Source organism: Acanthopagrus latus, chromosome 10 (genome assembly GCF_904848185.1).
Source record: "Acanthopagrus latus isolate v.2019 chromosome 10, fAcaLat1.1, whole genome shotgun sequence".
Classification (NCBI taxonomy): Eukaryota; Metazoa; Chordata; class Actinopteri; order Spariformes; family Sparidae; genus Acanthopagrus; species Acanthopagrus latus.
In genome coordinates, this window is record NC_051048.1 from 5649832 (window position 1) to 5761525 (window position 111694).

Sequence of the window (111694 nt, forward strand, 5' to 3'; positions counted from 1 at the left end):
AAAAAAAAACCAAAGATTTAAATCTTTATATTTCCGTTTATAAATAAGAAATAGCAATATTAGGAATGTAGATTTTACTAGTTATTGTTTAGGGGGATACCAAAATAATAAATATTATTTAAAAATAATAAAATAGAATATTAATCAAGTTAAATTAAAAAGTCAAAAATGTTGTGTAAAATACTTTCTTCTACACGAACATAGAAGAAATATTTTATTTTTCAACTGAAATGAACAAATTAGAGGATTTTCATTGAGATCAGTGAACAAGGACAAATTTGTTCATACAGAGTCCAGATAATAAATATATATAAAAAAATTTTTTAACAGCATTTGGATTAATATAAAACAAGTAATCAATAGTCAATGGCCAAAAATAAAGCTTTAAATCTGTATAATTTGTATGTATGAATAAGAAATATGGCAATATTAGTAAAATACAGTTGAAAATTCTAGGATGCTACCAAAATAATTAATATTATTAAAAAAAAACATTAATATAATAATAAAATATGATACAATTCTTATTGTAAATTTCTTGCTTCTACACTGAACATATAAAAGGAAAAAAATATATAAAAATGATATAAATGTGAATCAAAGTTGAAGGTAAATTCAGCAGTTTCTCCCCTCACAGTCTCACATGGAGCCACACACAGGTGATCTCATCGCTGCCCGTCCTCTCGCGAGATTTACCGTCATTCCAGGCGTTTGATGACGGTGGCGGGAAAACCCACCATGGCGGGAAAAAAAATAGCAGCGTGGTCAACACAAAGACAGGGGGCGCTGCTGAGCGGAGCCATTAAAATGCGCAACAAAAACACCTTCAAACGCACAAAATTAACAAAGTGACAAATAAATAAGTGAAGGAGGAAAAAACGGAAACACTCAGACATTTAATACTCTGTGAACATTTCTGTCAACAGCGTGTGTGTGTGTCGGCGCCATGATGGCTTCTTTTAATATAACGTTTGTTTACCATGAAGCTGACATGTGAGGAAGAGTCGGAGGGGGGAGGGAGAGGAAGCACATGAGGAAGGAAAGGAAAGGAAAGGAGAGGAGGAGATAGAGAGGAGGGGGGCGGAGGAGTTAATTATAACAGATTGGTGTGTGCGTGGTTGTAAGTGTGGCAACACACACACACAAAAAAAGCAACGTTGCGTTGTGTTTTTTTTAATATTTCGGCGCATTTTTAATCGAGGTTTCGCTTGTTGCGTTTTTTTTTTATTTTATTTTAATTTTACATAAGGTGAAATTATAAAAGGAGGGAGGCTTCAGCATCTCGTATTGGTGTGTGTGTGTGTGTGTGTGAGAGTGTGTGTTGGGTCCCAGCAGGCGTGGAAAGAAAGAAAGTGCGTTATTGTGAGTTGACACTGATCAACATCATCTTCCGGCCTGCTGAGAAGAAGCGAAGCCGGGAGCTGGAGTTCTCTGCAGCACAGGACTCGCCATGGCGGTAAACCTGGACAAGGAAGCGTACTACCGCCGGATCAAGAGATTATACAGCAACTGGAAGGTGAGAGTGAGGCGATCTGAGGCGTGTGTTTGCTCACTTTTTGCCCATTTTGACGCAAAGGGGAAGAAAAAGAAGAAGTGCTGCTGCTGCTGCTGCTGGAAGATGCCAGCCGCTAAAGTTAGCCGCGGTTTTTTTTCTTCTCCAACCGAGCCAGTGGACTCTGTTGTCGGCGTGACGGGGATGTTTTCCTGCCCCCTCCTGCCTCACATGCAGGCCTCAGTCTGCACCGTGTTACCCGCTTATATCCGCGCTGAAGCTCCTTTTTCTTTTTGTTTTAATCCAGACGTGTTTTTTTTGGGAGGATGTTTCGGGAGTATCGCACGCTACACGCTAGCTAACTCATGTTAGCACAGCCCCCCATTCACACCACGTTAGCTAGCCTGCTAGCTTGTAAGTTTGCCACCTAGCTTGACTCGCTGGGATGTGTTCTGGACCAGCTTCTGATAATTTGACGGAACCAGAGGTTTCGAAGTGACCACTCGGTTATATTCCACCACGCTTTGTGTGCCTGACGTCTGTTTGTTGGACTGTGAGCGCTGCTGGCACTTGTAACAGTCGCTACATGCTAATTCCAGCTAGCTAATTAGCATCCGAATAACGCCAGCATCCCTGTGCCGTGCAGGATGCCTTCAGGCTCTGGGAATGACTTTTTATGGAGTTTTTATATGTCCCAAAGTAAAACAAATAAACTCACGGTAACTTTTTCTCTGACTTAAACTCATTTCGGAAGTTGAACTTTGCTCTGCTGGTGCAGTTCATTCACTCAACAGTGTGGCAGATGTCTGATTTGGTGTTAGCTGGAGTGTTACACGCCGTTGCTTTGTGCTTTTAAAACTTACAACATGTGGAGACTTTTAAAAGCAGCTGTGTCAGACTTGTAGCCCCCCCCCCTACCGTGTGCTGCAGGTGATGCAGCATCAGGTGCTGATGTAGCTGATGAAGCCAAAGTCAACTTCACATCAGCGATGCTAACCAAACAAGCTAGCTACCTGTCCCCACTCACCGCTGCAGGGTCAGTCATGCAACAGCCACAAACTGGCACTCTTTGTCCACCAGAATGTTCTGTGGATGAAGCAGGAGCACCTCAGTCTGCTCCTGTAATCTGCTCTGTTTTTTTTATACACACTGCATTAAAAAAAAATATATATAATGTGCTTTTAATTTTCCAGAAAGGAGAAGATGAGTTTGGCAAAGTGGATGCCATCGTGGTGTCTGTGGGAGTGGACGAGGAGATAGTGTACGCCAAATCCACGGCCATACAGGTGAGACACGACGACACCAGAGAGGGATTCATCTAAACTGTATCTCAGTGGAAGCTGTGCAGGTTATTCTTTCAAATGTATAAATGCGTCTCTGAAGGGTTTTTACAGTTGCCGCACATCTGCTTTTGTTTGTGTTCACGTTTTCCCCCTCCTCTCTGTCCTCAGACATGGCTGTTCGGCTACGAGCTGACGGACACCATCATGGTGTTCTGCGACACCAAGATCCTCTTCCTCGCCAGCAAGAAGAAGGTGGATTTCCTCAAGCAGGTGGCGGTGACGAAGGGCAACGAGAACGCCAACGGTGTGCCGCCCATCACCCTGCTGACCAGAGAAAAGGTAACGAAACAACGCGTTTGTTTTGTACGATTGCCGTAAATGTGAGGATGTGATTTGTCTTATGGCTCTTAATTTGATAATTGACGGCAAAAATCAGATTTTTACTGAACATGTACATTTGGATTTTTCGTCTGTCAGAATGAAAGCAACAAGGCCAACTTTGACAAGATGATTGAGGCGATCAGAGGCAGCAAAGAAGGCAAAACGGTCGGCATCTTCAGCAAAGACAAGTTCCCCGGAGAGTACATGAAGAGCTGGAATGACACGATCACCGCGGAGGGGCTGGAGAAGGTAAGACACCGTCCGAAAATGTCCACTGTATCTGCGTGTTTTTTGTCAAGATCTGTTAGCTGGAATAAAGGGTCGCCGTCTTGCTTTGCATCCTGCCTCGCAGGTGGACATCAGCGCCGTGGTCGCGTACACGATGGCGGTGAAGGAAGACGGAGAGCTGAGCCTGATGAAGAAGGCGGCGGCCATCACCAGCGAGGTTTACTCAAAGTTCTTCAAGGAGCGTGTCATGGAGATTGTCGATGCGGATGAGGTGAGGAGGAGGACCGTCGATGAACCTAATACCAACTTATTGTGCCATGATGTTTGTAATCTTGAGTATTTTAGAGGCGTAAGAGAAGAACGTGGCTCTGATCTTTCTCTCGTCTGCTGCTGCATGCACAAAGTCACAATAACGAGATGTTTGTTCTTCTTCCTCTTCTTCTGACAACATGTGAATTGTTTTCACGTCGTGATTTAAGTTTATTTGACTTTTTTTTTTCATCCAGTGTTCCAAATAAATACTTGATACTTGCTAGAACGTTCTCCGACCCAACAGTTTCACACATTGTCATAGTTTGTATATTTTGTCCCGGAATCTAGAGGCTCGCGTTGACCTGTTCTCTCTCTCTCTCCTCAACAGAAAGTGCGTCACAGCAAGCTGGCGGAGTCGGTGGAGAAGGCCATCGAGGAGAAGAAGTACCTGGGCGGCGCCGATCCCTCCACGGTGGAGATGTGTTACCCTCCGATCATCCAGAGCGGCGGCAACTACAGCCTCAAGTTCAGCGTCGTCAGGTAGCTCGCGTCAGACGCGCCGACGTGTTTTTCATTTTCGAATGAAAAGAATTACTGTTATGGATGAGACAACAAAGACTCAGATGACTGTGCAGTTTAACCCCCCATGATCATCTCAGCTGAAATCGCTCCGTCTCTGTTGCAGCGATAAGAACCACATGCACTTTGGCGCCATCACGTGCGCCATGGGGATCCGCTACAAGTCGTACTGCTCCAACCTGGTGCGCACCCTCATGGTGGACCCGCCTCAGGAGATGCAGGACAACTACAACTTCCTGCTGCAGGTGGAGGAGGAGCTGCTCAAACAGCTCAAACACGGTGAGTTCAGGAGCACGTCTGGAGCGTGGGGATCCCCGGGCGCCATTGTGAAGCTAATGGGTCGAAGAAAAAGAGTTCGATGTTGAACATGTTTGTGTTTCCTGTCTCCTCCACAGGTGTAAAAATCTGCGACGCCTACACCGCCGTCCTGGAGTACGTGAAGAAGGAGAAGGCAGATCTCGTAGCGAAGCTGACCAAGAACCTCGGGTAAACACGCACACATGTCGAGTTTATAATCCACACGCTGACATATTTTTAACATTTTTTTAGAATCTTATGTCTTTTTGTTTTTCTGTGCAGCTTTGCGATGGGAATCGAGTTCAGAGAAGGCTCCCTGGTTTTAAATGCTAAAAACCAGTACAAACTGAAAAAAGGTGAGAATTTGTCTCAGCCCGTTGATTTCTACCTTAGAGGAAATTACTTGCGTTTTAACCGCGCGTGTGTGTTTGTCTCCTGCAGGCATGGTTCTGAGCGTCAGCTTGGGATTCGCCGACCTCCTAAACAAAGACGGCAAGAAGGACGAGTCGAAGAAGTACGCCTTGTTCATCGGCGACACAATACAGATCAACGAGGTGAGAAGTGCTGAACAATTAACAAACCCCTCCAAAATAAGAGCTGCAGTTTAACTTGGTGTGTCTAAACCCTGAAATGTTTGTGCAACAGGAAGAGGCGGCCACGATACTCACGCCGGTCAAGAAAAAGATAAAGAACGTCGGGATCTTCTTGAAGGTAAGAGTCGATCCATATTCAGTAACAAAGTGAAGTGAAATCAACCTCTTTATCGTTTTTTTAAAATGATAACCGTCTCGTTTCTTTCCCGGTTTTCCCAGAATGACGATGAGGAGGATGAGGAGGAGGAAGGAGACGATGCTGAGGAGCTGCTGGGGAAGGGAGCTCGCAGCGCCGCCCTGCTCGCCGACAGAACCAGAGTGAGTGTCGTGTGTTTAAATAAGTGACTAGTAGGGGTGTCACGATTTTGGATCGGCGATTCTCCCGTTACTTCTCGTGCGTTGGATTTATTTTCTTCTTCAGAGATCCTTGATTTGTTTGTTTGGGATAAATCAGAACTTTGTACCAAACTGGATTCAGGTCTTGGCGTTGCTTCTTGTCGACCCCCCCGGGGATCTTTTTTATTTTTTGGGTGAACATTATTTGCGCTTGCCAAAAAGCCAGCGGGACAAACTCAGACTGTCGTTGCTCTGAGAGTCGTGACGCCCCTCGTCATGACTGCTGATCAGTTTGAATTTGCCACTTTCGCAGAGTTTTGATAACTAAGAGTGTGAATGTTTTTGTACTCTACCAGCTACTTGGGAAGGTAAGTATTCACTGTTTCTTCTAAAACTCTCATCGACTGAATGGATTCAGTTGTAAAAGTCCACACGCTGAAGAAAAAAAACGTCCTTTTGTTCATCTTTTTTCTTTTTTTTTAAATTTGAATGACTTGTTTTCGTGTGTTTTTTGCCTTTATTTTTCGTCCCGACCATCCCAAGCTGTTGATCACGTGTCTGTATTCTGCATGAACGTACAATTTATTTACGTTCTCCCCTCCCACCCATTTTTAAACCATCACTTGCTCTGGTTGTCTCTGTGTGATCACTCAGTTGTGTCTGTTGTTGAACTCCAGAACGAGATGACGGCGGAGGAGAAGAGGCGGGCCCACCAGAAGGAACTGGCCAACCACTTGAACGAAGAGGCCAAGCGCCGCCTGACGGAGCAGAAGGGCGAGCAGCAGATCCAGAAGTGAGTGTCGAGACGTCGGCAGCGTCTCCTGATCCTGCAGACGCCTTTCTGTCTAGATTTAAAATGATTTGGGACACAATCTGTGACGAAAGCAAATATCATCGTTTACCAGATTCCTTTATTGATGTTCTGACAGTATTGTAGGGAGGACTACTGGTTAACTCGAGAGATTTTAGGTTATTAATTGTCTGTAATGGAGATATAAAGTTTAAGTGTGGAAAGGTAAATATTAGATTAATAGGAAACAGTTCAGAAAGTGACATCACTTTACTGTAACACAGCCTTCAAAACCAGGAAAAGACGACACTTGTGTACATATTGCAATGTCCAAACGTCCGTAACGATATCCATAATGCTGAGACAATATATCAATATACCGATCGATGCCCAGCTGTAGCAGCTCCTCACTGGTCAGGTGTGTGTTCAGTCGGCTGTCAGCCCCTCAGTAATCCAGCTTTTATATGTTTTAATAACTGACACGTTCAACTTGTTGTGTGTTTGTCTGCACAGGTTCTTAGTTCACAGTCAGTATGAAAATTAGAACTTGGAACTTTTTTGAGTTTGGATGCAGAGCATTATGAATAAACGTTAGAGAGAAGAGTGTTGTAGTCGAGCTCTGTGGTGAAAGGTTTCACATCAGACACGAGAAAATAAAACATCAAAGTAATTAATCATCTTCACGTTGTTGGTGATAACAGACCCAGAGCTGTTGTGTTCGTCTTAATCAGTGTTTCTGTTTCGGTTAATTATTCAACAAGTGCATCAATATTCCTGTGTGTGTGTGTGTGTGTGTGTGCCACAGTTTCACACATGTGATTAAGTTTGTGCTCATTAATTGAGTCCACTCGTCTCTTCTGTCTCCCTCAGGGCCAGAAAATCAAACGTGTCCTATAAGAACGTCTCTCAGATGCCCCGAGAAAAGGACATCCGAGACATGAAGATCTTCATCGACAAGAAGTACGAGACCGTCGTCATGCCCGTGTTCGGCATCGCCACGCCTTTCCACATCGCCACCATCAAGGTACGCTGAGGTCCTCTCCAGCTGCGGGTTGAAAACCCTTTTTTTATTTATTTATTTTAATTTTCTCATTGGCTGACGTTTCCTTGCCTTCCTCCCTGTGTAGAACATCAGTATGTCTGTAGAAGGAGACTACACCTACCTAAGGATCAACTTCTACGTCCCCGGCAGCTCTCTGGGACGCCAGGAGGGAAACATCTTCCCCAACCCCGACGCCACATTTGTTAAAGAAATGTGAGTCTTACGGGAATTTCTAGTTAGATGAGATATTTTGACGAGCAGATGAAAAGTGTTTTTGTCTTTTTCCCCTCACTCGCAATCACCCCACCGAAAACATTCCTGACCTCGCTTCTCTTTCCCCCCGCTCAGCACGTACCGGGCGTCCAACCTCAAGGCTCCCGGCGACACGTCGGTGCCGTCCACCAACCTGCAGAACGCCTTCCGCATCATCAAGGAGGTGCAGAAGCGCTACAAGACGCGAGAAGCCGAGGAGAAGGAGAAGGAGGGCATCGTCAAGCAGGACTCGCTGGTCATCAACCTCAACCGCAGCAACCCGAAGCTCAAAGACCTCTACATCAGACCCAACATCGCTCAGAAGAGGATGCAGGGCTCGCTGGAGGCGCATACTAATGGTGAGAGAGCCGATAAGAGTCCGCTCAAATCTGAGGAACTTCCAACAGTGTCTGAAAGTAACTGATCTTCTCCCTGCGCAGGTTTCCGCTTCACGTCGGTCCGCGGCGATAAAGTGGACATTCTCTACAACAACATCAAACACGCCATCTTCCAGCCGTGTGACGGGGAGATGATCATCGTACTGCACTTCCACCTCAAGGTACGTTTACTCATCAGCACCGCCGCTGACATCGAGGGTCATGAGGCGGGTTTGCCATCCGTCGAGGAGCAAACGTAAACACTTCTCATGCGCGTCCCGTTTCCCCTCCAGAACGCCATCATGTTCGGCAAGCGGCGCCACACGGACGTCCAGTTCTACACGGAGGTCGGGGAGATCACCACCGACTTGGGCAAACACCAACACATGCACGACCGCGACGACCTGTACGCCGAGCAGATGGAGCGGGAGATGAGGCACAAGCTCAAGTCGGCCTTCAAGAACTTCATCGAGAAGGTGGAGACGCTGACGAAGGAGGAGCTGGAGTTCGAGGTGCCGTTCAGAGACCTCGGGTGAGTCGAGCTTTGACTGTCCCAGTGTCAGAACCTGGAGTATCTTCAGCTGCTTTACATCTCTGAAATATGTGCAGCATAAACTAAATGAAATGATCAACAATAAGTTCACATTTCAGATGTTAAGTCTATAACGCTGCGTCTTACACCGTCTTTACTACAAACTGTAGGTCAAATGTAGATTAATGGACACTACCAGCAGCTGGTCTGATTGGTTTTTTTTGTGTTGTTTAAAGGTTCCAGGGCGCCCCCTACAGGAGCACCTGTCTGCTGCAGCCCACGTCCAGCTCCCTCGTCAATGTTACTGAATGGGTGAGTGAAGACGCTGAGCCAGAAGTGTTTTTATCCTCAAACATGTTTCTGATCACTGGTGTTTGATCATCAGGGTCTTATGAGATGCTTGAAAAAATATTTCCAAGGGTTTAAATAAGCTGGAATTCAAATAGAATCCTTGAAAAATGCTCGATTTTCTACATAATGTGTTTTCATCCACACAATCAGTCATTTAAATCAAAGATGTTGTTGAAACGAACCGCTGGTGAAATAAATTGACAATATATGTCGATTGATGTGGCTGTAAAGGAGTTCTGTAAACTTTTATCTTTTGCACCCAGTTAAATTTGATTATAAAGCGCCTTAAAACGCTCTGCCGACCCTGAAATTTCATTCATGTCTGTGTTCTGCGTCCAGCCGCCGTTCGTGGTCACTCTGGACGAGGTGGAGCTGGTCCACTTTGAGCGCGTGCAGTTCCACCTGAAGAACTTCGACGTGGTCATCGTCTACAAGGACTACAACAAGAAGGTCACCATGATCAACGCTGTGCCCGTCAACTCCCTCGACCCCATCAAGGAGTGGCTCAAGTAAGGGATCGACGTCGGCCCGCCACGATGGCCACGGAATAAAAAACATGAATGAAAGTCTCGGGTTCCGTGCTACAGTCAGACTGTGTGTATTTAAACGTTTCCTGTCTGTCTTCAGCTCGTGTGACATCAAGTACACGGAGGGGGTTCAGTCTCTGAACTGGACCAAGATCATGAAGACCATCGTGGACGATCCGGAGGGCTTCTTCGAGCAGGGCGGCTGGTCCTTCCTCGACCCAGAGAGCGAGGTGCGTTCAGAGCAGAGGACCAGAAATAAAAAAAGAAAGTCATTTCACCATTTTTTGATTGGTTGTTGAAACCCTGTCGCTGGGTCTTGTTTTGTCTCAGGGAAGTGGAGCAGAGGAAGACTCAGAGTCTGAAATGGAGGACGAAACGTTCAACCCGTCTGCGGACGAAGAGGAGGAGGAGGAGGAAGACAGCGACGAGGACTACGACTCGGAGACAGAGGACTCCGGTACGATTTCTGTCTGCAGCAGGACAGTTTAGTTTCCTTTCAGATTAAAACCAGAGGTCTCACCGTCTGTGTGCTGTGTTTATTAGATTACAGCGCGTCGGTCGGCAGCGAGGAGGAGAGCGGTAAAGACTGGGACGAGCTGGAGGAAGAAGCCAGGAAAGGTTGGTAGAAAGAACAGAACACACGAGCTACATTTCCAAATGTCCAGAGACATTTTCTCTTCATGGCTCAGAGCGTTGGTCGTCCTTTTTCCTTTTCTTGGCCTAGATGATAAGAATCTTATGAATCGTCTCGCGCACCCACGTCCTCTTGTTCTGGGTGATTTCAGCAGATGTTATTACACCCTATGAAACAGAATTTGGGGGAGAACACCTTTATTTCCTTTCCCATGTTTGTTTAAAAAAAAAAAAAAGAGTTAATTTCTTCCCTCTGTCGCCCTCTAGCTGACAGAGAGAGCCACTACGAGGACGAGGACACCTCCGCCGCCGCCGCCAACAAGAAGAGAAAGAGCCGGACATCGGCCCCGCCCCCCAGCAAGAAGAAGCGACGGTCCTAAACGACTGACACACACATACCAACACACACCACACACACATACTGCCAAACCTAGTTGACCCTTGACCTTTCCTTCTACCCCAACTGGCTCTTTTGACTCGTACACTTGACACACTCGGAACACACACACACACACACACACGCTCGGACACACATAATGTGTATATAGACGTAGACGCCCCTTATTTTCGTGTTGGTCAGTGAAGTGTCATGTTGAAATGTTAAGAACGAACCAGCAGGACACACACACACACACACAGACACACACACAGACACACACAGTTCATTCATTAGCTATTTGTCCCCTCCTCTCTCTCTCTCTCTTCATTCCTTCCTCATTCTCTCTTTTGTTCCCAACCTCCCATCTCCATCCATCCATCAGGGTTTCATGTTTGTGTGTGTGTGTGTGTGTGAGTGTGTGTGTGCGTGCATGTGTGTTTAAATGGGTTTTTATTGCGAGCATCGTTTTCTGTTTAAAAAGAATAAAAAAAAAACGATTTCTTAACTAATGGATAATAAAAGAAAAGACATGACACACCCTCTGCCAAGTGTTTTATATGAAGCCGTATGACTCACCCTGACTTTCTGTCCTCTCCACCTCTTTGTTTCTCTCCCCTCTTTCTTTCTCCAGTGTCTGTTGAAACGTGCTGATGAGATGAACAGTTGTCTTGATTTGTTTTTGGGTTTGTTTTTTTTTTTGCGGGGTGTGGGAGGGCAGATACATTTTTTTTTTTTTTTTTTTTTCCTTTTTTAAACGGGGTTTGTAAATGCACGCAGACACACACACACACACAGACACACACTGTCTCACACACACACACTCTGTACCCTTTTTTGTTCATTCTGAGTAGATACGTTGTTGTACTGTTTAATTCTGAAAATCCTGTTTTTGTAATAAAATTAAAAGGAACTGTTTGTTTTGAATGGTCTGTTTTTCTTCGTAAAAGCTCGAAGGCGTTTTCCGCCTGCGTGTTCGGAAGTGTCGGCGCCATGTTTGCTTCCGCTCTCGAGATTTTAGGAGTTGCAAGTGGCACAAACGATGAGAACTGTTTCCAGGGGTCGCAAAAAAAACTGTTGAACATGTAAGAGAACACTTTCCATTTGTTCCAATGTGAAATGCAACATGCCTAAAAAAAATCTAGGATGTCCTACAGGAAAAGGCTGTTTGACGGCTATGCAAGCTGTGAAAAATGTTAAACGGTGTACATATGTTTTTAGGTGGTTCAAATATGCCTTGCTGCTTGTTCAGTTTACAGCAGCACAATACTGTTGGTCATCAATGATCATCATGATGACAACCTACCAGCCTAACCAGCTGAGTTTAGATCAGCAGAAGTCTTATGTTGTGTTTACAGCACAGCTCAAAGCTACATAATGAACTCTGCATGTAATCTGTTGTGAGCTTCTACTTCAAACTGCAAAGACCTTGCTGACAAGTTAGAAGCCATCAAGTTGTTACACACTGAACAGCATTAACTATCGCCTGTCACTCATCTGTGGCAGCACAACTCAAAACCTGTCCTGCTTTCAGAAAGTTAAGTCCTGTCACTCAGCGGGGAGAAAGCATGCGTAGGTGAGAAAATGCTTGAGACCAGAAACTTGTCTGGTGAGAATGTTTGGTCCACTTCTGCACAAAAAACAGAAAACCTTCTTCTTCATTTGTTTCCTGCATGTGCGCCGCTCGGTTTAACAGCTGAAGTGTGTGTTTGTGATCAGAGACGTGGAAGAAATTAAAAATCCTGAGTCGAGAAGAACTTTGCAGAGAAGCAGCTGTGGGTGAGTGAAGACCACTTTAGGTGTTAAGTGTAATAAGTATTTGTAGCTATCTGCAAAACTGTGCTTGAAGAGATATTGAGTTGTATTCTTTACACACAGGTTTATTCATAGTATTAAAGTACTGTTGGTATTCATTCAGGTCTTTAAGTCAGCAGTGGTGGAAGAAGTACTTGAATCCTTAAGCAAAAATGTCCTTAAAGTATCGAACTTGTCTCCTTTCACAGTGACTGTTCTACTGTTATCACTTACAAATACATGTAAGAGCATTTTAATGTTGTAGGTTGTCAATCTGGAGCCAATTTTAGATGCTTTTAGTACAACTGGGACTAGTGTTATTGTACTGCATCATGACATATAAGCAACCAATCAATCGATCAGATCAATATGAGCTTGACGCTGAATGCTTGTTCCTCTCTGAGTGCACTCTGAGGTGAATGTCGGTGTGTGTGTGTGTGTTGCAGGAGAACATAAAGACATGAGGTGGAGGCTGTCCGTCCTTCTGTGTCTCACAGGTAAATATTACTTTATGCCTTTGAAAAGACATTGTATTGTTCACAATTGAATTGTTGATTATTTCACATTATGGATATTAAAATGAAATGATAGCAGGATACATTTGATTTGTAGTATCACAGGTGTCACTCGTGCAAAAATACAGACTCGCCTGCTGCACTCTGAACCTGCAGGACGACTGTTGTCTGTTCTTGGTGTTTTTGCCCTCAGGTAAAAACAAAACAAACAAAAATGGTGTAGAACAGACCAAAATGTCACATGAAGAGCTCAGCCTCTTTACACCGATGAGGGTGTGGCTCAGTTTCTACCTCTGCTGCAAAACAATAACACCCCCTCGTATCCCTGCAGAATAAAGGCACATTTCTGCCTTGAACAGACTGTCGATCGATCAATACATTTTTATCTGCATAGCAGCACCACTTCACAAGAAAAATCATCTCATGACACTTTCCAAATTGAGCAGGTCTGGACCATACTCCCTGGTTAATTTATTTAGACCCAACATGTCCCCCATCAGCATGCATTTGGGGACAGTGGCAGGAAAAAACTGTCTTTTAACAGGCAGAGACCTCGAGCAGAACCGGACTCGACCGGCTGGGTTGAGAGAGCGACGGGGTGTAAAGAAGTTCTTTGTTTCTCTGGTTCCCTATAAAGTGTTACACTTGCAATCGGACTGGTCTGTCAATCAAACTCCAACACGTCCTTGGCTGAGACAAAAAGAACATTTTGATATTTCCCTTTTTCTTCCCTTTGATGGTAAAGAAAACTATTAATTCATTAAAAGAGTTCTCACCGCGCTCTCTTCCAAAAGGTTGGGCTAACAGTGATTTCAGTGGAACTTATTCTGCAAAACCCTGAAACTGAACTTTTCGTCCCACAGAGCTGTGTTCTCTTACCCGCTGTCAGCCTCGTCAGTACCACTTCATTGGCAGCGCCCTGCCCTGGTTGAGGGCCCAGGCGTACTGCAGAGAGCAGCACACTGACCTGGCCACCGTCTCCAGCATGGAGGAAATGAACCGGCTGGTGAACTCAGTTCAGGACTCCACTGGAGGCTTCACTGGGCTGGCCTGGATTGGGCTGCACGACAACCTCACCAGCTGGAGGTGGTCATTTTCAAGGGACAAAGAGAGCCAGTACAGGAACTGGGGTTATGGTCAGCCGGACAGCTTCCTCGGGGACCAGATGTGTGTGAAGATGGGGGGTTTTGGAGTGTGGGAGGACTCGCGCTGCTTCCTGAGAAACCCCTTCGTCTGCTACGATGGTCTGAGCTCAGATTTTATCAATAGAGTCATACATGGCCACATTAATGGCTTCCTTCTGTCCCTGATCGCTTTAATTTGTTTTCAACAGAGAAAACCAGTCCCAGTCAGCGTTTCATTTTTGTCAAAGAGGACTTGAGCTGGTCTGACGCTCAGCAGCACTGCAGGAGTCGCCACACCGACCTCGCCAGTGTTAGAGATGAGAGAGAGAACCAGGAAGTACAGCAGGCGGCCAGAAACAAGGGCGTCTGGATTGGCCTCTACAGGTCTGCAGAGTGCGACATGTGTTGATTTGTTTGAAGGATGGTTTATGACTCGGCCCAACCAGAGAACTAACCCTACATCTGAGCATCTTATGTTTGTGCTGTTTTAGGTGTGAAACTGTCAAAACCAACGAATAAATACCCCAAGCAAAGCAAAAAGCCACTGTGGGAAGATTGGAAGCTGCTTAATTGCTTTGATATGTGCAATATGTAAGAATTTCTGACAAATACTGGATCAATTGCAATGAAATTTGGTCGAGACATTCGGGTCCCACCCAGGATGAATTGTAAAAACTTTGATGATCCCCTGCTGGTCCATATAGCGCCACCATGAGGTAAAAAAAAATGTTTTATGAGCCAAAGAGTCTACCATTAATCTGACTACTCTTTGTGTTCAGAGCTAATTGGCAAAAATGTACCTAAACTAAACATTAGCGTTGTAGCACTGTCAATATAAGCATGTTGCCAAGCGTACTGATGTGGCGTTTAGCTCATAGAATCGCTGTGTATTGGTAATTTTGTCATCAGTGGAAAACATGATATAAGGTCTTCCAGAATATTGAACGACAGGCCTCTGGGTCTCTGTGCAGGACGCGGGAATGGTCAGATCAAAGCGACTCCACATATCGCAACTGGAAGCAAGGCCAGCCGAATAACACGGGAGGGAAGCAGAACTGCACCGCGACTCACCTGGGCAACGCAGGCCTGTGGTCAGATGAACAGTGCAGCAGGAAGCTTGCTTTTATCTGCTACGGAGGCAAAAGTGAGTGGCTCCGTCTCACCGTATTGACAATGATAATGTTACACCCAGCCAATACCAGGTCTCCATTTTGTAGACGAAACTCCAAACCAGCTGCTTTTGTCCACCACTACAACCACCACAGTGACACCAAACAAAATATCCACCATCAAGAAAGACTCAGCCAGTACAGAGATTACTTCTCCTGATCAGCCTTCAACCACAGTGGTGGATCAAACAACATCTGTTCCTGGTGAGAGACATCAGTTAAATCAGTAGCAGCGTGTCAGTTCAAAATGCATACATATTTATCCATGTGTCCATTTTTATTCTGAAACTTACCACAAATGATCTCATTCCACCATCACCACCACAGTGACCCATAATAACCAAAGAACCAGCACTGATACCCAATCAAACACTGGACCTGTCAGTACAGAGGTTACCAAGTCTGAGCAGCCTTCAACCAGAGATGTGGACCAATCAAAACCCATTACCAGTGAGTACAATTATTTATAGTTGTATTTAAGATGACATTGTGACACGCAGCCAATACCATGTATCCGATTTGTAGACGAAACTCCAAACCAGCTGCTTTTGTCCACCACTACAACCACGACAGTGACACCAAGCAAAATATCCACCATCAAGGGAGACTCAGCCAGTACAGAGATTACTTCTCCTGATCAGCCTTCAACCACAGTGGTGGATCAGACAACATCCATTCCTGGTGAGAGACATCAGACATTATATGTGCAAAATATTTCATTTGTCCATGTCTCCATTTTTATGGCAAAGCTTTCCACACATCATCTCATTCCACCATCACCACAGTGATCACAAATAACCAAAGAACCAGCACTGATACTCAATCAAACACTAGTCGTTTCACTACAGAGGTTACCAAGTCTGAGCAGCCTTCAACCAGAGATGTGGACCAAACAAAACCCATTACCGGTGAGTACAATTATTTATAGTTTTATTGACAATGATAATGTGACACTCAGCCAATAACATGTATTTGATTTGTAGACGAAACTCCAAACCAGCTGCTTTTGTTCACCACTACAACCACCACAGTGACACCAAACAAAATATCCACCATCAAGGGAGAGTCAGCCAGTACAGAGATTACTTCTCCTGATCAGCCTTCAACCACAGTGGTGGATCAGACAACATCTGTTCCTGGTGAGAGATGTCAGACATTATATGTGCAAAATATGTCATTTCTCCGTGTTTCTGTTTTGCTGTCCAAGCTTACCACAAATGATCTCATTCCACCATCACCACAGTGATCACAAATAACCAAAGAACCAGCACTGATACTCAATCAACCACTGGTCGGGTCAGTGCTGATGTTACCAAGTCTGACCAGCCTTCAACCAGAGATGTGGACCAATCAAAACCCATTACCGGTGAGTACAATTATTTATAGTTGTATTTAAGATGACAGTGTGACACCCAGCGAATCACATGTATTTGATTTGTAGAAGAAACTCCAAACCAGCTGATTTTGTCCACCACTACAACCACGACAGTGACACCAAACAAAATATCCACCATCAAGGGAGACTCAGCCAGTACAGAGATTACTTCTCCTGATCAGCCTTCAACCACAGTGGTGGATCAAACAACATCTGTTCCTGGTGAGAGACATCAGTTAAATCAGTAGCAGCGTGTCAGTTCAAAATGCATACATATTTATCCATGTGTCCATTTTTATTCTGAAACTTACCACAAATGATCTCATTCCACCATCACCACCACAGTGACCCATAATAACCAAAGAACCAGCACTGATACCCAATCAAACACTGGACCTGTCAGTACAGAGGTTACCAAGTCTGAGCAGCCTTCAACCAGAGATGTGGACCAATCAAAACCCATTACCAGTGAGTACAATTATTTATAGTTGTATTTAAGATGACATTGTGACACGCAGCCAATACCATGTATCCGATTTGTAGACGAAACTCCAAACCAGCTGCTTTTGTCCACCACTACAACCACCACAGTGACACCAAACAAAATATCCACCATCAAGGGAGAGTCAGCCAGTACAGAGATTACTTCTCCTGATCAGCCTTCAACCACAGTGGTGGATCAGACAACATCCATTCCTGGTGAGAGACATCAGACATTATATGTGCAAAATATTTCATTTGTCCATGTCTCCATTTTTATGGCAAAGCTTACCACAAATGATCTCATTCCACCATCACCACAGTGATCACAAATAACCAAAGAACCAGCACTGATACTCAATCAAACACTAGTCGTTTCACTACAGAGGTTACCAAGTCTGAGCAGCCTTCAACCAGAGATGTGGACCAAACAAAACCCATTACCGGTGAGTACAATTATTTATAGTTTTATTGACAATGATAATGTGACACTCAGCCAATAACATGTATTTGATTTGTAGACGAAACTCCAAACCAGCTGCTTTTGTTCACCACTACAACCACCACAGTGACACCAAACAAAATATCCACCATCAAGGGAGAGTCAGCCAGTACAGAGATTACGTCTCCTGATCAGCCTTCAGCCACAGTGGTGGATCAAACAACATCTGTTCCTGGTGAGAGATGTCAGACATTATATGTGCAAAATATGTCATTTCTCCGTGTTTCTGTTTTGCTGTCCAAGCTTACCACAAATGATCTCATTCCACCATCACCACAGTGATCACAAATAACCAAAGAACCAGCACTGATACTCAATCAACCACTGGTCGGGTCAGTGCTGATGTTACCAAGTCTGACCAGCCTTCAACCAGAGATGTGGACCAATCAAAACCCATTACCGGTGAGTACAATTATTTATAGTTGTATTTAAGATGACAGTGTGACACCCAGCGAATCACATGTATTTGATTTGTAGAAGAAACTCCAAACCAGCTGATTTTGTCCACCACTACAACCACGACAGTGACACCAAACAAAATATCCACCATCAAGGGAGACTCAGCCAGTACAGAGATTACTTCTCCTGATCAGCCTTCAACCACAGTGGTGGATCAAACAACATCTGTTCCTGGTGAGAGACATCAGACATCATATGTGCAAAATATTTCATTTGTCCATGTCTCCATTTTTATGGCAAAGCTTTCCACAAATGATCTCATTCCACCATCACCACAGTGATCACAAATAACCAAAGAACCAGCACTGATACTCAATCAACCACTGGACATGTCAGTGCTGATGTTACCACGTCTGAGCAGCCTTCAAGTCCAGAGGTTTCCCAAACAAGACACATTACCGGTGAGTACAATTATTTATAGTTGTATTTAAGATGACATTGTGACACACAGCCAATAACATGTATCTGATTTGTAGATGAAACTCCAAACCAGCTGCTTTTGTTCACCACTACAACCACCACAGTGACACCAAGCAAAATATCCACCATCAAGAAAGACTCAGCCAGTACAGAGATTACTTCTCCTGATCAGCCTTCAACCACAGTGGTGGATCAAACAACATCCATTCCTGGTGAGAGACATCAGACACTGTATGTTCAAAATGTATGATTTGTCCATGTCTCCATTTTTCTGGCAAAGCTTACCACAAATCATCTCATTCCACCATCACCACAGTGATCACAAATAACCAAAGAACCAGCACTGATACTCAATCAACCACTGGTCGGGTCAGTACAGAGGTAACCACATCCAAAAAGACTTCAGCCCCAGAGGTTTCCCAAACAAGTCCCATCACCAGTGAGTACATTAATTTATCATTTTTATGGATGGCGGTAGTGTTCCACACCATGAATACCATGTCTCCATTTTGCAGATGAAACTCCAGAACAGCCAGCTTTGTCTACACTCAAAATGACCACTGTCATCAGAGACACAACCAGTACGGAGGTTTCAGTTCAGCAGTATTCAACTCCAAATGTGGTACCAACTGGGAGCACTCCTGGTGAGGAATATTTATGTATTAGTGCGTCACGATCTGCTCCCTCTTCATAACTTACTCATAGAACTAACTGAACACACCATTAACCTTATCTGTATGTTCACATAACTAAATTATTTGTACCTGTTAATCTAAGCCTCCCAATGGGCAGGGCTAGACCAGAAGTGGTTGGTATTTGAAATAAAAATCCAGATGTTGTAAAATAAGCCAGAAATTCATATAGGTTTATCAGAAGTTACTATGTTTAACCTTTGAACTATTCATTATTTACCCTTTATGCAGAATTGAACTTAAGTCAACTACAGAATGCAGTTTTTCCTTTATCACAAGTACGGAAAATGACGTATTTAGCTCTGATTAGCCTTGTAAAAAGTATATTGTCTGTACTGGATAATCATTTCAGTGGAGTACTAGCTCCACTCTACTTATTTGATTTTTTTATCCTGTTTGTCTTAATAGTGATACTTACGTAAATGGATAATGGCAACTACAAGATAATGGATAAAGAGAAGTCAGTAATGTGAACAAAAAGTCAGGATTTAGAATTCTGATGTTAAACTCAGAATTAATCTCAGAAATCTGAGTTTAAAAAGTCAAAATCTGACTGAGCAAACTGTCAGAATCATGAAAAAGGTCTGTGGCCTTAATCCTTTTGTGAAAATACTTAACTAACTCCATTCATTTTGAAGCTATTTTGCAAAGGTTGTGCCTAAACTGAAGCCAATACCAGGCTCCATAGCAGCCCTTCAGAAACCTTTGGGGGATGCCACTCCTCATTGTTTAGGTCTACTGATGTGTGTGTTTCTATGCTTCAGTGCAGTTGATGTTGTTTGTTCTTAGCAGAACATGTGATTAGCCTGCGGGTGAAACTCAACTCAGAGAAGCAACTGAGTGAAGACGACATCAGAGAGCAGGTGAGATATGTTTCGAAGACAGTTCATTCATAATTCTGACATTCTGTGAGAAAAAATATAAAGATGACCTTTTCGCTGACGCCACCAAGAAAACTAAATTAAATTCTTTGTGCTTTGTCAGTTTCACAAATTTCTGATTGAAATGGGACTTCCTTCGAGCATCAAGGTGGGCTTGAAGGGGCTAGTGAAATAATGAGCAAGCAGCGTTCCGACATGGAGGTATATGTGGTACATGTTGAAGTTCTGAAGGATTTTGAACTCCATCCTCCAGCGGCTCTGGAGGATGAGTGACCCCGAGACTCGAGAGAGGCCGAAGAGGTCGGTGTGTTTACCTGCAAAACTACAGACATCACCACAGCTCACAGTTTGAGCCAGGCAAAGAGAACGCAAACCAACAAATCCAACCAATCACAGGCAGAGTAGGACAGCCATGTCATTCATAATAACACATAAAAGGCAGATTGCTGTTTTTATACCCTGGTTTTTGTAGATATTTAACAAACAGTGGTGCTGGAAGTTGCCTCTAAAGTGTGTTGAATTCCTCTTTTTCTCCCTTTCACGTTTTTTCACTTCTATCCCTGTTGTTTGAGGTTTCTTATACATGTAAAAATCCTTCTTCCACATATGATGGTAATATAACAAAAAAACAAAAAAAAATCAGACTTGCAGCAAAGAGAGCATTCAGGTGTCCAGGTCTGTTTAAAACCTAAAATGAGTCATGTGTAGTGACTTTATGACAGAAGGGTTCAAATGTAGGTCAGGTTAATTAAAGTCTGGCTTCCTGTCAGTGTGTCAGCAGACTGTCACACTCATCACATGGTGAAATTGCTTAATATGATCCACATCATATGATCCATTACAATTTCAACTGATATCTAAGTTGACCTTCATAAAACAATGAAATGATGAGCCGGAGTGCTTTTTTTTCTGTCTGTTACTCCAGCAGCTGTTATTGCCTGTGTGTATTTTCACCATAAGTGCTTGAATTCATTTTGTAAAATGTTCACCTGGACAAAAGAGTTGCTCTCGTGTGCAAATAAAGATGGATTTGCCTTGATTTGATTAAAAAAGTTGACCTGTGTGAGCTCATTTGTGTTAATCGTGTTTTGTTAGATTACCCAACAATTTAATATATCCGCTGCAGTTAAAGCAAAACTCTCACCAAAATGCAAACCAGGCTTTGTTTGTGAATGTATACGAGTCAAAGTGAGTGAGTTGTTCAAAAACTTTCTTTTTAGTAAACTCTGTGTACACAAACAATGTTCTCAGTGCTGGTGTTCATGTGTAAAGACCCTGGTGATACTACCAGCAAAGTTTCATGTTGTGTCGAGTCTTCTTATTGTTTTAAAAATAGCTATTTTTGACGCTATCGTAAAAGTGCTCGTAGCACTCCCACTGAAAATGAGTTTGACCCGAAAACGAAAATATGATAAATCGTAAAAGTGCCTCTTTCATCGTAATTATGCTTTTACACGAAGGTTTGACTCATATACGTTCACAAAAAAAAAAAGCCTAGGTTGCATTTTGGCGAGAGTTTCACTTCATGGACAGAAAATGGACACATTTTAAATGACCTCTTTTCATGAATTGTGGAGGTTTGGCTTGTCATCTTCTAGGTCAGTACTGTCTGATGATTAAATGAAATAAAAGACTACGTGCTGCAGTGCAGTGGTTTTACAAGGTGTTTCACGGCCATAAATGCGCAGCCCGAGGAGTCAAAGTTAGTCGCTCAGCAGCTTTCTCCTTGCAACAAGAAGTGAACATCAAAATCGGGTAAGAATCAATCTTTACAATTTTCATGTTAGTCATATCTTTAAGAAATTAAGGTCATTAATGCCACTGACTTTTTATATACCAAAAAGTTTAGCAAGTAAACATCTTCACATTCTTTTTTATGGCTTTGATTATGAAGATAGTTTTGACAGTATATGATGAACCAAAGACCAAAAAATAACCAAAAATAAAAATAACAAAATAAAAACGCACAAAAACTGAATGGCACTCTGTGATTTGGGACATTTTTTTAGTACTTTATGTCTTTATGTTTTGACATATTTATATTTTAGTTCCATTTTCCAGGTTTCTCATCACGGTGTTAGTGGGAAAATAAACGAGATGGAAACAGGGCTGGTCTGGTTGATATTCTTTGAGTCACAAGTTTAAATGAAGACGTTTCTCTCTCCTCCAACAGGTTGGCAAAACTAGTCAGACCGCCACATGATGGAGAACTACACCAGCCCAGTCAGCAGCTTTCCCCACAGCCGGGAAACAGCCCTCCTCAGGACAGCAGGCGTTGCAGGAAACCCTTACTTGGCCGCCGGACTTCTCCTCGGCTACTTCCTGCTCGGTCTCGCCAGTGTCAGCTGGGCCTTTCGTTCCCATCGCAGCAGCGCCAACGTTTTCAAGCAAAGCATCACCCTGTGCCAGCACAGCCGCCTCAACGGTGTTCAAATTGTCCACAACAGTCTTTTTGCTTTGCTTTTCATTGAAGGTTTTTCTGCGGTCATAGCAGTCATCTTGGCGATCATGTTGGTCACGTCTGCTTGCAACCATGGTCTCACCTGTGCCTACATCTTCAGCGCGTGGTTCCTGTTCAGATGCTACGTGGTGGTTTTACATCTCCAAAGCGCCCTGGTGTCCATCTTTTACCTGTGCCACCCAGAGTGGGGAGCCAAACTGCGCTATGTCAGCAAAACAGTGGCTGTGTTTTTATCCATCTTTGTGGTTTTTTATGTGTTCTTCGGCCAGATCGCGACTTTCCTGCTGGCAGTTATTGTGTTCGGATTGGCTCTGGCCATCATTGTAAAATGTGCAGTGTCATCTGTGTCCCTTGCTGCTCCCGCTGCTTCTAAGAAACCGTTTGTGTTTGTGGCCATGTTCACGTTCTTGTTTGTCTATGCCCCCACTTTTGTTCTTCAGTGCCTCATAATCAGCTCAGCAAACTCCTGGGAGACCACTGATAAGTATCTCATAGTTTATGTGAATGTTCTGTTTTTCACCAACTTCCATCTCTTACTGGATGGACTCCTGAGTTTTTTTATCCTGAAGCTGCCCACTGGAGAGGGACAACAACAGCTAAGCTAAGACATGTCTGCAGATGATGTATATGTAAATGTATGTATGTAATGATGTATGTCGCACCATGCAAGTATCCAATCAACAGCTTCAAATCACATCTATGATCTGTACTTCCATGCTTTGGCGAATAAATGATTCATACCTGGCTAAAGATTTGGAATCAGTCCAGTAAATCGATCCAGATGGCAGCGGTGACATGGCTGTACTGTTTAGGTAACAAGTTTTGGCCTCCATATGTTCATTTTTAATAAAGTTTTAATAGATTATGTTGTTGTTCACATATCACATCATCATGCATTATCAAAATCTTCCAAATCTTTCATACAGTGTAGGTATTGTTGTTAGGATGAAACATCCCACATTTTTTATACAGTATTGTAATGAACATATTAATTTACTAGGTGACTGTAAATGAACTAGTTTTAGTGCTCCCTCTCACCTTAACCTCTATAAATAAACACAGACAGCCGTTAACTGCAGTTTGGACTGATGTGAGTGTGCATTCATGTGCAGTAAGACATCCCAGCTTTAAAAACGAACCTTAACCATGGATACGGCGTTCAAAGATTCAAACTGCAGTAATCGGTTTCTTATAAACTAAACTGGAGGCTACACAAATCATGCCAATCATGAGTGTATATAATATGCAATACATTATATATATGCTTTTTTAAAATTTAGTCTTATTTATTTAAGGTCTTCGCCTGAACCCTGAATGTCCGAGTTTAGTTGAACGCACCTCGGAAAAAATTAAACTGCGCCACAAGATGTCAGCGTTCCGTCCATCTTTGTGTGAGGTACTGTAGATGTTTCTCTAAACTCTTTAATAGTAAAACATACAGGTTTAGCTGCTTGATTTGACATTTAATCAGTGTGATAACTGATATGGCTTGAACACGTTACAGCATTACAGGAAACTCAGCCTCTATGTGGGGTTACTAGTCCTGTAGTGTTAGCTAACGTTAGCAATGATACCTTCAACTGTTGTTGAGCTGCTGATGCTAACTTTAGCTGTAACTGACTCACCATAAAGCTTTGTTTTTATCAAAAGAAGAAAGTTTGACGTAGAGGAATAAGGAAATCATAAACTAGCTTTTGGCTCATCATTTAAACTAACATTCAGGGGTTTTCATGTTCTGATGAAATTAATATTTCACCTGGTCTCTTCAAAACAAAGCTGTAGTTTTGACTCCAGCCAAACTTTTTTTTTCAGGCATAGACACCTTTTTTTGACAGCGGATGGATCAGAAAGGGGAGAGAGATGGGGGCTGTGACATGCAATACAGGTCCTCCAACCAGATTCAGACAGGGGTCCACTGTGTTTGTGGCATGCGCTCTAACCACTTGATTATCTGCCCGACAGACAAACATTAACCAACAGTAACAAAATGTCCTGTCCAGACAACATGTACACATTGAAGTGGTCTGCTGTAAACCAAAATGTGTGAAGGGACGTCTCTACACACACGCACACAAAATGAACGCCGGCCCTGAGACTTCAACACTGACTGAAGAAAAACACACAAATAAACAAAACACAAAATAGAGAAAACAACCATATGCAGAAATGCACAGATGGTGACAGACACTGTTTCCAAGGGACGGTAAAAAGTGATGGACACAGCTGGGGCACGCTTGATGTTGCTGTTGTTTGTGACTCATGAAATTATTAAAGTCTGCTCTGTAAGAGGTAAAAGTGGTAAAGCAATTTTGGTGGGTTAACAATGGTGTCCATGCTGTTTCTGTTTCGTTAAGTGTCCTCTCTAGAGTTTCTGTCTGTAGTTGTGATTTCTGTATTTGCAACATATTTCTTTATTTGATTTGGAGTTTTCCAATTTTTTGCGTTTGTCTCAAATTTACAGTGACAGAGCTGACTTTATAACTCCATGAGTCAGGAACTGTGACAACAACAGGTGTTCACTGCTTTAAATTTTTACTCTGGAAACAGTTTCCGTTGTCGTCTGTGCTACTTGCAGCTTTCAGGTGTTTGGTTCTGATTTTTCTCTCATTGCAGAACATTTCTGTGGTTGTGTTTTATAAATGCTGCCACATGTGTAAATATGCAAACCAAAAGTATTAACAAAAAGACAAACGCTTACCTAACTCTTATTATTTATTTATTTGAACATGCTGTTGGCTGATCTTCAAAATATCAGAGATTAAACGAGTAATATGGGGACAACTACTAAACATGTTTTACTTAAGTTAAAGCAACATTAATACAGTTCTCCATAACAAGTAAAAATCTTGTATTAAAAGTCTCTCTCAAATAAATGCGCAAAGTATTGTTAATAAACTTTATTCAAGCAATAGCGTACACTATGAAAGAAAATAATGACATAGCCTCTGAAATTAATGACAAACTTTGACTAACAGAAAAAACTAAATAAATAAACGATGTAAGATTCATAAACAGTGATAATATGCATTCAAGTTATCAGATCAGAGTGAGGATATGAAAACAGAATTTGAATGATCAAAAGTAAATGAAAATCAAAACAAGAAAACTTGATATATACAAATCATTTAACATACCATCGAGCTTGAGTTATGATAATGATTGATCAAGTTTTTATGTTCGTGTTGTGCACATGAAGACACCAGAAGTACAGCACTCAAGCAATTTATGACATTTCATTTCATTACAAGATTAAACATTATTTTTCCGCTGAGCATTTAATTAATTGATTGCTAACGGAATGTAAAGAGATTTTTCTAAAAAGATAAATTCATACGCAATTCATGTATAAATGCATCAACAAAATCTTCAATTGCGTTTCTTAAAGCTGCTACTCTCCTCTCCCTCTCCCATTCCTCATACATCTCCTGTCTCTCCCTCTCCCACGCCTCATACATCTCCTGCATCTCCCTCTCTCTCTTCTCTTTCTCTCTCTGTCTCTCTGCTTCTCTCCTCTCCATCTCCCTCTGTCTCTCCTTATACATCTTCTTTCTCTCCCTCTTTCTCTCTGCTTCTCTCTCCTCCCTCTCCCTCCTCTTCTCCTCCTCTCTCTCTTTCCTCTCCCTCTCTCTCTCAGCCTTGTGTTGCTTTTGCATTTTCTTAATGTCTTTTTCTTGTTCTTTCAGAAGTTCCTTCGCCAGTTCCTCTCTCTCTTTTTGTATTTTTTCTTCTTCTGCTCTCAGGATGCGTTGTTTTTCCTCTTCCATTTCCCTCTCAGCCTTTTGGAACATCTCGTTGGTGTAGTGGCTTCCTCCGTTCCTCTGCACTACATCTCTGATCTTCTGGAGCAGCTCATTGACCTGTGAGCGATCCTTCTTCATCTTATTGTTGAAGACGTGGTACTGGTTGTTACATCTGGCCACAAGTTCTTGGAGGTCGGTGTCTTCTTCTACGAATTTCTCGATGGTTGTTTCTTCAAGATCGTCACCACGAGTAAAGAGAACCATGCTGTATCTGTCTGCATCCTGGCCAAATATTTCTTGAATCTTTTGCACCGTCTGCTTTTCCTCTGCAGTGAATCTGCCCACACCAATGACCACCAGAAACACATGGGGTCCAGGAGCAGAGAAAAGAATGCACTGGCTCACTTCTTTGGCTGTTTTAGTCTCATCACACCTGTTGTCAAACAGGCCCGGAGTGTCAATGACAGCAATCTGTTGCCCATCTATCACACATTCATGCTTGAAACAGTCAACAGTCACAGACTTAGACGTGCACTTTGATTCAAAGCCCTTTCGTCCCAGGACGGTGTTTCCAGCAGCACTCTTTCCAGCAGCACTCTTGCACCAAACCACATCCAGTATCAGCTGCACTGCTCTCTTATGAAGATGAACCTGAAACATATTGTAAGATCTGAACCAATTGAACCCTGCTTGAGGATAAAGACGCCCCCATAGAAAAAACAAGGCGGCACTTTGTTAACTCTGCTCACCCCTCCCTCCACCATTTACAGGAAGTAGCAGCGGTTCTCTTAAACCTCACAACACTGCCGGCTGTTCCCTCTGTCAAATGAAACTAGAACAACATGATTTAATGTATCCAGGTTGAGTTTTTCAAGGTTCTCAACAGGTTTTAACCTGCAATGATTTCATGTATTCTTTTAACATATTTTCCACAATGCTTTCAAGCTTATACAAATTTCATGTATAGTTTTGCTGCCAGGACTCTTCATATATTTTAATATGAGCCAGAAAGGATGTAGAAGTCCCCCCATTATATGAACAGATCACTCATCACTCACAGCTTAAATTTGCAAGTAAGAGCTTTTTTTCTATAAAATACAGACTTTTATGTTTTGGTAACAAACATTTTCTTTAAGAGATTAAATGAAATATATTTTTAACCCTTTGAAAAACCATTCAATATTAAATCATTAACTTTTATTGTATGGAATGTATAATACAGTGAATAAAATGTATACAAAAGTTCCATAAATTAGGATACAAATCAATAGTAGTAAAACTCAACTCTAACAAATTGTTTACTGCTATTATTATAAATCATCTGTACATTACTTTAACAGCATAAGTATACTTTTCATTACACCATTAACGGCAAAAACTTTTTTTGCACATTTGAAGTTAATTTAGAAAGAAAATGGCCGTGAACTTGTTTGGCTACATTTTGCAAAAAACAATAGAGGCCACAGTCCCAGGATTTAACCTGTTTTGCCTCAGCTTTACTCTTAGAACAGTCAAAGATGTCCATTGAAAAAAGTACAAAGACAATATATTTAATGTTTCTCATCATCAGCTGCATTGTGTTTTGGATTTATATGCTCATTCTTAATTTGATGCAGACAATCATTACATTGCATGTTTCTGCCCCTAGAAACATCTTCATTTTCAACAACAAAATAATTACTTCTACTACCACTACAAAAATAATAATGATAAAAAATAGATCCCACACACAATAGTTACACAGTGACAAAAGAGCACTTTGAACATCAGGAGCAAAGAGGCCGATGCCCAAGCAGCAACACCTGCCTGCTGTTTAGCTGCAACAGGGAAAGATCATGAACATAAACCAGAAGTCTGCACCTTATTGTTTCTAGAGGGTGAAAACAGAGGCTGAACAAACTGATCTTACTGTGATCTCACAACCCTCCATCCACCATTTACAAGAAATGGCAACACCTGTTGAACAATCAGTTAATCAGAACTTCCTATTTGGTGCCCTACATCCTCATACAGAAACAATTAGAAAGGTTGAGCTACACTCATGTATCTGTTAAGGCTGTTTTTCTCTTTGCTTCACAGCTGGAAAGATACTCTTGTATAAAACTGGGCTGTCTCTGCAGTTGACAGACATTAATGTTCTTTAAATTGGAGCTACATGATAAGAGAAAACTGAGAAATAGCTCTGTGCCTTTCCCTTTCGCTCAAAAACATAGACAACCTACATAAATGAGAATGCACTGTGCCGCACCCAACCAGTAAATATTCGTAATGATGAGTGACAGTCATCTGTTTTGAAACAAGACATTTGAAAAAACAGGATCGTGGTTTCTATTTGATCAGCATTGCCTTGTTTTACAATGTGATCATAGTTATAAAACAGCCTTCTGGTTCGTGGTCATCAACAGCAGGCAGGTGCAGAGGGGGAGCTACGGCTCCTTGGGCATCTGCCTCTTTGCTCCTGATGTTCAAGTGATCTTTTGTCACGGTGTATTTATTTTGTGTGTGTGTGTGTGTGTGTGTGTGTGTGTGTTTGTGTGTGTCTGTGTGTTTTGTAGGTTTTTTAAATACTTCTCTGGCTGATTTGCTAGTTTGGAGAACAGAATTACATCCTTTGCAATCAAATGTGTTCCATAAAGTTTTTCTGTCTATTCCCTTTTAATTAGTGTTTTAGCAGCAGAAAACATTATATTTGTGAAAAATAGGTCATAAATGTTCAAGAATCTAAAATCAGGTCAGTGATTGTCAGACAGCTTTTGCCAATTTAACTTCAGATCATCAAGCACAAGTGGAAATTATTTAAACATGCTGTTGACTCATCCTCAAAATGTCAGAGATTAAACGAGTAAAATGGGGTCCAGGGCTTTACTCGGCAACAATTACTACTCAGAATGTTTTACTTAAGTTAAAGCAACATTAATACAGTTCTCCATAACAAGTCTTGTATTCAAAGTTTTGTCAATAAACTTTATTCATTAGGAATTTAAAGTAATAGAGTACACTACAAACGAATATAATGACATAGTCTCTGAAATTAATGACAAACTTCAACCAACAGAAAAACAACATCAAAAAATAATGTTTCACAGATTCACAAACAGTGATAATATGCATTCAAGTAAACTGAGCAGATCAGAGCGAGGATATGAAAGCTATGAATAATTAAATGACAATCAAAACAAGGAAACTTAATGTATAAAATAATTTAATGTAAATCTAGCTTGAGTTATGATAATGATTGAATAACTGATCAAGTTTTTATTTTCATGTCGTGCACATAGAGACACCAAAAGTACAGCACTCAAACAATTTATGACATTTCATTACAAGATTAAAAAAACGTTCAAATGAAAGAAAATATTACGCTGTTTCTCTCTCAAACTTTTCTTGTCAGAGCATTAATTTATTGATTGCTGTTGTGATGTTAAGAGATTTTTCTAAAATAACTCACCAAACTTCGCTTTAAATGGCCCTTAGAAAAATCCATCCTGGGGCGCTGAAAGCTGCCTTTGCAACATCTACAACTCCATTAACTAATCCAGCATGGGTGTTTGACTGGAGGAGCTCCATGATCACAAAATTCAGCCATCCTTCTAGCCTCTTTTTCTTGCTTGTACTTTAACTTGTCTTCTTCGTGTTTCAACATCTGTTCATACAGCCTTTTCATTTCATCCCTTTCAATTTTAAGCTCTTTCTCCCTCTCTGCCCTCTCTCTCTCTCTTCTCTCTTCATTTTCCTTCATTTCCCTCCATCTCTCCTCATTCATCTCTTTTCTGTCCCTCTCCATCTCCTTTCTGTCTCTCTGTCTCTCTGCTTCTCTCTTCTCCCTCTCCTCCCTCAGTCTGATTATCTCTGCTTCTCTCTCCTCCTTCTCCCTCCGTCTCTCCTCACTCATCTCTTTTCTCTGCCTCTCTGTCTCCTCTCTCTGTCTGATTCTCTCTGCTTCTCTCTCCTCCTTCTCCCTCCGTCTCTCCTCATTAATCTCTTTTTTCTCCCTCTCCATCTCCTCTCTCAGTCTGATTATCTCTGCTTCTCTCTCCTCCTTCTCCCTCCGTCTCTCCTCACTCATCTCTTTTCTCTGCCTCTCTGTCTCCTCTCTCTGTCTGATTCTCTCTGCTTCTCTCTCCTCCTTCTCCCTCCGTCTCTCCTCATTAATCTCTTTTTTCTCCCTCTCCATCTCCTCTCTCAGTCTGATTATCTCTGCTTCTCTCTCCTCCTTCTCCCTCCGTCTCTCCTCACTCATCTCTTTTCTCTGCCTCTCTGTCTCCTCTCTCTGTCTGATTCTCTCTGCTTCTCTCTCCTCCTTCTCCCTCTGCCTCTGCTCCTCCATCTCCTGTTTCTCCCTCCTCCTCTCCTCCTCTCTCTCTTTCCTCTCCCTCTCTCTCTCAGCCTCAAATTGCTCTTGAATTTTCTTAATTTCTTTTTCATATTTTTCCTGAAATTCCCTCTTCAGTTCCTCTCTCTCTTTCTGTATTTGTTCTTCTTTTGCTTTCAGGATGCGTTGTTTCTCCTCTTCGATTTTCCTCTCGGCCTTTTGGAACATCTCGTTGGTGTAGTGGCTTCCTCCGTTCCTCTGCGCTATATTTCTGATCTTCTGGAGCAGCTCATTGACCTGTGAGCGATCCTTCTTCTCCTTATTGTTGAAGACGTGGTACTGGTTGTTACATCTGGCCACAAGTTCTTGGAGGTCGGTGTCTTCTTCTACGAATTTCTCGATGGTCGTTTCTTCAAGATCGTCACCACGAGTAAAGAGAACCATGCTGTATCTGTCTGCATCCTGGCCAAATATTTCTTGAATCTTTTGCACCGTCTGCTTTTCCTCTGCAGTGAATCTGCCCACACCAATGACCACCAGAAACACATGGGGTCCTGGAGCAGCGAAACGGATGCACTGGCTCACATCTTTGGCTGTTTTAGTCTCATCAAACCTGTTGTCAAACAGGCCCGGAGTGTCAATGACAGCAATCTGTTGCCCATCTATCACACATTCATGCTTGAAACAGTCAACAGTCACAGACTTAGACGTGCACTTTGATTCAAAGCCCTTTCGTCCCAGGATGGTGTTTCCAGCAGCACTCTTCCCAGCTCCAGTCTTCCCCACCATCACTATCCTCAGCTGCTTGTTATTTGTGATGATCTGTCCTGTGTAGAACAATGTGTGACACTGAATCAGACATCAGGTTGCACAGACATTATCCTTCATGTGATGTATGCAAAGATGAGAAAAGTAGAAACATCTGTTTCTCACTTTGGAAAAAGTAAAATCAATGGAAAACAATTTAAACAAATAAACCATGATGGTGTTCCCAAATGCAGATTTTTAGAGTGCTCATTTACGATCCTGTCTATAAAAGTATAACTCTACAGAAACTGTACATTATAGGTCCAAACAATGTTATTCAACCATTAAATCATCCTAAAATTATTGCACTTCCAAACATGGATGTGACTTACCTGAGTTGTCAGTCATGTCTGGGTTGTAAGACTTGCTGGCCATGTTTGAGTCAAAGAGCACAGAGAAGATTCTGCAGTTTAAATGAAGAAGCAGAGTTCTGAATGTCTGCAAGAAACCGCAGATGCTTTAAATGTGCACCAAACCACATCCAGTATCAGCTGCACTGCTCTCTTATGAAGATGAACCTGAAACATATTGTAAGATCTGAACCAATTGAACCCTGTTTGAGGATAAAGACGCCCCCATAGAAAAAACAAGGCGTTGCTTTGTTAACTGTGTTCACCCCTCCCTCCACCATTTACAGGAAGTAGCAGCGGTTCTTTTAAACCTCACATAATACTGCCGGCCGCTCCCCCAAATGAAAAAAAACCAGCATGATTTAATGCATCCCAGTTTAGATGTGTATGGTTGAATTTTTTTCAAGGTTCTCAACAGCTTTTAACCTGCAATGATTTCATGTATTCTTTTAACATATTTAACACAATGCTTTCAAGCTTATACAAATGTCATGTATAGTTTTGCTTATAGGACTCTTCATATATTTTAATATGAGCCATCAGAGCCAAGGAGAGTGTCCGAGATCTGGATCTAACCTTTAATTGTTTTCTGCTATCAATTATGAATCGTCGATATGCTAATTTTACAGCGTCAGCATGCTGTTTATTACACCATTAACAAGCAAAAACTGTTATTATTAGGGATGTATATCGTTAGGATTTTATCATTACCGATACCGATACTCCTCATTGGCACCAATACTTATCGATACTCTTATCGATACTACAACATGTAATTTTGTGTAAAAAAATAAAGACTTTATGTGATGTTAAAAGATTCAACCTACTTTTTTATTACCACAAGGTAATAATAAAGCTTCAACAGAAGTGAAGCTAAACACTTACAAATACTCCAGAACAGATAACCAACACTTCTATAACTGGCAGATGCCGGAGCACGACTCAGCAATTCAGCTGAATTTAGCACTGAGCAGACAGGAAGTCAAGCACCGAAGTAGCAATATAACATCCGGTTACTTTTCAAAATAAAACACTCCGTGTTGACACCAGCACACAAATCTCAAAAAAGAGACAAACACAAGCTCTTCTGCTAATCCTTTGGTCGGGAACACTCCCTGTTGCTGTTTTTATAACACATAGGTATAACTACGGTCGCAAGTGATCATGTTATTATTGTGGAAACTCCTCTGCCTCAGGACGCCAGCTGCCCACCATACTGCGCCATGGCGGACTCAGAGTGCAACCGGCGGGGTTACCGGATGGCTGACAACGGAGCAAAACCAGATCGGAGTCGTAACGCAGTGGACAGTATCCAGTGGAAATTCGGGGTAAGCAACATCACTAAACATTTGGAGCGCGCATAATATGAAGCTAAAGGAGTGTGGTGTGTTTGATTGCTATAACAAAGTGCAACAGCCCGGCTAATGTTAGAAACTGCAGCGCCGAAGCAGCAGCACCCGGTTTCGTTTCCTCGACGTCAAGTTACGGAGTTTGTTGTTAAGTCTGTAGTCATTGCAGTTGGGTAGACTTTCAAAAACCATCCACGTCAAAAACCAAAAAAAAAAAAAAAAAAAAAAAAAAAAAAAAAATAAAAGAGAACATTTAAAAAAAAGTACCCTGGTACTGACACAATTAGGCGCCAGAAAGTACGGGTCCTCGGTATACATCCCTACTGACAGATAGACAAAATGACAGAGAGAGGGAAAAGAAAGAGAAAAGTGAACTTTAGCACACATTGTTTATGTAAACTTTTGCTGTACATTATTAGTATCTCAGGCCAGTGCACTGCTTTGACAGTCATTGACCCGGCTGCCCACACCTGTGACATATTCTGGTAAATCTGACCCAGACCTGCCCGACCCACAGGTGTATTCCAGGGTCCTGTGGGTTACAGGTCAACTGGGGTGACATATCGAGTTGACCACTGCCACTGTGTGACTACTGTGTGATTGTGGCTGTTACGGTCAGTGAGATCTGACAATGGAAAGATGTCCTCTCTACATGGGACACATGTTCTACCAAGTGAGCTGCTGGAGCAAATTGTGTTTACCCACAACAGTTTTACACAGTGCTTCTGAGTTCCTGTATCCATCCTTTATAAGATTATGTGTTTCACAAAGTGGTTACACTGCATATTTCTGCCCCCAGAAACATCTTCATTTTCAACAACAAAATAATTACTTCTACTAGTACAGAAAACAACAACAACATACAAAATCCACACATAATAAATACACCGTGACAAAAGATCACTTGAACATCAGGAGCAAAGAGGCAGATGCCCAAGGAGCCGTAGCTCCCCCTCTGCACCTGCCTGCTGTTGATGACCACGAACCAGAAGGCTGTTTTATAACTATGATCACATTGTAAAACAAGGCAATGCTGATCAAATAGAAACCACGATCCTGTTTTTTCAAATGTCTTGTTTCAAAACAGATGACTGTCACTCATCATTACGAATATTTACTGGTTGGGTGCGGCACAGTGCATTCTCATTTATGTAGGTTGTCTATGTTTTTGAGCGAAAGGGAAAGGCACAGAGCTATTTCTCAGTTTTCTCTTATCATGTAGCTCCAATTTAAAGAACATTAATGTCTGTCAACTGCAGAGACAGCCCAGTTTTATACAAGAGTATCTTTCCAGCTGTGAAGCAAAGAGAAAAACAGCCTTAACAGATACATGAGTGTAGCTCAACCTTTCTAATTGTTTCTGTATGAGGATGTAGGGCACCAAATAGGAAGTTCTGATTAACTGATTGTTCAACAGGTGTTGCCATTTCTTGTAAATGGTGGATGGAGGGTTGTGAGATCACAGTAAGATCAGTTTGTTCAGCCTCTGTTTTCACCCTCTAGAAACAATAAGGTGCAGACTTCTGGTTTATGTTCATGATCTTTCCCTGTTGCAGCTAAACAGCAGGCAGGTGTTGCTGCTTGGGCATCGGCCTCTTTGCTCCTGATGTTCAAAGTGCTCTTTTGTCAACGTGTATTTTAGTGTATGTGTGTGCATGTGTGTGTTTTTCTTATAGTAGTGGTAGTAGTAGTAATTCTTTTTCTATCTATTCCGTTTTAATTAGCGTTTCAGTAACAGTAGAAAGCATTATATTTGTGAAAAATAGGCCATATATGTTCAAGAATCTAAAATCATGTCAATCATTGTCAAACAGCTTTTGCTGAATCTAGAATCCTAAAGCTGATTAAGATCATTGTGTCATCAGTAGTTCACTTTGTAACTATATTTAACTGTTTGTATCCAAACACACAACCATAGAGGAATGTGTGGAATAAGAAAATGTTGTATCTCTGGTTCTGCTGTATTGATACCGATCAAATGTTTTCAAACGGCCCATGATGAGTCCAACAGTATTATAGGAGTGCAAATGCTGGACCAGTGTACTGCTTTTCACCCCCAATGCAACTGGGCCAGAGAGTGACATTGCTGGAAGCAGCTTATCAGATTACATGAAGCCTCCTCTGGAGCCATGAAGTAGCTTAATCCTACTTTTTTTTAAAAACTTTTTTGTCATAGTACTCCCCAAGTAAACACACATTAATGTAGGAAGTTGGTAGTGTCACCCTTTAAATTGCAAAAAATTGCAAACCATTTAAGACTTGAAATGTCATTGTTTTGACTTGTCTGGTTATTTTTCTCATACTCTGAGGTCAGCACAGAACCTGTTACCTTCTTATTGTCCATATAGGCTCCACATACTATATCCATGAGTACATCCTCGTCACTCACCTGAGGATGAGCTGGACTGAAGCTCAAAGCTACTGCAGAGAGCAGTACGGTGACCTGGCCGCAATATCTGATGTGGAGGTCAACAGCAGGACTGGGAGGAGCCCTTCTGGATTGGCTTATATGAAGACGTCAGCAGCTGGAAATGGTCTCTGATGGGTGAACATCACTACACAGGAGTCGTGGAGGACTACAGGCAGTGGCAGGAAGATCAATTGGACAACGCAGGAGCAAACAAGTACTGCGTCTCCATAAGGGAAGATGGTTTTTGGAGAGCTGCATGTTCGTTAAAATGCCTCTCATTTGTTTTGCAGGTGATCTTTATCTGACAACATTAATGTGAAGCTATCCTCAAACGATGAAATGAGCACATGTCTTAAACTGATCGATACTCAGTATCAACAAAGCAGCTTGACAGGAGACACAGGCACTAATTTTTAGTTTCTTACCAATGTTTTTCTTTCAACCATGACCTTATAACTTCATGAGTCAGGAACCATGGCTACAACCAGTGGCAGCTCTAGCTTTCACGACACCCTGGGTGAACCTCACCTCGAGCGCCCAAAGTCAGTTGTTACCTGACTTGGTCCCCTGGTCCCCAGTTGTGTCCAAATTCTCACAGTCAGAACTGAAGGCCAGTTAGCAGGTCAGTGGACAGAGGCTCATCCACAAGAGACGACTCTGCTCCAGGCATTTCTAATGGCGAGCACAAGGGCATTAGTATACACACATTATTCACAGTGTTTATAGTGCAGAACATCACACATACCCATTTACAACAACATAACTTTTTGCAAAACGCTTTGTAGGGATGCACACACACACACACACACACACACACACACACACACACACACACACACACACACACACACACACACAAATTCACACCTGAGTCTTGCTGGGGAGAAGTAAAGGCAAATGAGTCTTCATGCCATTTAAAATGTCCCCTGCATTTGCATTAAAATACAACATATATGATCAATGTATGAACAGCACAATTAAATAAACCTATTATTAAGCATAATGTATCCAAGTTGTAGAATAGGACACAAATGAATAACACAACCGCCTTGGTTGCAGAGGAAATATCTGTGAAATGTACGTCTTTTGAATTAGCTTAGAGAACTGATCATTAACTTCAATGAGCAACACAGGACCTAACGTGATGTTTAACAAACAATATGTGAACTAGTCATGTTGTGTTACATTATTAGGGTGAAATAATTAGATGTAATGTTTGCTGGTCAGTTGGACTGAAAACAGATGCTGTCGTCATCTACAATTATAGCCAGCAGTTTAGCAAGAGGCTAACAAACATACGAGTTAACCTAACTTATACTGACGTTATTTCATCTCATTACATGCATGGTCACACTTATGAAGAGTATTTGACATGGCTCCATGCCTTTATCTTTTGCTCATTTCCCTCTTCTTCGTTCTCTTTTTCCTGAACTGGGCACCTGATGGCTGTGTCCTCTCCTTATCCATTTGTTTATTTGACACTCGGGAATCAACACGTGACCCCTTCCAAAACCGTCAATCAAGAGTTAAGACTAAACCAATTCACCTCGTTTTGTAATATATTTAATTATTTAATCAAACCCCCAAAACATATGTGAAACTATGGGCTTTTATTCACAATATTATCATGACTGAAATGTGAAATGTCCTTCATGGGGAAGGAATTCTTGATATGATTGACTTTATCCTACTAACTGCATTAGTTGTGCACTATTAGATGAATGAATCCCCCGCTCCAGTAGGTGAGCCTGTCCCCACCCTGCCCCCCTTTCCTTTCTTCCACAAACTCTGAGACTCCCAGCAGCAGCAGACGCACCTTTATAGAACAGAGGGCGCTCACACGGCATCATGACATCATTTGCCCTTTTTACACAGCGTCTCCGCATTATTTCCGGAGCGGTGGTTCGCCAATTCTCCGCCGATGGTGATTCACACAGAGTGAAGCTGCTCTGCCATACCTCCCTGTAATTCACACAGAGAGCCGGCGCTGCGGCTCCTAAAGAGGCGTGACTGTATACGTCATTTTGATGATGTCAGTGTTGAAGACGTTTAAAGATGTTTTCTTAATTTGCGTGTGTTTGTTTTATTTGCATATGTTGTCTTACCTTCCAGGGTGTTGAGTGTACGCTCACTTTGCACAAACATCTCTGCTTCAAATGTCTAGAACTCCACAATGGTTCTCACTAAGATGGAAATGCTCAAAGAACAAAAACATACCACCACTTAGGCCTACTTGTGGTCAAGAACCATTTAGTATCCAAACTCCATGAGGAAAGGAGGCATTAGAGACAACAACAGGAGGTAAGACGGCATCCACATTAAGTAACAAGCCATTTTGTGCACTTGTGTTTGTTATTTACAGATTTACATTTTTCATTATTGATATACAAATGTGGATAATTTCTGTCTTTATTGCAGATCATGGAGGAAAGGTTGAAGAAGCTGCTTCTCTTTGGTTTGTACTTCTCTCTCATCAACTCTGATCAAAACTGAATACAAATGATTCATTTATAATATGCATACAATTGTATTCTCGTCCATGTGTGTTTTTTAGTTTCACATTTTTATTCTGAATCACAGGGACGTTTTTGATCATTTTCGAGGTCATCAGAAGAATCTAAAATCATGTCAGTCATTGTCAAACAGCTTTTGCCAAGTTAACGTCAGCTTTTCGAGCGCTGGTGGAAATTATTTAAACATGCTGTTGGCCGATCTTAAAAATATCAGAGATTAAATGAGTAATATGGGGACAACTACTACTTAACATGTTTTACTTAAGTTAAAGCAACATTAATACAGTTCTCCATAACAAGTACAAGTCTTGTATTCACAGTCTCTCTCAAATAAATCTAAGTATGTATTGTTAGTAAACTTTATTCATCAGGAATTAAAAGTAATAGAGTACACCACAAAAGAATGTAATGCAAAATTTGACTAACAGAAAATAATGTCAGATTCACAAACAGATCAGAGTGAGGATATGAAAACAGATTGATTTGATTCAACAATATGATAATGATTGAATGATTGATTGATCAAGTTTTTTATTTTTGTGTCGTGCACATAGCGACACCAAAAGTACAGCACTCAAACAATTGATTACTTTTTTCTTTCATTACATTGAGATTGTAAGATTGAAAATAATTTTTCAGCTGAAACAAAATATTCTGCTTTAAGTGGCCTTTAAATTATGTATTCCTAATTTTTAAAATGAGAAACAATCCATCCTGGGCTGCTGACACCTTATTTTCCAACATCAACAACTCCACCAACTACCTTTCCACTGGCGTTGATCAGATGGTCTAATGGATTTGTTGCCTCAGCCTTCTTTCTAGCTTCCTCATCATGCTTTGACTTCAGCTCGTCTTCTTTCTGTTTGAGTCTCTTTTCATGCTGTTCGTTCATTTTATTAATTTTGTTTTCAAAGTCCTTCTCTCTCTCTCTCTCTCTTGTCTCTTCGCTTTCCTTCATCTTATTCGGTACATGAGGACATGACTCTCTCTCTTTCTGTATCTCTGCTTCTCTCTCCTCCTTCTCCCTCTGTCTCTCCTCATTCATCTCCTTTCTCTCCCTCTCACTCTCCTCTCTCTCTTTCTGTATCTCTGCTTCTCTCTCCTCCTTCTCCCTCTGTCTCTCCTCATTCATCTCCTTTCTCTCCCTCTCACTCTCCTCTCTCTCTTTCTGTATCTCTGCTTCTCTCTCCTCCTTCTCCCTCTGTCTCTCCTCATTCATCTCCTTTCTCTCCCTCTCACTCTCCTCTCTCTCTTTCTGTATCTCTGCTTCTCTCTCCTCCTTCTCCCTCTGTCTCTCCTCATTCATCTCCTTTCTCTCCCTCTCACTCTCCTCTCTCTCTTTCTGTATCTCTGCTTCTCTCTCCTTCTTCTCCCTCTGTCTCTCCTCATTCATCTCCTTTCTCTCCCTCTCACTCTCCTCTCTCTCTTTCTGTATCTCTGCTTCTCTCTCCTCCTTCTCCCTCTGTCTCTCCTCATTCATCTCCTTTCTCTCCCTCTCACTCTCCTCTCTCTCTTTCTGTATCTCTGCTTCTATCCTCTCCATCTCCCTCCGTCTCTCCTCATTAATCTCTTTTTTCTCCCTCTCTGTCTCCTCTCTCAGTCTGATTATCTCTGCTTCTCTCTCCTCCTTCTCCCTCCGTCTCTCCTCATTAATCTCTTTTTTCTCCCTCTCCATCTCCTCTCTCAGTCTGATTATCTCTGCTTCTCTCTCCTCCTTCTCCCTCCGTCTCTCCTCACTCATCTCTTTTCTCTGCCTCTCTGTCTCCTCTCTCTGTCTGATTCTCTCTGCTTCTCTCTCCTCCATCTCCCTCCGTCTCTGCTCCTCCATCTCCTGTGTCTCCCTCCTCCTCTCCTCCTCTCTCTCTTTCCTCTCCTTCTCTCTCTCTTTCCTCTCCCTCTCTCTCTCAGCCTCAAACTGCTCTTGAATTTTCTTAATTTCTTTTTCATGTTCTTCCTGAAGTTTCCTCTTCAGTTCCTCTCTCTCTTTTCGTATTTGTTCTTCTTTTGCTTTCAGGATGCGTTGTTTCTCCTCTTCGATTTTCCTCTCGGCCTTTTGGAACATCTCGTTGGTGTAGTGGCTTCCTCCGTTCCTCTGCGCTATATTTCTGATCTTCTGGAGCAGCTCATTGACCTGTGAGCGATCCTTCTTCTCCTTATTGTTGAAGACGTGGTACTGGTTGTTACATCTGGCCACAAGTTCTTGAAGGTCGGCGTCGTCACTCATGAATTTCTCGATGGTCGTTTCTTCAAGATCGTCACCACGAGTAAAGAGAACCATGCTGTATCTGTCTGCATCCTGGCCAAATATTTCTTGAATCTTTTGCACCGTCTGCTTTTCCTCTGCAGTGAATCTGCCCACACCAATGACCACCAGAAACACATGGGGTCCAGGAGCAGAGAAACGAATGCACTGGCTCACATCTTTGGCTGTTTTAGTCTCATCAAACCTGTTGTCAAACAGGCCTGGAGTGTCAATGACAGCAATCTGTTGCCCATCTATCACACATTCATGCTTGAAACAGTCAACAGTCACAGACTTAGATGTGCACTTTGATTCAAAGCCCTTTCGTCCCAGGATGGTGTTTCCAGCAGCACTCTTCCCAGCTCCAGTCTTCCCCACCATCACTATCCTCAGCTGCTTGTTATTTGTGATGATCTGTCCTGTGTAGAACAATGTGTGACACTGAATCAGACATCAGGTTGCAAAGACATTAACCTTCATGTGATGTATGCAAAGATGAGAAAAGTAGAAACATCTGTTTCTCACTTTGGAAAAAGTAAAATCATTGGAAAACAATTTAAACAAATAAACCATGATGGTGTTCCCAAATGCAGATTTTTAGAGTGCTCATTTACGATCACATCTATAAAGTATAACTCTACAGAAACTGTACATTATAGGTCCAAACAATGTTCTTCAACCATTAAATCATCCTAAAATTATTGCACTTCCAAACATGGACGTGACTTACCTGAGTTGTCAGTCATGTCTGGGTTGTAAGACTTGCTGGCCATGTTTGAGTCAAAGAGCACAGAGAAGATTCTGCAGTTTAAATGAAGAAGCAGAGTTCTGAATGTCTGCAAGAAACCGCAGATGCTTTAAATGTGCACCAAACCACATCCAGTATCAGCTGCACTGCTCTCTTATGAAGATGAACCTGAAACATATTGTAAGATCTGAACCAATTGAACCCTGCTTGAGGATAAAGACGCCCCCATAGAAAAAACAAGGCGGCACTTTGTTAACTCTGCTCACCCCTCCCTCCACCATTTACAGGAAGTAGCAGCGGTTCTCTTAAACCTCACAACACTGCCGGCTGTTCCCTCTGTCAAATGAAACTAGAACAACATGATTTAATGTATCCAGGTTGAGTTTTTTCAAGGTTCTCAACAGGTTTTAACCTGCAATGATTTCATGTATTCTTTTAACATATTTTCCACAATGCTTTCAAGCTTATACAAATTTCATGTATAGTTTTGCTGCCAGGACTCTTCATATATTTTAATATGAGCCAGAAAGGATGTAGAAGTCCCCCCATTATATGAACAGATCACTCATCACTCACAGCTTAAATTTGCAAGTAAGAGCTTTTTTTTTCTATAAAATACAGACTTTTATGTTTTGGTAACAAACATTTTCTTTAAGAGATTAAATGAAATATATTTTTAACCCTTTGAAAAACCATTCAATATTAAATCATTAACTTTTATTGTATGGAATGTATAATACAGTGAATAAAATGTATACAAAAGTTCCATAAATTAGGATACAAATCAATAGTAGTAAAACTCAACTCTAACAAATTGTTTACTGCTATTATTATAAATCATCTATAGACTACTTTAACAGCATAAGTATACTTTTCATTACACCATTAACGGAAAAAACTGTTTTTAAGCACATTTGAAGTTAATTTAGAAAGAAAATGGCCGTGAACTTGTTTGGCTACATTTTGCAAAAAACAATAGAGGCCACAGTCCCAGGATTTAACCTGTTTTGCCTCAGCTTTACTCTTAGAACAGTCAAAGATGTCCATTGAAAAAAGTACAAAGACAATATATTTAATGTTTCACATCATCAGCTGCATTGTGTTTTGATTTGAATTTGATGCAGACAATCATCTCTGACAATCTCTGAACCCATCAACCATTGTCATGAAAATGCTGATACCTTTTAAAATGTATTTATTGGCCTTTTCATGGCTTTATTTAAGGGACAGCTGACAGAGACAACAGAAAATGGGATGAGAAGGGGGATGACAGGCAGCACATCAAGTAAAAAGCCTCTGTACTTGAGGCACATGTTCTACCAACCGAGCTACCGCAGCAAATTGTGTTTAACCACAAAAGTTTTAAAAAGTGTTCCTGAGCTCCTGTATCTATCCTTTATACGATTATGCATTTCACAAAGTAATTACACTGCAAATTTCTGCCCTTCAGAAACCTCTTCACTTTCAACAACAAAATAATTACACACAATAGTTACACCATGACAAAAGAGCACTTTGAACATCAGGAGCGAAGAGGCAGATGACCAAGCAGCTGTAGATCCTCCCTCTGCTCCTGTTTGTTGTTTAGCTGCAACAGGGAAAGATCATGATCATGACCCAGAAGTTGTCACCATATTAGTTCTATTGGGTGAAAACAGAGGCTGAATGGACTATGACCACATTGTGTAAAACAAGGCAGCACTGATCAAATATGAACCACAATCCTGTTAATTGTTTCTTTTTCTCTCCTTAAATGTTCTTTTTTTGAATGGATGACTGTCAGGTACTGACAACAGCCCAACTCGTAGTGTGTCAATCATCATTAGGAGTATTTACTGGTCGGGTGCGGCGCAGTGCATTCTTGTTTATGTAAGTTATCTATCTTTTGAGCAGAAGGGAATAGCACAGCACTATTTCTCAGTTTTCTATTATCATGTAGCATCAATTTAAAGAACATCAATGTCTGTCCACTGCAAAGACAGTCCAGTTTTATACAAGAGTATTTTTCCAGCTGTGAAGTGAAGAGAAAAACAGCCTTAACAGATACATGAGTGTAGCTCAACCTTTCTCTTTGTTTCTGTAAGAGGATGTGGTGCACCAAACAGGAAGTTTTGCTTAACTGATTGTTCAACAGGTTAAGCCATTTCTTGTAAATGGTGGAGAGAGCGCTGATCAGAGTTTATTCAGCCTCTGTTTTCACCCTATAGAAACAATATAGTTCATGATCATGATCTTTCCCTGTTGCAGCTGAACAGCAGAAACTTGCAGAGGGAGGAGCTACAGCTGCTTGGGCATCTGTCTCTTTGCTCCTGATGTTCAGAGTGCTGTTCTGTCAAGTTGTTTTTTATTGTGTGTGTGTGTGTGTGTGTGTGTGTGTGTGTGTGTGTGTGTGTGTGTGTGTGTGTGTGTGTGTGTGTGTGTTTTTGTAGTGCTTTTAAATAGTTTTGCCAAATTTTAGGAAAGTGTTATGGCCACAACTAAAAGATGGCTCATTCTTTGGCCAAAAACATACTAAAGATTCACAACCCAAAAATATATTAAAGTCCAAGATTTTATTTACGAAAATAAATCAATAATGAGTAACACTACCAGAGTCTGGAGGTCTGGCAAAAAAGAAATATAAGAATGAAGGGAATCCAGGCTAGCAGCGCCATGGGCTGTAGGACCCAGACTTCCTTCCCTAAAGAAAAAAAGAAATAGTAACCTAAGTTACCACACTAATACCCCGAAAACAGAACTTCCAGACCTCCATCCTCAAAGTACAAAACAAAACTACAACTGCCCCGATCGCAGACCGTCTTGAACCCGACAGCATGGGAGCCTGAGAGGTAGTGACGAGCAGAGAGCGAGCGGCACCTGTTACCAACTCTGTCGATACAGTCATCCATCCGAGGTAAAGGATAAGAGCCAGGTTTTGTCACGTTATTAACTTCCTTGCAAAACCAGTCAGATTTATCAGACCTGTCAGCCAGTAAACAGGGAGAACTCCACCAACTCAAACTGGGCTCTGCCTACGTCACCTACGTCAGTATCATGTTGTAAGACTGTTGTGCGTGAAGGTACATCAGAAAACAGAAAACAGAGACTTATGTGACATAATCACCTCCACAATATTGTCACGCTGAGCTTCAGGCAGGTGAGCCAAATGACACTCAAGTTCTGTTATCATCTTTGAGTTTTCTAATCTCCCCTGCACCATCGCAGCAGAGAAAGACACAACATCCTCCTCTCCCCCCACAGAGGTTACAGAACCCACACTAGATTCAGTCAGTTCAGCACGGTGCAACTCCACCACACAGACAGAAACAGACTTGACAGGATCAGCACTGGACAGCTCCACAGAGTGAGTGACAGGTTTGACAGGGTCAGGACTGGCTGACACACAGACCGGCCCAAGCCCTGCCTCATGCTCATGATAAGGTTTCAGCATATTAACACAGCCTACTCCTACACCTCTGCCCCAGAGTAGCCGCAAGACAATCACAGTCTCTGATTTTTGTTTTTGGACAAGCTACGAACCACTGAAGCGAGCTTGCAGACTAGAACCAGGGATCGGTAATAAAACCAACACTTTGTCACCCGGGGCGAAAGTTCTGCTCACAGCTTTACAGTCATACCAGCCCCCCATCTTCTGCTGAACAGACACCAGTCCAGCAAATTCTGGGGTTCAACTTCACCCAGCCATCTCTCCTTCAGGAGCTTAAATGGACCATGCACAGAATGAGCGAAGACCAGTTCAGAGGGCCTAAAGCCTACAGACTCCTGCACAACTTCCCTCACCGCAAACAACATCAAAGGGACTCCCTCATCCCAGTCTTTTTCAAATTCCATGCAGTATGCCTGTAACATCGACTTGAGCGTTTGGTTGAACCATTCAAGTGCCTCCTGCGATTCAGGATGATATGCGCTCGAATGAGCATAAGTGACATCAAGCTTTTTAAGAACCTGAGCAAAAAGACGTGACATCAAATTCGTCCCCTGGTCCGTTTGGACAACCTTTGGCAGCCCAAACCTACAAAAAAACTTAATCAGAGCCTTCACAACAAGGAGCAGTAATCTTGCATAGCGGAATAGCCTCAGGGAAGCATGTTGTTGTACACATGATAGTAAACAGAAATTAATTACCGGACTTGCTACAAGGAAATGGACCAACACAATCAACCATAACCCGTTCAAAGGGTTCACTGTCAGCTGGAATTGGATATAATGATGCTGGTGGAACCGTTTGATTCGGCTTACCAGTAAGTTGACACACGACACGACTTACAATATCACACCACATCCCTCTTCAAGCCTGGCCAGAAGAAATGGCGCAACGCCCGATCGTAAGTTTTATTTATACCAAGATGACCAGCAAGCAGATGATCGTGGGCCAAGCTCAAAATGTCACGGTGATACTTTGATGGAACCACAACCTGCCTAATCACGCTCCAGTCATCATCCTGTGACGTGTAAAGTTGTGTCCATTTACGTATAAGTACCCCGTCTTGAACAAGTATCCCTTGAGAAAGAGGCACTCTCTCTTCAGCTCCCACAGCACTGTCAAACAGAGGTGACAGCTCAGCGACCCCCTTCTTCTCACTTACCAGCTGTTCACGTGCCATAGACGTACCACCAAGATTTAATGCACCCACGTCACCATCTTCTACTGGGAAACTATATGGGTACAGCGCATCAGGCAAGCTCAACTCATCATTCACCATGAAGCTGTCAGACAAATCTATGACATCTTTGTTCACCACCCCACGTTTGGACATGGCACGGGTTACAGCACAGGCTGAAAACACTTCGGGATATTCCTGAGTTAGTTTATCTGGACTCTCCGCTACCACAGGAACTACAGGTTTCACCTGTATTTTACCCCCTGCTAAATTGTTCCCCAAAATAAAGTCCATTATCTCAATTGGAAAAGATGGGTGAACGCCCATGGCCACTGGACCCATAACCAATTCCACCTCAAGTTCCTTCAGTTTTACCTGATCAGCCCGAAAACTGCACCCTCCCCAGCTGACAGCACAGCTGACAGCACTCACCGCTTGATCAAAACAGACAACAGCTGATCTTTAATGACTTACTTTCTGTCCTGTTTACTAAAAGAAATTTCAAGCTTTTCAGCAATCAATTTGAGATGTTCCTTCGTACAAGCTTCCAGCTTCCCACAAGTTGGATTTCCCATAAACTTTGCCAGATTAAACTCCATCGTGACCAAACCAAAATCACAAACTGGGTAATACCCCCACAACGAACCTGATCGCGAACAAAACCTGTAGGCACAGCAGCCAACAGTAGCAACAAACTATTTCACAATACTAAGGGTGGAACGGTTCACAAAATCCACGGTTCGGTTCATATCACGGTTTTGTGGTCACGGTTTTCGATTCAGTATACGTTGATCTTTCTTTTGTCTTGTATTGTCAGGTAAAAACTGAAAGAATGAGGCAGTCTGACGTTTGAAACATCATTGTGACAGTCGGGTTAAAAGTAGGTAGATTCTGGCACTGCAAGAGAGGTGATATTGCTAGTTCCAACATGCTTTTCATTTATTTGGCAAAGAGAGTTATCTTTAACAAATGCTAAGAACAAATAATTATTCACTGTCACTAATGTAATGTAATGGGCAGTCACAGTCAGGAAACTTTCAGTAGCCCTGGAGGTCCATCCATCACTAGTAAGTTAACTGACATTTTGAGGTTTTAAGGTTCCTTGAAGTTTAATATATCTGGCACTGGATGTCCAAATGAGTAAAAACCGAGTATAGACCCAATACTTACATTCAAATGCGTGATCTGTGCCACTTGAGGTCACCATTCTTTCTTTCTTTCTTTCTTCGGGCACACAAAGAATTTTCAGATATGTGAGGCTGTGAAGGATAGTAATGGTGCACCCTCCAGAGGCCGCCTTTGTGGGCTGCATATGGAGGGGCCTTCGAATTGGGACAGCCTTTGCATGGCATTGTGATGTAATTGGCCTTCAAATGCGGCCTCTGAATTGAGACACAGCCTTGATGTTGCCGTTGTTTGTTATACATAAAGTCATTAAAATCTGTTCTGTAAAAGGTAAAAGTGGTAAAGCTGTTTTCCCCTGGAAACAGTTTCTGTTGTCATATGTGATATTTGCAGAGTTTCTGTATTTGGTTGTTGATTTGGTTTGGAGCAGAATGATAGAGTAAACAGAGTGGCGACACTCCCATCGAACTCTTTTGCTGCCTACTTCTGGGCTATGGAGATCGGATTAGTTTCAAACACTGTCATTTGAGTGTTAGACCTCATTCACTTACATTGCTGCGTGTCCAGTAGTTCCAGAGGAAAATGTAAGAAATTACGTTGTTTTCCTGTCTGTGATCAATGTGCTGTAATGACAGGAGCAGGACGTGAGAGGAGGAATGTCATGTTGCTTGAGGTGTCAGAGAGGCACAGGTGGGGCACATCCTCCACATGGGAAGATAGTGAAATGTAGATAAGATGACATTTGTTGTCCCATCTGTTGCATCGAAGTGTCACTGTCCTGGGGAGGACAGGATAGATTTAAGAAAATGTTTTATGGCTGTTGTGAATTAAGCCCAGTCACCAACTGCATTGGTTTTTCCTAGTTGTGAAATCCATCTCTGCATCAACACCCTGTTATCTAAGAAGAATGACTGAATCTCAGTACACTTACTGACATCCTCAACTGCTGCAAAACATTTCCTTAAAGATGGGTCACCTGACTGGGAGCTGATGAGTGCCTCAGGGGTCAGTGGCAGCACATGAGCAGCAACAGGTTCTGCCACACCTTCGCACTTTTCTAGGCCTGCAGTACAGTTTTCCTTTCCCCCCTGTAGGTGGCAGCCTGTCCTCAGATAAGGCAAAGCAAAAACAGAGTCAGACAGATCAACATCCTGAGCTTGTTTTCTGGCTTGAGTTCTAGATAGCACACTAACTGAACACGTCAGGGTGACATTGGACCAGATCATCATGTCTAGATTCTGCAATTGGGTTGTCAATGACTTTGGGTGATGGATATATTTTACCCCCAGCTATGTCATTACCCATAATAAAATCAACACCATCGATGGGGAACGAGGAACGCACAGCTACCCGGAAGAAACCAGTTTTAAGGTTAGACTGGATGTGAATGTGGTGAAGAGGTGCCGGTACAAATCCCATCCCAATACCTCTTACGATTGCGCTCGTGCCACAAGCAGACTCCTCACTCAAGGGCAGTACAGTGGAAAGGATGAATGACTGGGAGCCACTAGTGTCTCGCAACACTGTGACAGAATGCTGATCATCCGCCTTTCCTGTGAGCGAGACAAATGCAGGGAAAATGAAAGGTTTGAAACACTCATCAGGTACTGTTTGAATGGTGGGTGCTGGACAACTGGCTACTGTTTTAACTAGCCCCTCATCCTTGGGCTTTGAAACTGCCTCCTGCTGCTTAAGTTTCCATGCATTGCGGTCGGCAACTAGATGGTCAGCTTTATGACAGATAAAACATTGCTTATCTGCCTTAGGAGCAGAGACAGATGTACTAGCACGTGGAACACGTGTCCCCAGACTCAAAAGCAGTTTCACATTGAGGAGAAGAATCGTGCCTAATAAAGGCGCTTTTGTGGATAAGCACAAACTCATCAGCAAGAATAGCAGCTTGCCACAGAGTAGATACTTTCTGCTCATTTAAATACCCAACAGTTCACTCAGGTGCAAAAGGTGTCACTGTGTAGCCACTACCAGACCCAAATGTTTCCAGCTTACACCTAAGCTGCAACTGCAAGTGACCCAACAAAAGTGAACTGCCACTACCACACCCAAAATGGACACCTTGTGATCTCCAACCACTCGTTACTATATAATGGAGAGCAACAGAAAGAGACAAAGTGACTGGACAAATTGGAAAGCCATACCCACCACTCAAGATTCACTGATCTGGGGAGTGACGCCATCCCAATCACACTAATAATACACTAAAGCAGCAAAACCCAACGTGACTACACCAAAAGTGGACTGCAGCAACCACAAACAAAATGGCATCACTGCGTAGTCACCACTACACAAAATTGCTGCCAGCTTACACTTAAGCTGCAACCATAAGCGACCCAACAAAAGTGGAGTCCAGTTACCACAACCAAAAGGTCACAAAAAGTTACTGCACATAGGTATTAATTAGGGCCACACATCACAACATGACCAACACAAAAGCAGTCATTTCACACAAAACCACATCACTGTGCAGAGTATAAATGAAGGGAAACAAACTGTAGAGACACCCCAACTTTACCTGCTTACAAAAGGTGGCTAACTCACCTAGCTAGTCTTCAGTGGCTTGTTGAGCTCAAGGCATCTTTAAATGCTGAACTCAGTGAATCATCCAAGACCAGGAATCTAGTCAACTGCGAAACACTGAAGCGTACCCCCACTCAGGATTACCACCAAAAATACGCAAGGCAAATTTATAAAGTGGCAAATTCTGGAAAAATGCCCGGCAGCTATCTGGTCAGGGTGCTCAGTCAGACACACAATGAACATTTTATGAAATGTAAATGGAGTGAATGAATGGCAAATTTACCTCCGGAACCGGAATTCCTCTACCAAATTCTGTTTACTGTTTGTCAACCATACTCAATGTTATCTGACTTAATTCTCAGAACTCTGACTTTAAAGTCAGAACTAAAAAAAAAAAAATAAAAAAAAAAAATAAAAAAAAAAATTCACAGGTGGCCCTAATCCTCTTCTGGCATAAAGTTACTTTTATAAGAGTTCAGTTCTCCATAACAAATAAAAGTCTTGTATTCAAAGTCTCTCTCAAATAAATGCACAAAGTATTGTCAATAAACTTTATTCATCAGGAAATAAAAGCAATAGAGTACACTATGAAAGAATATAACAACATTGTCTCTGAAATTAATGACACACTTTGACTAACAGAAAAAACTAAATAAATAAACTATGTAAGATTCAAAAACAGTGATAATATGCATTCAAGTTAACAGAGTGAGGATATGAAAACAGAATTTGAATGATCAAAAGTAAATGAAAATCAAGACAAGAAAACTTGATATATACAAATCATTTAACATACCATCGAGCTTGAGTTATGATAATGATTGATCAAGTTTTTATGTTCGTGTTGTGCACATGAAGACACCAGAAGTACAGCACTCAAGCAATTTATGACATTTCATTTCATTACAAGATTAAACATTATTTTTCCGCTGAGCATTTATTGCATTAATTGATTGCTAACGGAATGTAAAGAGATTTTTCTAAAAAGATAAATTCATACGCAATTCATGTATAAATGCATCAAGTAAATCTTCAATTGCGTTTCTTAAAGCTGCTACTCTCCTCTCCCTCTCCCATTCCTCATACATCTCCTGTCTCTCCCTCTCCCACGCCTCATACATCTCCTGCATCTCCCTCTCTCTCTTCTCTTTCTCTCTCTGTCTCTCTGCTTCTCTCCTCTCCATCTCCCTCTGTCTCTCCTTATACATCTTCTTTCTCTCCCTCTTTCTCTCTGCTTCTCTCTCCTCCCTCTCCCTCCTCCTCTCCTCCTCTCTCTCTTTCCTCTCCCTCTCTCTCTCAGCCTTGTGTTGCTTTTGCATTTTCTTAATGTCTTTTTCTTGTTCTTTCAGAAGTTCCTTCGCCAGTTCCTCTCTCTCTTTTTGTATTTTTTCTTCTTCTGCTCTCAGGATGCGTTGTTTTTCCTCTTCCATTTCCCTCTCGGCCTTTTGGAACATCTCGTTGGTGTAGTGGCTTCCTCCGTTCCTCTGCGCTACATCTCTGATCTTCCGGAGCAGCTCATTGACCTGTGAGCGATCCTTCTTCTCCTTATTGTTGAAGACGTGGTACTGGTTGTTACATCTGGCCACAAGTTCTTGAAGGTCGGTGTCGTCATCTATGAATTTCTCGATGGTCGTTTCTTCAAGATCATCACCACGAGTAAAGAGAACCATGCTGTATCTGTCTGCATCCTGGCCAAATATTTCTTGAATCTTTTGCACCGTCTGCTTTTCCTCTGCAGTGAATCTGCCCACACCAATGACCACCAGAAACACATGGGGTCCAGGAGCAGCCAAAAGAATGCACTCGCTCACTTCTTTAGCTGTTTTAGTCTCATCAAACCTGTTGTCAAACAGGCCCGGAGTGTCAATGACAGCAATCTGTTGCCCATCTATCACACATTCATGCTTGAAACAGTCAACAGTCACAGACTTAGACGTGCACTTTGATTCAAAGCCCTTTCGTCCCAGGATGGTGTTTCCAGAAGCACTCTTCCCAGCTCCAGTCTTCCCCACCATCACTATCCTCAGCTGCTTGTTATTTGTGATGATCTGTCCTGTGTAGAACAATGTGTGACACTGAATCAGACATCAGGTTGCACAGACATTAACCTTCATGTGATGTATGCAAAGATGGGAAAAGTAGAAACATTGGGAGAAGCAAAATCTAGGGCTGGGCAATATGGCCTAAAAATTAAATCTCCGATTTTCTCACACCAAATTTGATTCACTGAAATACTGATTTTTTTTTTTTCTTCTCTAAAATAAACTTCAAACGACAAAAAAATTAAGCATTGCATTTATTTTAATGCTTTTATTTTAAACAAATTTGCTGCCATTGTCAACATTGCACCTCCGATCTCACATGAAAAAAAGAAAGAAAAGTGCATCCTTTTGAAAAGAATTTGTCCTTTTTGATAAAATGCTTTTGTATATCTAAATGGTAAGCCTTTCTATTACAGTCTGCCAATTATCGGGCATTTACCTGGTAAATTCATGGTAACACAAAAGTGTTACTAGGTAATTCTCAATAGCAATAAGAAAGTAAATACAATAACACATTTTTGTTACCATATATTTACTGGGCAAATAACTAGGACTGTAGTTACCTGTGTATTACCAGCAATAATTACCCGATAATACACTTTGATTTACCATATAATTACCAGGTAAATGCCCCGTATTTCGGCCATAGTTTCATTGTATTTACCTTAGTAATTACCCAATAATACACTATAATTTACCATATAGTTACCAGGTGAATGCCCTGTATTTTGGCCATAGTTTCATTGTATTTGCTTTCTTGTGTTACCATGAATTTACCAGGTAAACACCTGGTAATTAGGGGGCTATAAAAGAAAGGCTTACCACATAAATTTAACATTCCTGATTGCTTGCTATTATAAAAACAGATCAGTTTCCATATTGGTATTGATAAAGTGTTATCATAACTTTCATTAAATACTTTAATTTGCAAAAGGTGCTTTTTGTTTACAAACATATCCCTGAAGATATGTAAACTAAATTAAACATCTGCATGCATTGCATTGTAAACATGACACGATAGATGTACAGGACATGAGGTGTGTGCTCGATGTCTTTTTAACACATTTTTGACCAGGAAGCCGAGCCTGTCTGCTTCCTCTGGCTTGAGACATTGTGCCTTGTTGAGGTTTCATAACACAAAACTGGATCAAACATTTTCAGCATGTGGATGAACCTCCGGCTGTTCCACTGTCTGAACATACGGGCAGCATGTCTTTAACGATATGTACCGTGACTGCATCTGTAACAGCTGTCCACCGGGATCCTTTATTGTCATACGGGACACAATGATTAAATCATTCTGCTAATGTTGACAGCTTTATAGCGGGTGTTTTGTAGGGTTGTCGCAGATCTTGTGCATCTCCTAAACAACAAGTGTCCCACTGTGATACATGCATCTGTTTGAGAGGCAGAAATGAATGTGTTGGTCTGCTGCCTTTAGTTGCAACAGCCTTTAAACAAACTTTACAGCCCACCGTGGTTTGTGCGAGTGGAGCAATTTGTTTTTTCTTTTTAAATCCTCCTAAACCACAAACTCGAAATATTACCGATTTATCGCCCAGCCTTTGCAGAATTATTGGAAAATATTTTAATCAAATAAACCATTGAACATTTTTAGAGTGCTCATTTAGGACCCTGTCTATAAAAGAATAACTCTACAGGAGCTGTACATTATAGGTCCAAAACACGTTATTCAACCATTAAATCACCCTAAAATTATAGCATAGCAAAACATGGACATGACTTACCGGGGTTGTAGGTCATGTTTGGGTAATAAAACTGTCCGGCCATGTTTGGGTCAAAGAGCACAGAGCAGATTCCGCAGTTTAAATGAAGAAGCAGAGTTCTGAATGTCTGCAAGAAACTGCAGATGGTTTAAATATTCACCAAACACCACATCCAGTTACAGCTGCACTGGTCTGTTATTGAAAATGGGACTCAAGCTCCGTGAGGAGGAGATAAGCTCTGAACCCACCGAACCCTGTTTTAGGATAAAGACGCCCCCTGTAGAAAAAAAAAAAAAAGGTGGTGCTTTAACTCTGCTCACCCCTCCCTCCACCATTTACAGGAAGTAGCAGCAGTTCTTTCCAACCTCACATAATACTGCTGGCTGTTCCCTCTGTCAAATGAAACTGGAACAACATTATTTAATGTATCCAGGTTGAGTTTTTTCAGGGTTCTCAACAGTTTTTAAGCTGCAATGATTTCATGTATTCTTTTTAACATATTTACCACAATGCTTTCAAGTGTTTACTAATGACATGTATAGTTTTGCTGCTAGGACTCGTCATATATTTTGATATAAGCCACAAAGGATGTAGAAGTCCCCCCATTATATCAACAAATCACTCATCACTCATAGCTCAACTTTTTTTTGGTAACAAACATTTTCTTTAAGTGATTAAATAAAAGATATTTTTAACCCTTGGAAAAAACATCCAATATTAAATCCTTAACTTATATTGTATGGAATGTATAATCCAATTCAAATGTATTCAGAGGTTTCATAAACTGGGTTTCAAATTCATTAGCCTTTTCATGGCTTTTATTTAAAGGACAGCTTACAGAGATGACCGAGAATGAGAAGGGGGATGACAGGCAGCACAGCATGGACACATCGTCAGTACACGAGGCACATGTTGTACCAGCTGAGCTACTGGAACGCCTCTGATAACTCCACATTAATAACCCCACTCACCCCTCCCTCCCCCGCTCACAAGAAATGGTTGGAATGTCATGTGGTCGTATAAATAGAACATTGTGTTTAGTACACCATTTGTGTATTAGTGTACATTAATGTGGGAAATTGGTGGAGTTACCCTTATAGGCTCCACATACTATATCCATGAGTACATCCTCATCAATCACCCGAGGAGGAGCTGGACTGAAGCTTAAAGCTACATGGCTAGCTTTTAGACGTGGCTGACATGGCTAAAGACTTTCCCCCCGTTTGTTTCTCCACATAGACGGTGGCTCTGATCAGTATGTGCTGGTAACCGAGCAGAAGAGTTGGTTTGATTCTCAGAGCTCCTGCAGGCAGCACCACACAGATCTGCTGTAGATGTTTCTCCCAGCTCTTTAACGGTAAAACATACAGGTTTAGTTGCTTAATTTGACATTAAATCAGTGTGATAACAGATATGGCTTGAACACGTTACAGCATTACAAGAAACTCAGCCTCTATGTGGGGTTACTAGTCCTGTAGTGTTAGCTAACGTTAGCAATGATACCTTCAACTGTTGTTAGCTGCTGATGCTAACTTTAGCTGTAACTTACTCACCCTAACTCTTCGTTTTTATCAAAAGAAGAAAGTTTGATGTAGGTAGGATCATCCTGACATAGGCTGAAGCACAAATGCTCATCTATGAAATAGATTCTGATGAAATCAATATTTCTGTAAATTCTTTAATTCTCTCATTAACTGTGAAAAGGGAGGGAGTTGTCAGACAAGACAAACAAACAGCCCACCTGGTCTCTTCAAAACAAAGTTGGAGTTTTGACTCCAGACGCTCAGACAAACATTAACCTACAGTAACCAAATGTCCTGTCCAGACAACATGTACACATTGAAGTGGTCTGCTGCAAACCAAAATGTGTGAAGGGACGTCTCTACACACACACACACACACACACACACACACACACACACACACACACACACACACACACACAAAATGAACGCCGACCCGGAGAGCTCAAAGAAAAACACACAAATAGACAGAACAAAAGAAAATAAAAAGAAAGAATACATGTGCAGTATTGACAAAACTCAACTAAATTTAGAAAACAGAACAATATGCAGAAATGCACAGACGATATGTGATATTTGCAGAGTTTCTGTATTTGGTTGTGTTTTCTGTATTTGCGACACATTTCTTTATTTGATTTGATTTAGAGTTTTCCAAATTTTGTGTTTCTGTCAAATTTGCAGTCACAGAGCTGACTTTATAACTTAATGAGTCAGGAACCATGGCACCAACAGTGTTCATCACTTTAAATTTTTCCTCTGGAAACAGTTTCCATTGTCGTCTGTGCTACTTGCAGCTTTCATGTGTTTGGTTGTGTTTTGTAAAAGCTGCCAAAGCTTTTAAACCGGTGAAGATGTTTCCTTAATTTACTTGTGTTTGGTTTATTTGCATGTGTTGTATTAAGCTCCAGGGTGTTGAGCGTCTGTATAAATACGCTCACTTTGCACAAACATCTCCACTTCAGATGTCTAGAACTCCACAGTGGTTCTCACTAAGATGGAAATGCACAAAAAACTAAAACACACGACCACTTACTTCTGGTCACGAACCATTTAGTATCCAAACTCCACGAGGAAAGGAGACGTTGGAGACAAAGACAGGAGGTAAGACAGCATCCACAATAAGTGACACACCATTTTGTGCACTTGTACTTGTTAATTACAGATTTTAATTTTTCAGTATTAATTCACGAATGTGGATAAAATCTCTCATTATTGCAGATCATGGAGGAAAGTTTGAAGAAGCTGCTTCTCTTTGGTTTGTATTTCTTTCTCATCAACTCTCATCAAAACTTAATACAAATGATTCATTCATGATATGCATACAATTGTATTCTCGTCCATGTGTGTTTTTTAGATTCACATTTGGTTTTATTCTGATTCACAGGGACGTTTTTGATCCTTTTGGAGGTCACACACCAGACAGGTAAGAAAATATTTTTTCATATTTGTCTTGGATTTAATTTAAGCTTTTCGAGTGCTGGTGGAAATTATTTAAACATGCTGTTGGCTGATCTTCAAAATATCAGAGATTAAATGAGCAATATGGGGACAACTACTACTCAACATGTTTTACTTAAGTTAAAGCAACATCAATACAGTTCTCTATAACAAGTACAAGTCTTGTATTCAAAGTCTCTCTCAAATAAATGCACAAAGTGTTCTCAATAAACTTTATTCATCAGCAATTAAAAGCAATAGAGTACACTATGAAATAATATAATGACATAGCCTCTGAAATTAATGACACACTTTGACTAACAGAAAAAACTAAATAAATAAACTATGTAAGATTCACAAACAGTGATAATATGCATTCAAGTTATCAGATCAGAGTGAGGATATGAAAACAGAATTTGAATCATCAAAAGTAAATAAAAGTCAAAACAAGAAAACTTGACATATACAAATCATTTAACATACCATCGAGCTTGAGTTATGATAATGATTGATCAAGTTCTTTTTTGTGTCGTGCACATAAAGACAACAAAAGTACAGCACTCAAGCAATTTATTACATTTCCTTTCACTGCAAGATTGAAAAAAAGAATTTCACTGGAAGCAAAATATTCTGCCATCTCTCTCTCAAGCTGTATTGGTCAGAACATTTGATTAATTGATTTTTGTTGGGATGTCAAAAGATTTTTTTTTTTTTTGTGTTTACTCATCAACCCATGCTTTAAGTGGCCCTTAAAAAAATTACTACCAGAATTTTAAAGAACAAATAAATGAACCAATTCCCTTTCCAACATCTACGACTCCATCAACTACCTTTCTAGCACCTTCGGCCAGAAGCTGTCCTGCACTTTTCTCCTCAGCCTCCTTTCTAGCCTCCTTTTCATGCTTGGACTTCATCTCTTCTTCTTTTTCTTTCAGTCTTCTTTCATGCTCTCTCTCTATTTCATCCCTTTGTTTTTTAAGCTCCCTCTCCCTCTCTCTCTCTATTTTCTCTTCCTTTTCCTTAATCTCCTTCAGTCTCTGCTCCTCCATCTCCTTTCTCTCCCTCTCCCTCTCCTCTCTCTCTCTCTGTCTCTCTGCTTCTCTCTCCATCACCTCCCTCTGTCTCTCCTCATACATCTGCTTTCTCTCCTTCTCCCTCTCCTCTCTCTCTCTCTGTCTCTCTGCTTCTCTCTCCATCATCTCCCTTCGTCTCTCCTCATTCATCTCCCTTTTCTGTCTCTCCATCTCCTGGCTAACTCTGATTCGCTCTGCTTCTCTCTCTTCCTTCTCCCTCTGTCTCTCCTTATCCATCTCCTCTTTTATTCTGATTCTCTCTGCTTCTCTCTCCTCCTTCTCTCTCTGCCTCTGCTCCTCCATCTCCTGCTTCACCCTCCTCCTCTCTTCTTCTCTCTCTTTCCTCTCCTTCTCTCTCTCAGCCTCGTGTTGCTCTTGCATTTTCTTCATGTTTTTTTCATGTTCTTTCAGAAGTTCCTTCGCCAGTTCCTCTCTCTCTTTTCGTATTTTTTCTTCTTTTGCTTTCAGGATGCGTTGTTTCTCCTCTTCGATTTTCCTCTCGGCCTTTTGGAACATCTCGTTGGTGTAGTGGCTTCCTCCGTTCCTCTGCACTACATCTCTGATCTTCCGGAGCAGCTCATTGACCTGTGAGCGATCCTTCTTCTCCTTATTGTTGAAGACGTGGTACTGGTTGTTACATCTGGCCACAAGTTCTTGAAGGTCGGTGTCGTCATTTATGAATTTCTCGATGGTCGTTTCTTCAAGATCATCACCACGAGTAAAGAGAACCATGCTGTATCTGTCTGCATCCTGGCCAAATATTTCTTGAATCTTTTGCACCGTCTGCTTTTCCTCTGCAGTGAATCTGCCCACACCAATGACCACCAGAAACACATGGGGTCCAGGAGCAGAGAAATGAATGCACTGGCTCACATCTTTGACTGTTTTAATCACCTCAAACCTGTTGTCAAACAGGCCCGGAGTGTCAATGACAGCAATCTGTTGCCCATCTATCACACATTCATGCTTGAAACAGTCAACAGTCACAGACTTAGACGTGCACTTTGATTCAAAGCCCTTTCGTCCCAGGATGGTGTTTCCAGCAGCACTCTTCCCAGCTCCAGTCTTCCCCACCATCACTATCCTCAGCTGCTTGTTATTTGTTATGATCTGTCCTGTGTAGAACAATGTGTGACACTGAATCAGACATCAGGTTGCAAAGACATTGTCTTTTGTGCAATGTATACAAAGATTGAAAGAGTAGAAACATCTGTTCGCTGCTTTTGGAGAAGCAACATCATTGGAAAACATTTTAAACAAATAAACCATGATTGTGTTCCCCAGTGCAGATTTTTAGAGTGCTCATTTACGACCCTGTCTATAAAAGTATAACTCTACAGAAACTGTACATTATAGGTCCAAACAATGTTATTCATATTCAGTGTTATACCATTAAATCACCCTAAAATTATTGCACTTTAAAACATGGACGTGACTTACCCGAGTTGTCAGTCATGTCTGGGTTGTAAGACTTGCTGGCCATGTTTGAGTCAAAGAGCACAGAGAAGATTCTGCAGTTTAAATGAAGAAGCAGAGTTCTGAATGTCTGCAAGAAACTGCAGATGCTTTTATATGTTCACCAGACCACACCCAGTAACAGCTGCACTGCTCTCTTATCAAGATGAAACTGAAACTGAACGTAAGCTCTGAACCCACCGAACCCTGTTATAGGATAAAGACACCCCGTATAGAAAAAACAAGGCGGTGCTTTGGTAGCTCTGCTCACCCCTCCCTCCACCATTTACAGGAAGTAGCAGCAGTTCTTTTCAACCTTACATAATACTGCCGACTGCTCCCTCTGTCAAATGAAACTAGAACAACATGATTTAATGTATCCAGGTTTAGATGTATATGGATGGAGTTTTTTTCAGGGTTCTCAACAACTTTTAAGCTGCAATGATTTCATGTATTCTTTTAACATATTTAACACAACGCCTTTAAGCATATACACATGTCTTGTATAGTTTTGCTGATAGGACTTTTCATATCGCTACTAAATCTCAACTTGTTGTGTGTTTTTTTTAAAAATCTGGATTTAACCTTTAATTGTTTACTGACATCATGTTGAATCATCTTCACATACGCTGCTTTTACAGCATCAGTATGCTTTATTACACCATTAACACCCAAAAACTGTTTTTGGCCCATTTGAGGTTAATTTAGAAAGAAAATGGCCGTGAACTGACACACATGTTGAACAAAATGTATTAGAATTTCAATATTTGTTTTCAAAGTTAAAAAATAAGGTAGTAAAAGAGGTCAGAACACTTCTACAAGTTTAAACCTTGAACATGAACTCTGCTATGTGTTGGACTAGTCAGTGCTTTAGCCGAGTGTTTGGCTGCATTGTGCCAAGAAAACAATAGAGCCCACAGTTCCAGGATTTAACCTGTTTTGCCTTTCCGCCTCAGCTTTACTCTTACAAATATAGCTAATGTTTCACTTCATCAACTTCATTGTCTTTTGATTTATAAGCTCATTCTGAATTTGACGCAGAAGAAAAGCTTACAGAGATGACAGGAAATGGGGATGAGAAGGGGGGTGACATGGGGCACATGTTCTACCAACTGAGCTACTGGAGCGTCCCGTGTTGATACCTTCTCAACAAATACACAAGGAGCTGCTCTGTTAACTCCACAATCATAATGCTACTCAGCCCTCCCTCCCTCGCTTACAAGAAATGGTTGGAATGTCCTGTGGTTGTATAAACAGACCATCCTGTTTAGTATACCATATCCTTATGTGGAAACGAATGGAAAGGCTGATCTGTACACGTGTATCTATTAAGGCTGTCTTTATTTTGCTGTCACGAGAATCACTTCACAGCTGAAAAGATACGTTTTGTGTAAAACTGGACTGTCTCTGCAGTGGACAGACATGAAAGACAGTGGACAGGAGTGCAAATGCTGGACCAGTGTACTGCTTTTCACCCACAATGCAACTGAGCCACTGAGTTATTATCACTGTAGGCAGTTTATCAGATTACATGCAGCTCCTCTGGAGCCATAAAGTAGATTTATGCTACTTTTTTGCCGTAGTACTCCCCAAGTACACACATTAATGTGGGAAACTGGTGGAGCTACCCTTTAAACTTTAAGACTTGAAATGCGATGTCAACCAAAGTGAACATTGTTTTGACTTTTCTGATTATTTTTTCGTACTCTTAAGTCAGCACAGAACCTGTTACCTTCTTATTGTCCATATAGGCTCCACATACTATATCCATGAGTACATCCTCGTCACTCACCTGAGGATGAGCTGGACTGAAGCTCAAAGCTACTGCAGAGAGCAGTACGGTGACCTGGCCACAATATCTGATGTGGAGGTCAACAGCAGGATCGCTGACATGTCTAAAGACTGGCAGGAGCCCTTCTGGATCGGCCTGTATGAAGACGTCAGCAGCTGGAAATGGTCTCTGATGGGTGAACATCACTACACAGGAGTCGTGGAGGACTACAGGCAGTGGCAGGAAGATCAACCGGACAATGCAGGAGCGAACGAGTACTGCGTCTCCATGATGGAAGATGGTTTTTGGAGGGACAACAGCTGCACGTTTGTTAAAATGCCTCTCATTTGTTTTGCAGGTAAACTTTATCTGACATTTGCAGTTTCCTACCAATGTTTTTCTTTCAGTCATGACCTTAACATACCTTGTGCCGACAGGTTTTGAATTTACCGCGGAGACATCGTTTGTAATTCCCCCCCCCCCCCCCGTTTGTTTCCCCACATAGAAGGTGGCTTTGATCAGTATGTGCTGGTAACCGAACAGAAGAGTTGGTTTGAGGCTCAGAGCTACTGCAGGCAGCACCACACAGATCTGGTCAGTGTGAGGAGTCCGGCTGAGAACCAGGAGCTGAGGAGCAGACTGCAGGCTGACCAGGCTGTGCAGGAGGCCTGGATCGGCCTGCACAATGACCCCTGGAGGTGGTCGGATGGCAGCAGCTCCTCATTCAGACAGTGGTGGCCGAACCAGCCCAACAATGAAAACACCTCTCAGTCGTGCGCTACTATGCACAAAGGGAGTTGGGACAACTGGACATGCGACACCAAATTCAGCATTCTCTGCCAAAGTAAGCCCAAATCCTGCACACATTATTTGATATACTAAGGCTGAAACTAACAGCTAAGTTTATTGGTGATTAGTAATCAATTGAAAGCATGTATCCTCAACTGTTTTGGAGAAGAGTCCAATTAAATGCGGCCAGTTTGTCAAAATTTTCTTCAGGTCAAATCATGTTAAGTATGTAAAAACAGAATAAACACACTAAAGCTGTCAAATAATCAGTGGAGTAAAAAGAACAATATTTACCTCAAATACTTTAATAATGTACTTCCACCAGTGGCTGTGAGATAAAACCAAATGCAACGAGTCTTGAAAAACACGCATATACCTGAGAGTGGTGCCATTTAGCTTAAACATTGTTGTTTTGGTTTTTTTCATTTTGCTCACAATGAACCCTTGTCACCATCTCTTTTCTCTCCCACAGACATAACTGAAGTGACTCCAGTGCCTCCAGTTGAACCCACCAACACTGGACAAGGTATATGATCTTGTCTTTTTTAAAGATGTATTGATATGTAAGCTACAGTTTGCATTTATAAGACAACAAGTATTCAGTTTATAAGTAACAAGTACAAATACCTGAAAATGGTAATAGTAAAAATAAGTTAAGTAAAATTCCCCCATTGCACTGCAAAAAGATCCAAGGCATCAGTTAAAGTAGTTTGCTCAAACTCGTATAAAAGACAGAAAGTCTTAGTTTTATCATTTTAGAGGAGCAAAGACCACATCTCAAAGTTCACATCTATTACCATTCCAAAATGTATAAAAACAGGATCAAATAACGCCAAGCTCTCACTTTTGACAAAAATCATCAAGTTGATTTTAAAGGACCTCTCCTTTAAAATTCACCAACCACCAGCATCCTCCTAAACATAGAAAAATAAACAGATTTTTTAATAAATCAATAAATAGATAAATAAAATGGCTCCATATAGCTTGTATGGGGTAAACAGGGAAAGCCCCGAAAAACAGTCAAATAAGAAGTTATATACAAACTTGACAGGCAGGTAATTTTTAGCTTTGCAGCTACAGTGAAGATTTCGGCTTAAAAAAGGGTGTAAACAACTTTTCAAATCAATGTGGGATCTCAGGGCTCGGTCGCTTTAATTAATTGTCGCTTTAAGGATTACACGAAAACTACTGAATGGGTTTTTTTCACCAAACCTGGTTGAAGGAAGGAAGCAAGAATAGACCCCGTTAGCTTTTGGTGCAAATCCGGATGAAGGGACGGTCTCAGGATTTCTTTTCTCACTTTCTTAAACAGTTCAATTTGATGCGGATCCAGGGTTCGTGACTCGTTTAATGATTTTAGTCCAGATGCCTGTTAAAACAATAAGTGGTCTCTAAGTCCATTTGGCAGTGACTTATAATTGATCAGTACATGTTTAACAAATCATAAATAAAGTCCTATAAGAAAATAATGTCATTTTTGCAGCTGTGCTGAGAAGGACTACAGTGAAGATGAAGCTGCAGACCAGCTCCGACCTCAAAGATTTAACCATCAGACACGAAATCTTACAGCAGGTACTGAAAGCAAGTGTTTTCATATTGGGCGCCATTATTATCCCACAGCAGGAAAAACAGCTTACGATGTCTTTTTCTCTTTGTTGTTGTTGTTTGCAGTTGGAAGCAGCTTTTCACTCGCAGGGTTTGACTAACACCAAGCTGATCTGGAGGACTTTAAGACCAGAGTCACAGCCGATGCAGACAGGTAGTGAGAGAGGTTTGTGACTGATGCTTATTTTGTTCTAAATAGATCAGAGCTCAGAAATTACAAGTACAGGCTTGGATAGACTTACAGATGAATGTTAGTGTTGTATGTTTCTCATTTTGCAGTGTTTGACTTTTATCAGCTGCTGTTTCTTTTACCAACAGATTCTTGTGGGGAGAGAATTAAGGAAAACCTCAACTAGGATGGAGGGTGAAGGTTGGAGAAAAGTGATGTTAACAGCAGCTTTCTGTTGTTCCTGTTAGCGCACCATGTGCAGGATGAATTCTGAATCACCTGCAGTGATTTTTTTTGTTTTGTTTTCATTGATTGCCTTTTGTCTTTGTTTGAATTATCTACCTCAAATATATTCCCTGAAATTATAAAAATGAGTGTGAAATATAGTATATGTCAGTATCCTGACAGTATTTATCATAGTAATTATTGATCCTTTTTAGTACATTTACTCAAGTACTCTACTTCTGTACAAGCTTGAGAAACTCACACTTTTCATGAGAAAATCCGCCCTGATTTCAGCTTTATGAAGGTGCATTTGACAGCCAATCTGAGGGTTTTTTGAGTAGTTTATTTAGATGAAGAAGTAGGAGAATTTTCTCAACACATAAAGGAACATTAAATCATTCACTTCATCACAAGCAGTCACATTCAGAGTCGGCAAATTTGGTGATATGTGTTTTTAACTAGACAGGAAGGGCGTGGAAAATTGTAACCTGAAAAGTAACTAGTAAGTAAAGCAGTCAAACAAATGTAGTGGAGTAAAAAGAAAATACAATACAATACAATACAATACAATACAATACGATACAATACGATACAATATGTGGATCTTCACACGTCAAGGTTGAATGTTCATGCACACACGTTTGGTTAATCAAATGAATAAACCAAATTTGAGCCTCGGAGCATGAAAGTCAACGTGAAGGACATCCGGCTGAGATGATCCTCCTTCCTCGAGGATCAAATCAAGAATCAGACGTCTCGTCATCTGAAGCCGAGAACACACATTTAAAATATCCTAAGAAGAATTGACCAGAAAGTACATTTAGATACAATAATGACATTAAATAAGTAGATAGAATATTAATATTTGATAAATTATTTGAGTGAGTTATTAAAGCCAAACGATTTTCTCATCACTGACAGAAGAAAAGAAGCAATCCTGCCCTGTGAAGTTATATATCTTGATAGATTTAACATTTTTATTGCAGTTCTTATGGATTTTAAATCAGATTCTTTTTGTTGTAGCCTTCTCATAGATCAAGAGTTTTGATTGTTTAACTTTATTTATGTTGTTGCTGTTACTGCGTCTGACCTGATCCTGGTTCAGCAGCTGTGTGCTTTTAATATTCTTACTTTTGACAAGTTTATTGGTCTTTTAGTAGTTTATCTTGCTTTTAATAGTTCTATCATGCTTTTTAACTCCAGTTAATGGCTTTGAAGGTTTTTTTACTTTGTGTACTTTTCTGTTTATTTTTATGTTTTTGTTTCTTGTATGTGTGAAGCACTTTGAGCATTTTAAGTATGAAAGGTACGATATGAATAAAATTATTATTATTATTGTTATTATTGGACTTCTCTTAGGCGTTTTTATGATAAATTTTAAATTTAAAATATGGATTTATACATTAATAAGACTGTGAACTGTGTCCCAATGCCAGCTGTGTGAAAGTACCCTAAAAGTCTTACTTATCGGATGCAATATTCAGCATTTTTTTCCCTGATCAGCAGAATCAACATTTATTTTTTCTGATTGCTGATTAAATACATTAATTAAGAAATGCAATACTTTGGTTCTGATGCAGCATGCACCCTGCAAAATAACTAGTAACTTAAGTTATCAACTTTAGTCGCCCCAGTCACTACAGTCATTTTATTTTGAAGGGGCCTCGAGTACCTGCATGATGACAACACACTAGATCTCAGACAGTAGACAGGTGTTGCCTTATTTTCAGATTGATCACACGCATGCATATTATGATGTAAATGTGGTTTGCATGTATTTGTATAAAAGTGAATTCAAATGCACGTATCAGGAAGGGTGAGGAGCACCTGAGGTCAGCAGCTTGAGCTGTTTTGTAAGCTGAAGTCTGGACATCATCGACACATGTTTTGGGATTAATGGAGTGGAGTTGGAAATTCCTCTTTATTTGGGGTGAGTCACAAAATAATGTATGCAGTAACATTTTATTAGATCTATCGTTAATAAAAGGTACAATTATAGATGATTAAACTTTCGTTAAGACTTAGTTTACTGTTAACAATAAAATGCTTGATAAACCATTTGTTAAGCACTTCTTGTAAAGTTGGAACTGATGTTTATAATAGTTTGTAAATGATTAATAAATACTGTAGTTAATCATAAACACCAATTTGATGTCATAACACATTTGTAATGATAAATCAAAATAAATGTCTTACAAAGCATTTCATTTCATCTTACACAGAAATTGATTAATTATTAATAACTTAACTAAAGTTTGATTTTCTATAAATGTACCATGTATTAATGATGGTTACTGTAAAGTATTACCATTAATTCCCTTATGGCTCATATACAGATTAAATCCTAGAAGTCAAAGACTACATTTTATTTTTGTTAGGTTTTGTCAGTGGAACTTGGAAACTAAAATGTATTTTAAGCCTCAGTGAATGTGTGTATGTTACTTATGAGTTGAATTTATTTTTTTATTACTGTTAATCTTTTTTTTTTTAATTATTATTTGCAGGGTCCATCTTTCTCAGGTTGGGGATCACTCACCAAGCAGGTAAGAAAATATTTTAAAAGATACATTATGTAAGTAAAAGTACATGTTAGCATGTTTGACCTAATATCAAAACTAAAAGTACTTGTGCATGTTCACATATGATATTATGAGATTGTTTATCCTGATGTGTAAAATGCAATTTGCTGCTGTAGCTGGTTGAGGAGGAGCCAGTTTAGCTTCTTTATACGGGTTAATAAGTTATCCTGGTGCTTATCTGAACAGGCTGCTTGTTCAAAGATTAATCTGACAGGTCGTGAGAAGTTACAGAAAAGGGCTTCAAAGGTCATTCAGGTCTTGTAATGTTAAAAAGGAGTCAAAAAAGACTTTAGAGGATATTAAAAGCAAAATTTTACGCACTGCTACAAGTACATTAAATATCTTTATGATGTTTACTGAAATACTATTTGCATGGGAGACATTATCTTTACTTTTACTCAAGTATGACTTTTGGGTCTCTTTACAACACTGGATGAACTGTTAAATACTGATTTGGTAAGGTCACTAAAGAAGAGAAAGGAAATTGTTTTTCACCAGAAGAGAAGAAGAAAGCATGAAACATACATTTCCTCCCTTTAATTCAAACCATGTTTCAGCTACTCATCAAGTGCCTTTATCGATTTTTGATTCTGTAATCTTTGTCACTGTGCTAACTCTCCAGCTAACGTGGCTCTGGGTGGAGTTACAGATCAGTCTTCAGTGTGGGACCCCACGCTTCTATCAAACCTGGTGATAGACGGCAACCCTAATTCAAACTATAACTATAGGAGCTGCTTCTCCACTCTTTTTGAGGTGAACCCCTGGTGGAGATTGGACCTGCAGGTTCAGTACAACATCTCATCAATTGAAGTCATCCGGAGATCAGACTGCTGCGCTCTAGAGCTAAACGGAGCTGAAATCCGCATCGGTAACTCGCTGGAGAACAATGGCAACAACAATCCCAGGTGCCTTAACTGTAACTGTACATCCTGCCTCTTCATGTTAATATGTTAAAAAAAAACAAAACCAAACACAATGCCAACAAATCTGCTTTAAGGTAGGAGGTAGTAAAATTCACCCCGCCGTACAGTATATCTCTTTGCCCTCCAGATGTGCCGTCATCACCGTCATCAATGACGTTTTAATGGGCTTCAGCTGCGGCCAGATGACAGGACGTTATGTCAACATTGTCATCCCTGGAGCAGGGCAGAGACTTCAACTCTGTGAGGTCAGAGTGTATGCCAGTACCGACATTACAGGAGGTAAAACAGCACTGATAAATGACACCTATAGTTGATTCAGTTATGGCCGGAATTTCAGAGTGTGACAACTTTTAACTCTACTTTTAAATCTACTTGCAATGTATGATTATATGATATATCAAATTATATATTCTCTATATACTAACAATTACACCAGTAATAAAATGGTAATTGCACTCTTAACATTTAGTCTAATACTTGAAATGAACAATATGTCAAGAAATGTAGTTCTTAATTTTTCTGTTTCTATTCGTTTTCCTCACCACCCGACAACCTCACACCTTTTGCATAAAAAGGATTAAGAGAGGCAAAATAAACAAAACTAAACAAAACAGCCTTTGTTTGTATTTCCACATACACCTCTGGCTTAGTTGAAATAAATCCTTCAAGTCACAGAGTAAGATGTGAAAATATTCAGCTCTACATGCTGCACTGTATCCCCTGTTGTCAGACTGACCTCTGTCTGTCTGCCAGACTCTAATTAGCTTACAAGGCCACTAGCTAACAGCTAATCACTTCAAAGCTAGCTAGAGAAAGGAGCACAGTTAGCAGCAGTTAGCAAAGACTCTTGTGATATGCTGTCCCAAATTTGTTTGGCACAGCCTTCAACCGGTGGCCGTGTCTTGCATGCTGCTCCTTTACCAAAAAAAAAAAAATTGAAATCACCTCAGTATTACTTGGGGTTATTGATATTTAGAGTTACAAAATATCTTGAGTGAAGACTAAGGTCTATATTCAGCTTTCTGCTGAAATAACAACATATTTTGTGCTCAGTTATTTGCAATTTTGTAGTTGTTATTTTTTAGTTTCTTTTCAATTACAAATCTGCGGTGAGAGGGAGGTGGAACTGTTAACACCTAGTCACCTCGTAGGTATCCGAGATGTATCAAGGTCCCCCAACTATACATTTATTTTCAAATAGTCACTCAGTTACTTGTAGTCTTTGTGTCATAAATTAAGCGCCTCCTTTTTCCCCCTCCGTCTTACATATTTCACATCACAGACATTGATAGTTTTCACTGTGCTTACTCTCCAGCTAACGTGGCTCGTGGTGCAGTGGCTAGGCAGTCCTCATTCTGGGAACCCACGTATCCATCAAGCGCAGTGATTGATGGCAAACCTTATTCAAACTATTTCCATGGGAGCTGCGTTTCAACTCTGTGGGAGATGAACCCCTGGTGGAGAGTGAACTTGCGGGGTCTGTACGACATCTCAACAATCCAAGTCGTCAGAAGATCAGATATGAACTTTTATGATCTAACCGGAGCTGAAATCCGCATCGGTGACTCGCTGGAGAACAATGGCAACAACAATCCAAGGTGTTGAAATGTGTTAAAAGAGACTGAATTGCCATTTTGTTTTTACACCATTATTCATAATAATATTTTGTCCATGTTGGATGTTTTAAGTTTGGAAAAGGTTTTTCATGTTGTCACCACTTTTGCTTATCTTTGAAATTGTTAGCTTTTGTCTAACGACTATTTAGTCTCTGGGCACAACGGCCAATGTTTCAAGGTTTCTTGTGCAGCCAGCAGATATTTGAAAATCAAAGATCTTTCTTTTCCATGTACTGCACATGGTTTACATGACGATGGTGAGCAACTTGAGCATGGAAATAAAATTGAGCAATTTAAGGCACATGGAGAAGTTGTGCATGGACACAAATCAAGTCAGCATGTTAAAACAAGTCAGTACTTGGAAAAGATAAATACAAATCAAATACAGATAGAATAAAATAGTCAGAAAAAACTAAGTAACATATATTTACAGTATTAACATGAGGTGCAAAGTAGCACTGACGTAGGTTGGGTTGTGCATGAAGACAATTGTGGTTATTACGGGGTTATTTCAAATGATTTTCAATAAAGGTTTTATTATAACCATTAACATTTTCTGGACTTGTAAAATTAATTGTTACCATTATATATTGTTTTACTAGCGCGATAGAATTAAACAGCACATAGCATGATTATTTATTTAGCACTGAAACTGAATACAATTAAAACATATTGTTGGATTTATGGCTGGTCTGTCTGGCAATTCCTGTTACCGTTTACCCTGCTTCTTATTGTTATTATTTAAGAAAATGGTAAATGTGCTAACAAATCCGCATAAGATACATTTTTGTGGAGGCATCAGTTATCACCCTGGTATTAATCAATAGTTTTTATTCTTGTGCTGTTTGTCTTTGTGGCCCTCAGATGTGCAGTCATCACTGTGACCGATGACATAACAATGTCCTTCAGCTGTAAGATGACAGGACGTTATGTCAACATTTACCACCCTGGAGTTAAACGGATTCTTCAGATTTGTGAGGTCAGAGTGTATGCCACTACCCGCATTACAGGAGGTAAGACAACACTCAGCAATGGCACCTATAGTTGATTCAGTTATTCGTTGGTTCCCGTGTGAAAACTTCAGGGGAGAAATTGACTCAAAATTGTTTCCCTCACCTTTGCTCTGAGTTTGTAGCACCTATCTGTTGCTCAGTTATTACTAGTTTTGATCATGTGAGTGCAAATCAATTATCTGCAGTTAAAATTGAGCTATCAGCTACATTTATTCACTCTTTATTCACAGGACACATAAACAGAATGTGCCATACTTAACATATTCATCCCATCCACATGCAAGATAAAAAATGCTTGAATGAAACTGTGAATAAGTCACAGGCAAGATAAAAACTACCACAAACATTTTGCACAGCCATAAAACAAACAGACATGCAAGCAAAAATGATTATTATTATTATTCCCTTGAACCCTAGAAACTAGATTTTACTCCCAAATTCAAATCTTAAAGGGGCTTCAAGTAACAATTTGTCACAATTTGCATGTTTAAATCACTTAACTCACTACTGGCTACATATGAGTAGATTGTAACGTGACATGAACAATTAGATCTTCCTCGTCTCTCCTGGTTTCCTTAACAAGCCTGATGTGTTGATGTTGTTTAATGCTGCTGGACTGTGGATTTCTTTGTGAAGCTAACATTATTTTAGAAATTAATTCTGCTAACATAAATAAATGACCGGCTGCCAGCACGACAGCTTCCACATAGCCCCTTTAGATACAAAATACAGGTAAAATCACGGTCCATCATCAGCATGTGAGTTTAAGATTCAAAATGTTGTTCTGATGGTTGCCAGTTTCATACACAAATCTGTACACAAAATACTGTGTTTCAACGAGACATTCAGTTTGATTAACAAGCAACAAAGAGCTGACAGCATTGCTGTTCAGCTAAACCATGATTAACAAGACCATTGCTGTGGTTTTCCAAATGCATCAGTAACTAGTCTCTTTTTATTCATTTTGTCCATCACTGCCTTCATGACACCAGTTAACGTTGCACCGAGAGGAGAAGCTACGCAGTCTGCAGAAGCAGCTTCTAGTACAACTGCTCCAGATATGGCCATTGATCAAAACTCAGAAGAAACCTGTGCCTCAGTCCCCCTGCAAGACAACCCCTGGTGGCGGCTGGACCTGAGGAATATCTACCGCATAACCGCTGTGTCTGTTGTCAGTGACTGCTGCTCAAAAGAGCTGAACGATGCTGAGGTCCAAATAGGCTTCAAGAATGACCTCAGCAACCAGAGGTGATATTAGCAGGAACAAAAGAGTACTGACTATCCTACTCGCACTGTATGTATTTGCCAGATACTTTAACTCTTACTTATAGCAGATCTCCTCCTTCTGTCAGGTGTGCAGTCATCTCTCTCTCAGCAGGACAGCGTATATACAACTACCAGTGTGGAGTAATGGATGGCCGCTTTGTCCATGTTGTTCTCCCTGGACTAAAGAAGAATTTGACTCTTTGTGAAGTACATGTGTTTGGTACCGTCCTTGGTAAGTCCCACACACACAATATGAAATTATTCACAGCTCTACTATAAAGTGTCTCATAACTTGGAGCGGAGCCTTTTTTCATGGGCATGTGATATTGTAAGAACAAAGTGCATGACAATAAAAGATTCCATTATTTCCTCCCTGGTGGTGAAAAAGTCTCAAAACTTTTAACCAGGGAGGAAAGCAAAACACAGAATTTAATCCAGTTATAATAAGATAATATTACTCCTTTTAAGCAAACTCTGAAATTTTACCACACATAGACACATAATGCACATGTGCAAAACAAGATAAGAAATTATCTTATTTACTTCGCATGTTGCTGAAAGCCTGGAATTGGATAAGATTCCCACAACACATCCTCATATCTAATCGAATGAATATGTTGATTGGCAGTGACTCTGTGATGAAATGTCGTATTATCACTGTTCCCCAAAACAACATGACTGTTGCAGCGTACCTCGACAGATGTACCAGAACTTCATCGTACGGAAAACTTCTTAGAGTTACAATAACTTCGTTAATTCTGTAATTTGTAATTTTCAATGATCAAAACTTGCTATAGGCAGAGTGAATCTTTTTTTTTTATTGTCTATTTGCTTTCACTTCAGGATAACACCAATTGCTCTTTAGGCTTTAATTACACCTCTAAATGGCGTTTGTTGGATTTCTGCAAGTAATGGATGATTTTGCAGATGTTTTTTTTTTTAGGCAAACTAATGTTATTTATTAATACTTTTCTCCTCACTAGAAAATGTGGCTGTGAGAGGAGTGGCTTTTCAGTCTTCTTCAACATGGAAAAATTCAGTTAGCCAAGTCATTGATGGTTCGTATTCCACCTGCAGCAGAACTGAAAACATACCCGGTCAATGGGTGACACTGGATCTACTTGCTCCCTACGCTGTGACTTTGGTCCAGCTTGCCTACCCTCAGGACAGCTACTATAGTGATGACGTCCGAGTGGAAAACACAAGGTAAACATACAATTGTACGAGGTTGAATGAATGCAAATGTTGGCAATGTCCTATGCTGCAAACCATGGACGCGTTCAAACTTCATATTTCTTGACATTGCAACTGTACATTTCTTGATTTTCAGTCTGGTTTTCTTCCAAGCGTGTGTGTATGAGCCCAATAAAGAAGTATTCTGGTAGTAACAGGTTTTTTTTACAGCACGGTAGCACAAGTACAAAAAAACCCTTTTCTTGGCTGCCAGGATCAACAACAATAGCAGCTAAAAAGAAAAAGGAGGAAGTAACAACCTACTTCCTCCTTTTTCTTTTTAGTTCACTATCTCACAGTGCCCCTTGTGGCAGAATGACAACACAGGAATCTGAGTGAACACAACAGCATCTGGTCAGTTTGTTTTTTCTCTGTTTCAGCTGTCAGGTGATTTCCAAGACTTCGCAATATCTGATGACCTTGGACTGTGGTGGGGTTGTGGGTCGCTATGTCACTGTAATGCATCCTGATGTACCACCGCTTCTGTGTGAGGTCGAGGTTTACAGCACTTGGGTGTTTCCTCAAAACATAGTCCCTCAGCGCCCCCCATCCCATGGTAAATGATTACACAGTTTTGAAATCCTTCAGGACAGGATCATCGCATTTGCAGATGATACTGTCCTTTACATGGTAATATAATCATCCTAGCTTGTAAAGCTCACAACCAAAGTTAATGTGGTAGTGGATGATTCTACTTTATGCTGACTGAGTATTTTCCAACCAAAAGGTGTACACTGACATGTCAACTGAAAAAAAATTACTTGTATCTCCTTTATAAGTACCACAGTAATGTTTTCTCAGTTGCTTCAGTTTGTCTAATGCAGAACACTTTTCCGGTTAGATTGATATGGTTCTTCAATGCTTACTTTCTGTCTTTTAGTGATTTCATTACTTCATAGCGACATCGTGCACTCACGGATTATTGTCGAATTCTCTTTCTTCTTCCAACAGATTACTGCCTCTCCAGGTGGTGTAGCCGCGACTACATTCTCATTCACAGTGAACCAAAAACATGGTTTGAAGCACAGGCCTACTGCAGAAGCAGGTACACTGACCTGGCCACCATCAACAATCCTCAGGACATGAACAGGGTCATTGACAAAATGGGGAACTTCAATGATTTTTGGATTGGGCTGTATGAGGATGCTGTAACCTGGAGCTGGTCTCTGCCAGATGAGGGTCACTATGGAGATGGTGAGGCTGAGTTCAGGAACTGGGGTGTTGACGGACCCAACGAAACGAAGGGCATCCAGCACTGTGTTGGCATTCAACATACGGGTGAATGGAACCACCTGGACTGTGACTCACTTCACTACTTCCTATGCTTTGATGGTAATAATGCAGAAAATATAATATACATGCTTTTGCATATATAGTTGATGAGCAGGTCTCTGTCGTCTGCAAGGAGTAGAATTTAAAATCTATTGCAATACACATCAGTGGTGTTAAGATTGTTTGTGTAAGACGTGGGTGCATGAGACACAAATTATATACTCCTTTAAGTTGATGCTGGAAAAAACACATTCTGAATAATTGTAATTACCATCACACTAAGAATTTAACACCAACATACTACGGTCAACAACAGCCAGGAGATGAGGACGCAGAGAACGTCCTCAGACTCCTTTATAAATTGATTTATTTTGTTGGTTTTTAAGGAACTCTGCGAAACACTTTCAATGTCAAATTCTTAACTATTTGGGCATTTGTGTAAATTCGACCTACGTTCTTTCGACGTGTGAAAACACGTTGTGTCAGTTGGTTTATTTTTCTCACTTCTTCTTATCGTTGGGACGTATAGGGTTCATGACAGGAAATGGGTGTGCAGGAAATATATGTCTTATGAACCAGGAAACAGATGTTACGCTTCTATTCTTATCAACTGATGTGGTTTTGCAATGCATGCAGCCTCCTCATGACCTCTAATTCCTCCCTCTTGCAAAACATTTAGAATTAGGTGTGTTTCTTCCTCCTGACCAGAAATGTGGCCTTTTCTTCTTGGCATGCATCTCTACCTCTTGTAAACTGTTGGCTAGTTGATTTGTGTAAAAGATATCCATGACAACGCAGAGAGTTTATTGTAAACAGACAAGAGCCATTGCAAACCCCAACTGAGATGCATATTCTAAATGCACTGTATGCGCGTCCAAACAATGTGCGTATAACCCGGCTGACATCAACATATCCTCACATCTTTATCAGAAAATGCTACACCTGAAATAAGGCCTAATTCAGAGTATCCAAATAGAATATGCTGTTCACACGACCCATATTAAAGTGAGAATATTAGTGTGCATGTACACAAAGTCGATGATCTATCATTCTTAAAGAATTTCCATATTCTCGGCTAAACAGGCCTTTGAGAATTTAAAGAAAATTATATTCACAGTATGTGTTGGTGCATCATGTTTTTTCATGTGGTCGCAGGGAGAGATGGTGCACCAGAAACAAAGATTCTGGTGGAAACACAGATGAAGTGGACCGACGCTCAGCACTACTGCAGGGAGCACCACACAGACCTGCTCAGCGTGAGGAACCCGACCGAGAACCAGGAAGTCCAGAGCATGGTGCCGGCGGGAAAGCTGGCCTGGATCGGCCTGTTGGGAGACTCCTGGAGGTGGTCCGATGGGGGTCACTCCTTGTATAGATACCAGTGGCAGGGGCTGGTGGACAACTTAGGAGTAGGTCCGAACTGTGTCTATATTTACAACAGGAAATGGAGCGTGAGATCCTGTGACACCAAATCTATGTTTCTCTGCTACTGTAAGTGTTTTATATGTTGATGTAAACTTTATATTATAGCTATAAACTGATTTGTTGATTCACAAAGTCATTTTTTAAGCAAAAATGCTGATTTAAGCTAACCCTTCAAACATGATGATCTACTGCTTTCCTCTGTTTTATATTATTGGAAACCAAATATTATCGAGTTTTGGACTGTTGACTGAACAAAAAAACAACAAAAAGAAACTTAAATATATCACGGTTGGCTGCTGGGTAGATGGAATTAATACTTTAAACAAACTATTAGTGGTGATTGTATTTCAAACTATGATTCATAGTCAGTTGACTAAAACATGCTAAACAAAGGTTCAACTCTTTAAATCATAACACTCATAACACTGCCAACATGTCAGCTAGGCATTCACATCAGAATCCATTTCTCAGACTTTAGGAAGAGATCTGTGGTGAGGATCAGCGCTGAACACAACATGAGTGACCCGGTCATCCAGCAGCAGATCCTGAGCCAGGTGAGAAAGAGAAGTTTTATCTGAGATGTTGCTTCATATGTGCATGTATGAAGCGAAGTCTCCTCCCCTGTGTGAAGGCATGGAGTAGAAGGTAACAGTCAACTTTCACTTAACATTAGATTTATAGAAAGTCCATGTGCTGATTACCAGATCAGACTCCTGTATGTGTAAATCTAATATTGTGTGATACATGTAGAGAGTCACTCTTGTTAATGCTTCTTAGCTGGAGGCAGAGATGAAAAACAAGGGCATCACTGATTTCAAGATCAGCTGGAGGGCACCTTTCGCACTAGGAAACAACAGCACGGTAAGACTTTGTCAAGTTTTCTCCCTTTTCGTTACAGTTTTTCTTGTTTTTAATACAAATATATTGGGGACAAAGTGTAGACATGTAGTACTAAGATGAAATTCCTGTTAAGTTCTCACTTCTCCCTTTCATTGGGGCGTTTTGGGTTTTGTAACAGGAAATAGGTGTGTACTCTAAGAGTTGATAATACACGTGTCTTTATTAGCAGGAGAGAGATGTCTTCTTGTTATGAAATCATGCATCACACTTTTTATTTTTACGCAATTTTTATCAATTGACCATCACATTTTATAATGCATCGTTGTACATTGTAATCACCTCTAATTCCTGCCTCTTTCAAAAAATAGTTAATGTTTATAATCTGTTTCACTTTTTTTATTGTTGTTTTAGCCCTACCTTATATATCCCACACCAAGGGGCATTTACCAGATCATTAACTAACAAACTTGCATTTTTTTCTTTTTAGCAAGCACAGTTTGGACCAAGTAAATACACAATATTGCCATATATTCATATTTACTTCTTAAACTTCTCATAAACTCCCATCTTATTTACTTATGTTGTTCTGGTTTCTTTTCAATGGTTTTAAGAAGTGTGTCAGTACCTGGCTGTGTGTGGGAAACAGCTAATTTGACTGACTTGTACAAGATTTGTCTCTATTTCAATCTATTCCATTACAGTTCAACTTTTTGATTTGATAATCATACAACCGTCTTTCATTCTCAAGCCATCGACAGTGTCAGTAGTCTTAGACCAACCGTGTGTTTTCTCTACTCTGCTTCCTCGCTGGTCTACGAGTTTACCTGTGGAGGGAGTCAGACTACAGAGTGTGTGTTCTGTCTCTTCTCCGACAGGTGTGAGGTCAAACACGACTCCTGCTGCTCTGACTGGACTGCAGCTGACAAATGTGGACTAGTCTTTTGAGGGACTGAACAGGGTAAACAGAGTGAAATGAAAAAAAAAAAAAAAAAGATTTGCTCACAAATTCAGTATTTTTACCTTTTATTCTTTTCAATTTGCTCAATGTAACTGGATGCAAAGTTTCTCTTGAAGTCATTTGTTCTTTCTGTAGATGATGCACAGCCATCTAGTGGTCAGACTTTGTATTTGTCACCTGTAAGTTAAGGTCAGGTGTTTGCAGTTATCTGCCTTCAAACAGGCAACACTGTGCTGAGCGTGTTACACCCTTGATGGTCTGTCTGCTGCAGGGTTTCAAACTACCGAACATGGCGGCATCACTTTAATTACAAAATATCTAGGTGAAATGTCTCTCAAAGACATTTTAGGTGAGATATAAACCACACAGCCGTCAAATCTGTCTTCATTTTAACTCGACAATGTTCAGTTTTCATAATGTCATGATGTGCACATGAAAATATTACTTTGACATCTAAGAAAAAAGGGGTTAGTCATTGAAAATGGGTGAAAGAAGCTGCCTGGCTCAGTCGAAATATGTCTATATTTCTGAAATCTGTATCCGTTTGTATTAGATTGTGAATAAAATGAAAACATTTTCAAAATGAAACATCCTGTGCACTATGTTGTGTTTATTTTTTCGCCTTGAGATGTCTTTTTTATGTGGAAATTCAATCCATACAAAGTGTTGCTGGCCCTGCAGAAAAAACTGGTGGATTTAAAATGTGTCTGTCATGAGCAATTTTTAGTCAAATTGAAAGCAACAAAATGTAAAAATTGACATTTTGTGTGATTTTACATGTGCAGCAACACATGGTAGGTGGTGGAGTGGCTCAGACAGAGACACCTTCACCCTGTCACAAGACACTGCTGTTATTTCAAGGTTAAAAAAATGACATAATGTTGCTTCAATAACAAACTATACAAGCAGAAAGTCCATCTTTTCTCTCTTCAAGGCCACACACAGGAAACACTTTTTTGTAAGTGCTTGGAAATGTCAAGGGATTTCACTTCACAGCAACAAAGCAACATGACCCCTGATCATAGATGTTTTGTATCAATTAATTATTGTAGTGAGTTTGATAGAATGGAATTGATTAATTCGAGACCAAGCTTGGAGAGCATTCACAGCAAATCTGCGGACAAACAACGCAAACACACAAAAAAGGGTGGGCAACCGGACGAGCTGTGCTCTGCCGTCGAAGGACCACTGGTAACCAAATCCGCTCGTGTTCCTTCTGCGCTCTTGGCTGGGTTTTTGCATGAAACGACATGACAAAGTGAGAAAAATTTCCATCAATGTTCTCAAAACGCACAACCCGGGCTCCTTAACTGAGGTAGTTTTGCAAGGTTTCAACATCGAGAGAGGTAAGTCTGCGTCAAGAATGTATAGTCATTTGAATTATCCCGTAATGTAGAATACAGAGCTACACAAACGATGCTGTAATTGATGTGATTCATCTAAAATGACTTAATTGTTCATAAAATGTCATTTTTCTTCTTCTTCTAGGTTACAGATAAATGGCGTGGTTACAAAGTGCCATCCCCTTCATCGGTAAGGACAGTTAATAACTTAAAGACCGACAGTTTTATACTGTTGATGGTTGTTGATGGAGGGAAATGACACAGTGTGCTTTTGTTCACAGGGATCATCCTTTTGTTTCAGAAGACCACTGCTGCGAATCGTAAGTATTCATGACTGTACAGAAATGTGAAGGCTTTGTAAAAAGATGTCTATTTTAGTAACATACAGAAATATTCACAACTTTTGATTCCGAGAGAGTTTATCGATAACACCCCTCTGTTTTAGTTACCCCTGAAGTAAAAACTTATCTTGATATCGTCAGTGTTGAATTGCCATCACTTACAGATATTTTTGTTTCTAAACATTATATACATTTCTTTTTAAAAGCTCACAGTGTGCAGTTCTTATCAGACCGTGTTTCAGTTGTGCAGCAATACAACACACCCCTGCTTCTCTTTGTTGATGTCGGATGTATGTTTGAGATTCATAATGTTTCCGCTCCAAGCATCACAGCGGTTTCACCTCATCACTGAGTCCCTGACCTGGCACGAGGCTCAGAGCTTCTGCAGGGTAAAGCACGCCGACCTGGCCACCGTGAACCACATGGACGACAAGAATGAGCTGGACAAGACGCTGGGCGGTCGCACGACGTTAAGCTGGATCGGGCTTTTGAGAGGAGGGACCCGTAGGTGGATGTGGTCTGATGGCAGGGGCGCGGCGCACTTCACCCATTGGGGGGGCGGTGGACCCAGTAATAACGATGGCATAGAGTGGTGTGGAGAGATCTCTCAGACGACCTGGTGGAATGATCTATCATGTGGAGAGGAAAACGATTTTGTGTGTTATGAACGTGAGTAAAGAACACAATGAACAAGAACACAAAAAAATGTGCTTTAAAAACATCGCACTTAAACTCAAAATGTAACTGCTGAGGTCTTTTAAAAATGAACAGCTTCTGCTCGGCTTCAGGAGTGAACACCGCCCACTCCGAGTACAGATTCACACCCTACGCTGTTTGTCTGATGTGACATCTGTGAAATCTAACTGTGCATTGCAGAAACATGCACTGTGGCTGCCATTGTTCCACATTTACTGGCTTCTTCTGTTCTGTGACCTGTAGTTTCCCCCCTAGTAAACACACCGACCTGTTCAGCAGTTGCGGTCCCTCCTGACCTCCTCACCTGTCCACTCATAGCCCAGAGACCCAGCTGTGAACTGAGGGAGTTAGTGTGAAACATTAAATCAGCCTTATTACACCAACATCATCAACTTCAAAAGGAATTAAGAATAAACTGACTTTCACCTTGTAATCATGCAAATGTGGACATTTTCCTTAAATTTCCATACAGTTTTCCTCCCTGCAAGCTGCTCTGCGATGTAAGAGAACAGCCTGTTTGCATGTCCGACAGCATTTAAATTCAAAGCCAGCTAAAGGAACCTTTGGTGTAAACTCTCTTGTTTTTCTTCCTACTTGTAAATCTAAGAAAACACCTGATGTTCACTGTTTTTCGTCTCCTTGTTTGTCTCTTCAGGCCAGCCGTTCAGGTATGTGCACTACAAAGAAGGAAAAAGCTGGGTGGCCAGTCAGGAGCTGTGCAGAAGTAAGCACACTGACCTGGCCTACGTGACAACCTCAGCGCAAAATTCTCAAATTGCAGATTTAGTCAAATCATGGACGGGCATTATCGGGTTCAACAACAAAGCGTGGTTTGGTCTGTTCAACGACGCTTGGATGTGGTCAGATGGAGGACAAACCTCCTTCAGGTACTGGCAGAGCGGCAAGCCGAATGGAGGAAGCTGTGCTGCTGTGTCGGCGTCAGAGCAGGGACGCTGGGTTGATATCAACTGTAACAGCAAGACTGCGTTTGTCTGTCAGGGAGGTGAGTGACTGAAATCCCAAGTTCATACATTTGTTGACAATGTAGTAAAGTACAAAAAAAACAACAGAAATTGCAGCAGGAGTGGATCTCTAACCCAAAGACAGTCTGTGTTATCAATAGTTTTATAATAGCCACGGGTTGTATGATTATTTAAAGGAGCAATTTGTAAGATTTGGCTGGACACGGGATGTTTTGGCTTCATTTGGGAGAAATTGGAGACATATGGTTTACAGCTTGTTTCTGCTGCCCCCATGTGGCCAAACAAACTAAACAATTGCAACAATTGATCTTTCTCTCAGGCTGCAAGAGTTTCCAAAAACTGCCATTAGTAAGCGTGTCCACGCTCCTGTCATGTAGATTTTGCCAGCTGGACACTTTTGAAGAGTTTAAACAGTTGAAGATTGAACAATAATTGATAGAATTTTGAATAGCGGGGCAGAAATGAAACCCTTGCTTGAGAAAAAGTGGCGGATCATTAACGGAGCGACTCTGTTGGGATGCTGCAGGTCTCAAAGTGAAGAAGATGGTAATAAGGATAAAGCTGCGCTCTGATGCAGATCTCACCGACTCTGCTGTCAGTGACACAATCCTGAAAGAGGTAACAAACATCATCATGTATAAACCTCTACATTCGAACTTAACCATTGATAACAACTTTTAAATTAACAGTAAACAGTTCTTGTTTATTTAAGATTATAAAAAAGATGATTGAACTATTCAGCTTTACAATAACTTAAAGATACATTAACATGGTTTTGGCTGCAGGTATCTCAGTCTGTAGTGAGGCAGTAAAATAAAGACGGTTGTCTTTTCTCAGTTTGAGACACGCCTGAAGGATCGGTACGTGACTGATTTCAGTGTCCGCTGGCGAAGTGACAAAAATGGAGTCGTCTTCCAACGTCAAGAGCAGCAGGAGGTCGCTGAGAAGACGGGTGAGTGTAGCCTCCTAAATCTTAAAATGCATCTTTTACATACTATACTGTTCGACTTTCAGCAGCTGGCAGCTTACACCCACTGACACAACAACAGTGCAATACAAATTTGGGTCGAGACAAATCAGCAGCCAGCACAAATAAAAAAAGAAAAACCCTCTTGAAATTCTTAAAGGAATAGTTCAACACTTTGGGAGATATTCCTATTCACTTTCATAGCATTTCCTTGCTTAGCTTAGCATAAAGAATGAAAGCAGGGAAACAGCTAGCCTTAAAGATTATTGGATTTGATTGAATGTGTTTACATTCCATCACAACACATGACCACATCAATACTTACATAAAATACATTATTCTCCATATAATAAGTAACTATTTTACTATTTTAGTCTGGTTACAATACGTATATTAAATTCAAATGTTGTTATACTGTTACTTTCTCTATGTAATGGAGTACTTCTACACTGCTGTGTTGCTACTTTTACATAACCTAAGGATCGTCTTCCACCACTGCAGCTCACTGATTAACATGTTAAATCTCATTTGTTTAATCCATGCAAACAACAAAGAGTCAGGGAGCAACAACTTCCTGGACTATACTGCCACAAAAAACTACTCCCATGTAATCCCCCATCAAACAACATCTGTTGTTGTAAAATAAGACAAATACAATAGAGATAATAATAGATAATCTCTTCTGATCTCTCTGCCAGAAACCAAAAATGTTGAACTATTCCTTTAGTCAACACACATGGATAACAAACACAACACATTCGTTCTGTTGATGAGATGATGATTGTTGTGTCACTTCATTATCTAAAAATCCAAATTTTGGACCCTGAAAATGTGTCCTTCAGTGGTCATGAACAATAACATCTAAACAAACAAACACAAAGCATTAAAAGAACAATATGAATTGTTCCTATACTTAATTTGCTTTGGAACAGGAAGTCCATATTTGGGCATTCAAATATTCATATTTTGTCTCATTGCAGGATATTAATTATGAAGCAGAGGTGTCCATATCGTTCCAATACAGCTGTTGAACTAAAAGTTGGTTGAACTGTGCTGCTGAAGAATTAAGAGTGAACACTTTAAACACTGTATCCAACTTTTGTATGTTCTTGTGTACTTATTCATAGTGTCCCGCTTCATATCTAGTGATGAATATATCCTCTTGAAACTTTGTGTTCACCTGGCCATAGATCCCACATCACACTCACCTCCCTCCCTCCAAGTCACATCCATGCTCTTAATTAAACTCTCTCCCACAATTCCAAGATGTACTGCACTTAAACCGTTTGAGCTCCGTCCTTCTGAAACAGTTTCCCACAGTTTCAGTCTGTAGTTCGCTTTAGAAAAACTTAACCTATTAAAGATATAGTATGTAACATTTCTGCATTCAAATGTCCAAAAACAATAAAGACCTCTGTATACTTTGATGAGTTGTGTACTTACATTATCCCAAATGTTTTCCAACAATGTTTGAACCAAATAAACAACTTTGTCTGAGAACGTTTGTGCTGGAGTTTGTTTGTTTTTGTAATACCTACAGAAGTGTATGGAGGCCTGAAACGGCCCAAATCAGAAATAATTAAAGAAATAAATATGCAAATTAATAAATAAAAAGGAAAATTAAATGGGAAAGTAAATTAATAGTCAAATTAATACGAAGGTGAATACATAAAGAGCAAACTAAAGCAGAAATATTTATATTACATTTGTATAAATTAATTAATCCCGATGTTTATTTGCATTTATATTTTTGGTGCATTTCTAATATTCTGATATTCATTTTAAGCACGCAAATGATACAAACCAACAATTTCTGGATGAATCTCTGATTTGATTTTGTGCGGACGACATAAATGCGTTTGTTTCTGTAATACCTGTTTTGGCCGCGACAGGTTGATGTGTGTGGGGGACTGAAACTGAAAAAATCAGACACAATTTACGAAGCTAATCAGATTATTATTATATATTCCTTTATTTTCTTTAGCTGATAGTGAAGTGTGCAAACGCTAAGAACAAATAAACTGAATCAATTTTTGCTAATTAATCTCTGATTCGATGTAATATTTACGTATTTATATGATATCTTAGTATTTTGTGTGTTGAAAGTTTAGATAAGAGACGAGATGATCCTTTACTGATCCCGCAGAGGAGAAATTTGGATGTTGTTCAAACAGCAACAACAACAACAAGTTACACTTAATCCTGAATCATTTTCATTTTCAATCATTAAACTCCAGATACGAGAGCTTAACCCGTCCAGGCCACCTAAATCCCCCTTGATCCTGCCTGAGGCTAAACTTGAAGTCAAATACATGCTGATTGCACCCTCACATGACCCAGTGGGTTTGCATACAGTATAAATGATCAAAGCCTCACATCCACATAAAGTACAGAGCTGGAGCAGCGAGACACGACACACACAACACATCAGAGGAGGTAACTTTATAACTCCTTAGCACAATTAGCTTATCCTTCATTCATTCAAATTGTGTAAGCTGATATAATTTCCTGTACCTAAACTTTTTCATCTGCTTTTGCAGCCATGGAACCTCAAACCATCTTCTTCACAGGTGAAACTAAATTTTCATTTTTGCAGATACATTAAATAACTTCTGATTAAATTAATGATTATACGTAAAGGTTATGCATTACATATGGAGTAAACAAAGAGTAGGCTCTGCATTCAAACATCTCTTAGATCATGAAACCTGTATTTGGTGTTGAATGGATCTAATACAGCTTGAATCCTTCAGCTGCAGGTGTTTTCCTGATGCTCCTCGTGGATGTTGCTGGAGAGTTAAAGGCATGCGAAAGAGGTACGCATGCACCACAGCACTCGGTTCAATCACAGCCTGTTTTTATCATGTTTTTGTTAATGTGACATCACAAAATAGATTCACTATGCTCATGAGTGAACAAGGGGGCGCGTCTTTGATTTGGAAAGAATCTCAGAAGCATTTTGCTTTTGAATTTCTGAGAAAAGGAACCTAAATAAAAAAATGTTAAAAGTCAGAAGTTTTGGAAAAAGTTTGAATTTTTTTGGTGTCTAAAACTTGCCGAACCACAACCGCTTGACAGCAGAGTCTCACTGCAAAAGTCATCATATGTCATAAAATGTGAATTGTTTGTCAGCAAGCTTTATTTTGAAAGTTTAATCGAATGTTGCATATTAACTATGAATGGTCACTTGACTGTGGAGTCCTTCATGTGCAAAGCTGCAAAGCTCAAGGTCACTGACCAAGCTGCCGTATTTGCCAAGTTGGAAGTGAGAATGTGATGAAATATCAAATGCTGTCAAGATCCCAGGAGTGGATATGGCACCACTTAGTGGTAATCAAAGCATTCCGTTGCTAACAGGCTCACACACCCGTTTAAAGCCCCGGAACGATTAATTACTGAGCTGAAAAAGTATTGAAAACATAAATAAAACCACATATATTAACCCTTTTGTCACGTGGATTGTCTATCACCAACTTCCTCTGCAGGAACTCGTCTGTTTCACTACATAAACACCCCCAAGACGTGGAGTGAAGCTCAGGGCTTCTGCAGAGCGAACTACGCCGGCCTGGTGACCCTGAACAGCATGGGGGAGCACGTGCAGCTGGTTCAGAGTATTCCCGATGCCAATGTGAGCGGCATCTGGATCGGCATGGAGAGATCAGAGACTGAGCGGTGGGTTTGGTCCGAGGGCGTCGGGGAAGTCGCAGCTGTTTTCAGCTGGGAAATTGGCAAAGAATATGGCGACTGTGTGCAGATGGAACCAAACGGGAGCTGGGCCGCCAACCAGTGCAGCGACCAGAAGGCTTTTCTGTGCTTTGACTGTAAGTTACAGCAGTGAACGTACGTGCTTTGACCAATTTTAAACCAGTAATGGGGTTAAGTCCATATCAAATGGCACAGAGAATAAATATTACCTGTGGTTTATTTATTCCAACACAATCAAAAGTCTATTTAATTGCAAGGCAGTGGAAGAACAATGATACACTGCTGCATAATACTGAGAGAAAAACTCATTTCAGTTGATTTTTTATTCAGAGTTACAGTTTTGACACCCCTACTTTGGTGACATTTAATGACATAACTTTTTAAAATTATTAATAACAAGTTAAAACCAACAAAACTTAAAACCCAGCTAGCGGCTGTGAAAGGCAGCCATGTTGATGCATCAACATTTTTGATTTCTTTACATGATTTCATTTTCTCACTGTGCAATGACTTGCTGCTTTTAAAATATTGCATATTAACAATGATGAATAATTACACACTTCTATCATCTTTGCTCACACTCAGCCATCCTCACAAAGGCTGCATGCAGGAGCCAAGATGGCGTCCTTGTGACATGGCTCCAAATTGTAGATTGAATGTTGCTACGATCTTAAATGGCAACTTTTATACATTTCCAAGTGCCGCAAACTGGAGTTTTGTTAGAGAATATAAATATAAAAGATTTGAAGAATATAAAAGATTTGACCTCAGCAATCCTCAGTTGGATGGATTTTGTCTATAATAATCAATTATTTTTTCCAGGTGACAGTAACGGGCTAGAGAGGTACTTCCTATATACCCAAAATATGTCATGGCGAGACGCTCAGCTCTACTGCAGACAGAATCACACCGACCTGGTCAGTGTGAAGACTAAGCAGCAGAATGTAGAGATTCAAGACCAGGCCAAGGGCAACACCATCTGGATCGGGCTGATCAGAGAGGGCTGGATGTGGTCTGATGGAAGTCAGACCTCTTTCAGGAACTGGGATGAAAGCAGTCCTGATAATGGGGGAGGTGCTCAGAACTGTGTTGCGATCCTAAAATCCCTCCAGCATCAGTGGGATGACAGCACATGTGATGTCAGCTATCCTTTTTTCTGTCAAGGCGGCAAGTTATTCAAAATCAAGAAGCCAAATAAGCTTATATTTCCCAAAATGTGGAACTGTTCCTTTAGGTGACATGAATCTCTTTGTTTTTAGAACTGAAAACGAAGACAACTGTGGTGAAAGTGAGAATCAGCGCTGGGGTCAATCTGGACAATGAGAGGGAATCACTGCTGAAGCAGGTGAGAGAAGAAGAGAGACACACTCACAGAGAGTCAATGTGAAGGAAAAGCAGATTTGTAGTTTGAAACTCTTCTATTATCAGATTCAGGCACAGCTGGAGGCGCAGGGTTTGATGGGAGTTAAAGTCCGCTGGCGCACTGACGCAAACAATCAAGTCTTCAAACAGGAAAACGATGATGGACCAGATAAACAGGTGCATGAGTTTATCAGAGAACTTCACTGACACATCCATGAAACCAGTTTTTCTTCTTTCTCATTAATCGAATCCTTCTTTTTATAACGCAGGTTGTTGAAGGCAGGAGCTGTCAAAGACTCTGATGGTGTGGAGCTTCTCACTGAAGAAAAATACAGTCATACTGATTAAATTCAAGTCTACTCGAGAGTCTTAACTCAAGGTCAAATCGCTAGCTTTTTTTGGGCTTTCAACCACATCTTAGATTGTTGCTCCACTGATAGAGTTTGTCTAGTCGTCATGAAGATAGCTAGCTTTACTGCTCCCTTTCAGAAGATGGTGCTACTGGAGAAAACACACTGTATAGATGATTGATGAAAGGCCTTAAGACTCAAAAAAGGCTTGGTAATTCTCATTGACTGCTATAATCTACTAGGTGATAAATGTTGTGTGTTGGATTTAAATAATTTCACAATAAACTTGGCATCATAAAGATATAATATGTGTTAAGTCTGCATTAAACTGTATGTATGTAACTTGTCGAGTTGGGTACAAACATTATCCCAGAAGTTTCCAACAATGTTCAAACCAGACAAATCTAGAAGTTTACTCAAGCTAATGGTACGTTTCATTAGGTAGCTGTCGCTACTTCTGGGAACTCGGCAATGAAAAAAGGTGAATCGAACTTTACAACACCACCTCCGTCAAGATCGCTGCTGCAGTCAGGTCGATAAACAGGAGTGAAGATAAATCCACTCTTCTCTGAGCTCCCCTCCTGTCAGTAAACATTTCTAAATCAGAGCAGAATCCGAAGTGACCGCAGGTGATGAAGAAGCTGTCTGATTTTGATTGAGAGTTCAAACATAAAGCAATGCAGGCCATCCAAGTTATTAAAATAAATGTTGGAGTTGTATATTTCTGCAAACCACAGATATAAACTGTCTGTTTCTAGGTAAGGGTTAGGATGCGAAGTGAGAAGTGGTCTCTTGGGTGACAGGTGTAACCTCGCTCTAACCCCTGTTCACAAAATCAGTATTACCTCCTCCTCCCAATGAGACAGCTCATATTAATTTAATCAGAAATTCATCAAACACTAGTTGTAGAAATGTTGATTGGCTATGTATGAAATGAACATATTTAATGTATCTGTGACTTGTAGACATGTACAATGCCAGCATTATATTCCGTTGATTGGTCTGTGCAAGCTGACAGAGTACGAAGACGTTTACAGGAAAGACGTTTACAGGAAAGACGTTTACAGGAAAGCAGAAGATATTACTGAGCTGAAGGAGTTCATGTTTCATTTCTGTGTAACCATGACTCAGAGTTGATTGGCATCTTGTCTTTCATTTATGAGCTATGGAAACTATTGTTACCCACATAAACAACGGCAAATTTGTTGGCATTAACACGCTGAATCACCACGACATAGTGACACTCATTACAATGAGTTACACGCCCAAAACCAAAGTACAGGTATGTGCAGAATGCAGAAGGCGTGGCATAAAACAGCTTATAAAAAACATCCTCGGGCTCTTTAGTCACCCACACACCTGCAGGCTCTCTAACAGGTAAGAAGATTTAATTACTTCATTGTGATCAAGCTGCTCCTGAAACTTTTAAAAATAGAATTTTTAAGGCTTTCCTCTTTTGACGTAACTGAATTATGACTTTAAACAATTACAAGTGTTTAAAAAACACTGAACTTTTTATTTTCTCGAGTGTGAAATGTTTTAATTGCTGGTCTCATTTTTATTTCTATAGATTGTGAAACCTTTTGATGAAAGCATTTTGTGTGATGATTTTTTTTCATTAGGAATCTACAGCCGAACATATTAGACCAGAAACAGGCAACACCATAAGTGCTGGTTATCATGCAAAAGGGTTGTCATTCACATCTCCAGTAAATAGGACAGTCCACAGATGACTTAGCAAAAAGAGATTAACTTGTCCACATTGCTCATAGTGTGCTGTTGGAATGAGTCCTAAAACCCAGAAATCAGTTATTAGTTAAGTTAGTTTAACCAAAGACCAATTCAAAGAACTCATCAACTTTGAGACGAGGGATCTGGAAGTGCAAAAATGCTAACAGATTATTAGGGCTCATCACTACACCACTCTATGATGCTTTGAGCTAAATGCTCTTGTCATGCTAGCATGCTCATAGTGTTGATGCTAGCATCCTGATGTTTGGCAGGTATAATGTTTAGCATGTTAGCATGTACCAATTAGCACTAAACACAAAGCACAGGAGAGGATGGTGGGAATTCTTTCAGTCTTTGACATTTTAAACTGAAGATGGCGTTCAGTGAAAAATCAGGGTATCACTAAAAGTCATTAGGGCTCATCCTCTGGGTACCATGAGTGTCTGTTCCAAAATTTGTGGTGATACATGCCGAAGTGTTAATGTTATGGTGGCACTACAGACAACATCTGTAAAGAAAAAACTCCATCCAATAGTCGTTGAGATATGGTGGACTAACCAACCCACTGATTACCATCCATAAAGCTGAGAGTGCCTTATCATAAAATGGGATCCAATCATTTTTACATGATATAGAATAATAATATCAATATAATAAAGTGTTGCATGGTTTAAACAAAAGTATTCACATGGACTCTTTTGTTATCCCCACTCCAGGCATTTGAATACTGCTGGACTACATTTTTGAAGCAGAACGGAAGAGAAAAAACAAACAAAGTCCAAGCTTACTATCATGGAACCTGATGTCCCCGACGGCAGAGAAGGACCCATTGTGTTTGGTGGTGAGGAGTTCACAGAGGATGAATTTCATCAAAAGTACCAACAACTTGTTGGAGGAGTTTCACAGTATGTGAGACAAAACCGCAAGTCAACCAACACACAACTGTTTGCTTTTTTGGTGCTGCTGAACAAATATGTTCCTGATTCCTACCTCCTGATGTCTGAGTGTCAAAAGATCCTTGGGCCACCTGATCCCATCCATGGAGGACCCCCCTTTGAAGAGAGAATGGAGCCATTTACGGTCTTCATCAACACATCCAGTCTAAACCCTGAAGATAGATGTATGATTCACCAAGTGTTTGCACAGGCAGGTCTGGATCTCTTAGCTGACTTGGGGATTTCCAAGAGTGTTACAGTGAAGAAATTCATGTTCTCACTTTGTGGAGATAACCCGCAACCACACATAATCCAGTTCATCAAAGATTTACTGACAAAGAGAGAAATGGGAGAAAAGGGTAGAAAGAAGTTCTCTCAGCTGATTGAAGATATTTTCGAAGAAAAGCAATTGCACGAAGCTCTCTCTGTCTTGGAAACTGCATCAAATAAATTCAGACAAAACCCCATTTTCCCCCAAACCATTTCACGTCTCTTTTACATCAAAAGAGGCATCGATGGCTATAAAAATGCTGAAGAATGGGCAAATAAAGCAATTAAACAAGCTCCAAAAAACTCCTATGTGGCTGACACTCTTGGGCAGGTTTATAAGAACCGTTTGAGGGAAGCATGGCAACTGAAGGATATTTCAGACATGGCAAGGGATGCCATCAAAGCATTTCATGATGTGGAGAAGAAAGCTGATAAAGAAGAGGGACCAGAGATGAAGGACACAGCTGGAACATTGAGCATTTCAGATTGCTTCAACAACAGAGGCCTCTTTGGCTTCATTCAAGTGGCAAAGATAGTGTATGACAAACTCAATAGGGCCGAACCTCATCTATCACAGAGCTTCATCCAAAGTTTTAAAAACGAAGTTGAAGACAAGTTTGAATTTTTTGAATGGTACCTAACCTACTCCCAGCCCAGCATGACAACCATAGAGCCAAGTTTCTTCTGGAAGGACGTTGCGCTTTGTTACCAACACTACACAACAAAAACAGCAGCTGAGTCCACCAGCTCCCCGGGCCTTCTAGATTGTCTGAATCACGGCTTATTCACATCAAAGGGAAGACGTGCCTGCTTTGAGGAGGCAGAGAAAACGGCGTCTGATTTAGAAGCCATCCGAGATCATTTGAAAACCACCTACGAGGCAAATGTTGGTCATGTCCAAGCATGTGAGAGGTACATCCTCTCCAACATCATCTTGAGCAACAAGATGCCCACCTCTCCTCAGCTTACCCCAGTGAGGGAGCTCCAAGCAATAATACATGGATTCTTGGGCACAGAAGTGGGGCGAAGAAGCCCCGAGTTTTACCTTTTGGCTCTGATGTTGTTTTGGCCTGAGGAACAGCCGGAGGAGGATGATGAGAAGGAGGAACAACCGGCCACAGAGGATGACGGGTCGGATGACAAAACCTGGGAGGATGAGGACATGGATGGGGAAGAGGAGCCTGCACAGCCGTCTCCTGAGCTCATGTTTGATCCTGACTTGGAACAGCAGGTCACATACATGAAGAAGGCGTTTGAGAGAGCTAAGTATGCCAAGTATCTTCGAGGCCGGTACCTTTTGCCTCTGTTTTTTCTGGGAAAGGGCTCTGGACTGAGCAAATGGATTCACAAGTCAAAGTTGGATGCAATCGTGGAGAGAAAGGTGGATGCTGAGCTAGCTGATAAAAATGAGAAACGCATGAAGGAGAAATGGAAGCAGATCAATAAAATGTGGATCACTGGGGAGGTGTGGCGAGTCCCAGAAATCCAAGATATTCTTCTCCCAGTCCAGGTAGAGCCAGGCCACTCTCCCACAATGCCACAAGAGCATGAGGAGCAGGAAGTGTTTGTTTGTGCTGGAGGAAAGAAAATAACAGCAACGGTTGCAGGTGAACCAGAAGCTCCCGTGCTGAGCCCGGTGTTTTTCTATCTCGGCTTCACCATTCAGGGTCCTGTCATCTTCAAAGTGGGACTGAATGAATCTGAGCAGTGATTAACCAGGAACCAAACTTCACCAGACTTACCAGATGTAATTACCCACAGAATTATTGCAATTCAGACGTGACATATCCTCCAAATTTTGTCCATTTAACTATTGTGCATTATCATATTTTTAGATGGTGGAGAGCTGGATTAAACTTTTTTTGTCCCAAGATTCTTTGATTTAACTTGACTATTTCTTTGTATGTATGGCAATCTGCACATTATAACTCACAATATTATAACAATTGATTGTTGAGTCTCATCCCAACTTGTCAAAAAAAAACTATTTGAGGTATTTGGATAAATAAATTGTGTGTGTATTCTAATTAAAATCATATTTTTCAGATAAATATGTCTTGAAAATGTCATTGAAAATAATGTTTGCAAAAAATGTTTTGATTTGGAAATAACATTAAACTTGTAATGGGATTATTGACTTGCTTTGGGAGTTTTTCTGTTGCCTTCATGTCCTGTTGGAAATTTAACTTTCAGAGTTAGGCATATCTTCTGTTTTTCTTGAGTTTCAAAGAATGGTGAATTGAAGGATGAGATACGCCTGTGTCTGTCAAATGTTTATTTGTCAAGCACTGCTGTTTTACACAAATGATAAGAAATAGGAAATGCTATTTACTGCTGGTTTAACTTAATTTCATCCAAAACACAGAATATCTTTTAAAGCCATTTTACTTTCCTTTAAATAATGTGGACTTGACACAAGAATATTAATAATCTCTATTTAATTATAAAAAGTATGTAATCATTTAAATTACTGTCCTGTACCTATCTCTATTCAGTGTATTACCTGCAGTAGATGGCCGTCAGCTCTATGACATATTTTACCCACTTAAAAAAATATATACGTCTAAGTGTACGCTATATTTTTTTTTGATGCTTTTTGTTGCTTTTCCCTTTAGCACTGCGGTCCACTTGTTTGTAAAAATACAAATGTCGTACGGTTGAGAGAATCTAGTGCACATACATTAAGTAGGACTTACTTTAGGTGGCTGAAAAACATCTTGCCGTTGATGCCATTTCAACAGAACAACGCCCAGCTTCACATCAAAAGTAGTATTAAGTAATACTTTTGGTGGGTCTACAGGTAAAATTACAGCCTAGAAAAAAATATAGTACAAGTACCTCAAAAATGACTATAGTAATTTGGGTAGATATAATGTATTTATTTTCCGATTATCCTGACACTACTTGAACGCACCACACCGACGGGATTTCCGAGCACCCCTAAACGCATCGTTTTCCCTGCATCAACCTGCTCAGTATCAATTAGCCGTTTGTCTGTCAGTCACACAGGTGTGTGTGTGTGAGTGTGTGTGTGTGCGCGGGCTGATTCGTCCCTTTGTGTGAAGCGCCGAAACCTCCAGATGAGACACTAAAACGCCCGATGACTGGAGTATTTCGGCGGACTCATGACAGAGACGGTGGCCGCGGCTCGAGCAGGACGACCAGAGCTAACGGTTGAACATGTTAGCTCCAGCAGCGCGGCAGGTGCACTGCGGCGTGCGCGAGCGTTGAGACGTTAGCCTCGTCGTGTGCAGGTAGCTTCTGAAAGATCACGGCTTCTTCTCCGGACGAGCTTAGAAACACCTACATTATCAGGTAAGGAGCGTCCACAGCCCCTCTTTGTGTGTGTGTGTGTCTGTCCGGGTCCATCACTCCCAGAAACTCGGGCAGAGATTAAGCTAGCTGCCGTTAACATGGAGGCAAGTTTGCTAATTGTTGCCTGACCAGCTTTATTATTAAGCTCATGTCAGAGTGTTTTTAATAATCAGGCTGAATAGACGATGACAGTGTGAGTGGACGTTTTCAGGGCGACATTACGAGCCCAATGTTACATAATTACACAAACCTGACAGGTGGAGGAATAGAAAACCACCTTTTGTCTGGTGTAAACAGCTGCGGCAGGTTGGCAGGGCTCCAGGTTATCTCGAGGTCGTGGCCTTTATAAAACGGTGTCGATGTTTTGAGCTCCAGGAAAAACAGACTCTTTGTTTTACCCAGGAACCAAGTGATGATGATGATGATGATGATGATGATGGAAATAAAATAAGTGTGTTTACAAAATGGTTGAAGTAGTCCATAAGTGTACTTGTTAACTAGCTGCAGCTAACACTTGTTGTCATTTCTGACGTATTTGCAGGTGGTTTTGCTGTTTTAATCTAGAAGTTAGTCAGTTTATTAATGGTGGATTATGTAGTTTTGGGGGATTAAGTGTTAATCTAAAGAGAATGCTCCTCAATGACTGATTGTTTAAATAAAAATAAACACACTATATTTCTACACATGACTGAATAAACAAACTGACATTAAAGGGCAACACAGTTTCATCTTGTTTTGTTTACATGTGGCGGACCCTGCCACCTGTTCTAGTTTTAAACCGTGTTCTGAGGACCGCATTTTCCTCTGAGAACTGCCTGTTTATTAATTTATGAAAAAGACAAATATATATGAGTTTATATTATGACCTCATTAATACTGTAAATATTAAAACCTACACAGTTCCCCTGTAAATCAAAAATGGTGATTAATGTCACTCATTCTCTCGAAATGTATTCAAGTTGCTCCATCCGTCAGTCCACAACGTAACAATATTCAGTTTCCTATCTTATATGATGGAGAAAAGCCCAAAACTGTTCTGATTTGAGAGATTGGGTCCAGTTATTGTTTGGGATTTTCTGTTTTTTCACCCCTCAAATAATCAACTAATGTTTTATGTGAATAAAGAGGCTTGCAGCTAAAGACTGTTATCATCCAGGGGTGACAACATCAGTCGATTAATCCAGTAGTCAACTGACAGAAAATTAATTCCTAAACTATGTCGGTTTAGTTATTTATTTATCAGGTTTCTGATAAGTGCAAAAATGCTGACTACTACCCTCTTTAATATCGGCCTATTCCTGCTACAGTACTTTCAGCTTATGACGCTGTTGCAGCTTCTTAGGAATTGAATGTTTTACTCATATTGCCATGTTGCAATTTAGATAATGTTTCACTTAATTTAGCTGCCTTAATAATTTGTTTACTCAATAATAAGTCATATAGTGAAGTTGACCCATCACGGTGTTCCTTAACTTTTCTTATTTACAACCAGAAACCAAGAGGCAGCAAATCCTCCCATCTGACCCACTGAGACCAGTGAATGTTTGAAATTGTACCCAGTGTATAATCTATTAAAACATTTACCATCTGATGGATGAATTGACCAGTGTGTATGCTCCACTTTTACTAACAAGCCTTTTTTTGTTTCAGCAGTCTGACATCCATAAAGGGTGAAGATCTACATCAGGACACCTTCAGCCTCTCCCCCCTCCACCCCTTTCTTCCTCTCTCTGTCCATTATTCTTCACCTCCACCTCTTTCAGCTTCATACCCTGTTCCTACTTTCTTCATCTCCCTCCACATCACACAGCTGACGTGCCAACATGGCCTCGGCCCAGTCCGAGCAGTCCAGCGTCCTGCAGGAGGAGCTCACCTGCCCGGTGTGCCTGGACCTGTACCGCGACCCCTACCTGCTCCCCTGCGGCCACAACTTCTGCAAGACCTGCCTGGACCGCCTCAAGCGCCAAGCAGATCGAGGCCGCTTCCGCTGCCCAGAGTGCCGCGACAGCCACCGGTGTGGCACCAGCTTTCAGAAAAACTTCAAACTAGCCAACATTTCTGATGACTACCGTCAGCGGCGCAGAGCCACCACCGCAGCTGCCACGGCTTTAAAATCCAGAGACCCGCTGTCGTTGTCTCTGACATCGCAGCCAGCCCGGAGCGTGTTTGCTGTTCCGTGTGATTACTGCCCCTCGGTCGCCGCCGAGGCTTCAGGTGTCAGTGCAGCCGCGGAGGGATCCTCTGCTGCTTCTGTTTCTCAGGAAGATGGTGACCGGCTGGATGTCGCCGCTGCATCGTCGTCGACGTTCGCGGTCAAGACGTGCCTGAAGTGCGAGGTGTCGATGTGCCAGGAGCACGTGAAACCACATCTGGAACTGCCGGCTTTCCGCGAGCATCCACTGACAGAGCCGATGAATGACCTATGGAAGAGGAAGTGCCCAGACCACGATGAGATATACAGGTACTCAGATATTAATGCTGTGAAAAGTTTTGATCTAGAATGTCTCAGTCATTCACCTTTTTTGGTTCAAGTAACTTTGGCACTGCGATGGTGAGCTGATGATGATTTTTTTCTCTCTCTCATCAAAAACACATTTAAGATCTCTTCTCTGCGGGGCTGCAGCACTTATTGTCATTATCGATTCATTATATTCTTATTTTCACATGAACATTCATTTGTTTTCTAGATATTACTGCATGGATGACAAGGTGTGTGTTTGCAACGCCTGCACCATAGAAGGAGGACACCTGGGACACACCATCAAGACCCTCAAGAACACAATGAAAGATCTCAAGGTATGCTAAGTATTATTGTTGTTATTACTGTTATTATTGTTGTTGTTAGTAGTAGAATTACTGTTTGGTAATTTTTGTAGTGGTAGAAATAGTAATAGAAATAATTTAGGAGATCTCACATCTTTATCTGTTTTGCTCACGAAATGTAATTCATGATTTTTCTGTCTCATTGATCATAAACCTTCATCCCACATGTTATAAATCAATTGTATAAGAAAATCCCTGTGTTAAAATTAACGACACTCTTTCACTTCAGAGGTTTTGTAGCCTGCTCCATGCAGTTCATCCACCTTTTGATTGTTTGGCCCACACAAAGTCTTGTGATGAGTCTGGAATCCTTATGAATGAACATTGTCAGTTGTGTGTGTGTGTCTGTCACATGACTGTGTGGTCTTTCTATAGGAGAGTTGGATCCACTTCCTGTGCTTTCCAGTTCATTTTCTGCGGTCATTCAGTCCAAAAACCTGTTGAATTCAACATGTCACATCAGTGGTATCAGGCAGAAGTGACCAATAAGTATTTGTTGTAATTGCGCCAAGATTTTAGCTGACAAAACGGAAAAGAGAAATAAAGAAGGGTCAACAAGTTAAAGAATAAGTTCACCCAAAATTAAAATGTAGTCAGTATTGACTCTCCTTCATGCTTCAGGTAAAGTTTTTTAGTCCACAAACCATTTCTGGAGCTTCACAGCAAAACAGTGTTTTGCTACAGAAAAATCCAAAAAATGTTTTGTGGACTACAAAACTTTCCCCGACTTTCCATAGGCATGAGGGTGACACGATAATGACTGAAGTCTTTATATGTCGATGTAACGATCAAAATCACTATGTGGATCCGTATTGGTGCCATCTCTAAAATCAGCTCTTCCATTAAAAAAATACAGTGAAAATCGACACAAGACAAGATAATTCAGTTTTTTAATTTATCATGCTTTCAACCCTTTTAACACGTGTGTGACTGTGCTCCTCGTGCTCACCAGGGCACTCTGGATAAGCAGCTGTACAGGGTTGAGAGGAAGTACAGCATGGCAGAGAGGAAACTCCAGGAGCAGAAGGAGAAAGAGAGGCAGAATAAGGTAACATGGCACACAGCTCGGGTCCAACATATTCACAAACATGAACCATTATCAACGAGATGTTCCTACTGACTCCGAGCAGATGCTCACGCTGCACAACTCACACAACAAGTGCGTCGTCCTGATGACATTCCGTGCTTCGTCTCCTTCCGCCTCATCTAGAAGTTCATGGAGGACTCCGAGCAGGGCATGAACAAGCTGGCCGAGGAGACGAAGGCCAGGGTGCTTCGCTTCGTCGGCAGATTTCGGGATATCACGCGCGCTCACTATGACGCCAACGGGCCGGCAATCCAGAAGAACATCACCAGGATCTGCCAGGACCAGGCGCGTCTCCAGGAGGTCCGCTGTGGCCTCGAGAGCCTCATGCAGGAGAACGACCCCTTCCGCTTCATCGAGGTGAGACGCAGCGATCGGCGGCGTCAGTAAAAAGTCTAACAATCATACACAAGTGATAGGCTTTTCTTACACCCCTTAAAGATCACTTTGATGACCCCTAGTGGGGGCTGGGACCCCTAGGTTGGGAACCGGCGCCTTAGGAAAACTCCAGTGATATATTATATTTATTAGTCATACACATGTAAATTAGGAAAACTGTTTATTTATTATTTTCATGTAAATCTTCTTTGCGTGTGATTTGTTCAAACATATGTTTCTGTATCTTCTTCAGGCATACAAGACAACAGGAAAACAGTAAGTACTGCTCTTATAATCATTAATTCATTTAACAAATCATCTAAAACCCATATATATTCAGTCCACTGCCGATATTCTCTTATCCCCATACATGTGTTTATATTATATTTATAGAACATTTCTTTCTGCTTGTTTTAATATGATATTGACAATGTTTTTTACTGTGTGTGGATGAAAAAGAAAAGAAAAAAAAAGCCTTACAATCTTTAAAATTTGGGATCCATTAAGTAAATTCACGGTGTTTTGTGTTTTCCTTCAAGGTGCCGTAGGCAGTTAAGAAAAACCCTCTTCTACCCCGAGTACGTGGACATGGACAGGGAGATTCTTGGAGCTGCGATGGAAGAAGAAATGAAAAAATTCCTTAAAGAAGAAATGCCAAGTCACATCATGGGGACCATCTATAGCCTGTGTAAGGAGTGTTCATCCATAAAAGCTAAAACTTCAGCTGTCACCTGTTACACTGTCAGCTACTATACACATTTTACATACTTTTTTAAAAATGAATTTAATTTACCAGCAATCAGGCACAATAAAACACTGATGCCAACAATCTGAAAATGCCAAATCCCTAATCATAAGCTTCATGAAGAGAGGACTATAGACAGCATGAGTTTTTGCCAGCTGGACCTGAGAAATCGGCAAGTGAGTGTATTTACTTTGCTGAGCTTGAACATGTTGCTTGACATTCATCACTGAGCTCATTGGATTCAGTTTAATTGTTTAAGTGTCATGTTTTGAAGCAGCATTAGTGGATTTGTTGCCACTTGGGGGCAGCAGAGAGACTGAAAACAACACTGATGTTTTGTCACCTAGCAGATGTATTTACATGTCACACAGACACGGAGCAACATTAGCATTAATTCTGGGTCATGTTTCTGTCCATGTGATCAGTAAAGGTTTGGTTTTCACTCTTTTTTTAGCTCTGTTCAGGTCCCCAACAATGCTTTGTTCATGTTCTGAACTAAACTGGGCTAGGATGCCAAAAACAATGAGTTAAAAGATGCTAAAATAATATCATTTGAATTCCGTCCTCCCGTCAGGTGACCTTTCAGACGTCGAGGAGGAGGAGCAGGAGAACGAGGAGGAGACGGTGGAGGAGGAGGAGGAGGACGATGACGACGACGACGACCTGGACGACAGCAGCGTGGAGGAAATGAGGAGTGAGGGGGAGGAGGAAGACGAGGAGGACGACGAGGAGGAAGGGCACGACCAGAGCGAGCTGGCCGACGATCTTTACAGCCCAGAAGAGGAGGAGGAGGAGGAAGAAGAAGAGGGTGAAGACGAGGGAGATGGTGAGGACGAGGATGGAGAAGAGGAGGATGTCGAGGACAGAGGGGTTTAACTGAGGACTTGATTTGTTTATTTTTATACCTGTTGAAGCACTTTGGATTAGATCTTTCTCTGCGGGTGAGTGCGACAGATGCTGCTTTAGTGTTGCACCCATCTTCTCTTTGAATGTCCCATGTACAGTTAAAGGAACATTTCACCCAAAAATGGAAATGCAGTCATCATGTACTCACCCTCAACTCTCAAACCACAGCAAGGTGAGCAGATAGTGACTGAATTGTCATTTTTGGGTGAACTCTCCCCTTCAGGACTCTTGCAGCTACCGCATTTTGCCTCAAACCCTCCGACAGATGACACACTAGGACGTAACGAAGCTTCGATCCACCTGGATTTAAAGCCAGATGCACTGACGAACCTTCTGCTTAACCTGTGCTGCGTACTGCTAAACTCAAAGAAGGTGCTTTGTATGAGAAGACATTTGCTGTATACGTACACACGGGAATGTGAATGTGTCGTGACAGAATGTGTCTGGAAGGACTCAAACACAATGAAATGAAAATGGCAAAACCTCTGCATGTCTGCAATGCCAGATTTTCTACCACTACGCTAAACATTTTAGCTGTTTTGATCTAATTTGTTTGGAGAACTTTGACCTGTTCACCTGAACTTTTGATACAACAGGTGCTCAGGCTGCGAGAGCTTCTGGGGTAACTTTTCCTTAAATTTTTGAAAGAATGTATAAGAAATGACTTTGAATTCCTTGAGTTTGCCAGTTTCCTCTCACCGTGAAAAGCCTTTTGATCAGTATCCTTGAAAACAGGCCAAGATTTTGCCAATGTATTTGACCTGGAGGAGCGTGAACACACAAGGCTAGTCATGATCTACTGAAATGAGTCCTGCGTGTTATGGACTGTGGCAATTGTTACATTCGTGCCAGGGTCAAAACATTGCAAGCCAAAGAGTGAGGATGCACGTGTGCTTTGATTTGATACTTGATAAAGTTTGTTTGCTTGGCATGATGTTAGGAAAAAAAAATGCAATGTGTTAATAGCGGTTTACATACTGTTAGCTACAGGATGACTTTGCTTTTCATAATTGTATTTTAAGAAGTAGAAATGCATTGTTTAAAAAATGTGAAATGCACAGTTCATACATTGTTCTCAAAATAACACTTTCAGGTGATAATACAGTTTGCACTTTACTTAGGAAAAAAAAAAGAAAAAAAAAAGAAAAACATAAGCTACGTTAGGCCTGAGATATGTGAATGTTACAAGCTGATTATTCTTTTGATACAAGGGATTTTTTGAGGGGTCCACTGAAATGATTATTCCATGATGATGGTGATAATAATAAAGATAATAATAATTATACCTGCACAGTTGTGTTGTTGTCCTTTGCAAATATGGAAATGTGTGCCTGGTTAATCTTCAGTCCGACCTGGTCTAGAGCATGACGAGGAGAAGGGTTTGTTTAAATACTTGAAATTGTTTACTACGCTTATGAAAAGTCTTGATAATCGGACTGAGCTGTAGTTCAATTTCACTACAGTTTTATGAAAAAACCGAATAACTCAGATGCGGCAGTGATTCTAGGAGATGTCAGGGAACCAGGTGAGGAAATTACCAGTGACATAGAAATCGATAATAATTACATATGGCATTACTAATTATTTAAAACATGTAAAAACAAACATTATATACATGTATTATATTTTAACGCCGAGAAAGACATTTTAAAAAGCGCGGAACCTTTGTTCTGACGTGTTGAAACATCGGACAGAAAAGTGAACGGACCATCTTCCGGCAGCACTTCCGGAACCAGCAGCAGCTGTCAGTACATGCGTTTTTTTGACGGTTTTTTGTTGTAGTTACGTGTAGCTAACTGGCCGAATCACACCGCAGACATCAAGAGTGTGTTTTCTGTTAGACGCGCAGCTATGAATCCTGTCTTCAGGAGGGTAAGTTTTGTTTCTCTGACCGCTGAATGTTTAGTTTCCCCTCAGAGGTCACACGGCAGTGACCAGTCGGTTTCACTGGTGGTGTTTGCGCCGCTACCACAATTAGTCGGAGCTATTTGAGCGTCTATGGGATGTTATTATAAGCTAATTCATTGTGTGAGACGTTACTGAAATGTTCTGAGTACATTTATATTCCTCATATAAGCTCGTATGCTGTTTACTGGTATATTCCGGACTCTTATTTTGAAAACGGAAGTGATGCGTCTGTACGCTGTAGTCAACACTTGAGCGGAATAAAGAGTTGGTAGCACTTGTGCTGACAACAACACCTTCGTGTTCTTTTATCAAACGTTATATAATCTGTAAAATACAGCCCTCGGCTTTTTTGGTGGGAGAGCATAGTATAAAGGCCACTTCCGTTTTCAAAATAAGAGTCCCGACAATACAAGTATACACTGCGTAAGAGCTCCTCAGGAGGAACTTGAATGTACCCAGAGCAGGTAACAACTCACCTTACTGCAGTATGTAAGAGTCTATGTATTGATTTTACATGAATTCTGCAGGTGGTGCACAAGGCAGCCCGGGTGCAGGGTCAACCATTTAATTTAGGGCTGCACGATTGGGTTTGAAAAACTTTGCCATTATTTTGACAGATATTATGACTGTGATATGATTGATTAAGAGCTGAAATGATCATTTTTGCATCAGAATTATCACTTGTCACAGAATGAATCACTTTCATTTGGAGGACAAGATCTGTATAATTATAATGCTGTTATTTTCGCACATTTTAGCTTTATTAAGAAAAATTGCAGCTTCTGTAATTGGGATATTCTTATTTCGATTTTATCAGCCTTACAGATTATATTAGCTGTATTCAAAACAAGTAGTATGTCATGAGAATATTGAATAACCTCTGCTGTAAGAAGCTGATGTTTTTGTGTTTTGTCCAGTTGCAGGTTTCTGTCACACAACAGGCGTTAAATCAAGTGCTCACATTATGCCGGTAAGACTTTTGATTGCTTTTTAGTTCTCATGCCTCATCTAAGAGTTTGATCAGCTTCATCACAACAACCTAAAGTTAAGGAGTCCAGATTCTCCGATGACTGTGGTCATCAGGACCTTGACATCAGCTCAACAAAGTGAGACAAGTAAGAAAGTCAAAGGTTTAGTCAGATTATCAACTCTAGCTGTTAAGACACAGTTTTCTGAAAAAAGAAAACAAAAAAAATTGCAATCTTAAGAAAAAAAAATCTAAACTTTGATAAAAATAAATCGGAATTTTGATGAAAAAGTTGGAATTCTGAGGGAAAAATTGTGAGAGAGATAAAAATCCAGAGTTTAGAAAGACAAAAAATCTGGAATTTTGAGAGAAAAAAAATGAACAAAATTGGCTATTTTGAGAAAATAAACAGCATTTTGAGGAAAAACAATCAGAATTTTGAGGAAAACGTTCAGGGAAACGGTAAGTTCTGGGTCATAAGAATACTGAATGGTCTTATATTTCATGGTAACTGTCTTTGAAGAGAGTTCTGTCTTTATAATACTCTTCCTGTTTTCTTCTTTTACTCTTGTGTTTAAAGGGCCACACCATCCATCCGGCATCCTGTTTGTGGTAAATATTTAAACATCGCTGTGTAGCACAGTGTATTTGTGAATCAATGCTGTCAGATAACTTCTGTTTGGCAGGTGGATACAGACTTTATGTTTTTCTCTTGTCACAGCTTCTGTAAATGAAAGACAGTACAGATCCATGCCGACACACGGGATCGGGAAGTGGAGACATTTTTTACAGAGACAAGCGGTAAGAATCTGAAACCAGTAGAAAGAGCCCAAAAGTTGTGTGATGTGTGTGTGTGTGTGTGTGTGTGTGTGTGTGTATGGACTGGTTTTAATAATTATTCAACTGAATTGATTTCTTTTGTGATTTCAGCCAAAGAAAAAGAAAGACAAACACCAGATGAAAAAGATCATAGCGCCGACGGACACAGCGTACGGGACTCTGAACGTGAAAGTGTCGGGTTATGACATGACGGTGGTGGAGCACTACTCCCAGTACATCCACAACTTCTGCAACCGGCTCGGCATCAAAGTGTCAGAATGGTGAGGATGTTCAAAACTCCAGAGAGTCTGACTGATTTCACGATCGATCATTCGGTCTGTAAAATATCAATAAAGATGTGAAAAATCCCAGTTTTCCAGAGTGACATCTCCAGTGCAGTAGAAGAGATGCTTAGATGAGAAATCATCTGTACTTGAATGCTTTTTGTCGCTTCTTTCACACGCAGCTACGCTTTACCAACCAAGAGCACGGAGGTCCTGCTGATGCAAGAGCAAGGCACCAAGATGTACGTCGACGCCATCTTAAAGACTCATGAGCGAGTCGTGCAGGTAAAGAGAAGTCTGTGTTTACCCCGGTCACTCACTGCTCTCGTCAGACCTGACTATTGATCTGTGTTATTTATCCGTGTTTCTAGCTGAGCGCTCTGAACGCCGCGATGTGTCCCGTTTTCATGGACGTGCTTCTTAAGCATCAGCCAGAGGGAGTTCAGCTGTCTGTGATGGAGGTGAGTCAGCGTAACGACGGCTTCACGACAGCAGTCGCTCGAGTCTTGTGATTGTTTTAAAAGTAATAATCTCTCCTGCCTTTGTTTTCCCTCTCAGCACACCGAGGCTGATTTCCAGGCCCGTTTCAAGGCCCGACCAGAGATGGAGGGGCTCATCGCTCAGATCAAATATTAAGACGCTCAGCGAGAAATATCTCTTTGTGTATATTTATTCCCCGGCATTCCTTAACTGAATGCTGGAAAGGTGATCATTTGCAATGAAATAACTGCACATGTTCATACTTGATGTTCTTTTGTGACCTCAAATAAAACCCCTTTCTTTCCCAACTGTCCTGTCCTGTTTAATGCTTCAGTTCTGTTATTTTGTTAAAGGAAATGTTGTGCACAGAAATCATGTGTGCATGTTTGTTTGGCGAAATTAAAAATCTCCTAATTTTAGATATTTTTTTGCACAATGGCAAAGACAATACTGTCATGACTTAATGTTCAAAATTAAAATTAGAGAATTTTTTAAAGATTTTCTGAGCAAAGAAATTCAAAGTCTCACATTGAAGTCAGAATTCTGAGCGAAAACTTTGAATTCTGAGAATTCAGGAAGACGATGCAAAGAAAATGAAAACCAGCCTATGAAGGAACTGATGTGACGTAAGGTCAAAGGTCAGAATAATATAGTTAATTCATTTTGAGAAAAAGTTTGAATTCTATAGGGAAAAAAACTCAGTTTTTTATTTTTAACATTTTATTTTACAGTGGCTGTAATCCTCTTCTGTAAGACTGATATTTCTCCACATTGCTGCAGTGAAATGTAACCAAATTATCACAAACCTGTGATAGAGTCAGACAGAAGAGAAAGAAGATCCAAAGACAATGATGAACTAACCGATGAAGGAAGTGATTTGATGTAAGATCAAAGATCAGGATAATATAAAGAGAGTTTATTCATTTTGGAGGTGATTTTGATGTGTGATTTCTCCACATTGCTGCGGTGAAATGTAACCAAATCCGAACCAGTGATAGAGTCAGACGTCAGGAAGAAGATGGACTTGATTTGACGTAAGGTCAAAGATCAGGATACTGGATAAAATTTGAATTCTGAGAAAAAAAGTTTAAAATCTGAGAAAAAACAATTCAAACTGAGAAATAATTCATATTCTGAGCAAAAAGATCAAATTCTGATAAGTTATATCACATTCTGAGAAAAAGTTGATTGCGTTTTCAACACGAACACAAATGAAACGCACGGCAAAAGAGATAAAATATCCTCACTGCTGCATATCAACAGCAGACCCTGATAATCTCGTCTCATACAAACCTTCAATCGGAACAATGTCGATCAGATTGAATAAATATTGCTCATGTAAAACAAATGACGCAGGATCAAAATGCACCCAATTTATTTCCAAACCATGTTCATCATACAGATTTGTAGCCATTTACTAAGTGTTAAAAAAAAAGATAAACTTGAAAATAGTAATAATAATGAAAACACAGTCTTTGTTGCTCCAGTTTAAAACATCTGTTCAAAAAGTAATAAAATGTAAAAATTAAAAGTACAGTAGTCACATATTATTTTTAACAGTGTAACTAGTTCAAAAGTGACCTAACATACATATCAAAGCTTTGAGTCGAGTATAAAATATCCAAGATCATGTGTTTATATATCATAATATTCTCTCATACTTTGAATGGAGCTCTGACAGTTGTGACAATGAAGAACATAAATCAAAACACAATTTAAACAATATTAAAACAAAAAATAAAAGATATATCCAAGTGTGTCCTTTATGCTTCATTGTGTTTGCTTGACACGTCTCATATTTACATGGAAGAAAACAATAACAAAATCTGTAATATTCTCCTCTGAATACGCTTCTGTAAGAGGTTAAGGAGCTTTTGTACTGTCAACACTTCAGACATCTATAAAGAAAATCCTGAAAATATAAATGATGCGAAAGACAAAAGTTTTAGGAGATTAATTTCCTTTAACATATCACTGTTTTCATTCGAGGCGGCTGATTCGAGTTCATTACTAAAAGTGGTGCAGCAGCACATTCAGGACGCTGGACATTTACTGGGTCCAGCATCTTCTGCTCCACCTCCAACTGATGAGATAGTAAAAAAATAAAGTATAAAAGTAGTAAAAAATATAGTAGAAGAAGTAGAAGTCAAACTAAATATCCAGTACAAGAAGCTTCAGCTTCACCCGGATCATGACCCCTATTGGAGAGAAAGTTGGCTGGCATAACTTGACGTGGGATGATGTCACTTGAGATGCTTTTTCCACAAAATCTCCAGAAGTATCCACATGATTAGACATATGTCAGGATCCATATTTGACTTTACCGCCAGGTAGGTACTTAACTATGCTAAGGTGATAGTATGTTACCTTTTTCTGCAGTTTTTGTCTGGATGCCAAACGCCACAGGACCTCTGATGGTGAATCCAAGGTAAAAGGAAACTTGCCGTGGTTTCCACAGTCTGTTTCTCATGTTTGCAGCCACCTGAATCTCGGTGCCACCAACAGTTGCATGAAGTTTGTAGTTTCGCACCACCCCATCTATTTTTAGAAGGCGATCTTGGAAAATATCCTCATTATTCCAGTTGTAGGCCCAGTTTTGTATTGGTTCCTTATTTTTCTCAAACGATTCCTCAAGAACCTTTCTGTGAACAATTCTGTCCAGGTCTTCACCTTTTCCAATGAAAAACAGAGGGCGAAGGTGCCTTGATCGAAAGTATGTCTTATATGTATTTTCATAAGAGCAGTGCATACGATGAATCAATTCATTAAGGTCAAAGTCACATTTGCCTTTGCTGTCAGTAGGCCAGTACAAGAGGAGGGCTAACATGTGTTGTTCAGGCCCATCGTTGGGGCTCAGGGGCATTTTCTGTCTAAATTCACCTAGAAACCTGTAGAAACTACGGGAAAACATTATTCCCATATGTTTTAATATGATATGAGCAAAGATGTAGTTGATCAGGGCTATTATCGAATTTTTGCATTCAAAGATTTTTTTCCACCATGTGGTTATTTCTTTAAGCTCTGATTCGGTGTATTCTCTGTCAAGACATGAGAGTACTGCAGCAGAGGTGCCAGCCTGGTTTTGTTTGAGTTTCTGGATGAATTCAGCCCCTTTTTCTTTGACTCGTCTTGGTGGCGAGTCTCCAACATACTTCCTGTAACATTCTGAGGTGTCTCTAGGAATGTATGTGGCATCATCTTTCTTCATGTCAGGCTTTGAGTAAGTCAAATATTTATCGAAGAAGTCACATTTTTTCTCAACCTCGTCTCTGAGGCTGTTTATCAGATCATTAAATCTGAAGAGTTTCTTGTCTCTGGGTAATTCCAGGACAGAGTTAATGGGCAGAGTCTTTGTGAGAACTCCTCTCCAGGTTTCGTTCTGTCTGACTAGTAGATCATACACAAGGTTGCAAACCTGCAGGTAACCAAACTGCCCTCTGGTGTTAAAAACATGGGAGACTTTAGTCTTGCCATCTTCTTTCATATCTGTCCCCTGTTCGTTTTCAGCAAGTCGTTCTTCATCTTTGAAAGCGTTGATGGCCTTCGTGGCCAGCTGCAAGATTTCTCTTGGTTTCACATCAGACTTTTTGTTCATCAAGTGGTTCTTATGGACTTGGCCCAGTGTATCAGCAATGAATGAATTTTGGGGATCTCTTTGCTTCGCTCTGTTTGCCCACAATTCTGCTTGATTGTAGTCTTTTAGTTCTATGTAGTAAAATCGTGCAAGTGCTTGTGGGAAAAATGGATTTTGATCAAATTTCCTTGATGCCAGCTTTAATACTGATGCGCTCTCCTTTTCGCCCTGCATCTCTTGAATATCTAGAATAAGTTTAGAAAACTTTACTTGTTTTTCTGTGATCTCTGTACTGTTGATTGGGTTCTCTTTCATTTTCATTTCTCTTTTGGTCAGCATGTCTTTGACAAAACCAAACAAAAATGGAGGAACTTCATCTCTGCACAAATGGGTCAAGAAGTTTCTTGCTGTGTCACTTCTGGTCACACCTGCCTCAGCCATCAGTTCAGTACAACACTGTGCTATCATTGGGTGAGCCATGCGGACCCTTTTTTCAGAGCTTGGATCTTGTTGGAAGGTGATGATGAGGTTTCTAAAGGGCTTCATTCTGTCCTCCAGGGTAAGGTCTCCAAATCTGTCTTTATGTTTGAACAGGTCGAGGCACTGATTCTCCAGGAGATATGAGCCTGGTACGTAGGCATTCAGCAGGGATAGGAAGCCAACAAGCTGGATCCTCTTTGATCTATTTGATCTTGGGACAGGACAGATCACTTTGCACGCTTGTTTGACATATTCTTGAGAGAAATTAGTTTGTAATATGTTGAAACCGTGGAACTGTTCGCATTGTTCACTGCTAAACCTTCTGTGGAGCTCCTCCTTCTTCTCATTGAATTTTTGCTTCTCTGTGTCAGAAAGTGCTGCTTCTAGGACGACGTGGTCGCTCTGCAAAACTACATTCTTCCTAACGCAGCTGAAGAAAATCACCACAGGCACACGGGTGACTATTCTCTGTTCATCAGTCTCCATCATAATGCTTTGTTGCAGGTTTTCCAAAATCTGCTCATCATTCAGTAACAGCAGCACAGTCTTCTGGTGGTCTTGACCACCAGCTGTGAAAAGGTGCACCACCTCTTTCGCTACATTTGTGATGTCTGAGGATGACCCTGATAAAACGGCACACCTGAAGGTTTTCCTCATGTCCCACAACACCTGCATAGCCAGTGTGGTTCCCCCACATCCTTGTTGATGGAATAATTTAATCGTTGATGTTCCAAAGCCTTTTCTCCTTTCGTTAATTTGTTGCACAAGTGTATCATATCCATCTCTTTTAATGAAAGAAGTTCCAGTGCCATCTGATTTTGCCTGTTCGCTAACATGGTAGTTCAACCATGTGGGTGGGGCCCCTCTGTAAAAGTTTTCTTCCGTCCACTCAGCAACTTTTGTATCTATGATTTCTCCTTCAAACTGATTTGCATAGACAACATCCAAAAGAGAAAGGTTATCTCTGATTTCACTCCTGATACAAATCTCTCCACCTGTGGCAGTGGACAGGGCTGGTCTCCAGGCCATTTCAGAGTTCAGTCTTATGAACTCCTAAATGTAAAAAGTGAGAATGAAACATTGGTTATCTTACTGTTTGGATGGGTAGTCGGTGATAACACTTTAGAAGAAACACTACAGTATGCATTATACTCTTTGCTCTCATCTTTGCAGACAGAAATACACACAGTTAGAAATGCAATTCTTGTAACTAACTTCCCTTGTGCTCCTAAAAATGGCTATTCATCAAAAAGTTAATATATAACAATAAGATATTCATGTATTCTGTACTATTACATTAATATAAATAACTGAAAAACAAAGAAATACAGTGGGGTCGAAAAGTCTGAGACTACATTCACCAATTCTCCTATAAATCTCCTATATTGTCTATAAACCTGGAAATAATCAGTTTAAGGAATCAAAAATTAATAAGTGAAATTTTTATGCTGAGCAAAGTTGGCCTTTCTCAGCGTCAAATCATGACCATCAATGTTTTTAATGAGGCAGACCATGTACCTGTAAAAACTGGATTGTCAGAAGCTGGATCACTTGCATCCAAAGCAGGTTCAGGGGGAACCAAAGTGATAACACTATCAGAAGATCGGAAACAGCTAACTTTGAGAGACAGATATTTTATCACAGACACAGAATCTGCTCAATAAAGAACACAGCACTCAAATCAGGCAGTTACCATTTTAACGCCCATTGTGTGAATTTGTGAATGTCTGTGCGCCCACATGATGGTGTATTGACGTCTTTAGGCAGCAAGCAGTTGCGCTGTAGACCGACAAATGCTGGTCTTAAATCAAAGGCACAGTATTTTTCCCACTAGTCAAACAGCACATCATTCAGACAGTAAGATGTGACAATGTAGGCTGGGTAATAAGACACATACACTTTGCTTTAATGATTAGAAAGCCTACTTTCTTTTTTAAATGTTTCATATGGAAACGTTGTGACATTACTGCAGACATATGCCACAGTATGTCACTGTAACAAATATCTTTAAACTTTTAAGCAGAAAAAATATATGCTGTTTTATAAGCTTGACAGGACAGAGGAAATTCTCCAGAGGCAGAATCAAACTTTTAGCTTCTGATGTAAATATGTTTGAGACAAAGATGTGCAAACACCTTTCAAAGGGCTGGTGCTCAAAGTTAAAATGGGTACATGGAACTAGCTGCAACAACGAGTCAATTAATCAATTAGTTCAGGCATGTCCAAACTATTCCACAAAGGGCCATGTGGCTGCAGGTTTTTGTTCCAACCAGTCAAGAGCACACGGTTTGACCAATGAGCTTTCTGAAGACTGACACAGCTATTCTCACCACAAGGCGATTCATTTAAATGTGGCTTCCTCCTCACTCATAACTGCTCCGACTCAAATGCTGCCACACACTGCTGCTGCTGGGAAGCTTGCTGCCACCACCTTTTTTTTTTTTTTTTTTTTTTAAAGTAGAGTCCTATCAGGGCTCAAGGTTTAAAAACAGTATTGTAAGTACCGTCGTCCTTATGGCTCAATCTTGTGCACCCTGGGGGGGTTTTCTGCATTGCAGTCCCTGTTTTGGTTTAGCATGCTGCTTGATCAATTCAGGGAGCATCTTAAGAGTGGAGCAGTCAGTACTGTATTATATATGTTGCAATAAATCATTGAATCTATGACAAGAGAGTTGCCTGAAGAACTGTCTATGCGTAATTTTGTTGTGTTACTGATAACTCACTATGGCAATGTTCTTTGTCATTTACATGATGTTTTGCATTCTTTTGCATGGCATTAATGCAAGGCAGAGATCTGCCTGAAGTGAGTAGTTGTAGTTTGCAAATTATGTTGTAGACTGATGCCCACAACAGACAACACCTGTATTTTATATTTTGTTACATGGTTAATCGAAAATTGTAGGCCTACAAGTTCTAAATAAATGGAGTTCAACAATCAAATGTGAATAAATATATTGTTTAATGTCAAATATATAATTCCGGCTGTTCCATCTGGAAATTTTGTATAATTAATTACAGAAAATATGCCTTGTTCATCATCTGGATATCAGAGAAAGTAAGACACACGTGTAAATTACAAGAATGCCTCAAATCTTAATCAATTTTCAAGCAAATCCCAATTTACTTGGTAGTCGAGTCCCCTCTATAAACCAATCCTGATTCCACATTTAGATTAGTTTAAAGACAGTGGTCATGGACAGTTGAGTTTGATTTTCAACATTAACAAAACCTGTTGCGGACTAATCTAAGACAGGAATGCTTAGTACTGTTTGTTCTTTTACTCTGAAAAAATTAAAATTTGATAATAGCACTGATTAATGCAGTAATAAACAACTTTAGTGTATGTCAAAGATATTTTTCCTACCTTGTTCTTGCGTGATGCCAACACCTCTGACGAGTCATCCGCCCGTCAGCCTTCTCAATTTGTGAAATGGTGTCTATGTAACCTGAAAGGGGAAATGTTCTGTAAAACACCACACCCAAGTTGGGTGGGTAGATCTGCAATAAGTCTGTCTTCATCACATTTGCTAAACAAATTTCTAATACAGGTTTTTCAAGCGTACTATGTCAAGTGGACAATGAGGAGTTTTGTTGATACCTGGTTGCACAGACCACCTGATGCTTTCTCTCTCTCTCTCTCTCACACACACACACGCACACACACACGCACACACACACACACACACACACACACACACACACACACACACACACCTGTATATAGTACATGAAAGTTATTGAGTTGATTATTAAACAGAGTCACAACCTGACAGTTTAGTACAGTTTTATGAGGCTGATCTGGGGAATTGGCTATCTTTTCCCTTCTTCAAGGGTGGTGCCCCGAGGTGATGTAATGTGTATTTGATCTTATCATTTATCATGATTACTATACTCCAAACTCCCTATTAATGTTGCACAAAGCACTACAAATACATAGTACATAGTATAAATACAGACTGCAGCTTGTTTTTAATGCAGAGCTGTTTGTTAAACAGATAACAGACAGAAAATCACAGTGGCAGTTTGAATTTTAAGGTTGTGAGTTCACAAGAAAAAAGGAAAATCCAAAGGAAGTTCAATGTGTATAACAGAAGCTTTGTTTGCATGATGTTTGCCTTCCACTTCAAAGATATTTAAACAGGTATAAAGGACAGGGTTGGTTATAATGTAGGACACAGACTGCAGCTGAAATAATGCAGAGTGGTAACTGCAAAATAAATCATATCACATCACAGTCTAATTTCCAAGTGTGTCTACACTATGTTCACTATAACTGTGATCATGTAAATGTCTGAGCTGATTCCACTTTAAACTGCAAACACACTGTTGATATCACAGGCCTGTATCAATGGACACCACAAGAAATCTGTTTTGTGGGGTCCAGGTCATATTACAAAACACTGTGATTAATTCATTTTAATTAATTTTTAATTAATTTCTGATAGGCTGCTGGTGCGTAAAATAATACACGTCATTAAAGTGGAAAACATCACATCACCTGCATTATAAGAAACCATATAAGTGCGTCTCTGCTTTTACACAGCTCTGTGTGCAATTTCGCACTGGGCACATCAGTTTACTGATTATTTAAATCTATCCTCAAGGCTGAGGTCAATCTTATAATCTAAATATAAATAGATAATGGCATTTTTGACATAATTTCATCTGACGTCCCTACAGCTGTTGAAGCCGACCAACAGTTGCTTCACATGATGCTGCAGAGGAGAGGACCTCTCATTTGCCAGATTTCTTTAGTCCTCTCCACAAATTTGCGGTGGGATTCGGGGCGCAAGATGCAAAGAGCAGAGGCAAGTGAGGGAGGAAGTGGACACAATTTGAGAGACATGAAAAGTACCCTATGCCGTCTTAAAATCAAACTGGCGCGCAGCTACTCACCAGAGTAAGAGGTCTAGTCTGTCCGGTTATGTTAACTGGCGACCGTCAGCCAAATGCGTCTGTGGTCGCTGTAGCTACTACAGAAGTTGAAAACGGGAAGAGAAGGCTTGGCTGTCCTCAGACTTCCCTTTTAGTTCAGGTTTTCTCTGTGCAAAATAAACCTGATCTGTGTTTGGGCTCCTGTTGTTACTGTATTGTTGCTGGTTGTTAGGGGAGACGTTGCAGTGTCTTTGCACCACGTCTGTACTGTGATGGTTTCATAACACAAAAAACAGTCGTTTGAAACATTTTCCCAAAACATTTAATCAATTTATGTCAGTGTCTGTAAGATAATGTTATAGGACACTTTAAATGTGTCAGATTGACAACAGTAATCAGAGAGCCAATTGCTGGACAATGAAAATAGCCTGTGTTACTTTCCAACATTCAAGCATCTTTTGTCTTTGATATAGAAGATCACGACCAAGAAAGCCTATATATAAGGAG

General features: G+C 40.7%; 13 protein-coding genes across 20 annotated transcripts; 9 read left to right on the top strand and 4 right to left on the bottom strand.

Moving 5' to 3' along the window:
* Positions 1-1450: 1450 nt before the first annotated feature.
* supt16h (SPT16 homolog, facilitates chromatin remodeling subunit) lies at positions 1451-11098 on the top strand. The gene is made up of 24 exons (XM_037111965.1): positions 1451-1516; positions 2686-2778; positions 2944-3114; positions 3253-3405; positions 3509-3655; positions 4025-4176; positions 4322-4494; positions 4611-4701; positions 4795-4868; positions 4954-5066; positions 5158-5223; positions 5325-5423; positions 6119-6234; positions 7102-7255; positions 7359-7486; positions 7622-7884; positions 7966-8084; positions 8196-8434; positions 8671-8746; positions 9125-9294; positions 9413-9542; positions 9643-9769; positions 9856-9930; positions 10213-11098. The coding sequence occupies exons 1-24, from the start codon at positions 1451-1453 to the stop codon at positions 10323-10325; spliced, it is 3108 nt and encodes a 1035-aa protein (XP_036967860.1). The 3' UTR covers positions 10326-11098.
* Positions 11099-11963: 865 nt separating this feature from the next.
* Positions 11964-20778, top strand: LOC119027425 (cell wall protein IFF6-like). The gene is made up of 16 exons (XM_037112606.1): positions 11964-12100; positions 12562-12612; positions 13494-13874; positions 13964-14138; positions 14726-14898; positions 15449-15604; positions 16644-16766; positions 16890-16997; positions 17560-17682; positions 17758-17913; positions 18018-18140; positions 18216-18371; positions 18476-18598; positions 18675-18803; positions 19644-19714; positions 19836-20778. The coding sequence occupies exons 2-16, from the start codon at positions 12576-12578 to the stop codon at positions 19905-19907; spliced, it is 2106 nt and encodes a 701-aa protein (XP_036968501.1). The 5' UTR covers positions 11964-12100; positions 12562-12575; the 3' UTR covers positions 19908-20778.
* Positions 20779-21357: 579 nt separating this feature from the next.
* On the top strand, positions 21358-23018 carry LOC119027453. The gene is made up of 2 exons (XM_037112660.1): positions 21358-21487; positions 21906-23018. The coding sequence occupies exon 2, from the start codon at positions 21932-21934 to the stop codon at positions 22796-22798; it is 867 nt and encodes a 288-aa protein (XP_036968555.1). The 5' UTR covers positions 21358-21487; positions 21906-21931; the 3' UTR covers positions 22799-23018.
* Positions 23019-23534: 516 nt separating this feature from the next.
* On the top strand, positions 23535-85907 carry LOC119027173 (macrophage mannose receptor 1-like). Of its 5 annotated transcripts, XM_037112118.1 has the most exons (19): positions 23535-23589; positions 32599-32730; positions 35100-35375; positions 35452-37462; positions 37580-37616; positions 53934-54051; positions 77355-77399; positions 77491-77529; positions 77875-78219; positions 78902-79249; positions 79756-79847; positions 80067-80181; positions 82737-82766; positions 82950-83012; positions 83682-84017; positions 84724-85068; positions 85161-85246; positions 85330-85440; positions 85533-85907. In XM_037112118.1, the coding sequence occupies exons 7-19, from the start codon at positions 77366-77368 to the stop codon at positions 85563-85565; spliced, it is 1977 nt and encodes a 658-aa protein (XP_036968013.1). In that variant the 5' UTR covers positions 23535-23589; positions 32599-32730; positions 35100-35375; positions 35452-37462; positions 37580-37616; positions 53934-54051; positions 77355-77365; the 3' UTR covers positions 85566-85907. The 5 variants fall into 5 exon arrangements, with proteins under 5 accessions (XP_036968013.1, XP_036968018.1, XP_036968016.1 ...); XM_037112123.1 differs by lacking the exons at positions 32599-32730; positions 35100-35375; positions 35452-37462; positions 37580-37616 and having other exon boundaries at positions 23537-23589; XM_037112121.1 differs by lacking the exons at positions 32599-32730; positions 35100-35375; positions 35452-37462; positions 37580-37616; positions 53934-54051 and having other exon boundaries at positions 23554-23589.
* Positions 24039-64082, top strand: LOC119027187 (C-type mannose receptor 2). Of its 2 annotated transcripts, XM_037112145.1 has the most exons (10): positions 24039-24078; positions 55272-55318; positions 55436-55472; positions 55602-55640; positions 59934-60311; positions 60459-60797; positions 61215-61268; positions 62226-62314; positions 62414-62501; positions 62666-64082. In XM_037112145.1, exons 1-10 carry the CDS (start codon positions 24054-24056, stop codon positions 62701-62703), a joined length of 1134 nt encoding a protein of 377 aa, XP_036968040.1. In that variant the 5' UTR covers positions 24039-24053; the 3' UTR covers positions 62704-64082. The 2 variants fall into 2 exon arrangements, with proteins under 2 accessions (XP_036968040.1, XP_036968041.1); XM_037112146.1 differs by lacking the exon at positions 24039-24078 and having other exon boundaries at positions 54060-55472; positions 62414-62513.
* LOC119027244 (GTPase IMAP family member 8-like) lies at positions 25742-50108 on the bottom strand (the record flags this gene model as incomplete). Its single annotated transcript, XM_037112251.1, has 6 exons — positions 46942-50108; positions 40647-40832; positions 39703-40335; positions 30321-31048; positions 27740-27750; positions 25742-26603 (listed from the first exon to the last, which is right to left on the bottom strand). Coding segments are annotated over exons 2-6 (2277 nt in total), but the record flags the coding sequence as incomplete, so codon positions are not given.
* LOC119027195 (GTPase IMAP family member 4-like) lies at positions 50140-52965 on the bottom strand (the record flags this gene model as incomplete). Its single annotated transcript, XM_037112163.1, has 2 exons — positions 52716-52965; positions 50140-50978 (listed from the first exon to the last, which is right to left on the bottom strand). Coding segments are annotated over exons 1-2 (882 nt in total), but the record flags the coding sequence as incomplete, so codon positions are not given.
* Positions 55709-58632, bottom strand: LOC119027710 (GTPase IMAP family member 4-like). Its single transcript, XM_037113138.1, has 3 exons — positions 58168-58632; positions 56839-57842; positions 55709-55729 (listed from the first exon to the last, which is right to left on the bottom strand). The coding sequence occupies exons 1-3, from the start codon at positions 58208-58210 to the stop codon at positions 55709-55711; spliced, it is 1068 nt and encodes a 355-aa protein (XP_036969033.1). The 5' UTR covers positions 58211-58632.
* On the top strand, positions 64197-75887 carry LOC119027165. Of its 2 annotated transcripts, XM_037112102.1 has the most exons (15): positions 64197-64671; positions 65246-65284; positions 65943-66225; positions 66371-66522; positions 67559-67841; positions 68724-68872; positions 69865-70120; positions 70225-70370; positions 71122-71344; positions 71752-71927; positions 72323-72703; positions 73799-74134; positions 74540-74622; positions 74846-74929; positions 75784-75887. In XM_037112102.1, the coding sequence occupies exons 1-15, from the start codon at positions 64638-64640 to the stop codon at positions 75787-75789; spliced, it is 2631 nt and encodes an 876-aa protein (XP_036967997.1). In that variant the 5' UTR covers positions 64197-64637; the 3' UTR covers positions 75790-75887. The 2 variants fall into 2 exon arrangements, 1 of the variants encoding a protein (XP_036967997.1); XR_005077311.1 differs by lacking the exon at positions 75784-75887 and having other exon boundaries at positions 73799-74094; positions 74846-74928.
* A 1056-nt stretch (positions 85908-86963) lies between the features above and the next one.
* LOC119027170 (sterile alpha motif domain-containing protein 9-like) lies at positions 86964-90673 on the top strand. The gene is made up of 2 exons (XM_037112114.1): positions 86964-86990; positions 88061-90673. The coding sequence occupies exon 2, from the start codon at positions 88137-88139 to the stop codon at positions 90258-90260; it is 2124 nt and encodes a 707-aa protein (XP_036968009.1). The 5' UTR covers positions 86964-86990; positions 88061-88136; the 3' UTR covers positions 90261-90673.
* An 818-nt stretch (positions 90674-91491) lies between these two features.
* zgc:92594 (uncharacterized protein LOC436996 homolog) lies at positions 91492-99091 on the top strand. 2 transcript variants are annotated; one of them, XM_037112139.1, is made up of 8 exons: positions 91492-91864; positions 93515-94325; positions 94552-94660; positions 95640-95735; positions 95898-96131; positions 96403-96425; positions 96689-96837; positions 97469-99091. In XM_037112139.1, exons 2-8 carry the CDS (start codon positions 93688-93690, stop codon positions 97768-97770), a joined length of 1551 nt encoding a protein of 516 aa, XP_036968034.1. In that variant the 5' UTR covers positions 91492-91864; positions 93515-93687; the 3' UTR covers positions 97771-99091. The 2 variants fall into 2 exon arrangements, with proteins under 2 accessions (XP_036968034.1, XP_036968033.1); XM_037112138.1 differs by having other exon boundaries at positions 93518-94325.
* A 395-nt stretch (positions 99092-99486) lies between these two features.
* On the top strand, positions 99487-102567 carry mrpl48 (mitochondrial ribosomal protein L48). Its single transcript, XM_037112176.1, has 8 exons — positions 99487-99672; positions 100626-100678; positions 101256-101287; positions 101397-101476; positions 101606-101775; positions 101961-102063; positions 102150-102239; positions 102337-102567. The coding sequence occupies exons 1-8, from the start codon at positions 99652-99654 to the stop codon at positions 102412-102414; spliced, it is 627 nt and encodes a 208-aa protein (XP_036968071.1). The 5' UTR covers positions 99487-99651; the 3' UTR covers positions 102415-102567.
* A 1075-nt stretch (positions 102568-103642) lies between these two features.
* LOC119027743 (sterile alpha motif domain-containing protein 9-like) lies at positions 103643-107341 on the bottom strand. Its single transcript, XM_037113174.1, has one exon. It carries the CDS (start codon positions 107339-107341, stop codon positions 104606-104608), a length of 2736 nt encoding a protein of 911 aa, XP_036969069.1. The 3' UTR covers positions 103643-104605.
* Positions 107342-111694: the final 4353 nt, after the last annotated feature.

Coding starts and splice junctions, on each gene's coding strand:
- supt16h (XM_037111965.1), top strand. CDS start 1,451: ATGGCGGTAAACCTGGACAAGGAAGCGTACTACCGCCGGATCAAGAGA. Junction 1,517..2,685: donor GATTATACAGCAACTGGAAG/GTGAGAGTGAGG, acceptor TTAATTTTCCAG/AAAGGAGAAGATGAGTTTGG. Junction 9,543..9,642: donor TCCTCGACCCAGAGAGCGAG/GTGCGTTCAGAG, acceptor GTTTTGTCTCAG/GGAAGTGGAGCAGAGGAAGA.
- LOC119027187 (XM_037112145.1), top strand. CDS start 24,054: ATGGGGGCTGTGACATGCAATACAG. Junction 24,079..55,271: donor GGCTGTGACATGCAATACAG/GTCCTCCAACCA, acceptor CGAACCATTTAG/TATCCAAACTCCACGAGGAA. Junction 62,502..62,665: donor GTCACAGCCGATGCAGACAG/GTAGTGAGAGAG, acceptor TTTTACCAACAG/ATTCTTGTGGGGAGAGAATT.
- LOC119027165 (XM_037112102.1), top strand. CDS start 64,638: ATGGAGTGGAGTTGGAAATTCCTCTTTATTTGGG. Junction 67,842..68,723: donor AATGGCAACAACAATCCAAG/GTGTTGAAATGT, acceptor TGTGGCCCTCAG/ATGTGCAGTCATCACTGTGA. Junction 68,873..69,864: donor CACTACCCGCATTACAGGAG/GTAAGACAACAC, acceptor TCATGACACCAG/TTAACGTTGCACCGAGAGGA.
- LOC119027710 (XM_037113138.1), bottom strand. CDS start 58,210: ATGGCCAGCAAGTCTTACAACCCAGACATGACTGACAACTCGG. Junction 57,843..58,167: donor AGACATGACTGACAACTCGG/GTAAGTCACGTC, acceptor TGTTCTACACAG/GACAGATCATAACAAATAAC. Junction 55,730..56,838: donor GGGAGATGATGGAGAGAGAA/GCAGAGAGACAG, acceptor GATATTTTGAAG/ATCAGCCAACAGCATGTTTA.
- mrpl48 (XM_037112176.1), top strand. CDS start 99,652: ATGAATCCTGTCTTCAGGAGG. Junction 99,673..100,625: donor TGAATCCTGTCTTCAGGAGG/GTAAGTTTTGTT, acceptor TGTTTTGTCCAG/TTGCAGGTTTCTGTCACACA. Junction 102,064..102,149: donor CTCATGAGCGAGTCGTGCAG/GTAAAGAGAAGT, acceptor CCGTGTTTCTAG/CTGAGCGCTCTGAACGCCGC.
- LOC119027170 (XM_037112114.1), top strand. CDS start 88,137: ATGGAACCTGATGTCCCCGACGGCAGAGAAGGACCCATTGTGTTTGGT.
- zgc:92594 (XM_037112139.1), top strand. CDS start 93,688: ATGGCCTCGGCCCAGTCCGAGCAGTCCAGCGTCCTGCAGGAGGAGCTC. Junction 94,326..94,551: donor GACCACGATGAGATATACAG/GTACTCAGATAT, acceptor TTTGTTTTCTAG/ATATTACTGCATGGATGACA. Junction 95,736..95,897: donor AGAAAGAGAGGCAGAATAAG/GTAACATGGCAC, acceptor CGCCTCATCTAG/AAGTTCATGGAGGACTCCGA.
- LOC119027453 (XM_037112660.1), top strand. CDS start 21,932: ATGATGGAGAACTACACCAGCCCAGTCAGCAGCTTTCCCCACAGCCGG.
- LOC119027173 (XM_037112118.1), top strand. CDS start 77,366: ATGGCGTGGTTACAAAGTGCCATCCCCTTCATCG. Junction 82,767..82,949: donor TCAAACCATCTTCTTCACAG/GTGAAACTAAAT, acceptor TGAATCCTTCAG/CTGCAGGTGTTTTCCTGATG. Junction 84,018..84,723: donor GGCTTTTCTGTGCTTTGACT/GTAAGTTACAGC, acceptor TATTTTTTCCAG/GTGACAGTAACGGGCTAGAG.
- LOC119027743 (XM_037113174.1), bottom strand. CDS start 107,341: ATGGCCTGGAGACCAGCCCTGTCCACTGCCACAGGTGGAGAGATTTGT.
- LOC119027425 (XM_037112606.1), top strand. CDS start 12,576: ATGAGGTGGAGGCTGTCCGTCCTTCTGTGTCTCACAG. Junction 14,139..14,725: donor GTCTGGATTGGCCTCTACAG/GTCTGCAGAGTG, acceptor GTCTCTGTGCAG/GACGCGGGAATGGTCAGATC. Junction 15,605..16,643: donor TCAGACAACATCCATTCCTG/GTGAGAGACATC, acceptor TCACCACCACAG/TGACCCATAATAACCAAAGA.